The sequence below is a fragment of the Thamnophis elegans genome, chromosome 5 (genome assembly GCF_009769535.1).
Source record: "Thamnophis elegans isolate rThaEle1 chromosome 5, rThaEle1.pri, whole genome shotgun sequence".
Lineage (NCBI taxonomy): Eukaryota > Metazoa > Chordata > Lepidosauria > Squamata > Colubridae > Thamnophis > Thamnophis elegans.
In genome coordinates, this window is record NC_045545.1 from 51,608,146 (window position 1) to 51,752,324 (window position 144,179).

The window sequence follows — 144,179 nt, forward strand, 5'->3', positions numbered from 1 at the left end:
TCTTCTGAATAAGTCTATATATTTAACTTACTCTCAGAACAACTATGTAGAGCACTACATTTGATGGGGCTTATTTAAAAAAATGCTACTCTTTCTGAGGGGAGAGCTATATCCGTTGAAAATATCTGCATAATGTTTAGAATAATCAAACTGGGCATTGTTTTACATTATATAAAAATTGTGATGTCCAAAATTGAATACAGGATTCTAGGTGGAGATGCAGACTGACCACTGCAATGTAGAGTAAAAGTATCACTTCCTGTCATCTCCATGTTAGCTCTCTTTGATGTAACCCAAGACTGCATTGGCTGTTTTGACAGCTGTAGCATACTGTTGGCTAATGCTCAATTTGTGGCCTGTCACGACTCTTTTTTTTAGTTCATTCAAAACCAAGTATTTATTTATTTTAGTTTGTCAAACATGTACAATGGGGACAGTAGGACAGAGATGGTGGGCACTAGGGGTGGGTTCCTGCCAGTTCTAACCTCTTCTATAGAAGAGATTCCACAAATCTACAGTACCATTTAGAACCGGTTCCAGCTCCCTCCCCCCGCCCGTCTGCGCATCATCAAGATGAAGAGCAAGAGGAGGAATCCTGGGAGTTGAAATTCACAAGTCTTAAAGCTGTCAAGTTTGAAAACCCCTGGGGGGTTTTTTCTAAAGGGTTAGGGGTGCAAGGATTTTGTGACTTGACAGCTTTAAGACTTGTGTGCTTCAAATGCCAGAATTTCTGAGCCAACATTTTGGTTGCTAAGCAAGAGCGTTGTTAAGTGAGTTTCACTACATTTTACAAGTTGGCCACACCCACCCAGTCACATGGCTGACAAGCCACTTCCACCCAGTCACATGGCTGACAAGCCACTCCCACCCAGTCACATGGCTGACAAGCCACTCCCACAAAGCGGGCCACACCTACAGAAGAGGTTCTAAAAATTTTTGAAATCCACCACTGGTGGGCACGCTGGTGTGCTTATGCAAGTTCCCTTTATAGACCTCTTAGGAATGGGGTGAGGTCCACGGTAGACAGTTTAAGGTTGAAGCTGTGGGGGTTTGAAAATGTAACAAAGTCAGAGCATTCCAGGCGTTTGACCACTCTTGCTGAAGTTGTATTTTCTGCAATCGAGTTTGGAGCGATTAACTCTTAGATATTTCTCAAAAGTACTATCAACTTAGATATAGAATCTTGTATTTGCCACCACTGAACACTTGTAGCAGGATTCTTTTGAATCTTGACTCTGTCTTCTGAAGTGTTAGCAATACCAATCCCCACTTGTATCATCTGCAAAATTGCAGATATCTCTTTTATGACATTATCTAAGTTATTTATAAAAATGTACATTTGGTCCAAAAACAGAAGCCTGAGGTACTGTATATTTCCCCAGATAGATATACATCCATTAAACGCCATGCGTTGCATATAGTCATTCCTGCAACTATGAAACCCTCTGGCAGTCCATTCTATATAGCTCCACTTTCTGAAGGAAGTGGGTTAACTTAATCCATGGCCTAACCCAAGCCTAAATATGTGTTATCCATAGCACTTACTTGGTTTACTTTCTTCAAAAAAGAGCATTTAAGATTGGGCTTACATAACCTGTTTTTAACAAACAAGCTGGCTTTTACTAATCACCTTGTTTCTTTCTAAGTGCTTTCAAAGCCCTGCTTTATTATTGTTTTAGGATTTTTTTCATGTATTGAGGTCAAGCTGATATGTCTGCATTTTCCCTAGGTCTGCTTGACTTCCTGATTCACTTGTGTTTACTTAATCAGAACATAATGAACTGCTGAAAGTTTAAAAAAACACCCAACAATCGGGGTGTGGAGACAAAGTGATTTCTACAGAGGCTGGAGATAGGAGAAGTTCCTCCTTTCCAGAACTTTGCAGATGGGCAGAAGCATTACAGGAGAGAGGGTCAGGCTGTTTCAATTGCAAAAATTTCCTCAAGCTGATAGGTATGTGAAGAACTATTTAAATGGCTTTCGAGTGTTTAGGCTTTTTTGTTCCTCATTGATTATTATGCTGAATGAAGAGAATGACTTACAATGTCAACTGTATTAAAACTTGCTAACTTGGAAAGGATGAAATGAACAATTTTATTAAGTTTTGGCTTTTTACAACTTTGTAATTGCAATAAGACATTAAAAGTAAAGCATTAAATGAATTAATGTTCATGATTATGGACTTAACTTTTAAGAAAGTGCAGAAGCATGTCTGTAATTATTTGTCTTATTTGTGCAGGTATCCAAATGATGAATCAAAAACTTTGGGCTGGTGAGTAAACATGCATATTTATAGATTTTTTTTCTGTTGCAGCCTTCACCTACTTGTCTCTGTGTAAACTGGCTAGAAAGAAAGTCAATTTAAGGAACCCCTTTCTGGATTTTACAGTCTTCCTTTCTTTTGGCTACAGTCATGGCCAGATGTTCTGTCTGGACCATTATCAACATGATCCCTGATTGATAATTCCTCTGCTTCTTTTTCCTTGAAAGCCAGAAAAATCAAATGGTATTTGCTTTTTCTTCAGTGAGCAAGACTTCTGAAGACAAAACACCAATTTTACAGTTCTTTCTACCATTTGCAGCCAAATTTAGAATAGAGCAGCATAAGAATATCAATCTTTTTTTTTTTTTTTTAAAAGGGGGAAAACATGGCAGAACCCTGTCAAGTTTCAAATAGTTAAAGTTAAAGAGGAAGTGGCTAAATTTTCACAGTTCCACCAGAGACTGTATTTAAAAGAAGAAAACAAAAGCTCCTATCAAAGATTCAGCCTTTCACAACAGGCACCCCAGCTACCCTGGACAAAATGGCCCTTGAAGGCAAAGACCAGAGATCCATGGAAGGGGCCTGGCCCATCCGAGCACATACCAACCAACTGAAGCAAAGGCATCCGTGTAGGATGGAATGAAAGGCAGGAGACAGAGTGTAGACTGTCTTGCTCCTTCCAAAATAGATGAAAAAACAGTACTTTTGATGCAAAGCCAAAAAACTCAAGTAGTGGTCCCTTTCCCAACAGGTTGCAGGAGGGAAGGACTAAGGATGCAGCCAATCATTCCTGTTCCTTCCCAAACTGGTGGAAGTGCCCATCCTTGTCCCTGGGCAAGTGGGAAGTAGGAATCAGCCTTATTACAAACAAGCAAAATAGTGCTAAAGAAATGAATGGAGTTTTTTTTTTTTACAATCCTGAACATTAAAACTATAGTTTTAAACATGATGAGTCATTTATTGTTGAATTTAGTTGATCTCAGATATTTATTTTGTCACATTTTATGGACTCATTTGATCATCTGTCTATGGTTTGGGAAATAAATAATATATGTCTATTATAACCCCTTATCTACTCATGATGTTGAACATTTTTGCTTTGCAGGTTTCATTGTTCTGCTGAATCTGCAGCTTGGTAGGACTCTTTTACTTGTATTTGTTAGCTGAGCAGATCAGTTCAAAAAAATCTTAAGCGACCTGTCTTAGCATGACCAGAAGCAGAATTTAAAGAGATACAGTAAAAGTAGTTAATGTTTTAGAAACAAAGCACACCTAGAGTTACACTTACTTTCTTAAATACTGTTTCTATGTGAGAGCAAGAGAGACTGAATTTAGTTAGAATCCCTATTTAAAACATATGCCAAATTTGCCTCCTTAACTACAGATTTTTCAATTCTCCTCAGACCAAATAATTACATTCTAATGATATGATTCTTTTGTGCTATATTCCAAAGGAACATAGAAATCATGCAAGTCTCTAATAGAACAAACTTACTTCTTTACAGGAGGAAGTACAGACACTAAGCCTTAAGAGGAGTACAGAGGGCAGTCTCCTATTTGGACTAACTTACTATGTTGAAACTCTGTTTCCCCCCAAACTACCATGGTTTTAACAATGACCTCCTGATTCTGACTGATTTCTTTCTTTCACTCTCTTCTATCATCCTGGTGACTTCTGAAATATCTTAATGATGTTCTCTCCCCTCTCTGTAGTTATTACACATATTCAGATTTCCCTCAAAATCAACTTGCTGACACAATTTTAAAATCAGTGGTTAGTTCTTCACCATTAGCCCTAGACAGCTCAAGTTTTAGTTTCTGAGTTTTATCCCATTGGGTGAAACTTTCAGGGTTTTCTTCTCCCATATTTGCTTTAAGGCAAATTCTTCTAGCATAATAATTGTTCCCTCATATAATTAAGACCTGCTTAACTCTACAATGTTTTATCAGTTTGCCTTACACATAATTTAGAACAAAAATCCTTATTGATAAATAGTATATAAATGCTGACTAGTGTCTATATTCTCCTACTAATTTTAGATGGAATAAAAATGCCATTCTGTTATCATATACTCTAAATCTTTGATTATTATTGCCAGAGAAGATAGATGAAGAAGAAGCCTTCCCTGGACCCAGCCATTTTGAACAACTATCGTCCAGTCTCCAACCTCCCTTTCGTAGGGAAGGTTGTTGAGAAGGTGGTGGCCTTTCAACTCCGACGGACCTTGGATGAATCTGATTATCTGGATCCCTTTCAGTCAGGTTTCAGGCCTGGTTACAGCACGGAAACTGCTTTGGTCGCGCTGATTGATGATCTCTGGCGAGCCAGGGATAGAGGTCATTCCTCTATCCTAGTGCTTCTTGACCTCTCAGCGGCCTTCGATACCATCGACCATGGTATCCTTCTGCGACGGTTGCGAGAGGTGGGAGTGGGAGGCACTGTCCTACGGTGGTTCTCCTCCTACCTCTCGGACAGGTCGCAGTCAGTGTTGGTTGGAGGGCAGAGATCGACCCCTAGGCCCCTCAATTATGGTGTGCCACAGGGCTCGGTCCTGTCCCCCCACCTATTTAACATCTACATGAAGCTGCTGGGCGAGATCATACGCTGGCACGGGATTAAATACCACCAATACGCGGACGATACTCAACTGTATCTGTCCGCCCCGTGCCAACTCAGCGAAGCAGTAGAAGTGATGTGCCAGTGCCTGGAGGCTGTCAGGGTCTGGATGGGAGCGAACAAGCTTGCACTCAATCCCGACAAGACTGAGTGGCTATTGATGCTCCCTCCCAAGGATGGTCCAGTTATTCCATCTCTTAGCCTGGGGGGGGGGGTGTGAAACTCTACGCTCCTCAGAGAGGGTTCACAATTTGGGAGTCCTCCTGGATCCGCAGCTGACGTTAGAACATCACTTGTCGGCTGTGACCAGGGGGGCCTTTGCCCAGGTTCGCCTGGTGCACCAGTTGCGACCCTATCTGGACCGGGAGGCCCCTTCGGATGGTCACTCACTACATGGAGCTGCCCTTGAAGAGTGCTCGAAGACTGCAGTTGGTCCAGAATGCAGCCGTGCAAGTGATAATGGATGTACCTAGATACACCCATGTTACACCTATCCTCCACGAGCTGCACTGGCTCCCCATTGGTCTCCGGACATGCTTCAAGGTGCTAGTCGTTACTTTTAAAGCCCTACATGGTTTAGGACCTGGCTACCTGAGAGACCGCCTCCTGCCATTTACCTCCCAAAGACTGATAAGATCACACAGATTGGGCCTCCTCTGGGTACCATCGGCCGGTCAATGTCGGCTGGTGACCCCCTGGGGGAGGGCCTTCTCTGTTGCTGCCCCGGCCCTATGGAATGATCTCCCTGTTGAGATCCGGCTCCTCACTACTCTTCCGGCCTTCCGTAAGGCCACTAAGACCTGGCTGTTCCGGCAGGCCTGGGACTGTTGATTAGCATCCAGCCCCACTTTAAGTAGTATGTATGTTGTGGAATTTTAAATAATTGTATTTCTATTTTAATTTTTATATATTTCCTTGTTTGTCTGTAAGCCGCCCAGAGTCCCTAGGGAGTGGGCGGCATACAAATGCTAATAAACTTCCAAACTTCCAATTTAATTGTATGAATGAATCAGTACTGCACTCAAAGGTCAAGTGTGTATATGTGCATACTTTACATTTTTTTTTTTATAGTTTACCATTTCCCACTATTCTAAATAAAGGGGAAATCTGTTTTTCCATTTGGGAAGAAGACAAATGTTATGGTGAAGATAAACTGCAAGCAAGTTTAGCCATTTGTAATATCATCTCTTTTCAGGTTCTACCTACAAGCTTGTCTGTTATGTCACCAACTGGGCCCAGTACAGGAAAGAACCAGCCACATTCACCCCAGATAACATAGATCCATTTCTGTGCACCCACTTAATTTTTGCTTTTGCGAATATGGAGAACAATCAAATTAAAACTAGAGAATGGAATGATGCAATACTTTACAGAAAACTCAATGCCCTAAAGAACAGGCAAGTAATTTTCCGAAAAAATATATTTGTGTAACAATATCAGTGAAGATGATAGCATCAAACCAGATAAAACAGAAAAAAGCACTTAATTCAGACCTTATGGCTCATCACTTAAGTTATATACTGTGGACACTTATTTATTGTTAATATTGTCAAATGGTCATAATTCCAGTGCCTAGGACAGATATAAAGTAGTTAGGGCAGGCTGTGTCATGTATATGAATTAGATCCCTTTCCCCTTTTCAGTTCTGAGAGTATAGGTATTTTTCTTTATTTTTCAAATTATTTTGAGGATATTATAGAGCTTTCTGTACAGTTTTGGGTTCTTCCTAACTTAGCCAGACTCTTTTGATACACTGTTAGGGATCCCTCTTTGGAGCAAGATGATTCACAACCAACTTTACATAGACCGATTGTATGTTTTCTGGATGAAGGAACATTGGATATTGCTTGGAGTGGATATATTTCCTAGGGATCAAACCAATGTACGCAAATAACTCTTTTTTTTTGCAGATATACCCCTAGTATATATCCCAAAAATGGAATGTATTAAGTTAAAAACCAATGGTTCTTTCTCTCTTTTACCATTAGGAAAATGCAAATGTTAGTTATGAGTGTTTATATATATATATATCTTTAACCCAGGGGAGGGTTCCTGCCAGTTCTAACCTCTTCTATAGAAGAAGTTCCACAAATCTACAGTGCTGTTTAGAACCGGTTCCAGCTCCCTCCCCCCGCCCGTCCGCGCATCATCAAGATGAAGAGCGAGAGGAGGAATTATGGGAGTTGAAGTCCACAAATCTTAAAGCTGTCAAGTTTGAACACCCCTGGAGTATTTTTTCTAAAGGGTTAGGGGTGCCAGGGTCTTGTAACTTCACAGCTTTAAGACTTACGTGCTTCAAATGCCAGAGTTTCTGAGCCAACATTTTGGTTGCTAAGCAAGAGCGTTGTTAAGTGAGTTTCACCACATTTTACAAGTTGGCCACACCCACCCAGTCACATGGCCAGCAAGCCACTCCTACCCTGTCACATGGCCAGCAAGCCACTCCCACAAAGCAGGCCATACCTACAGAAGAGGTTTTTAAAAAGTTTGAAACCCACCACTGTTTTAGCCTGTTACAAACATAATTACCAGCTAGCCAGAGGCTTTCACTTGTTCAGTGTGAGATAGATAGATCCGAAGTTCTTTCATCCAGAAGAAAATAATAATTTAAAGAATCAGAGTAAATTATTATCTAATTAAAATAATACTACCATAAGCCTTAAATATTTAGATTCGTTATATTGGAATTATCAATGAGAAAGAGAAAGGGGAAATAGTGTTCTATATTGGAAGTGCCAGAGAAGCCAAGAATCTAAAAGCCTTTTATATTCTGATCTATCATGTATGGTTTCTTTAATCTCTACTGTGTCAATAAAACCTTGGCACAAAATTTTCTTCAAAGCAGTAGCAGTAGCAATAGCAATAGCACAGACTTATATACCGCTTCACAGTGCTTTACAATCCCTCTAAGCAGTTTACAGAGTCAGCATATTATCTCCCACCATCTGGGTCCTGATTTTAACGACTTTGGAAGAATGGAAGGCTGAGTCAACCATGAGCCAGTGAGAATCGAACTGCCAAACTGCAGGCAGATAGAAATTGAAGGTTTGAAGGTTTTATTCGACTTGTATGCTGCCCTATTCCCGAGGGACTCAGGGCGGCTAACAAAACCAAGAAGAGAGAAATCAGCAGAAGTAGCCTGCTACTGCATTCTAACTACTGATACATATAAAACTACTGGTACACATAAAAAAGAAACAATTGATAGGAATCTCGGGATAATTTTTCAAGACATACTGTACATTATTTTGTTGACTGTCAATACACACAGAATGTTTATATTATTTTTCTTGCTTTCCAGAAATAGCAATTTACGCACATTGCTGGCAGTTGGAGGGGGAACCTTTAATAACCAAAAGTAAGACTTTTCTCCTAATCGTTTCCACTGAAAGAGGCCATATATTTGTAACGATGTGATTTTTAATCTGGTCTAAAAGAGATAGGAAGGGATGGAGATTCCATCTCTGCAGCTGGGAAGGAATTCTAGCAAAAAGATGATGGAAACCACATTTACATACATCAAAAGTTCTGTAGGGAAGTCAAACAAACACTGTTACTGCTCAGTCTAAAGTATCTCAATTTCCCCATTTCTCCTATAAAGTTTGGATTTTGCTCTTCAGTCTGAAGGCTTCACAGCTAATTTTCTACACCACTGCTTTCACTGGTGAAAACAAACAAAACAAGCTGAAAACTCTGACAGAATGACACTTCTCTTCTTTTGCCTTGGCCAGTTTAAGCTAGTTTGGCTTTGGAAATAGCAGTGACATTATTTTCCAATCATCAACTCAGAGATGTGGATCAGCTCATTTGTGTGGCAGCATTGGTGGTACATGGTAAAGAAGGAGAGAAAGACCTATTTGTCTCTCTGTTCTTGCTTGGCGTAGTTCTCCTCATTTCTTTGCTGTTATTTACTATGTTTTTGAACACAATGCTGTTCTAAAATAGCACTGATTCTATGTTGCAAAGGAGTCCAAATTATATCAAGTGTTTGTTAGGCTGTCTGTGGAAGCATCATCAAAATACTTGCTTGAACTTGGCAATCTAGCCATTTATCAAAACTCACCTTTTTAGCAAGTCTATTCTCATTCCATATTAAGGAGAGTGAATGGTAGATACTTTTCACTAACTGATGGTATTTTGCAGAAGGAGAAGGAAATACAATTGGGAAATCCACCAATCTCTGTATTTAATGTGCCTGTACACACAGTAAATATGAGCAGCACTGTTTTTAAGCATTTTCCAGGATAGAGACCACCAGTAGGAGCAGAAAACTTTATGCAGGTATAGTCTGCAGTTGACTGAAGGACTGGTGGATAAAACTTTAATGAAGCCACGAGGAAGGACCTTTAGACTTGGAGAATAAGTCCCAGTTCTTCAAATTCATACATATAATACGTGCATACTCATCATTACTTTTAATGAACTACTAAGGAACAAAGATCTGGACCACACAATCCTTATCTAGCAGAAAACTACACTGTTCTTTCCAAATTTTGTTCATTGTAACTCTGCTACTCTTTCTGTCAGAATTCTGTGAAACACCACTCCCATCACACTTAACAAATAATTCCTCACCCTATGTATAATATTTACTCTTCTGACATTTGTTTTGTAACAGGGAACAGTATCAGCATTCTTCTTATACATGTAAAACAAACTGCACAAAACCACCTGTGTTTTAACATATTCCTAACCTCATCCCTGCATTATCCATGAGATTAGACCATGCATCTTCCTCTTCTCAAAAGGTCCTGCCTTCTCAAATACTCCTATTCCATTCTGAATTACAAAGTGCTATACACCATAGTCATCAATAGGTAGATCTATGAATATTGATCTCCATTGACCATCAAGAGTCTGATCAGCTGAGGCTTTCACATAACACTTTTTAATAAAATGGAATAGTTAACTACTTAAAGTATAAATTGGGACATGTAGATATCCCTGCTAACTATAAAAATATTTGGTTGAACGTGGAAGGAAATTGAGCATTTTCTATTATTATTTATAAAGGTGGGGGTAGGTGCTGGATCTTGCCAATCTCTAACTATGGTTCATGATGTTCTGTGGAAATAAAAGAGAGGTACATGCCAATGAACATTGAAAAGTATGCTGTCCAAAAATAATGTATGTCTTCTAGATTTACTACAATGGTATCATCTTCAGCAAATCGCCAGACATTCATCTCATCAGTTATATCTTTGCTCCGTGAGTATGGATTTGATGGTCTGGATCTGAACTGGGAATACCCAGGTACCAAAGGTAGCCCTCCAGAGGACAAACACCTCTTTACCATTCTGATTCAGGTGAGAGACCGAAAACATAAACTTTTAATTGAAATTTCCATAAAAGAATCTTGTAGGCTGTTTAAACTGTGTGTTTTGATATTCTGCAATGAATGCCCTTCTGAAATCAACAACAGTGAAACTGCAGTAAAATTTATTTTAAAATGAAAATTGAAAATCAATGTCCAATTAAGATCTTCTATTCAGAATTTTGCTCTTATCACAATGTTGCTCTAGAACCCAGTCTTAGAATGCATATTTTATTGATAGAGTATACAAATAAAAGGACAGCATATTTTTGGGCCTGTATGAAGTACTTAGGTATTTATAGATAACCTTCATTTATTTAGAATGGCAAAATACATAGTAAGAGCAAAGGTAGGACTGAAGATCCAACTACATTTTTGTATTATTTACAAATATTCCTACACTCTTTCATGATTAACAGTACAATTCTGTGCATGTCTACTTAGAAATAAATTTGACTGAATTCAGGGATGCTTATTTTCCAAGTTAAATGCAATAAGATTGGAGCTTAAAGCTACAATCTGGAATGCACGCCATTGCTCCTCTCCTGGGAAGCTGCCTTAGAACCTTCTCCATCATTCCTCTCATGTTGCAAAAAAGATTTCAGTATGCCCTTATGACTCCACTATACTACCCAAAGATAGTGAGAAAGGAGTACTGTATGTTGGATTTGGAGGCTTATTTAGATCCTCTTCTATTCCTTGTTTAGCGCACCTCTAAAAGGACAAGGAGCTTGATCAGTTAGTTTTCTTATGAAGGAGGGAAAGGAAACAAAATTTGAATGCAGGTGGTTGGAATTGGGAGTTGCTGAAACATTTTGCTCTGCCTACACTGAGAACATGTTAGATTTCTAACATGAAAAAGCTTCCTTTGAAACATTTCCTGGTCTCTTGTAAGTGAGCAATAGTAACTGCTGCTGCTTCTGTTTCCCTCTGCAGGAACTATCAGCAGGCTTTAGGAGAGAGAGTGAACAAACTGGAAACCCACTGCTCCTGCTTTCAGCGGCTGTATCTGCAAGCAAAACAACCATAGATGTTGCATATGAAGTGCCTGCATTGGGGAAGTAGGTCATGCAATCTAAGAGAAGAGGTCCAATATGAAGTTACAGAGGTACCTTGGTACTCATCCTTAATTGGTTCTGGGAGACGAGATGAGTATCAAAAATGATGAGTACCAAACAATTTTTTCTCATAAGGAATAATCTAGGGAGTCACAGGGCAGCTGACACTGACATGTTCTAGCTTGTGCATTGAGTACCAAATGAACATGAATACCAGGACAACATTGTCATATTGAAATGCATTGAGTACCAAATTTGATGAGTTTCAAAGCAGTTGAATACTAAGGTACCACTCTGCAAGATCAGATAACAAACTGTGGGATGATGAGATGTTCCATCTATCCTATCTCTTAGGGCCAGATTGGAAAAAAAGTGATATATAGGGTATTTCAGTTAAGGTTTCTTATAGCTTTCTAAAGATCATTTACTACATCCTGCTATAGCTTACCATTACATATATTTTTATGTTCCCAAATAGCTATTGTTATTTGATGCTTTATACTGGCTGTTTGTTTATTGTTCCTTAATTTTGACCTTTATTTTAATTTGCATTCAGGAATCTTGATTTTATCAATGTGATGACTTATGATTTCCATGGAAGTTGGGCTCCAGTGACAGGACACAACAGCCCACTGCATCAAGGTTTAATAGACTATGACCCAGTTCCCTTCTACAATTGTGTAAGAAAAATAGCAACATAAAGATCTGTTATCGCTTTTGTAGTTCTAATAGTGGGAATTTGATTAAGCAATGCAAACATATGTAGAAAACTGATGAAACTCAAGATATCTGATGTAAATGTATGTAAAAATCAAAACAGGTTTGAATTGACTACGTCTCAGCAAAAGCAGAATGCTTTTATCCTGTCATGCTAAAATTGCTATCTTACTGACAAAAGACAAAAGATATGCAGAAGAAGAAATGAAATTGTCTTATACTTCCTAAATACAAGGCAGCCTGAGTTGGGTACAGTAATTGAGAAAGGATTAAGCAAGCTCTGGCTGTAACATGATTTGCACCATATAAACAACCTAGTACTGTAACTAATGGGTCACTTAAATCTGGGCCACAAGTTAGTTAATTCATCTATTTGAATTCTCATTTTTTTAAACTTAGGAAGCACTGAACATGATATGCAAAGATCACAATGCATTGAGCATGATGTACACTGTAAGCACTTGAAAGCATTTTTAATCATTTAATCATTAAATCTGAAAAAGAAGTGTTAGCTCAAGGAACGATAGAAAGGAGGCTGAAACCAATATTATTATTATATACTTTATTCATTAAACATGAAACTCAGCCAACTGAACATCAAAAAATGCAATACAAATACCAGAGACTTGGTGCTTATGGTTGATACAGTTTGCTGCCAGTATCTTGAGTATCAACCAAGTACCTTCTTAAAATATAAGATGTTCTGAGTAGCGCAGTTTTAAGCAGTTCTGCTGGTGTTATTGCAGGAAGCTGCAATTTGATGATGTATCTTGTAAAATTCTTGGGCATTGTGCCAAGTGCCCCGATGACAATGGGTATCGCTGTTGCATGCTTCATGCATAGCCGTGTAGTTTCAATGGCCAGGTCGCGATATTTCATTATTTTTTCTAGTTCTTTTTCTTTGACTCTGGAACAGCAATATCAATAAACTGTACACTTCGGCCCTCTACAACCATGATATCTGGCGTGTTGTGCTCCAAATGACGATCGGTTTGTATTAGAAAGTCCCACAAGATCTTCACCTACTCATTTTCGATAACTTTTTCATTATTATTATTATGTGTTTAATCTTTGGTGAGATTCACAGCCTATGGGGCTGGTTGGTAGCTCAACAGCTCGAGTCCTAACCAAGGACCTAGGAATTGTTAAGATAACATTGGAGGATATAAGCTGTTCCAAGTAGGGTGGTTTTTTATAGAATCAGAATGTTCAAGTCTGATAAATTTAAAATTTGCAAATAGCGAGGTAGCCCTTTAAGTATTGCTCCAAGGGCTCCATTTACAATCAGGACAACACATGATTTCTTTTTCCACAGTCGCTCAACTTCAATTTGCAGGTCCCGGTACTTTCTGATTTTTTTTCTTGCTGTTTATCTTCAATTCGTGCATCTCCAGGTATTGCAATGTCAATGAACCATACTTTTTTTCTTTTTAACTATTGTTATGTCAGGTGTGTTGTGGGCCAAGTGTCTGTCAGTCTGAATTCTGAAGTCCCACAAGATCTTGACTTTCTCATTCTCTAAAGCTTTTTGACCTGCTTGTTCTTTAGCTGACCTTGCCTTAGGTTCTTCAAGTTGCTCAAGTCTCCACGAAATTTTTTGATCTTCATATTCCAACCGAATTTTCCATTTAGGCTTCCTCTTCTTGCCTCTTTGGTTCTTTTGTATTTTCAAACCCAATTCTTTGGTGGTTATGAAGGCTGCTGCAAACATCAGCTGATTGTTGTTGTTGTTGTTATTATTATTATTATTATTATACAATTGTATCACAGCGGCCAGTTGTTTCGCTGGATTTGGCATTGGTTACTAATCGGACCCCACCCAGGGTCCTAGGACGTCGTAACGTATTTTCGTAATATGCGTGCAGATCCAAGCAGTGCGGCTTTTTGCATTTGACTGATGGTGATTTTGTCAATTTTTAACTGTTTTAAATGTAATTCCAGTGCTTTTGGAATAGCACCCAGTGTGCCAATTACCACTGGAATTACCACTGCTGGTTTGTGCCATAGTCGTTGAATTTCGATTTTTAAGTCCTGGTATTTTGCGATTTTTTCATGTTCCTTCTCAGCGACCCTGCTATCACCTGGTATTGCGATGCCTATGATTGTGACCTTTTTTCTCAACCAGTGTGATGTCTGGCCAGTATTTTGTCTGTTTGTATACGGAAATCCCACAAGATCTTGACCATCTGATTTTCGGTGACTTTTTCAGGCTGATGTTCCCACCAGTTTGTTGCTGTTTTAATATTATAATTTTTGCACAAATTCCAATGAATCATTTGTGCTACTGAATTGTGCCACAATTTATAATCAGTCTGCGCGATTTTTTTACAGCAGCTGAGTATGTGATCAACAGTTTCACCAGCTTCTTTGCAAAGTCTGCGTTTGGCATCATCCGAGGATTTTTTGATTTTGGCCTTAATGGCATTTGTGCGGATAGCTTGTTCTTGCGCAGCCAGGATTAGTGACTCTGTTTCTTTCTTTAATGTACCTGTTGTTAACCATAACCAAGTTTGTTCACTGTCCACTTTATCTTTTATTTTTTCCAGAAATTGGCCATGCAGTGCTTTGTTCTGCCAACTCTCCATTCTTGATTTTATCACATCTTTTCTGTATTCTTGTTTCGTCTGTTGGGCCTTCAGTAGATTTTTGTTCTTTACTTCGATTAATAGATGTTCTTGACTTTCTTTTAAATAATCAGCCAGTGCATGTTTTTCTTCTTCAACTGTTTGCTTCACTTGTAATAATCCTCTGCCACCTGATTTTCTCATTCTCTAAAACCTTCTAAACCTGATGTTCCCAGTGAAATCCAAACTTCTGGCACAGTTTTCAGTGAATGATCTTAGCAACATGGTCATGGCATTGTTGGTAGTCAGTTTGTGAAATTTTGCTGCACCCACTGATCAAATGATCAACTGTCTCATCTTTCTCATTACAGAGGCGGCATTTGTTGTTGGTATGTTGAATTTTTGTCTTCATGCAATTTGTGGCTAAGGCTTCTTCTTGAGCTGCCAAAATAAAGCCTTCTGTTTCTTTTTTCAGTTCTCCTGATCTTAACCAGTTCCAAGTTAGCTTTTGGTCGGCTTTGCCTTCAATCCTTTTCAAGTATTGGCCATGGATAGCTTTGATTTTCCAATTTTCAGCTCACTTCTCAATTACTTCTTTCTTGTATTCAGCTTTCGACTTGGTTGTCTTCAAAAGGCCTCCTTTATTTACTTCCTTAATCATCGGTTCTTCACTTTTCTGGATGTAGTCATTCAAGCTGTGTCTTTCTTCTTCCACAGTCTGCTTTACTTGTAGGAATCCTCGACCACCCTTTGCTCTTGGTAGATATAATCAGTCAACATCACTTTTAGGGCACAAGGCATGATTCATTGTCATAAGCTTCCTTCTTTTACTGTCCAAATTGTCCAACTCCATCTGGGTCCAGTCAATTATTCATGCAGAGTTTCGAATCAAAGGTATAGCCCAGGTATTTATTGCTCTTAGAGGCCTCTGACCTAATGCATAATAAAATCAAGGAATCAACTTCAGCCAAGTACAGTCAAAGAATTCGCAAGATACTAAAGTCCAAATTCAGTGGAGGAAACATCATAAAAGCAATAAATACCTGGGCTATACCTGTGATGATGATGATGATGATGATGATGATGATGATGATGATGATGATTACTATTATTTATTTGCAAAAGGCATTTGTTCCAACCATAGCTTCTCCTTTTGTTCTCATTTCCATCAAATACTAAAACTGGGAAGTGAAACATGGGCCCATTTATTTATCCATCTGGTGTGGTTTGCTGTATGATTTCCTGCCGAACGGACTAATAAATGATCATACTGTTCTTGATCTTCCTCTACCCTGCTTTGTACTGTGAACAGACTGTATGTATATCATGTTTGTTTGTTTGTTTCTGTATTGTAGGAATATGCAATGAAATATTGGAATGACAGTGGAGCACCATCTGAAAAACTCATGATGGGGTATCCAACATATGCACGTACTTTTAGACTTTCTAGTACAAATACTAATGTTGGTGCTCCAGCCTCTGGTGGAGGCAGTCCTGGAGTCTATACCAAAGATTCTGGTGTCCTGGCATATTATGAGGTAAATGCCCTTCATTTTATTAAAAATAATAATAATTTATCTAACTAGATGGCAACCCCTGGTTTTCCTTGGCTAATCTCCAGAAACTAAGGTTTTGATTGGCTTAGGCTTGGATAGATGATTTTCAGGAAATCCCAGGGGCCTTGGCTAGGTTGGGAAATTACTAATTTACTAATAAACTTGCACAAGAAAATAGTGAGAAGCCAGTTTCATTCTATTATCAAGGTGGACCTAAGGCTGAACTTTCCATAGGTAACTTTATAAAATGGCCATGGATAAATTGTTCTCTCTTGGCTTTACTTGCTTTGAGTTTGTACAAAGAGTAAACAGAAATAATTCTATGAATGTGTCTCTAAAATACTTGAAAGATAGGCCAAAATACCAAAACCTAACAACAATAAAAAAAATCTTAGCAATATAATTCTGTTCATGTTAGGAGCAATGTCACAATTTAATGGAATTTACAGAACCAAATTGTTTGTTTACTGTAATTTAAGTGACTTAAATTGGGATTTCTCTCCCCACTAATTATTAGAACATTTTCTTGGCTATCAATTGAGCCATCTTTTGTCCTATTCTTCCTATTCATCTCCTATTCTTATACTACTGAGATCTATTTTTTTAAGAAACTGCTGTTGGTTAAAATTTGAGCACACAAACTACAATACTCTTTAATAGCAATTAATTCCAATGGGGAAATATTGTAAAAACAGTTTTGCTTTGTTTTGTTCTCTCTCTTGAAACGCTTTGATCATTTTGACAGGTTTGTGCATTCTTACAAGGAGCTAGCAAAGCATGGATTGAGGAACAGAAGGTTCCATATGCTTTCAAAAATGGAGAATGGGTTGCATATGATAATGAGAAAAGTTTTCAGTTTAAAGTAAGTTGTCATTTTGTGTAATAGTTTATCCAATGAAATAAAATAATGACTAACTTCCAATATAGAATATACACGGAAAAGTTCCATCTGCTTATTAAAGTTATCCTATGCTGTTACGTAGTATAAATTCTTATCTGGGCCTGATGCCATTGAATAATACAAAGATTTTTTTGTAAACAAAGTCAGAGCGTTAAGGCAGGATCACCATCTCTGGGTTGCAAAAATCCAGACAACTAATAAAGGGCTATAAAATGACAGCAACTGCTTTTTATGGCCATCTAGTGATAGTCAGAATGTTTGCAGCTCATATACATCAGCTCTACTTAAGATTCACATAGAACCGCTGAACTTTATAACAAAACATAGCATGAAGTATTCCTGGTCAAATGTCCAGCTTCATGTATCACTCCGTGTATTAGATCTAAATCTAAACATCTTTGTATTGTTATACAATTTAAACATGCTTGTTTCTCAGTGAGTCAGTTTTGAACACAGTGACCAGAGCACTCACTTAGTCATCATAGTGGAAGTAGAAGTGATTATAGGGTTTTTTTTCCTTAATGTTATTCATTCAATATAAATTTCAGCTTGGCTAACACTAAAAGCTGCTGTTTATCTTTGTAGACTGAGTTTTTGAAGACGAAAGAGTATGGAGGAGCCATGGTCTGGACTCTTGGTCTGGATGACTTCTCAGGCAATTTCTGTGGTCAAGGAATCAACCCCCTTGTGAATAAACTAAAGAGTGTTTTAATGAACTGAGGTAATGTATTAATACCACTGCTCTTCAGACAGATTAACTCTCACTTTGATTTTGAGGTCATTAAAAAGAAACAGTCCTTGCTCTCAGGTTTAAAATCTAAAAAGATATAACTGAAGAAAAGGCTGGGGAGGTACCGATTCTTAAAGATAAAATGATCATATAATATCCAGTTATAATGCATATAGAAATAAATGTTTTGAACTTTTTTCACCTACATTATCTCATTAACAAGATTAAAAATAACCAACACTAAAATATCAGTAATAACAACAAATGTTAATAAAAATAGATGAAAGTAGGACGTGAATTCCCAGGGGCAGCATTACAAATCATTACAGTATCCACTAAAGTTAGGAGTAGATTAAAGTTTAACTTTCCATTATCTAAACCTCATGGCCAATTTATATTCTGGGGTTAGGATGAAGAAAATTTACAGGGTGAAACATGACTAGTATTAATGTATTTCTAGAGGAAAAAGACTTGAAGCTGGCTAACAAGAAAGTACCATACAATATCAGTTAATACATGGAAAGTCCTCAAATTAAAACATAAAAAATGTAAAAACATAACCCCCAGCGTAACTATATGCAATTATAACGCTAACTACTTTTGAATTTGTATATAATTGTGAGTATGCATGGGACAAAATTAATAAACAATCTTGCATGTGACATAGATGTCAGCTACACATGTAAGGCTAGTAACCCCATGCACACATTTCCTTTCCTAAGTATAACATAAAGTATAACACGAAAACCTCAACTGAGAAAAGCCATGGTGAATGGCAGAGGTTAATATTTAGTTCCATCTGGGAATGGCCATGATATAGGTAGTCCTCAACTTACAACCACAGTTGACCCCAAAAGTTGTGGTGTTGAGAGTTTTGTTAAGTGAGTTTTGTCCCTTTTCTTGCCATAGTTGTTAAGTGAATCACTGCAGTTGATAAATTAGTAATCTAGTTGTTAAGTTCCCTATTGACTTTGTCAGGTCACAAAAAAGTGATCATATGACCTTGGGACACGATCATGGGGATGCTGCAAAGGTCGTAACTGTGAAAAACGGTCATAAGACACATTTTTTCAGTGCTAAATGAACTGTTGTAAGTAAAGGACTACTCTATATGGAAGACTATGACTTAGAATCTAAGGTGTAAATAGTGAAGAACCTGAATGTATGAATTAAAGGAATTGAAAGGAAAATATATTGTGTCTGTGTGACACAAAGAAATGGAAAAGAGTAAATAGATCTGATCTTCTAGACTTGAGTTGATGAACACATGCATGGAAGTGAAGGTATATAAATGAAAGAGCTAAAATGTATGCTTTCTCATGAATTAGTGGAATTTAGGTCGTTGTGGATGTGTATGAAAAGTAGAAAAACGTTTGGTGATAATTTCTTGTTATGGTCCACTGAATGGCAATATTATGTATGTTTGGGGGGGAGGGATGACACTGTGCAACAGAGTGAGTGAGTGAGTGAGTGAGTTAGTGAGTGAGTGAGTGACCTAGGTAAAAACATAATTCCATGAAGTGACATGACTGTGGTGGTAGAGACAACAGAGCACAGAAAAAATGACTGGCGTATTCAGAGACCCAACAATGAATAGGAATGATTGGTTTCAAATATGAGAGTTAAACATATTGTAAGTATCATCATGGCACTGCACAGGAATGATTATACATGTAGCAAAATAAAAACTGAGAGAATTGGTGAAGGATATAAGGTGAAGAGTTATTTTGATCATGGGATGCAGTATTAATTAGGCAAGAGTGACTCTTGACGAGAAAATGGACATGCTTAGAATTGAATGTCCCCTTATTAGCTACATTCAGAATTTGTGGTTTTCCTATTATGAAATAAATCCTATGAAATTTCTATGCCATTGCAAGTGCTACTAATATATGCTGAGACTAACTGAAAATACTTTTGAAATGACTCTGAATTTGGAATGATTATCTTTCATGATGTCTTTCTATTTGAAAGGGAAGGCTTGGAATGGGAAAAAATATCTGGAGCACTCATATGGTATCCGTCATAAACTTTAACAATACATTTGTTTAGTATCATATAATGTTAAAAATAAAGATTGGGACCAACTGTTAAACTCCCAAAGTTTTATTCAGAATAACAGTAACATATATACAGTACATACAATGGGTCAAACTAAATTAAGGCAATGGTAAATCCATTATTGTATTCCCACAGTTGAATAACTGAAAACCTAACTTGTTTTTCCCAAACTCACAGATCTTTAGGAAACTACCACTTTGCCTTTGAGCAAAAATAAGTTGTGGTTAATATAATTGTAATATAAGCCCCAGAAAAAAATAGCAACCAGCAAGACAATTTAGGTATTGTAGGACAAGCAAACAAAACGATTAATTCTTTTATGCTATAGCCCAAACTTTATACCCTCGTCAGAGAAGGTTGCTATTAAACTTTAAAAAAATGTTAAGTCCCACCTCCAGTTTTTTCTGCCTTCATTTATTTTACCTTGAAATTCCAATTACAGATATTTTTTGTCTATTTGTTCTATAGGCCTCTGCAAGAAGACTGGAGAGCCTACCCCATCCTCATCTGTATACAACATTCCTGAACTTTCTTGATCATAAATACTTTGGAGAATATAACATAGAGTGATTTATGTAATGAAATAAGCAGTGTCATATTTTAAAACTCAAAATCCCAAATTACTGATAAAAATGTACTGTTGAGAAAATGGTGGTACCGTTCTATGATTTCTAATATCAAATTTATTTTCTGCCTTTTATGATGATATTAGCAAAAAATAAATATGGTGCATGCTTTGTTACCCAACCTGAAAGAAATAGAATAACATTCAGTGGAAGATTAACAAGTCTTATATTCTTCCTGTTCAGGTGGTATTTTCTTTGAATTTTTTAAAAATAAATCCATGACTCAGAATCAGTTTCTACGTTTCTTTCACTGCAGCAATATGTTTGGAGATGTTTGGTTATTAACAGTAAATTATCAATTACTTTAATAAGTGGATGACTGGATAGAGAGAGGCAGGATTTATGCTGTAAAGATATTCTCCTAGTGTGGTATATTTTACAAAATTTGTACAAGTCTCCTCATACCAGCTTGATGAATTGGCAGAGGTTATGGGAGTTATACAATCAACATCTAAAAGACACTAGAATGAGGAAGGATTGAAAGTGAAGGTTCTGTTTGGCAAACTGTACATTCTTTCCATTTGGTACAAGTGGTTTTGTGTACCTTCTAATCTAAAACTGCTAGTTTACAAGACATACAATGGATTTCATTGGAATCATAAGACTTTCTATGTAACTTCTAAATGAAATATAATTTTTGGAGAAATCAAGAATATATAAAATGAACTTAAAATATCTTTTTATAAAGTGGTGTGCAGAGAAATATTTAAGCATCCTGCTACATCAGCAGAGCCATTGTCTGCTATAAGTTTGGTATATTATCTCACAAAACTGATTAGAAATTATAATACGTTTTTTATTACTCATGTATTTTCTCCCATACTGCAGAATACAGAAGGTTAAAAATTGTACGGTACAAATATAGTTCCTAAATACAATAGCTACAGCTCAGTTCAGGTTGAATGAAAAGCATGGTTTCTCCTACAAGAATATAGTATGGAAATCTTTCCTTGAGTGGGAAATCCTACATGCTTAGACCCACAAAGTGGGTTTCTTGTTCAGTACGAATGAAGTTTGTCTTCTCTGCAGCAGACAGAAAAGAACACTGTGCTAAAATATTTCTAAAAATGTCATTGCATATATATTTCATGAAATTTCCATTCTCAGTTACATGCAGAAAATGCAGTCCAAGAAGTGGTATCATAAGACCGTATCAGATCATATGGCACATACTTCTAATACTTTTGTGTTTCAAAAAATATTGGCCAGTGCAGTGGAGTAGCAGGACAAAATATTTTCAATTTTAATCAATACATGCTTGTTCCCATAATAATTTCTCCAATTTGGCATGACTTTTGTGAGCTTTAGGATGTAAACTGACATATAAATAGAAATTATACTTTAAAAATCTATATTTCTCTTAAGCATTTCTCTAGCTAAACTGTTTGAAACCAGAAATATTTTAACAGATGTGGCTGTTGGCAAAATCCAAACATTTGAAGCAACTTCGAAAGAGTAAAGGTTTTATACTGAAATAGCAGAGAACATTAGGAAAAAAGAAGCCTTTAAAAGGTAACAAAAAAACTCTTTATGAAATAGTATTTATATTGAATCCAAGTAACAAATTAATTAAAAATGCTCTAATTCTGTCTAATGATAAAAAGTAAATTAGTGATCTAAGTATGTAGGACAGGAAATATCTTCAGCCACAAGAATTAATCACTGTAATATATACTCAGATAGGCCACCAAATTCCGATATTTCTTGAATTCTTTATCTGAAATCAGCTGAAATAAAACAAAATTAAAAAATATTAACTGTACATAATTGCTGTCTTATTGTATTATTAGTACTAATCACACAATCATTATACAAATAATTAAAAACTATGAATTATTTTGGAGGGGAGTTTGATTGGCATGGTAGGAGTATGGTTTGTTATTTTTCTTCTGGAATATTTTCCAACTTCCTAGTCTAGGTTGGGAAGGTTTCCCCAACCGAATAGTAATCAAGAGTGTCCCCCCTTAGCTCCTTACCTATCACTACAAAATACTTCAGGTAAAGAAATTCTGCAGGAAGAGATACAAGTTAGCTTTTAAAAGATAATTACAATAAATACATTAGTGAGATAAATTTATACTATTATACCATTATAATTCTTGTAGCAGAGCTAGCATGGTATAATAATAATGTGTTGGATTGGGGGCAAGTTCTTGTTAAGCTGTGTGACGTTGGGCACCCACTAGCAATAGCACTTACACTTATATACCGCTTCAAAATGCTTTACAGCCCTCTCTAAACATCAGCATATTGCCCCCAATAATTTGGGTCCTCATTTTACTGATCTCAGAAGGATGGAAGGCTGAGTCAACCTTGAGCCAGTGAGAATCAAAGTGCCGAACTGCAGTCAGCTGGCACTCAACAGAAGTACTCTGCAGTACTACATTCTAACCACTGCGCCACCACCACCTTTCAGCACTAGACTGAAGTTGAAAAGTATCCCAGAAGAAAGTAATGTCAAACCATTTCTATAATTGCAAGACATTCTGCAAGAAAATACCATGGATGTTTCCAAGAAGTTACAAAAATCAAGACTGTTTCAAAAACATCCCATTAAAAAAGATGGGTTTTAATGATCTTATTCGTTAGAGGAGTATCAGTGAGGAGCAATGACTATACTCCACAGTATATAACTTGACTTTTCCATTCCCTCTTCTTTCTCTCCTTTCTCATTATTGGTGAACAACTGTGTATTCCTTTCCCCAGCATAAATCTACTGGTTGTGGTTCAATATAGCTTAACAAGAATAACCATTTTCTTCTATTTAATATTATCATGTTGAGTTGCTGGACAAGAGTCTCAAAGAGCGGCAAAACCATATAAAGGTCTGTAGGGGCACGTGTGTGGGCACATATGGGAGACGTGTGTGCATGCACAGGGGGGACACACGTGCAGGGGTCATGTGTGCATGCACATGGGGGCGCACTTGGTTATGCACACATGCAGGGGGGGTCCATGTGCATGCACAGGGGCAGGGGGAAAGTGGGCGTACACGCATTGCATTGTGGGTGTGCACGGTGATAAAAAGGTTAGCCATCACTGGCATTGTAGTTGTAGGCTGCCACATGGTTTCTTGTAAGCTGTTGCTCAAGTACAAGAAAATACATTAATTTATTTCAAGAAATGAAACATTTCTGTCATTCCAAACTGATAACACGTTTAACCCCAAATTTCATACCTCAGCTCTGAAAGTTCTTCTTTGTGGCATTGGAACCAAAGACCAGTCTGGGGAACCAAACTTCCCTGGCCAGCTGACATGTCTGTGTGGCAACTTGTTTGGGTTGTAAGTTCCAGGTCTGAAGAGACAGGAGAGGGAACAGACAAGTTGTTCAAAACGTATTATTTTCTGTTGTATACAGATAGTCCTCAACTTACAACAGTTTCTTTAGTGACCGTCTAAAGTTATAACAGCACTGAAAAAAGAGACACGACCATATTTCACATTTATGACTGTTTTAGCATCACCATGGTCATGTGATTTAAATTTGGTTGCTTGGCAACTGACTCATATTTATGACCATTGCAGTGTCCCAGGTTCATGTGACCCTTTTTGCAATCGTCTGATAAGTAAACTCAATGGGGAATGCAGATTCACTTAACAACCATGTTACTAACTTAACAACTACAATGATTCACTAAACAAATGTGGCAAGAAAAGTTGTAAAATGAGGGAAAAATTACTTAACAAATTTCTCACGTAACAACATACATTTTGGGCTCAATTGTGGTCATAAGTTGAGGGCTACTTATACTGCAGTTTTTATGCTATATATACTATATAAAATAAACATATCAATATATATTGTGCTTTTTAATAGTAGCGCTGGATTGGTTAAACTGTTAAAAAAAGTTATAACTTTCCATTCATAATAGCAATATAATAGTGTTCTGTCCCCCCTTCTGGCTCTTAACAAACGCAAGCAGACAAACTTAAAAGGAAGTCTTTCTTTATCAGTTCTCAGTTCAAACTGGCTTCGAGCCCAAAAATAACATAAATACAAGTCTCCGACAAGAATGCAAAACAAAACTCTTACAAGCAATGCACTTCTTCCAAAGTCTCCACGAATCAGGGTTACAGGAAAACACCAAAACACTTATCCAAGTGTATTAAGCAATGTTGTACACACGACGGAACGTTGACTCCTGCGACTAGGGCGTGGCAGCATCCGTCCTTTTATCTTTAAACTTGCCTCTAACCAGCCCCAGCTGCATAATGAATCTTGTATCCCGAAAAGACACACAGCAGACATCTGCTGATTCACAACATAATAGTAATAGCACTTAGACTCATATACCACCCCATAGTGCTTTAGAGCAATCTCTGGGTAGTTTACCATGTCAGTATATTGCCCCCAATAAACTGGGTCCCATTTTACCAACCAACCGACCTTGGAAGGATGGAATGCTGAATGAATCTTGACTGCCTGTCAGAATCAAATTCCAGGCTGGGGGCAGAGTTTGCCTACAATACTGCATTCTAACCATTGCACCATCAGGGCTCCAAAATAATTTTTATAAGTTGCATAAATAAAAAAGAATAGGATTTAATATTTTTTTTGCTGTAGTATATCCTTTGTCTCTTTTTTCTCTTCATTTGATAACAAATAAACAGAGACACACAAACCTCTCCCTCCCCCCCTCTCTATATATATCTGGAATTGGGTAAAGGTTTAAAACTTTATGATGAAAAAGAATGCATTTTATTAAGCTCTTTAGACAGAAAGGCTCCGAGAATGCAATCTTGCATGCAGTCAATTACTAGAAAATTAGTCTCCGTCAATAATTTACAATCAAATGACATTTCAACGTAATGCAAAAAGTATGCCACAGATTAGCAAAACATATTTATATTTGGGTTCTGTTGCCCCCCCCCTTCCTACCTGCATTTTTTTTTCAAATGAAAAAAATCCTATATGGCTCGTACAACTGTAATTTCGCTGCTGTATTAGGATAGTTTTATATACCGTCAACATACCATTAAGATGTATCAGGTTTTCATTTCAACACAGAAAATTTTGGGAGAGTTACTAGCGTTTGTTAAAATAGTTGCTGAAAAGCCCCCCAAACAGCACAAGATGGCAATTATGCCATCCCATAAATCCAACAAAATCTGTAAGTACACGAGTCCCACTGACACTATGGAAGCCCCATAGTGATATTCAGACATATAAATGATAGCTAAAGGTTACTTTGTTCTTCAGATATATTCATGACTACCGTATTTTTCGGAGTATAAGATGCACCTTTTTTTCCCTCCCAAAAAAGGCTGAAAATCTGGGTATGTCTTATACATCGAATATAGCATTTTTTGCCACCTGAAGCCCCACCCCTTCACCAAAATGGCTGTGCAAAGCCTTATGGAGGCTTTCAAAGAGTTCCTGGGGGCTGGGGAGGGCAGAAATGAGCAAAAACAAGAATATTTTAACCCTCCCCCCAGCAGCACTCTATAAGCCTCCATAAGGCTATGCATGCAATTTTTTTTGACAAAAACCAGGCTCGTTTTTGCCTCCCCCCGGAGCGAAAATGGGCCCGTTTTTGGGAGGTTTGCAGAGTGCAAAAACTTTTTTTTTCCTTTTGGAATGCTCTTTAACTGATTGATGAGAATTACATTGGTCAAGTGCTGTGCCAGCAGAAACAAAGTCTTAGGTGCTGCAGATTGTCAGCAATTTCCTTCTCCAGCACATGGATAAATACACCTGGAAACATCTACCTACCTACCTACCTACCTACCTACTGTATTTCTCTCTCTAACTATCTATCCCTCTACCTACCAACCTAACTATTCTCTCTGTTCCTCCCTCCCTATCTACTGTATTTCTCTCTCTCTATTTCTCTCTATCCCTCTACCTATCTACCTACCTACACTCTCTCTCCCCCTATCTACCTACCTACACTCTCTCTTTATTCCTTTATCTACCTATCTACCTAACTACTCTCTCTCTCTCTCTCTCTCTCCTACCTACTGTATTTCTCTCTCTTTCTCTCCCTCTCTATCCCTCTTACCTACTTACTTTTTAAAAAAATTGCCTCTGCAAAATCTTGGTGCGTCTTATACTCCGGTGCATCTTATACTCTGAAAAATACGGTAACTAAACCATACAATTTCCAGCTTATGCATAGTTAAATCCTTTCCAAAATTAAATGAAAAGCAAAAGGAAACTCAAAACATACGTTTTTCCTGCCTATGCTCCTTAGCACTGAACTTACTTTATTTTTCAGGTTCCATTTCTAATAGCCAGTTTTTAATTTAAGAAATGAAAAACAGTACCCAGGAAAGAGTTCTCTATCTTGAACCTGCTCTAAAAACCGTGGTACATTGCTGAGAAATGGGAAATGAGCAGTCTTATGCTTGTGTTCTTTGATCCATATTGATTGATATGTTGTAGGCGCAGGGGTCAAATGCTAAAAAAAAGAGAGCATAAAATGAAATTATAAAGAATGTTGTTTGAAGTCCATAAACACTCCAATTAGCTTACAGTTTAAACTGAGTGAATAATCTTGATCTTTAACTCTGTCAAACTCCATAAAAACCGAATAATCTGTGAATTAATAGAATACATTGTAAATAAATCTGGAATGGTAATAAAATCCAATTTAATATTTTTGTACACTTTTTTGCATTAACAGTGACTCCAACACAACAGGATTGCAACTGTGCAATCCTGAAAAAAGAAATTGTTGCTTTAGTTTCATGAAGGATGTCTGTCTAAATAAATTCAAAATACTGCACAGTCATATTAGATTCCTTTCTAGTTTGATGCCTTATTAGAATAATTTAATGTGTGATGAAGTATTTTGGGTGTATAAAATTATCCACCATATGATATGAATGCTGCAAGATGGGTGTGCCAATGTTACATAAATAAAGCTTGATTCTTCTTCTCTTTCTGGGGCTTTTCTGAAGTGAATTGAGATTTTACATAGTGCCAGTGTAAGGTGCAACATGTATATACAGGTGTAATATTATATACTGTGTATGTATGTAATGTACTTTTCGAAGTATAAGATGCACCTTTTCCCCCTCTAAAAGAGGGTGAAAATTTGGATGTGTCTTATACACTGAATATAGTCCCGCCCACCCACTGGTCCCTACCGTTTGGCCTCTGCCTCCCAGCAATTTGCCTCCTTGTAACAAATGGAAAATGGGGCTTGTGGGGCGATATTAGGCTATGGCAATCCCTGCAGCCTGAAACAGCTGATGATCAGGAGGCTCCCGCTGAAACTGAAACAGGCTGTTTGCTGCACGAAGGCAAATTGTTGGGAGGGAGAAGCAGATTTTTTGTTGATGTGCTAATCAGGCTGTTTGCTGCAAGGAGAAAAGACAATAACTATAAATCCCTATAGAATGTTCAAATTATTAGACTTATTTTTTAAATACTGCTTTATTATTGTTCTAGACAACTTAGCAAAATGAAGCTTTTTAAAATAAATGCTTGATCTGAAGAGGCCCAGTGCTATTGTATCTTCTTGTAAATAGCAGAAAATAACGTATACTTCCAGAAAGCCACATCAATTTTAACAGCATCTGTACAAGTATAGTATGAAATGTAACACCACAAACAGTGTATACGATCCGTACTGTTCGCTGTTAGGAGGAAAATTGTTGGGACACAGAGGCAGATTTTTTTCTCGTTTTCCTCCACAAAAGCTAGATGCGTCTTACACTTCGGAGCATCTTATACTCTGAAAAATACGGGTATGTATGTGGAAATGTGTGCTAGTTTATTACTTATTTGGGTTTAGGGATTTTTTAAAAAAAATATTGATTTATTGAGATGTATTCTATGTTCTTGGGTGGGGTGCATCAAGGGAGGGTCATTCAATTTCATTGTACACATGTTGTGCATAGACAACAAAGGTTCGAACTTGAGATGGTGATAGACATTAACTATTTAAATGATGAGCAAAAGAAACCTTTTATATTTTTCAATTTTATATATGCTTAGTAAAGGTGTCCCAAAACATTGGGTTTCTAAATTATTGTCTATGCTACCAGTACTGCATTCTATCATGATTAATTTATTTTAATTATTTTATGTCTCTACAGCACAATATTACAGAGTTTCTTTTAAACTTATTTATGGATAAACAGGGATATAAGCATTAATTTGCTACGAGCATCTCTGTTCCCTAGCCGATTCCACAATCCAAGTACCAGAGTTTTCGGAGTATAAGATGCACCAGATTTTGAAGGGGCAAATAAAAAAAAAGTTTTTGCACTCTGCAGACCTCCCAAAAACTCTATTAGGAGGCTTACAGAGTGCTCCTGGGGGTGCCCACCCAAATGAGCAAAAAAAACAGCCCATTTTTTGCAAAATCAGGCCCTTTTCTGTCAAAAAAAGGGTTTGCATAGCCTTTAGGAGGCTTTCAGAGTGCTCCTGGGAAGAGGGGGGGAAGTGAGCAAAAAATGGCCCGTTTTTCGCTCATTTCGGCCCTCCCCAGCCCCCAGGAGCACCCTGAAAGCCACCTAATGGTTATGCACGGCCATTTTGGTGAAGGGGTGAGGTTTCACATAAAGAATATGAGTAATATAAACATTTCTACCTTTACTGTTTTCTTCTAGAGAAGCATGAAACATGAATTGTGAAAGGTTAAACTTGTCTCTGAGCCACTCTGGTTTGTAATGATGGCTGTGGTGGAAATATTTTGGCATTCTATTTAAGTTTAAATTTAAATTTTAGAGTACAAAGAAGCCCTTCCCACAGCATAGAAAGTGAATTTCTTCTGTGTATACAAGGCACATTGGCTGCAAGAGTTGTCTGCTGAAGGATTTCTTCCTGCAGAAGAGAACTCGTACTATAGAGAATATATATGGAAAATGTTTTTACCTTGTTTATTATTACAAAACGTGGTGTTGTTCTTGCTCCCATGCTGTAGCCTTTGATACTCTGTGGTCTCTTAGCCAAGTTATATATAAGATTGTTCCTCTACATATTAAAAGAAATGTTAAAGTTATTCTACACTATAATAATTGCGGGGGGGGGGGGGAGAACAATGTTTAGCAGCATAATAGAGTCGGCAAAAGATTTCAACTGAGAAGAAGTTAATAAAAAGTAAATCTTGGGTATTCAGAGCGAAAGCCTGAGTAGTATAAAGAAATATAAAATCATAATGACACTTAATTATATTATACAGACAAATCAAAAGTCAATGTTGGAGCTTGGTGGTGAATAATAAAATAAAATAATTACAATGTAGTACCCTACTTAAATTTAACTTTTTTTTAAACTGAATTTTCTCAAAGCAATTAATCAATTTCCCCCCAGCTTATTGGAATAATTTGAGCCACTTAGAAGAATGGTTGAAGAAATGGTACACTCCATTTGTTTTTCCACTTATTATTTATTAAACCAATTTAGATAGCTGCTCATCTTACAAGGAAAAGATTCTGGGTGGAAAACTACAGAGCTAAAAATGTTAATACATATACTATAGGATTCATTAGTCTAAATAACAGAACTTGTATTCATGGATTTTTTTTTCTGGAAGCAATCATGTGAAGTAGGTAGAAATGAAAGAGAGTATCAAGCCACAGAGTCATCGTGTGAAAATACTATGAGGTTCAACTGTGGTGTCTTAAATCTTTGGAAATATTCTCTAATTATCTATTTTCTAAGACCAGAGACATAGCTTTTATTTGCAATATATTTGAATTTTGGAAGCAAAAGTTATCAATATAATCTGAATAGTAAATATCCTTTCTAAAGAATAAAGAAAAATAAAAAAAAAGAAAAATGAAAAGGAACACTAGTTACCTCTGCATGATTATAAGTTCCTGGTCCACGGTCAGGATCCCCTTTAATTGGTGCGAACTGATTACCTAATCGGTCTGGTGCATGATGAAAGGGGAAAATTTTCTTTTCTTGACAGGACCCAAATGAATTTCCCGTCTGAACATCTGAAAACCCCAATAGGAGTTCATGTCAGTCGAATGTTTGCATCAACATTTTATAATGTGCTACAAACTTAAGTTTATAAAATAGCACAGTGACATCTCTTAACTATTAGACTAACTTTTCAGTGAAACACGGAATACAGCCAGCCAGTCAAGTTCATTCACTTAATTACCATTAATTACATTACTTTTATATAAATACTTGGTTATTTACATAAAAAACTTAATTAGAAAGGAAAAATAGATATATAGTAGCCAGAATTGATGTCATAAGTGCAGCACAGTCATGTGAGATTTCATTTAATGATAAGTGTCATTTAGTGATAGAGTTGCAGGTCTAAACTTTAGTCAATAAGTGAGGACTATCCATAACAGTATTCAGATTTGCATCATATGTTGTCTCAATCTTATTGCAGCAACACGAAATTTAGCTGTTTGACAATTTCATATCTGAGAGAATGTAGTATTGATCTGTTCTACAGAGTACTGATGCAGTGGGGGTATAGCAATAGCAATAGCACGTAGACTTATTGTTCTGTTCCCCCCTTCATGGCTCTTAACAAACGGCAAGACAAATAAACTTAAAAGGAACTTTCTTTATCAGTTCTCAGTTCAAACTGGCTTCGAGCCCAAAAATAACATAAATACAGTCTCTGACCAAATAACAGAATGAAAACAAAACAACTCTTACAAGCAATGCACTTCTCCAAGCGTAGCCTTAAATCAGGGTTACAGGAAACACCAAAGCACTTATCCAAGTGTAACAGGCAATGTTGTACGCACGACGGAACGTTGACTCCTGCGACTAGGGCGTGGCAGCATCCGTCCTTTTATCTCCAAACCTGCCCCTAACAAGCCCCAGCTGCATAATGAATCTTGTATCCCGAAAAGACTCACAGAAGACATCTGCTGAGTCACAACACTATCCCCGACCGCAGGGCCCTTTCCCCAGGTTCCGATGGTCTGGATGCGGTGGGAATGACGTGTCCACAAGATGACCCGCACCCATTTCCCTTGGTGCCTTTTTCATGAATCCCAAACCTCTGGAGGCATAGCCCCCTTGAATCGGAATTCTTTAGGTATCCGGTGGCCACCATGTTTCCTTCCGCCCTTCCCGGCGTCGACACCCCGTCCAGGGTCATCCACCCTCCGCAAGGCCGACCCACCAGCCCCCCTACCATCGGAGGTTGATGGCACCTCTACCAGCTTCGGCCGAGCCTGAACACCCTGTCCAGGGTCCTCTACCCTCTGCAAGGCCGACCCACCAGCCCCCCTGCCGTCGGAGGTTGATGGCACCTCTACCAGATTCGGCCGAGCCTGAACACCCTGTCCAGGGTCCTCTACTCTCTGCAAGGCCGACCCACCAGCCTCCCTACCGTTGGAGGTTGATGGCACCTCTACTGACTTCGGCCGAGCCTTAACACCCTGTCCAGGGTCCTCCACCCTCTGCACGGCCGACCCACCAACCCCCCTTCCGTCAGAGGTTGACGGCAGCTCTACCGACTCCTGCCGAGCCACCACGCAATCCCCTCCCGCAGAGCCCTTCCCCTGGTTTCGATGATCGGGGTGTGGCCCAGAAGGGTTGGTGACGGCCTCCCCGGAGCACAGTCCAAGACCCTGGTACCTCTCTGGGACCCTACAGACAAAGTCCAGTGCTGCGGGGACTGGAGTCGACAATGGCTGGAATCTTGGCGGAGTTCTCCTTGTAGACCTGGCCCAATGACACTGGGCACGTGACTTCACGCACCTCCGTACGTCATTTTTCAGATGGGGCCACCAAAATTGACGGGAAGCCAGGTGCAATGTCCGAACAAACCCCCAATGTCTTGACACAGACACGCAATGAATCTGCGTGAGCACCCATCGACGGATGTGCCCTGCGGGAACATAGAGCCAGCCCCGACACTTCAAAAGATCCCCCTCCAAAGTCCATGGGGACGCTGGCCTCACTTCTGCATTTTGTTGCTCCACCCAGTCGTCACCCCGCTGCGCATCCCGTATCAGAGTCTGCATGCTCACAGGATGACCAACGGCAGCACAGGATGCAACGGGTAGAACAGTCCGAGGTGGAAGCGAGTTTGCAGGGTCGGAGTTCTTTACTTTACTCGGTAGGGCATCCGCCCTGTGACTCCACCCCCCCGAACGCACGCTATCTTGTGCGAATGGGGTAACACGGCCGCACCAACGTGCTGGTTGTCCAACTTGATCGTGCATTGCTGAGGGACGGCTGCAGTCCGTGCAACCCTTCTATTCTTCTGGGGGCAGCTCCCTGCCAAGTGTCCAAGATCTCCACAGTAAAAACACAATCCCTCTGCACGTCGTCTGTCCATCTTTGTCCGTGACACTTGAGATCTGACAGCACCCAACTCCATGGGCTCCTCCCAGTCCACTGCAGTTCCTTGCTGAACCGGCATGCTAGTGGTCTCCTGGAATACACAGTGAGGCTTTCGCCTCTGCAGCTGGGCATCTATCCAGAGGCACAAGTGGACCAATGCGTCGAACGTTGGTGGCCTGTCCACCCTCGCCAGTTCAGCCTGCAAGGCCTCAGACAATCCATCCTGGAACGTGTCCATTAGAGCTTGTTCATTCCATGTGGAATCCTGGCTATGTAGCCTGAATTCAGACACATAGTCCTGCAATGAACCACTCCCCTGCTGCCGTGATTTCAAACTTCTAGCAGCTGTTTCCCCCTTGATCGGATCTTCAAACATCCGTTTGAAATACTGGCAGAAGCCCTGGAAGTCATCCAACAAAGGGCTCTGCTGAACTAACAAGGGGGTGGCCCAACGGGCAGCTGTGCCTGAGAGCAAGCTGATAATGAATCCCACCGTCCGGTCAGTGGGAAAGTCCTCCGCTCTCAGGCTCAGGAACAGCTGGCATTGTCCCAGAAACCCAGCAAACATGGCCAGACTCCCATCATATTTATCTGGCATGGCTACTGGGCACTTCCTCCTTGGCTAGGGGTTTTTTGCAGCTCTCTGCAACTGTTGAATTTGATCTGACAACATCGCGATTTGCTGTGCCATTAATCTATTTTCAGCCATTAATTGTTCCATAATTACTAAAATTAAGGCTTATCAGGCAGGAGTCAATCTGTTCTGTCCCCCCTTCACGGCTCTTAACAAACGGCAAGACAAATAAACTTAAAAGGAACTTTCTTTATCAGTTCTCAGTTCAAACTGGCTTCGAGCCCAAAAATAACATAAATACAGTCTCTGACCAAATAACGGAATGAAAACAAAACAACTCTTACAAGCAATGCACTTCTCCAAGCGTAGCCTTAAATCAGGGTTACAGGAAACACCAAAGCACTTATCCAAGTGTAACAAGCAATGTTGTACGCACGAAGGAACGTTGACTCCTGCGACTAGGGCGTGGCAGCATCCGTCCTTTTATCTCCAAACCTGCCCCTAACAAGCCCTAGCTGCATAATGAATCTTGTATCCCGAAAAGACTCACAGAAGACATCTGCTGAGTCACAACACTTATATACCGCTTTACAGTGCTTATAGCCCTCTCTAAGCAGTTCACAGAGTCAGCGCATTGCCCTCAACAATCCAGGTCCCCATTTTTCCGACCTCAGCAGGATGGAAGGGTGAGTCAACCTTGTTTACAACTATTCCAAATATTACTTTAGAAAATACGGTATACATACCGTTGTGTTTATATTCCTGGAATTGCATATGCTTTGCTAATGGGCTTTTAGAATACTTACCCTAATATTGGAGGGTTGTGCCTCTGCCTGGGAAAGGTAAGAATGTTTAAATATTGTGCTACAATATTAGCCAGGTTGAGCTAATACTCAAAATATGCCAATTTGCAATAATGGAGACAATAAAAGACACTGAATCCTCTACCCCCTCTCCACAGTGAAATTTGGTGATTATTATATTTTCCCAATAATTTTATTAGAAATGGTATTGTACAAATAAAATTTATACTCATACAAAATAAAGAGATACATTAAAGAAAATTTAAAAAGTGCAGAAAAAGAAAAAAGGAAACTCTTTACTCATCTCCAGCAAGTATAATCAACGTTAAGAGCTTATCATTATCTCTTAAAAGCAAATATCTTTTTATTTCAATATCTTCTCTTAGTTTCTGTAAACCCATCTCTAAAATCTTATCTCTCCCTATAAACACCAAAAATCCACTAGGAGTTATGAGAAATGACAACATAAGTGTTACAAATTATATCTATTACACCCATTCTGAATCCATCCTTTTCCTTTAAGCTGATTTGGTTATTATTTTGAGGGGTGGGGAGTGTCTATCTGGTAACCTTTAAAGGTCTGGAAAGACTGATAAAAATAACTTTTAATTAAATATTACGGAAAAACTTTCTAATAGTACAAGTATCAGTCTTATACTTGGGAAAAAAGACACTTATACTTGGGAAATGAAACTTGGTTGAAATTTCCCACAAACTTTACATTATACTGGGTTGAAATGTAAATGTAATTATGTACAACAGCCATTATATTTAACAATCTTGGACCATTCAGATATATTCCCAAAATTATACCATCTTTGGATTCAAATTTGGCTTTCTTTCATCCCATGTGTTCCTATATACAGGTTGTCCTCAATTTAGTTGCTTAGCAACCATTCAAAGTTATAAGGGACACCCCCCACTCCCCAACAAAAAGGTACTTGCAATGCTGTTTAGATGTCCTGACAGCTTTGGAAGTCCTGACAGTTTGGAAGTCCCCCTGCAAACATGTAACCATGTTTTGGGTGCTTGGCAACTGACCTGCATTTACAACCATTTACAGTGTCTTGCATTCATGTGATTAGGATTTTTGCCAAAACCTAGCATTCACATCCAGTTTCTGGCAAAAAAATTGCTCATAGCAAACAATGGTTTCATTTAATGACCATGTTTTTTGCTTAATGACCACCACAAAAAGGTTGTAAAACTGGATTGGTCACATGACTCACTTTACAACTATCACAACTTAAGACCAACTGCCAGGATCAGTTATGATTCTAAGTCAAGGACTTTTTGTACAAATGTGCAAACTGGCTTTTTGTTTACCACTCTCACTTTTTGGTGGCAACTGCCTGTTTGGTGGCAACTGCCTGTCTCAGAAATTCAACAATGAGAAGCAAACTTTCCTTTTTGAAAAATAGCAGAGGCTGGGCAATCATTGCTCAGGAATGCTGCAGTTGGAATTTGGAATGCTACAGTAAATGGGGTTTCGACTAAATAATTTCAGCATACATTCCAAGGCCGACTTACTATAATGTTTCTCTGCAGTGACTTAAAACCTTCTAACTAACAAGATGGTAATATATTGATGAGAGAGAGGGACACTTCATGGAAGTTTAGAGTACTGTACTAATTCATCTACTTGTTCCAGAATTAACTCCTATTAGTTTTGTGATTACATCCTGGAAAACTTAAAGTAGATTTTTTTGCTATTGTCTGTACTGAAATAAACAATGCTATTTCCCAAGAAAGAAAACATATTGTTCAAGGTCCCATAATGTGACATTGGAATTTGAAATTCCACCGCTAATACATATTTGGCAGGCAGGGGTTTCACATCCATATAATTTTGCTGATATGTAAATGATTGAACAGAGGAACCATATTCCTTTACTATTGCGACAGTCCCTTTAGAGAGTGTTATTTTAAAAGAAGTCTACATAGAATTATGCTTATGTAAATTTATTCTGGAACCCGAGGCAAATAATTTCAGAAATGCCTTTCTCTTCCTTTTACATTAGCAATAAAATATAGTAAATTAAGTGAAATTAATCCTAAAATCCCAAATCGCTTGACTGAAGCGTCTGCCTCGATCAGAGCTCTGACTTTAAATTGGCGCTAACTTACAGCCCAGTTCCCAGTCCGAATCCAGGTAATTTTGAAAATCCAACCGTGTTCGCATCCGCAGGGTGCCACTGTCCAAGGTCGGACTCCACAGCTGAGACATGGCGACCCAGAAAAACAAAGTTTGTAGGATCGCAAAAATCCCCGGATTTCCCTTGCTTCCACGTTAGCACGTCTCCTCCGAGGAAGAACGACCCGCGGATCTCCAGCCGATCCACGGCATTCCACAGTGCGGGGGCAAAAACGCTTGTTGCGCACGCCTTCTAGCCAATCCCCTCCCGACTCACCTGAGAGCTCCAACGCAAGACGGCGCTGGCTGGAGATCATCGCCAGGGTTCCCAGCTGTTTGGAATCTTGCCATGGCAACAGAAGAGGGGTGTCCCCCAGACTGGCATTCTGAGGAACCACTAGGGCTTGCGCCGAATCTGCAAAGGCGGGGAGAGAGAAATGTTGGGGAGGCCCGCCGCGCAGCGTCTGAAAATCCAGGGCTGCGACACCTGGGCGACTCCTAGGCGGCAGCAGCACAGTTGTCGTGATTCTTTATTGCCACCTAATAGTCGTCCGGATTGTTGCAGTGCGGTTATGGCTAACCGTACTTTTGTCTGACAGTGGCAATGTGGGCGGCGGGTGGAGTATAGCCTCGCCCCTATCATTTTCGCGGCACATTCAATTTTGCCCCGTGCCTTCGGCGGTAGACAGTGGTTTATTAATCATTAAGCAGACTAAGCACGTGCTTAGGGCACCAAGCCCAAAGGGAGCACCACAAAGTTGAGAAAGAAAAAAAAAACAATGAAGATTTGTACAGTATGTACAAAGGAGGGGGGGGCACCAAGATTTGTCAGTGTTTAGGGCACCAGTGAGCCTTAATCCGTCACTGGGGGTGGGGCTCAGTTCTGTTAGTTCAGCAAAGAAACTGATTATGAAGAAGTGCCGCGCGTTTAGGCTTCCCTCTCCCTATGGCAACTAACTCTTAACTCTACACTTTTGAGGGGGAGGCAGGAATATTCTCCATCTTTCTTGAGCGAGGAAAAAGAATCACTCTAGCCTTTGAAAATAAAGGGCTGGCTGAGCCAACGAAATTATTTTATTATTGCATCCTTATTTTGAAGACCCTACAATAGTCTATTTTTATACAATGGTTAATGAGTGTTGAAAACGGCTGTTCAGCTGGTTCAGAAATCTGTAGCTGAGAGAAGGTGAGGAAATAGAGTTTCTTGTTCCTGAACCAACTTGTTTGGTAGATTGGAATTCCCAATCAGAGATTTGTTTATCCATAAAGCACTATCTTCTGTAGCATGTGCTTATCTAAACTATTTGGTTATACAGTACTTAAATAAAAGGGTAATATGATAATTAATTAATTCAATCAATCAAGTTGTAGTCTGTTTCAATCACAAAGGCACCTCTAGGTAGCTTACATTTTGGATTAAAAACAACAGAATGATAATAAAAATAAACAATATTGGATGGCAGATTCGAAAAACAAAACAATCCAGTCCCAGTCATAAGACATAGGTCCAATATTAATTATAATCCAATCCAACCCACAGCTTGTTGCGAGAAGCAGGAATTTAAAGATTTGAGAAAACAGTGTGGTCAGTGCCATGTGGATTTAAGGGAGAAGATCTTCCATGGCACAGGTACAAACAACAAAGGCCTGATTCCTAGGTCCCACAAGATGTCACTGATTGGACAGAAACAATGGAAGAAAGCAGTTCTTATGTCATTAATTTTTGTACAGGTGACAATTGGCATTTCGAACTGCAGTTAAAAGCTCACTGATAGCCAGGGCACAAAGTTGAGGTTTTGGGTAGCAAAATGAGAAGTGATCATAGCTTCTGAATAGTTTTCAAGGTTAGCCCTGGATGGATTGTTTTAGTGTTCAAATAGATGATTAAGTTATGAGTGCTCGTGAGAAGCTTGTGTAGGGTTTCCTTCCTAAACAGAGGGTTGAACTAGATAGAAGACCTCCAAAGTCCCTTCCAACTGTGTTATTCTGTTTTCTGCTCCACTCCTTTCACGAAAGATCATATTTAGTACACACTATGGATCAGTGCAAAAGTCCTCTTGGCCATGGCTACCATCAGGTCATAGAACTGAGTCCAGGAAGGCTCTCAAATTAAACACGAGACTGGAGGTATGGATCATCCTTGAAATCTAATAATTGTTCTTGAAAATAGAAGGTCTTTGAATCCAAAGCCAGTTGGATTTGTGTAAGCCTATTCCTCCCCAGTTCCCTTATATCTTCTGGCACTGGGACAAGATCACCAGAGCATCACCTGTGCAAACAGGTGTGAAACATAAAGCTGGATACTATCCAATACTGAGGCTATGATCTATGCTGATGGATGACTTCATTCAGTGGCTCATGTAGATGTTAAATAAATGTGGGAGAGTCTTGAGTCTTGTGGGACCCTGCAGAAGAAGGATCTCAAGCTTGATCCTTCCTCCCAAAACTAACCCTAGGCCTAGAGGAAGGGGGAGGATATTGCAATAGTTTCCCCATTCCTAATCTCTGGAATTGATTTACAATGATACTATGGTCAATGATACTGAAAGCTGAAGAGAGATTGAGCAGGTCTAGAAGAGCTGCACCATATTTATTCCACCTCCGCTAAAGGTCACTCATAAGCACAAACAGTGTCAGCATTGTTCATGGGCCTAAAGCCTGATTAAAAAGAAGCTACATAATCAGCTTTCCTCAGACCTGTTTATGTTTTTTATCTTTGTTAGTATATGACTTTGCATGTGTTATATCTAACTATGTAAGCTCCTCAATTAATGTTTATCTGGCAGATGTTGAAATGTTTATTTCCCAAATGTTTCCTTCACTAAAAAAGAAAAGCCTAACTACAGTTGAATTGCATTTTTCTTTCCCAAATTGATTTTTGTCAGTTACTTTGTTGTTCCTTATTTTTTCTGTACAAGTGTTTTACAAATCCATTGTTGTCCAATTACAGGTAGTCCTCAACTTAAAGCAATTTGTTTAGTGATCATTCAAAGTTACAATGACACTGGAAAAAATGACTTATGAGCTTTTTGCACACTCACAAATGTTGCAGTATCCCCCATGATCGTGTAATCAAAATTCAGAACTTGGCAACTGACTCATACTTATGATGGTTGCAGTGTCCCGGGGTCACATGATCCCTTTTTGCGACCTTCTCACAAGCAAAATAAATGGGAAAGCCAGATTCACTTAAGTGTTACTAATTTAAGAACTGCAGCGATTCACTTAACACTTGCGTGATAATCTTTTGGGACCTTCTGAAAGGTCCCCACTGATTGGAGTGGGGAAGCCAGAATTACTTAACAATCGTATTAAGCTAACTTAACAACTGCAGTGTTAAGCTAACTTAACAACTCTGACAAAGGTCATAAAATGGGGCAAAACTCACTTAACCGTCTCACTTAGCAACAGAAAATTTGGGTACAGTTATGGTCATAAGTTGAGGACTACCTGTACTTAAACTTTGTGTTATTTATAGCAGTGGAAAAATAATGTATTGGATCTGATACTGAAGTTTGAGATACTGAGAGAAATGAAACCACTGGGATAAATAAAATAATTTTAAACAAATCTCATTATTCAACATGTCATATATCTTTTATGATAAATATTCAAGGGAATTACCTGAATGTTCAAGGGAAGTAATTCTAGCTAAAATAATAAAATATTTCATAGTAGAAATAATTACGAGCTTACCTGAATTATGTTCTGACATGATATAGATTCTTTTTTTGGTGATCTAGAAACTAAATGATAGAAAATTTAATGGGAATAGATCAAAATATTGTCTCCCTGATCACTTTTTTCCTCAAATCATTAGTGGTTGTAGAACAGCATAATCTTCAAGGTTGGCATCATATAGATTATGTAACTATGTCTGGGTCATTTTGACTGGAAAAATGAGAATGAGATATAAGTAAGGTGGCCAGACATCCCGCTTTTGGCAGGACAGTCCCAATTTTTAACAATTTGTCCTGCGTCCTGCGGCGTTTTAAAAAAGTCCTGATTTTTTAAAATTTTTAATCAAGAACACCCCTCCCCCGGTCAATGGTGTCCCGCTTTACCAATGTTAAAATCTGGTCACCTTAGATATAAGAGGCATTTAATATTTGGCTTCCTTACCATCATAGCAGTTAATCCCTGGAGAGAGAAATGTGCCTGAGAATTTGTAAAACTAGAATAAATGGAGGGTGGCGTTACACACAATCTCATCGTGCCTTCCCTAATAGAATAAGGACACCAACAGTTAAATTTAGTGAGAAAGACCTCCCCCCCTTCTAAATATAAGAAAGCTGTGACAGATAAGCTTGGTTTGAGTTAAAATTAGGGGCTGCATCAAGGGGTGATATTTAAATCTAGGTTAATCAAACAGTTCAGACATGCTCTATTAATGTGCCAGTATTATCAGTACTTGAAATGGCTTGTTTAGATGCCTCTTATATTAACTGACTAGCATGTCAGAGGCACAGAGGCAAAATTTTGCCTCTCTCAGATAATGAAAAAATTAAAACATGACCATGTGAAAGCTTTTATTAGCAGAAACAATTACAAACCTGTACATCCAGTGGTAACAGAATCAGCAACAGACAAACTGGCAGAACCTTGTTCCCTTTTTCCAGTTTAAATCAGTTAAAGCATGCCAGCTGAGGAATTCTGGCAGTTGAAGTCCTCACAGCTTAAAAGTTGTGAAGGTTGAGAAACACTGTTCTATACTGTTTTTTTTTCATAGAGGCCTGGCTCGCTTTCAAAAATGCACTAAACTAACATTTATCAACAGTCTCCTAAGCACTTTTAAAAGTGTTGGTCATTCATTGTGCAGATAGGTGTCACTGCAGAAACCAGCTGTCCAACTTTCCCTGCACTTGAAGCCAAAATAATTTTGGAAGGAACTTCCTAGTTAGTAGGAGTGGGCCTGGAGCAGCAGATGAGAAATAGGTCCCCTACCTTGCCACCATCCTCCTTACTTCCCAAAAGTAAAGTGTGACTCCACTTTTTTTCAGGAAGAATTTGGTAAATTAGCTGATTCAGATGGAAAGTGTTCTATAAGTAACTTTGTGGTGACTACATAGATCTTTATAGATCAAAATCAGCAGAACAATTGTATTCAGAAACCTATTAGTGACTAATGTAGAGTCAAAAACATAGGTACAATGTGGTACAGTACTAGCAGTAATACCTGCCAGTAATTGAGCTGTTGCAATTTATCTCAGTTGCAATTTTTGAATGCTCTTCAAAGGTAGCTCCATATAAAGTGTCTTGCAATAGTCCAGTGGAGAAATGATAAGAGGAAGGGTCATTGTTGAGGCCTTTCCTCTTATCCTATTCCTATCTCTTAGTAAAATGGCACTGCTTTCCAGGAATGTCTTCAAGGTTTGAGACAAGTCATTTCCAAACCTAGTTGTAGTTTCTGGATCTGTGTTTTGTTTCATAGAAGCTATGGCCATAATAAATGCCATATTCTTTTATGTGCAAGATATTTCAGTGGTTTAGCATTCATATGTAGAGATATATGTTCTATATACAGTAAGTAATACAGGAGGGAGCTTTCTGCTACATAAATGCCACTTTGTTCCCCGGCATCTACATTCCCACTGGTCCTGTTGCAGAAAATGACAGGCTTTAGACTTCTCAGGATACAGGAAATGTTTATTTGGCAGCCAGGTTCAGAAAGTTAGCGAAATAGCTAACATTGCAAATTCTGAACAACCTTCACTATCAAAGCACACGTTCTTATACATTCTCAAAAGCATCGCAACACGGAAATACTTAACTCATTTCTTATTGGTTATTTTGGGGGAAAAGCCTTATAAGCAGATGAGGGTCTTACTTCTCCTTTTGTTACAGGTATGGACCATGTGTCATTAATGAACTTTATCTGAATCTTGTGGTTTGGACTTTTGACATAGGGATTTTTGGCTAGAACATCTTGTGGTTAGAGGCTGATGACATTTCCTTTAAGCAAACTTCTAACTGTCCCTTTTATGCCACGTCTTCATTCTTATATTTTTAATCCATATTTTATTCTACTTTAGTCCCACCCCAAACTTCCTTCTTCAATGGAAGATAGAGTTCTTGTCCTGCTGGATGTGCTTAAAAATCTTTCCACACCTGGGAATTTTGCATGGATAATTTTATTCCACTTTCAGTTCCTCCTCAGAAAAATAGTTTGCATCTGTTGCTTTTAAAAAGCTGGTGGGAAAATGGGTTAGCACATTTATTTCTGATCATCCTGATACTTGTGCTTTATGCATGTATTGAATTGAATTATGTTGATTATCAGTCTTTAGGGATCATTTTGTCATCATTTGAAATAGGCTACATTGTATGTGCATTTTCTGGGACTGAGTGCATTTCCCACTGTATTAGGCAAAAAGCTTAGTGTAGTTATCCACTGTGTGTTTAGTCAGGTCACCAAATTTTATGGGCAATTTATAGTTTCATTTCAAACCAACTAATTAGAAAACAATTTGTCCATGTGCTCAAATAGTAGCCAATTCTTCTCTTTCACTGGGATATTATTATCTCAGTAACATCATACATTTTTCTCTCACTGATAATCTCTAATATGCTGAAGCCAAAAATGTGCTCAAAGGAAGATATTTCCTTTCAATGATACTAAAACACTTAAGTACAAGAGTTATTTGTAAAAAAAAAATCTCCAGTTTGATAAAATAGCATTTGTTGCAGCATCCAGCTTATATCCATTCTATAAAAGTGATACATAATGCTTGTCCTTAAATCAAATCGAAGTAATTTGTTGATATTCCACAGAAGGGGCAGCTGAATTGTCGAGGTGATTATTTACAACTGTAAATAAAATTATTTTGGAAAAAGGTGTGTTTTGAAGAAAACACGCTCCATCTCACCATCTTCCATTCAGTAAAAGAACAAACATAGTTTCTGCTATATGGAATACCAAAATAAAGGGAGGCAAATCTTTTATTGAAAATATTATGACTTTTTTTTGAGACAGCACATTTAATGAACCTTATGAGCATTTTAATACAGTATGATCAAGATGAACTATTTATTTATATAATGAAAGCCTAGGCATAATGTCAAAATACCACATACTGCCTGCAGAAATAGGTCAAGATAATGGAAATACACAATACTTAATAGGACATGAATAATATTAAACATGAAATAATACAGAACTAATAACTAGTTATTTATAATGCTACATTAAGCATATATAGTATTTAGAAGTAAGCATTTGTTTTTAGTCCCTCAAAGAAAGTCAAAATTGACTTAACCTATAAGATTCTATTGCTATTTAAAATTGGGGCTTTTTTGGGGGCAAATACATGTTCTTATTTATTTATTTCATTTTTAATAGCAGTAAGTAGTGGATAATTGCCCTTCTTGCAGAAGGTACCTGAAAAATCATCTTGATCAAGTGTCCAAACCATAATGCCTCCCAAATTGTTGTTCTTTGCATACTGAACCTAAAGGGGAGAGAGAAGGGGAGAGAGGGAGGAATGAAATAAAATCCCAAACACAGTATCTACTCGGTAACAAATATGAGCTTACATGAACTTTTTATCTCACAAACCACATACTGAAGTGTGTCAATCTTCACTTTATCTCAAATCTTCAAAAGGGCTTATTGTTTCCAAAATTTGAATTTGTTTGTTTGTCAGCCAGTTGGGCAGCTAACACTATTAGGCTCCTAAGGATATCATTTTCAGATATTTTTAGTAAGAAAAGAATGTTTTGAATATACAAATAGGATTGTGTAGCGCTTTAGCCTGGAAAGTAAAAATGTGTTTAGGATTGCTCAAGGGAATATACATAACACCAGTCTGCAATACCTTAAAACATCTAGACTTTTCTTAAGATTCCTTGACTATTGCAGCAGCAGAGCAATTCTAGAAAAGAACATGTTAAGAAATTGAAGACAAGAGCTAGGTGCATGCCCACATGCACTTGGAAGCATCTTTTCCCCTTCAAAGCTACAGCACTTCAGAGTAATATTAGAGTAATATTCAGAGTCACTAAAAACCAAAATGGCGGTGGCCCAGCGGCGGCAAGGGAACCGCTTCAGGAGCGTGGGTCGCTGCTGGTTCTGTGACCCAGGCCGGCATGCCAAAACCAGTAAGAATCCACCTCTGGATGGAGTGAAATGCACCATCAGTTTAGAGTCCTTGCATTGCCACAAGAGATCTAAGGCCAGCACCACTTGAATTCCATTGTCCTTTATCAAGTGCAGGGCTGTCAAACTCCTGCCCACAGGCCGGATGCATTACGTGCTGGCCATACCCACACCAGGGGTGGGCTGCTGCTGGTTTTACTACTAGTTTGCAACCTGCACATTACGTCCTTGTGAACAATGCGCAGTCACTAAAAACCAAAATGGTGGCGGCCCAGCAACGGCCAGAGAACTACTTCAGGGGCGTAGCAGGCCTGGGTTGCTGCTGGTTCTGCAACCCAGGCCTAAATTTCATTACCAGTTTGGCTGAACCGGGCCAAACCAGAAGCAACCTACTTCTGACCCACACCCAGTTTAGCAAAGGGGAAAAAAGTCCCGATATGTCACATGACACCGCCGTGATGTGAGTGTGACACCCCTGATATAATGTCCTTTTAGTGCTGGCCATTAGTTGACTAGATTCTGGTATATAGATTTGAATAAATCTTTTATGCTGCAACTTTATGAATAATCCTAATTCTTTGCACCTGACAAAGCCAGGTTTTCAGGCCCTTTCAGAAAGTCAAAATGTTGGGAACAGATCTCACTTCAAGGGGCACAATGTTCCAAAAGGTGGAAGCCATAGCACAAAAGACTTTCCTGGACCTTGCCAGTCACAATTACTTGGTTGATAGGTTCCATAACATGCCCCTTCTGCAAGTAGAGCAGGTCAATTTCATTGGAGTGAGATAGTTCCTCAGATAGTCTGAACCCATGTCAAGAAGGGCTTTAAAGGTGATAACCAAAACCTTGAATTGGACCCAGAAGCAAACTTGCAATCAGTGCAATTCATGCATAGTGGTTTTATATAGGCCACTCTAGGGATCCCTAGAATGGTCCATTCTTTTGCATGCTATGCGAGTTGTAGCTTCCAAATATTCTTTGAGGGTAGCTCCATGTAGATAGAGCACATTGCATTAGATGACTACGGCATGAGTGAATGAGTACAGGGTGTAGTCCAGGAAAGGGTGCTTAAAATTGCCCTATTGCACAGCAGTGAGATTTTTCTACAACATTTTTTGCTTTCTTTTTGAGCAAATGAAATAATTCTTTTCAACCTTGTTGCATACCATTTGTATCACCACCATTGTATTTAATTAATAAGTAATAAGCAATCATTCTATAATACTTGCCTTAATTTGAACGCTTGTTTCATCTTCATAGCCCACCCATTGGTTCCCTTTGTAGGAATAAGGGACACTTTGCTCTTCAATCTTTTCTATTGTGGCACCATGATTAAAACTACAAATCTGTCAAATAAATTAGAAAGGATAAATATTATGGTATCAATAGATTATCTGGCTGTCTTTTGAACTTAGGTATGACTGTTATCAGGTTAGCTACATTTGGAGCATTCCCCCCCCCCACCTGTCTTTGTTATTTTAGCAAATGCTTTGGCTTGCTAATGGAGATAAAATGGGTTGATCATCTCTAGATCTGAAAAATTGGTATATTATATGTTTAGAATGGGAGATAGGCTCCCTTGTATTCAGTTTGTACTATAATGGGTGAGTATTATCATTGATGCTGTTGTCATATGTTCAAGTGATCTCAAATAATTAAACATTGTTTACCAGTTTCAGATGATATGTCATCATCACCTGTAGCTTTTTTTTTGTTAAGAAAGAATGGTCAGCATGGCCATTCACAGATTATTCCAACTGTATTGCTGTAATTTTTTTTTTAAAACATCTGAAGTAGTATTTGAAAGTGGTATGGAAGTTTCAATAAGTACAAATGTTTATACTAATTCTGATTGATCTATGTAGTTCAAGGTTCAAGGTTCAAGGTTCAAGGTTTATTACACTTGTATGCCGCCCTATTCCCGGAGGGACTCAAGGCGGGTAACAAACCAAAAGGGAAGGGAATAATACAGAAAAAAGCAAAAGGCAAGCAAACAAAATACGGAAACAATTTAAAAACAGTCAACAGCCACACAGTTCGAGTGGGGATGGGAACTCATCAGCCCCAGGCCTGTCGGAACAGCCAGGTCTTGACGGCTTTGCGGAAAGCCTGAAGGGTCCGGATCTCCATGGGGAGATCATTCCAGAGGGCCGGAGCAGCCACAGAGAAGGCCCTCCTCCGGGTGGTCGACAATCAGCATTGGCCGGCGGATGGAATTCGGAGGAGGCCTAATCTGTGGGATCTAATAGGTCTTTGGGAGGTAATTGGCAGAAGGCGGTCTCTCAAGTACCCAGGTCCAATACCATGTAGGGCTTTATAAGTGACGACTAACACCTTGAAGCGTATCCGGAGACCGATAGGCAGCCAGTGCAGCACGCAGAGGATAGGTGTAATGTGGGTGTACTGAGGTGCACCCACAATCGCTCGCACGGCTGCATTCTGGACAAGCTGAAGTCTCCGAATGCTCTTCAAGGGCTGCCCCATGTAGAGCGCATTGCAGTAGTCCGGTCTTGAGGTCACAAGGGCGTGAGTGACTGTTGCGAGAGCCTCCAGGTTCAGGTAGGGACACAACTGGTACACCAGGCGAACCTGGGCAAATGCCCCCCTGGTCACAGCCGACAAATGATGTTCTAAAGTCAGCTGTGGGTCCAGGAGGACTCCCAAATTGCGAACCCTGTCTGAGGGGCATATAATTTCACCCCCCAGCCTGAGAGATGGAATACATGGCCAATTATTGGGAGGGAAAAACACAAACCACTCGGTCTTGTCAGGATTGAGTACAAGCCTGTTTACCCCCATCCAGACCCTAACAGCCTCCAGGCACTGACACATCACGTCAACCGCTTCACTGAGTTGGCACGGGGCAGACAGATACAGCTGTGTATCATCCGCCTACTGGTGATATTTTATCCTGTGCCGCTGAATGATCTCACCCAGCGGCTTCATGTAGATGTTAAACAGGAGGGGGGACAGGACCGAACCCTGCAGCACCCCATAATTAAGGGGCCTAGGGGTCGACCTCTGCCCTCCGACCAACACCGACTGTGACCTGTCCGAGAGGTAGGAGGAGAACCACCAAAGAATGGTGCCTCCCACCCCCACCTCTCGCAACCGTCGCAGAAGGATACCATAGTTGATGGTATCGAAGGCCGCTGAGAGGTCAAGGAGCACTAGGACGGAGGCCCTGGCTCTCCAGAGATCATCGGTCAGTGTGACCAAAGCAGCTTCCATGCTGTAGCCAGGCCTGAATCCAGACTGAAAGGAGTCTAGATAATCGGTTTCATCCAAGGACCGCCGGAGCTGAGAGGCCACCACTTTCTCAACAACCTTCCCGACAAAGGGGAGGTTGGAGACTGGACGATAGTTATTTAGAATGGCTGGATCCAAAGACGGCTTCTTCAGGAGGGGTCTCACCACTGCCGCTGTTAGGGGGGGGGAAGAACCCCTCCCGAAGGGAGGCGGTAACTATCGCCTGGATCCAGCCCCATGTCACCTCCCTGCTGTTCACGACCGCCAGGAGGGGCAAGGGTCCAGCACACATGTGGAGGCACTCACTGCTCCCATGGCCTTGTCCACTTCCTCAGGAGTAACAAGTTGAAAATCAATCCATAGATGCCGCTCAAGACCCTCCCCCGGTACCTCGGCTGGCTCTGCGCAATTGGAGTCCAGGTCTGCCCGAAGCCGAGCAACTTTATCCGCGAGAAATTGGACAAATTCCTCAGCTCTACCTCGTAAAGGGTTGCCCGTATCCCTCCCTTTCAGGAGGGAGCGGGTTATCCTGAACAAGGCGGCTGGGCGCGACTCAGGGGATGCAATCAGAGCGGCAATATATGTGTTTTTAGAAGTCCGAATTGCCAGAAGGTAAGCTCTGATGCAGGTCTTTAACAGTGCTCGGTCCGACTCGGACTTACTGGACCTCCAGTGGTGCTCTAGGCGTCTCTTTTGGCGTTTCATCTCCCGGAGATCCTCAGTAAACCAAGGAGCCCTCCTGGATCCACTGCCTCGGATAGGCCGTAAAGGCGCAATCCAGTTGAGAGCCTCTGATGCTGCTGAGTTCCAAGCAGTGACCAAGGCCTCCACCAGACTGTGGACGAGAGCATCAGGTACAACGCCAAGTGCCATCTGAAAGCCCTGAGGGTCCATAAGGCACTTGGGGTGGAACCACCTAATCGGTTCCTCCTCCCTACAGTGGGGGATTGGCCTCCGAAAGTCAAGCCTCAGTAGGAAGTGGTCTGACCACGACAGGGGCAAGATCTCACTACCCCTCAAACCAAGATCACAACTCCGCTGCTCCGAGATGAATACGAGGTCGAGCGTGTGACCCGCTGAGTGAGTCGGACCCCGAATTACTTGGGTCAAGCCCATGGCTGTCATGGAAGCCATGAACTGCTGTGCTCCATCAGAGTGCTCGCCGAGCGAAGGCAAATTGAAGTCCCCCAGCACCATAAGCCTGGGGAACTCAACTGCCAGCTCGGCTACTGACTCGAGGAGCAAGGGGAGGGCTGTTGTCACGTTGTTGGGAGGCAGGTACGTTAACAACAAGCCCACTTGACCCTCAAGGTCCAACTTCACCAGCAAGGACTCACACCCGACAAGCTCCGGAGCAGGGATCCTATGAGGAACTAAAGATTCCCGGATAACAATGGCCACTCCCCTACCCCTTCACTGATGTTGCGGCTGATGAAGCACCTGAAAACCCTCTGGACACATTTCAGTGAGGGGAACTCCTCCCTCCGGGCCCAGCCAGGTTTCAGTAATACATGCCAGGTCTGCCCTCTCGTCTAAAATTAGGTCCCGGACGAGGGGAGCCTTGTGAACCACAGACCTGGCATTTAGCGACAACAGCCTGGGACCAGGGTCCTGACTACTCCCGCTATCTGGCCTTGGAGTGGGACTAATAGGGCTGGAAGGAGGGATCTCTGTGATGTAGCGAACCCTCCTTCCCCGGTAATGGCTCACCCTAAAGTCCCCGCCATATCTGCCCCTCCCTGTTATGACCTTAATGTTCCGGCCCACTCCCATGTCCATGGTCCCTCCCCCCTCCCCCCTGGCCACCACGTTCCCCGGCAGGCCCTTCGAACCAGACATTCTAAGGCTGGGATTAGGCATAGGCCCTCCTGACACTTCTGCAAAGCACTCAGTGCAGGAGGTGCCCTGCAATGGTCCCAGCCTACTCAGACATACACAACCATACTATCACACAATCCCCACAGACAATTTAAAAGCAGAATAACAACAATATAATTAAAAAGTGGGTACATTCAGTCAACCACACTCATACCAAACACTCACCATACAAAAAATTTAAAAGCCGCGCGGTAATACCAAAGCAAAAATTAGCTCAGAATTGTCCAAGCGTGTAAGTTGATATCCCGATCTTCTCCCACAAGGGGTAGGGTCCAAAAGTCTGCAAAACAGTATAATGACCGCAACTGGAGGGAGAAGTAAACTCCTCAGCCACGTCCTCTTTGTCCATTGCCCACTCTCTCTGATGGAGTAGAGATGAAAGATGACTGGGAAGGGCATAAACAGGAAACCCACAAAGGCCAGCGACAGAGTCATAAGTTCCAGTTCACTCCCCGATGATAGAGTGAGGAATAGTTGGAAGGCTAGCAGGCTGTAGGCAGCAGATATCACAGAGCCAGCCATGGGCCACAACTAGCTGGGATCAAAGCACAGCCTCCTACAGGAACAGGGGACGCCAGAGGACTGCTCCCACAATGCTAAGAACTAGAACTAGTGGCGGAGGGGGGGGGAGGAAACCCCCACTCTTCGCTGAGCTGCCATGCTCTCAGACAGTGGCAGCAAACCGGCAGGTCATCAGGCTAGCAACCCCACCCCTCCACCTCCCCCTAAGGCTAACCCTAACCCTAAACCTAATCGGCCCTAATCTAAAGCCTAAGATTAACCCTAACCCTGACCCTAACGCTAAACCTAACCCTAGTCAAATCTAACTCTAGCCCTACACCTAACCCTTGCACTGACCCTAACTAACCCTAACACTAACTAAACCTAGCCTAACCCTAACCCTAACCCTGTCCCTAGCCTGGCCCTGCAGCAGCACACCAGCGGTTGAAGGGTCGGGCAATCGAAGGGGTTGCCCCCCCCCAAGACAGGCCTCCAGTAGCTGCCCCCATAGCGACCAATGGCGGTCTCAGTAGGTCGAATCTCCTCAGCCAACTTCTCCAGGCCCCAGCATTCGAGCAGCAGTCAAGTGAACCAATTCCGGCAATCTCCGGAATGTTACATACTTTTGAAACAGTTAATTTGGCTGCCAATCTCTGTTTCATTACTTACACTTTCTTCTAATTCTTCTAATTTTAGGCCCCAAATAGCTGAAAAAGTCTGATTCAATATCAATCAACTTCCATATTAAAATAACCAGTGGAAGATCATTTTTGCATTCCATCCATAGGAGATATATATTATGCATGTACAGAACAAAAGGTCTTCCTTCCTCTTCTCTGAGGAAGCACCCTTGTTTTAATTATTCAAATTTTATGGATGCTATTTTGGGAATGTCTAATCCTTTTCTAATTGATTGTCAATGAATCAATTAATGTTAGCAACTCCAGGCAATGGGACATGGTTGCCAGAACTAGCACATCCTAAAACAGCCCGCAGTTGGAAGGAAATGAGTGTCCTAGAACACAAACACCATGTGCAAAAGAACTCTTAGAATGTACATACTGATCCAGCCTTTCCTGTTTTTTTTAAGAGCTGTCTTTTTAGTAGCCAATTGACTCAAAGGTGGTTTTTTTAAAAATTCCAATTGGCTGTTTCTCGTTGCATCATAAAACACAATATTCTTGCTTCCTAAACATCGTGTAGCCTGAGACCTGATTTTTCCTTCTTTTGATTTAACTATAGATGAGGATTTTGTCTTCATGTACTGTCTTAATGCAAAAGATTAAAAGAGTTATCAAGTCATCCATTTTTAATAGCTGTCCCTTTTAATGTTCCCTTCTTTGCTTCCTTTAATTTGGAAGCAGTTCTCAAATTGTTTATCCAAAACAGTTTCCTTTCTCACTGGAAGTCAGTGTTGTAATCAAAATGGAAAATTACACAAATATAAAATGCACCTTGCTGCATAAGTTTATCCTCAGCATGGAGGGACTATAAAAAACAGAACAAGATAGTAACAGGGTTAAATAAAGTACTGTGCACTATAACCTTGCTGGATTCCTATTGATCCTTCACATGAATATTTGGAGTTACTGTATATATGTACTGTATGTGCTGTGCGTTTGTGTGCATATATAGGATATTGACTGAAAGATAAAACTATACAGTAGCAGAGTTGGAAGGGACCTTGGAGGTCTTCTAGTCCAACCCCCTGCCTATAAAATAATGAAATCTGCTCTCTCCATTGGCAATCTTCCCTCTGTTTTCAAGTCACTTGGTTTCCCTCCGAGGTTACAGATGACAAAGCCTAACATATTTTACACAACTTGAAGCAATTCTTAAATGGCTTTAAAATAAGGACAGTTATAAAAATTAAAATACTGGGTTATGCTAAGAGCAACCTAAACCTGCCTCATTCATAGATTGGGAAGGAGATCAAGGGGATACAGCAGAAAAAGTATGTTGCCATGATACCATGCTTAGGTACAAGTAGGGAAACCACTAAAATGATTTTTACCTCATAATATGCCAGGGTTCCTGCTGTTTTTGTGAATGTGCCAGCTAGCCCAGGGCCAGAGGCGGGAGCTGCAACCCCAGTCTGTGCAGAAGAAAGAGTGAAAGTGTTTCCATAGGTTGGAATTCCCATGATGATTTTCGAATTAGGGGCACCTTTGGTTTTCAAATATCTCACAGCATAGTCCTGAAAATGAACATATAGAGTCAGACATACATAGTAGACTACATCCATAAATCAACTTCAGAGGAAAACTAGGACTATACAGGTAATCCTCATTCAGTGATCTTAATTGGACCTGACAACTCAGTTGTTAAACAAAGTGGTCACTAAGTGCAAGCAATATTTGCAAGCAATATTTGCAAGCAATATATATTCAAAATACTTTTTTCATGGTCACATTGGATAGGGAACCTGGAATGGAACAAGAACCCATTTTTATCAGTCCTTACTATACACCATCAGGATAACAAAGGAAAGATGAATGATTCCCCAGCCAAGCAAAAGCTTCTAGATAATGTAGGAAACATGCTTGGAATTCCTGCCCATAATTATTGTCAATCTGTTTACTGGGATTGCGGTTGCAAGTGTGGGGCTGAATATGTTGCGTTGGCATCATTCATTAGCACTGGATTTCAAGATAACTAGATCAGTACAATGCTTATACTTGCTACTATATCATTAGAGTCAATTAGGGTCAAAGTCAAATATAGTATTTCAAACCTACTTGAAAAAATTCACAACTAGATAACTTACAACATTATAAGAGGCTGCAGCTCCTTTGTCAGCTCTGCTCTTCCGAAGTGGGCTTCCATGGCCAGTATAGGGGTGACTATGATCCGGCCAATAACCATGAAAATCAAAAGTCATGACATTAAGGAAATCTGCAAATCTACAGGAAAAATAAATAATAATTCAATAAAATTTAGGCAATGGCTATGTTTTTACTAAGTATCTGTAAAGGTTCTGAAAAAAGCCATTACCTCACATTGAATTTCAATAGGAATTCTGAATTTAACGTACTTAACTTTTATGAATACAATTAGAGATGAGATCCATACATTTGTGGACTATGAATTTTAATTAAAACCTTAACACCGTTCTGCTTAAAGAACTTTAAAGGAGAAGATTATGCAAGTAATACAAATAAACAGTTTATTCTCCTTGCACATGTCTTGAAATGATTTTGATCCACTTACAGGTAGTCCTTGTAAATCAGTTCATTTAGTGACCATTCAAAATTACAACAGCACTGAAAAAAGTGACTTATGACCATTTTTCACACAACCATTGCAGGATCCCCATAGTTATGTCATCAAAGTTCAGATGCTTGGCAACCGACTCATATTTATGACAGATGCAGTGTCCTGTGGTGATGTAATTACCTTTTGCAACCTTCTTACAAGCAAAGTTAATGAGCAAGTCAGATTCACTTAACCACTGTGTTATTAATTTAATAACTGCAGTGATTCACTCAACAACTGTCAAAAAAGATTGTAAAATGGGGCAAAATTCACTTAACAAATATTTCATTAGCAACAGAAATTTTGGGCTCAATTGTAATCGTAAGTTGAGGACTACTTGCATTAATTTTGTTGTTGCTGTTGTTTTTATTTAAAAATGCCCTGTTTCAGTGATAAAACAATTTCATTCAAAGTTTTTAATATAGGCAAATATAAAAAATGATAAATTGGAAATGTTCAGTTGGGATAGCTCATTAATGTATGTTCATATCTCTATGTATTTTATGAGTCATGATAGATAATAAGAGTACTTGCTTAGCAATATTCGGGATATCAAAGCCACTATCAATAGCTTCTTTTCCAGCTGCTACTGCCACACTCAATATGAGTTTTTGCCTGTTTGCATTCTTCCGGCCCTCATAGCGGAATGCTGCATTCAGGTCCTAAATGACATTAATTGAATCATTATTGTGATTTAATAAATGGTAAAAAGATTTAACTTGCAAGTTCTTGAGTTATATACAGTAGAAAAGCAGCAAGAATCTGTAGTATTGCAAATATTTTCACCCTTTTTTGTTTACTAAAACAGGCTGTGTTGTCCAATGTTATGAACGTCTCTGCATAACCTGCTCATTCTGTTTTTTAACCTTGTAAATGCAGGGTAAATGCAAAGGAATTAGGTTTGGGAATGTCAACAGGATTTCACAATTGTTTTGATATTCACAGCACTATGTTCCATCCATGTGAGATTAGTTTGACAACTAATTTGGCCAAAGGCTGTCCTCACAGCTGTCTGCAGACCCTTTTCCCAAAGCATCAAAGCATGAATTAATCCTGGAGCTGCTGAACTCCACAGGAGAAGAAGAAGCAGTTTAAAAATTGTTTGCTCCCTCTCCCCTTTTCCTTCATAATTTTTCTAGAAGTCTACATAACACAAATTATTTGGAAGCCAGAGAATAAACACTTGTGCTCTAAAGTATTATAGGTGAGGATATGGGGAAGTATAACTGAAGTAAAATTTGAGGGAGTGGCTTTCTTAGACATAACATCATGTAAATACTGTTTACTAGAAAAGGAGTAGCTAATGTGAATGATTCAGGAAATGGTGAGCTTCTGAAGAAAACCTTTATCATTTGACTGAGGAAAAAAGATACCAGAAAGTTGAGAGACAAACAATGGAGGAAAGTGCCCTCATAAAGATAATCGGTGTATTTGAATAACTGAGGCAGTGTTCTGGTGGAATGAAATGATTGTACAAATCTCTAATATGCATAGAAAAAGGAAAGTCATATCCTTATACTATTTACAAAGAGATGATTTAATATACATGTACCTGAACCAGCTTAACTAAACCCCTTTTATCATCCTGGCTTGGCCTGGACCAAGAGACATCAAGACCATCAAAATTATTGGTCCGAAGAAAGCGAATCACGGATGCTACAAATTCGGAGCGTGTGGCAGGAGAGGTATTTATATTCTGGAAGCTGTTATAAATGGGAGAGCGAGAGAGACAATCAGATTTTAAAAAGAACACTTTTAAAGGAATATAATTGAATCATTTTAATCAGCTGTGCAGTATGCACATCTAATATTGCAAGCTGCCCAGAGTCATTTGCTGAGATGGGCAGCTATAGAAATCAAATAAATAAGTAAATAAATAAAGAATGGCAAGTTCAGCAGTAACAGAAACAAATACATACAAAACAAATTGTATTCACAAGCTGGCTTTTTACTGTCTAATAAAATCACTATCCTTTCAAAAGTAAAATTTAAGTTGTCAGCTCCCTTCTATTATTACATTCCCAAACCATTCAAAGTTTCCATAGTACCATTGGTATTAGTGGAAAGAGAATTTAAAAGCTGCACTTCATCAGCATCATCATTAAAAAGTGTCAAAGGACTTGAATTCTAAAGATTCAGAATTCAATTTAATAAACTAGCACTTTATAATCTTTCCTCTCCCTTTTCACTTTCTGTTTAGCTTTATAAAGCTGTAGAATAGTGGTGACCTGCTACACAGCACAAAATGGCTTCAGTTCAGAATTACCCTTTGCCAATCTCTCTCAAAGATGCTTTTTGAAAGGGCAATTGGACTTTCTTCAGGGTTTTTTTTTTTTTTGGAAGACATTTCACTTCTCATTTAAGAAGCTTCATCAGTTCTGAGAGGATAGGGAAGGGGAGACATCTTATTCTTTAAGGAAAAACTAAGAAAGTCCAGATGCCTTTTGAAAAGTGCTTTTGAGACAATCCTGACCTGGATGACTGAGAATCTTCATAGACACCCTTTGCAAATGATTCAGTATAAGTAAAACTCAATTTATGTCAGACAGGCACTGTGTGTGTGTGTGTGTGCGCGCATGTGCGTGCGTGTACATGTGTGCGTATGTATATTCACAGTTGCAGTTCCAGCACATTTTGACACCACTTTGGGGAAGTATTCTCTATATGTGAATAAGGGGAGACTAGGAGAGACGAGGAAGACAGACATGGGTTATGATTTTTCAAATTCAGCATTTAGCAGGAAAAGAATAGTTAATTTTAAGGGATCAGCTCACTTTGAGGAGAAACTAAATAACGAGCAAAGTATACCCTGAAATACAAATATAGTTTGCCATTGCATATGCACATTTTTTCCAATGGCAATTTTATTTATTTATTTAATCCATTAAATATCTAGGCCACCTGTCTCCCCTACAAGATGACTCTGTCATAAGACCCCTGATCAGAGTTGGAATCGGTACCTCTTTCCCTTTGTGCTGCAGTTATCATTACAATCTTATCTGAAACAACTCAGTTAACAATTTAGTTACATCTGGTTTGGAGATCAAACAAACAAACAAACAAACAAACAAACAGACAGTTCTATACTTACGGTCTAGAGCCTAAATTAGCTCCACCAACAGACAGAAGAATTTTCAGTCTGGGATTCCTGAAAAAGTAAATGTAAATACTCAGTTATACTCAATATAATTGCCCATAGTTTCATTTCAGATCCTCTTCCTCTTTCTAACTATTAAGTTCAAAGTAAAAAAAAAAAAAAAATGGTATGCCTATAGTGCCAATGATCTTTTGGACAGCTGTTTGCTAGATAGCCTTGTCATTGCATCTGCACTGATTCTTCCATCATCTTTTCTTATAGATGCTCCTACATTCAACAAAGACCCCTTTAGGAGAAAAGAAAGCAGTAATTGTAATGTATTGCTTTACTTGGCGCTGCACATTTGTGTTAGAAAAAAGAAAAAGAAACAGGCAATTATTTCATTAGCTACTATAATTTTTTTTTTAGCTTCTACTGGTATAAGATAAAATTTGTGCCTCAAGCTCTTCTCACTTGCAAAAGTTTATTCATTGAAAACTTCCTTCCTTTCTACTAATCAATGTTACTGATTCTATTATCCTGTGAAAACGCAAGATGACTTTTGATGCAGAAGTTGTCAAGTGATTTGAAAAGTAAGAGGAGATGTGTAAAATGGAGCATTGCATTACAAATATTGAACATTTATTGCAATATTACAATAATATTTGTAGTTCGTGCTGCACCTACCTAGTTTTAAGTCCCCTGAGGTTATTATAGGTATTATCATCATTCCATTCGTATTTGGTGATTTGATTGCCCGATATATTAGCAAAAGCATAAATGAGGTGGGTGCAAACATTTGGATCAATGTCATCAGTGACAAAGCGTGCTGGGGCTTCCCTGTACTGAGACCAGCTGGTGAAGTAGCAGACCAAGTTAAAGGCAGAAACTGTTATAAAGAGAAAGAAAACAAAATAAGTTGTGTTAAACAAAAGGCATGAGTTATTCAGTCTAAAGAATGCAGACATTGTCAGGTCTACTATCCTGCTTCTTCCAAGTTTGCACTCTTGCCCTTAGTTGTATATGCCAAAGCTATCATTTGGATGCACTCACTTAAGATAATTCCAAGCACATCACAAATGTATGGTGAAATATTTTTTTCTGTTAATCTTGTGCTTGTTATGAATTGTAAACAGGAATGAACAGTCATACAAGTAAGGTAAAGGTTATTTTCCAGTTGTTTTCCATTTCTTAGCCAAGGGAACCAGCCAAATGATGCTTCCGTGGTCATGTGGCTAATATAAACCCAGGTGCATGGAATTTCCACTAAAGTGGTAACTATTTATCTACTCTCATTTGCATGATTTCGAATTGTTAGGTGGGCAGGTCATACAGGTTGTACTCACTTAACAATAGTAATTGGGTTTGGAATTTCCATTGTTAAGCAAGGCAGTCTAAAGCACAACATCACACAACTGTACCATTTTGCAACAGAAATGTCATCATTTCTGGTTGCTATTTTTAAGCAAGAATGTCATGTGATTACCATTCACCCCTCTGAAGACAAGGTTCTTTCATCTTTAGTTCTGGATAGGTTGGCACTACCCCAGATAGACCCAATGCACAATCTAGGGGGCTCCTAGACTTTCAGTACTGTTCCAAGAGCAGATGGCAGCCAGAGCTAAGAGAGCCTTTGCACACTTTTGGCTGGTGCATCAGTTGCATTCCTGGAGCAGGAAGTCCTGCTCACTGTCACGCATATAAACTCTCATTTAATTATTGCAGTGTGCTTTCCATGATCATTCAGAAATTTCAATTGGTGCCCAATGTGGCTGCGTGGGTAGTACATTTGTGCCATATGTACAGCATATTTAACACCACTACTACATGGCTGCTTTGGGTAGCAGTATATTTCTGGGTGCAGTTCAAGGTGCTGCTTTTAAAACTCTACATGGCTTGGGTCTGGGTTACTTGAAGGACAGTCTTTTTACAAGACTCTTTACCTGCCCAGTTTGATCTAGCAGAGAGGGCATGTTGCAGATCCTGGCTGATGGGGATTAGAAGATAGCCTTTTTGGATATAGCCCTTGCTTTGTGGAATATTCTCTTTTCTGAGATTAGAATGCCACTAACCATGCTGGCCTTTTGTAAGGCTTTAAAAACATGGCTGTGGATCCAAGCTTGAGGTTCTGATTGTGGTAAGGATCACGTTTCTTGGCTTTATTATTAATTAATTAATTAATTAATTAATTAACTTGGTTGTTATACCTATGTATTTTAATTGTTTTAGAATTCTAAGCCCAAAGCCATTAGTTGAAATGGGCAATGACAGAAACTGAATAAACAAATCAATCAAACCAACAAATAAGCAAATAAATAAATAAATATGCAATCTCCTGCCAGTTTCCCTATCATTTTTACTTGTCGGAAGTGGCAGAGGATGCAAATGGAAATTACACAATGCTGCAATGTCATAATTGTCAGCTGAACATAAGTGTGATGACTAGTCGTAAGTACCACTCATTCAGTATTTGTAAAGCAACCACTTTAGTGTTAAAAAAAACCCTATAAGGACCACCTATATTCCTGGATAGTGATTTAACAGCTCTATGCCAGGCATTACGATATGTCTCAATGAGACACAATGTGCAGCAAAAGTAATGCTATTCAATTTTGGAGTGGAGACGGCAGAAATGACATAATTTGATTTTCACATTGTTCCAGTTGCCTCCTTTGGCAGACCCAGAAGAGGCAACATTGGCTCTTCAGCAGTCATCTGCTAAGCTTATGCTTGCTGTCATCTGCAAGTGAATGGATATGAAATGAAATAAAGTGTTGCTTCATCTTTCTCTTTAGAATCAGTATCTTATTTCACCAGCTTTTCAACATGAAACATTGTTCAGGCAAAAGCCCTCTTAAAGTGGTTCTCAAATTATTTGTTTGACTGTGCTGTTTAGCAGCCAAAGTTCCATTAAGATATCCCAGTTTTTCTTTTTCTTTCTTCATTATGTTGAATGGGAAAAGTAATAGCTTCTCATTCAAATAAAGCTTGACAAAAGACATTTTAAATTTAGAACGACTTGTAATCCCTCCCCCTTCCCCCATCCACGCAAGAAATAGTGACATACCATTTTGAAGAAATATCAGTGTAGCAATGCCTAATACAAAACAAACAAAACCAAGAGAAGAAAATTACATTCTAGCAAAGCTAAAACAATGATCATAATACTTAGTTCACACCCTTCTGTGGTCAAAGGGAGGTTCTTCAATTAATACAAGTATTTGAAATTAACTAGATAGTAAGATGTATCAGGCTTCCTAAGCTGGACAGCTTCATGGGATTTTCCCACCCAGACAACAATTTTTCTTTCAGCAACTTTAAAGTATATCATCATCAATGTTCAAAAGATTATTTCATTTAATCCATCTTGTTCACATCACGAGTACAAAACTGTAGTGTCATCTGAACTGCTAGTACAAATCACGGAAATTCTGCATATGAGATCATAATTTAACTTTAAAGGACAAGACCTGAGACTTACCAATCCATATTGACAGTTGAGCCATCCTGGTTCCTAGTGTGCCACTGTACCACAGTAGAAATGTTGCTCCTTCACCAGTTGATACCTATATTGTGGAGCTCCTCTTCTTTATATAGTCTCTTAACAGGCTTGTAGTGTCCTTTAGGAGGAATTGTTTCTCTGTTCCTGGAATGATTGTTGTGCAACTGCTGTTATGATGCAAGCACTGCGATGGAATCAGGATTCCTTTATTTTTCTTTATGTCTGTCTAAATGTAAAAACACAGCAGAACAAGTTTTAAGGCTTCGCATCTCTCCCAGCTCTAAATGGAGGAAAATCTCATCCCTGATCCCTTTTTATTTAATGATTTTTAAAACAATATTTTTCATCCCGTAAGTAAAACTCATAAAAATAGCACATACAATTTAGCTCGAGTGAAAAGGCTTGGCTGAAAAGCCTGACTCCATCCTGTGGAGTGCATTTCCGTCCTGTGGAGAGCATTCCACAGAATGCAGATAAGCTCTTTTTCTGTGTGAACAACAAGTCACTCTTAAAAAGTGAAGGCACATTTATGGTAATAAGACTTCTCCTGATGACTTTCACTTTCAGACAAGTTCAGATGAACAGTCTCTCACATCGGGTAGTCCTTGACTTGCAACCATTCATTTAGTGACTGTTTGAAGTTACCATGGCACTGAAAATGTGACATGACCATTTTTCATGCTTATGATGTTTGCACAGCCCTTATGATCACATGACCAAAATCCAGACACTTGGCAACTAGCATGCATTTATTATAATGGTTGCAGTCTCCTGGCTTGTGTGGTTATCTTTTGTGACCTTCTCGCAAGCAACGCCATTGAGGAAGCTATTCACTTAGCAACCATGTACTAACAACTGCAGTGATTCACTTAACAACTGTGGCAAGAAAGGTTGTAATATGGGGCAAAACTCACTTAACAACTGCCTTGCTTAGCAAAAGAAATTTTGGGCTCAATTGTGCTGATAAGTCAAGGATCACTTATCAGGTTTAAATATTAAAAACCAACTCCTTAAATTATGCTCAGACAACACTGTAAGGGATAACCAGTTTATTCTTTAAGACTCATAATTAGTCAGTCTTGGAGTGGGGAAATATTAACCAAGTTCCATATATCCAGTGCTATTCCCAAAATGTGTAGAGCTGCATGAATGAAAACATGACTGAAATCCCTGACTCTCTGGAATCAGAACTGTGTGATTATGTGGAAGCTTTTATACATATACGGTAACTGTACATAGAAAGGCAAGTCTGCCGGGAAGAATTGTTGAATGCTCAGCAACAAGTCCTGGCAAAGGACTAGAACTATGGACAGCTAGAAGCCAAGGGTTTTGTAACAGCCTTACGCAAAAAATCAGGAGAGGAAAAAGCTTTGCTTTGTGCTCTGATGGCTGTCCTCTCAATGTTTCTTTATGGCTTTGAAAAACATTAGGTTTCAACTTTAACTCTGAGTTTTAATAAGTCTTAACATCTGATCACGTCTTTGAAGCTCATATTCACCTCTCTAAGTTGATCAGTTTGGTGTCAAAACCTTGCTCGCTTTACATCACACCCCATCAGACTGCAGCTCTCAGTCCCTTCTGCCACAAATGAGTATGTGTGCTACAAAGATAAGAATGGGTGCCTGCTTCTGACATAGAGGAAAGTATAGTCTTCCCATCATCTTGCAAATTGGCCATGCTTAAGGTGACCAGACGTCCTGCTTTTGGCCGGACAGTGACGATTTTGCACAATTTGTCCCGCATCCTGCAGCATTCTTAAAAAGTCCCAATTTTTAATTTTTTTTAATCTTTACCAATGTAAAGAGGCTGCAAGGCTGTAGCAGATACGGGCCGCCAGCGGGTCTTACTGATTTTCTAGGATACATACAAGTTGCCCACTACGTCCTCCATATTCGGGGAGAGACACTTGCTCCCGCGCAGCACGATCACGGCGCAGGTTTTCAAAGCCACACTCTTGATTGGCTCGCAAATGTCACGAGAGACGGCTTCCGAAGGAGGACAAAAACCGCTGTATCTGCGCCTAAAGAATAGCCGCTTCTGTAGGAACGAGGATGTCACTCATCCCGGGAACTTGCATGGCCTGTCTCCTAGGAACTACTAGGTGTGGTACGGACAGTATTTTGCGCCGGCCGCGCTCGGTCCCCAAGACGTCCCGTGCCACGTTCTCCTGAAGCCAGACAGCAGCAGCAATAGCAGCAGGAGAAAGCCTGAGCTTGTCGAGCCACCGCGGCGAAGAGTCCCCGGAGGAGTCGAGAGCCTTGTGAGAGGGTGGTTGCAAGCAACTTCCACCTGAGGGAAGGTGAGAAGGCATGGGGAGGGAGCTTGGGCGGCTGCCACAAGTTTGCTGCAGGGAGGAACTATCCCCCACCTCCTCTTTTTCCCTCTCTTTCTCTTTTTGGGGGGAAGGAGAAGAAAGGACAAAAAGGAGAAAGAGGGAAAAAGAGGAGGTGGGGGATAGTGGGGTATTAAAAATTGCCCAAAAGCAACTGACAATTTCCATACTACTGCTAAGAAAATTACGACACATCAATAAAATTATAGGAGCTGAGTTTAACTCAAGAGAAACTTTTCTAAAGGTAGACAGTTATATAACAATTCCACAATTCTGAAAGAAGAAGCTTGTTCTATATGAAATTTAATGCTACAGCAGAATGAAGTAACACTGAAGATAAGTGCAGGTAGTACTCAATGCACGACCACAATTGAGTCCAAAATTTATGTTGTTAAGTGAGAAATTTATTGAGTTTTGCCCCATTTTACAATTTTTCTTGCCACATTTGTTAAGTGAATCAGTTAAATTAGTAACATGGTTGTTGAGTGAATCTGCTTTCCCCATTCTTTGCTTGTCAGAGGGCCACGAATGGGAATCACATGACTCCGGAAAACTGCAACTGTCATAAATCTGTGTCAGTTGCCAAGCATCCAAATGTAAATCTTGTGAACATGGGGGATGCTGCAATGGTCATAAGTGTGAAAAACAGTAGAAGTCCTTTTTCTGTGCCGTTGTAACTTTGAACTGTCACTAAATGAACGGTTGTATATTGAGGACTACCTATATTACATTTAATTTTTTTAAAATAGCCAATAACAATAATTTATATCCTTGAATAAGACTGCATTTAATTCATATAATTATATTTTATGACTATTTACATAGAGATAAATCTTACTAATTATTATGCTTATAAACCAAGGCAGAGGAACTTGTACTATACTCCCTTTCACAATAGCATTCCCTTGGAAGTCGATTAACTTGAGATCTAATGACTGGGTAAAGGCATCTGGAGTGAGTTGGTAGTTAAATGACTACATTTTATTTCTTCATAGCTTCACCATCATGGTAAACAGGTCCATTGGTAAACTGTAAATATTTTGCTAATTGGTGCCATTTTTAAGAAAATATACACAGGATTGAAATACTAGAGAAAATTTTTATTAGAACTCCAATAAGAACAATAATACTGTGTTTATAATAATATGTTTTTATTTTTGTTTATTTAAAGTGAGAAGTGAGGAGAAATTAATCTCATCAGACAATGCATATTTAATTTCCATGGTATGGTAAACATTAATACTAGATTTGTTACTTGTATCTCATTAGAATATAAAATGCATATTTGGGTAGAGGGACTTGTATAGAAATTTTAAATATTTACAAATGAAAGACACAAGACTATTTTGAAGTATTTAAAAGCAAGTCATCCTTCAAAATTAATGACATAGCCCTCCTAACAGGACCCTTTTAAAAAGCAAATATATAAGTATTATTGTTGTACACAGAAAAATGTACAAAATGTTTGAAAATCATAAAATGACATCATAAAGCAGTTTGTCATTGTCAGTAAGAATACTTTATCATTGCGCACACAACTGTACTGCTGATATTGAAGAATACTGTGTCTCACATATTCCTGTGAAATACTAAGATTGACAGCATCTCCCTTTGAGTGATTTAATTGCCCTGAATCAATTCATCAGCTTGATGATGTTATTGCAACATTCACTTCATTCATCTTCCCACCTCACATCCCAAACTGCTGTTCAGTTATATATAGAATTGTCAGTCACCTGCTTCCGTTTGAAGGAGACATCTTCATCCTCCTCCTCCTCTTCCTCCTCAGTCAGCACCTCTTGTCTAAGGTGACCAGACGTCCCTCTTGGTGGGACAGTCCCGATTTTGAACAATTTGTCCCTCGTCCCGCAGTGTTTTTAAAAAAGTCCCAATTTTTTTAAAAAAAAATTAATCACCCCCCCCTTCCCAGGTCAATGGTGTCCCTCTTTACCAATGTTAAAATCTGGTCACCTTACTCTACTTAGATGTTGCAGGATCAATTGTACACCAAACTGTATGTCAGAAAGCAGAGCCTGATGACTCCGGAGAAGATAAAAGAAGTTGGGAGGAGAATCATTCTGACCCTCCTCAAGTAATCTACTGTGTTTATGAAGAGTGGCATGGAGGATATTATTATTGGAGAAAGATTAAATGGCTGGTCCTTTAATGTCTGTATGTGGAACAAATCTTGTCATCCTGTCTTTTGCCTGTCTTTTGCTTGTAGAGAAACTGAAAAAAAAAAAAACCTCAAGTGAAGTCATGTGGAAAAGTAAGTCAGAGTCCCAATGGGAGTGGGCGGCATACAAATTTTATTAAACTCGAAACTCGAAATGGATCAGTCACCTACAGAAGCATGAAAGTACTTGGATTCATTAGCTGCTTTTAATCAACAACTGACTACAGATGCAAGACAACTTCTGAAACCTTTAATGAGGATTTCAAAGTGAGGGAGCACTTTTCCTGGTTTAGCATAATGGTAGTTTGATATTTTTTCAGGCAAAGAATTAACTGGAGAGGATCCAGGTCTGTGAATAAGTGGACAGAGCTAAACCAGTCCAGTCCAGCCCTGTATTTGTTTTACAGCCCAACCTGTAATTATTTGTTTTAAAAAATTGTATGCTAGTTTAATTAAAAATGCTAAGCAACCTACAACTAATGCAATGAAACAACTCTCACAGATCAATAGCCAGTGATGATGAAACTAGCCAATCAGTCATCAGCATAATGCAATGAGATCATCATATGTGTGAAGACTAGCCTAGACATATTTAGTTAAAAGACATTGATGCAAAAAAGGATCAAATTACCGGTATATTTATTGTTAGCTTATAATTTTGAAATTATGGTTAATTGCTTAGTATTTTTCTAACAAAGGAAACTGCATTGAATGAGCATTTTTTATAAGAACACGTACCTATCACACAGTGGTGGGTTTCAAATTTTTTTAAAACCTTTTCTGTAGGTGTGGCCTGCTTTGTGGGAGTGGCTTGCTGGCCATGTGATGGTGTGGGAGTGGCTTGCTGGCCATGTGACTGGGTGGAAGTGGCTTGCCAGCCATGGGACTTGGTGGGCGTGGCCAACTTGTAAAATGTGGTGAAACTCACTTAACAACACTCTTGCTTAGCAACCAAAATGTTGGCTCAGAAATTCTGGCATTTGAAGCATGCAAGTCTTAAAGCTGTCAAGTTACAAGATCCTTGCACCCCAAACCCTTTAGAAAAAAACCCTCAGAGGCGTTCAAACTTGACAGCTTTAAGACTTGTGGACTTCAACTCCCAGAATTCTTCCTCTCGCTCTTCATCTTGATGATGTGCGGACGGGCGGGGGGAGGGAGCTGGAACCAGTTCTAAACGGTACTGTAGATTTGTGGAACCTCTTCTATAGAAGATGTTAGAACTGGCAGGACTACTATCACATAATTATTAAAGAAAAATATATTGTTTTTTTTTCTTTTTCCTTTTTAAAACTTACATGATTGGAAAAATTGATCTAAAAATGAAATGTCATTAATTATCAATGAGTTTCTTTTATTACCAGTATCTATGATGAAGTCTTATACAATCAAAACAATATGTCACTAATGTTTTGAGGCAGCTTTCATTAATTTTGTGTTCCCCAGATATGTTGGATGACAACAAACTCACATCATTTGCCAGTTCTTACAGGTTTTGTATGGCTTTTTCAATTGCATTCTTATGCAGTGAAATCAAATACACAGCATATAGAATTAGATGCTTTTGCTGTGATAGAGAATATGAACAGTTTACCATTAGCAGTGAATGAAGCTGAGTATGACTTATACCTAGGCTACTCTTGCTTTTTCTTACTAAAGCTTTAGTTGATCAAAGCCATAATGGCCAACAGTACAGACCTATGTGCTGAGGACTTTGGGTTATGAGAAATTGAGAGTTGGGAAATTAAAGGAATCAATTGTAAACAAAACAGATTCAGGAAATAAAAAAACAATAGATATAATATGTTGGTTGTCTCTAAAATTTAAGAGAAAGAAGAAAGTTATATCTAGATCTGAATGGAGATAGTTGAAAGGCAGGCAAGGAGGGAGGGAGGAAGAAATGGAGGAAAGAAAGAAGGTAAAAGAAGGAAAAAAGGATGTATCTGAAGTCTCATTCTGGGAGTTGATGTCCACACATCTTAAAAGTTGCTGACATTGAGAAACACTGACCTACACCTTTAAAAACTTTGAATGAATTAGGAGAATGAAGTTGTGGTTTTTTGGTTTAGATCAAGAGAATGTTTCCTTATGACTGTTTCTCCGTTTGCCCACAATTTCCTTCTGGTTTTTCTTTTGACTTTTTCAGTTTCCCCACCATTTCTTAACTTCCTTATGATATAGTCCATGTCCTTCTGGAGCTGTTGCCTTGCTTCATTCCCTGAATTTCTCTCACCAGTTCTTTCTGCACATAAAGGGAGGCAGGAATAATTCCTTTTCTGAATGTAGCACAAGAAGTGCCAGTTTGGAAGTATCTTGGGAAACAGGGAGAACTGCAATAGGTTTAAATACAGTCAAATTCTGAAGACTAACTCAAATTTTGAAGAAAAGGCAGAAAAGCACCAATATATAAGAACAGGATCAAGAAAATGGTTTTGACCAGTACATCTGGAGTAGCCCCTGAGGATTTGTCAGCAAATAAGAAATTCAGATATTAGTGTCTGTCTTTGTCAAGATTTTCTACCTCCTATATGTTTGTGTGTGCACACACACACATGCATGTATACATGGGAGGGGATGCATTGAAGAGAATGGATTTGCTCACATGAATTTAGAAATATCTGTTCATTATGTATGTGCTGAAAATAACTGTTAAATAATACATTAATTTCAAAAATAAGAGCATATGATTAATTTAGCCAATTTTCATTTCCTTACTTCCTTTTAAATCTTTTTTATGAGATACCTCCATCTTTTGCAGGGTAGCTTCTACTGTAACTTTTTTAAAATATTTTTTTTAATGCTGTGAACTTTTACAAATCTAGTTTGCTTTTCTTTTAGAAAATTATAGGCAGATCAGTCTCAGAAATTGCTTCATTGCATACTGTAATATTTTTGATTCTGTAAATTCCAGGATGAGAGCAACAAATAACCAAATGCTACTCATGGATTGTTTATTGACAGGGCATAAAAGCTGTAGTCATTTTTCAAAAAAATGTTCACTCATAATTAAGGCAAGTTTCAAATCCTCATGGGTGACAATTATGCAAGTTTGGTCACTATTTTCAGGATGAATTCAGCTTAAATAAGATTCAGTTACTATAGAATAGGCAAGGAATTTCTAAATATAGTATCCTTTTTAAGGAAGCACACTTGACCAATGACACTAACACAACTGATGTGATCCTAATTTCAACATCAGGTAAGATAAAAGCAGCCCACAGCTCATTTTAGAATCTAATTATTCAAGTCATGCTATAAATGTAAAACTAAGTAATTGATTATTCTGTCTCTTATAATCATGAATTAATCAAATAAAATAATGAATTTCTTGACCAGATATATTGCCAAGTGAAAAACAGATTTGTGCATAGTCTATACATATTGTGTCTTCATGTTTTAAATTGGATTTGGGCTGCTTTGTACATGCACTCCTTATATATTCCACAGTGTTTTCAGATAATGTGATTGGAATTGATTATTTCATTAGCAATATTTTGTTTAGTCATGGAAGCTCCATGCATGTTTGTTCCTAGCACAGCATTCAGTCGCCATAAATGACAGAGCTACAATGCTTGGTTTCTTGCTGTACCATACTGTTGTAAAACAATAGTTAATTTTTTATCAGATTTATCTACCACACAAACTGAATCTCTATCCTATTTTAAACACATTATGCAATGACTAGCTCTCTAGAGAAGTCTATAATGCTGGAAGAGGTGGAAAGAAAGAGAAGAGGATGACCAGCAACAAAGTGGATATACTCAAATAGAGAGAGGCCATTATTGTTTAATATATTTTGCTAATTCTGTTAAGGTTAAAAAGAAAAATATAATTGCCATGACTGAAATTAGTTTATTTCTAGTCCACCTTAGACTATTACTATGAAATAGTAATTAGTATTACTATGAAGTAATAATATCTTGGTTGTGTACACATTGGAATAAAGAATCAAAGGATAGTATGCATTTATTAAAGGTTAAAGAAATGTGTTGATGAATACATTGGAAAGAATGGATAGTTTAATTTAGAGACAATACATTGCTAGTTATAGAATATTATTATCTTCGGGACTGATGAGGACCGGTGCTTCAATTAAAATAGTTGCATCATCTGTATGGATTGTCAAGCATTAGCCTTACTGGATCCAGCATCTGGAAATGGTACTTGTTGGATCAGAAATACTATACTAGATTACTTATACTCTAATATATAATTCATTTTATAGTTTAATATGCTGTAGATCCCTTTAGCCATATCAAAGTGAAAAATTGCTGCTGGTGAAGCGGTTTGTGTTGAATCTAGATCTGACATTTCATATTCAGGAATGCTGCTGAAAGTGAAAGAGAAACCTGCCAAAAAAAATAACATTACTTTAGCAATTTTTCAAGTTATACAGTCTCTCTCAACTTTATTTCCTGCCCCCCTCTAAAGTTCTAGTTAGCTTACAGCCCAGAGATGGTATTTTATTTTCTTCGCTATCGGTTCAGTAGCAGGAGCATGCGCATCTGGGAATGCACAGAAGGTCCTTGATGATGTCAGAGTGGGCCTCACACCGCCACCACTACCAGTTCGCCTGAACAAGTGTGAACTGGCAACATACTACCACTTACAGCCTATAAAATACTTTCTTTGTTACTATCTCCTGCCTCTGCAACAGTGCCCACCCCCAGAGATAAATATGGTATTCTGGAAGTCCTTTAAGACCTGGCTCCAAGTATATGGAGTCTCTTTTATTTTTTTAATTGCTATGGCTCCTTTTTAGTTTGGGTGGTTTTATTGTCATGGTTTCAAAAATTTTAATTATATATTCTGCTGTTGTAAGCTGCCCATGGTCTGCTGGAGGGGTGATCATAACATCATAATATCATCGTCGTCGTCGTCGTCATCATCATCATCATCATCATCATCATCATCATCAACAACAACAACAAAGTATATTTATCAACAACTGAATGAAATATTATTCTAAAATTCAATTAAATTCAATTCAAAGATGCATCTTGGCTACCCTTCTGAAAACAAGCAAAGTGGAGTCCATGGTGGACGGCTAATGATTTGGGGTTGCCATGGAGCAGGAAATCTTGGTTTATATCTGTCTTGTTGAAAGGACAAGAAGCATCTGCAAACACTTGTTCAGACATTGCATTTAGAAATGTGTGAAGGCCTGTCAGTACACCATCACAAATAAGTTTTGCGGAGGAATCATAATAAATACAAGGATTTTACTTTTTTTAAAAAAACTTATTTCATCAGTGTATCATATGGAGAAAAAGGAAATTCACTCCCTCTTCCCCCTCTCTCTAGCACTGAGTTGCCTCCACTTAACAAGCACTGTAAGATGTGTTTTCTATCTCTCAGTGTAGAATATTTTTCTGCAAGAAAATTTGCTTTATCTAACCCTTAACTTCTCTGTTTTATAAATGATACAGTTGCAATTATTGTTCAAGTAATTTATTGTGCCATAGGTAGGCAAATGACATTTAACAATTATTCTAAACATAATTTTTAATTTTTGATTATTAAACTCCAGCTTCCCATCCCTTAGCCTGGGGGGTGAAATCATACACCCCTCAGAGTGGGTTCGCAATTTGGGAGTCCTTCTGGATCCACAGCTGACGTTAGAACATCACTTGTCGGCTGTGACCAGGGGGACCTTTGCCCAGGTTCGCCTGGTGCACCAATTGCGACCCTACCTGGACCGGGAGGCCCTTCGGATAGTTACTCACGCCCTCGTCACCTCAAGACTGGATTACTGTAATGCGCTCTACATGGGGCTGCCCTTGAAGAGTGTTCGAAGACTTCAGTTAGTCCAGAATGCAGCCGCGCGAGCGATTGTGGGTGCACCTAGGTACACCCACGTTACACCTATCCTCCACGAGCTGCACTGGATGCCCATTGGTCTCTGGACATGCTTCAAGGTGCTAGTCGTTACTTTTAAAGCCCTGCATGGCATCGGACCTGGTTACCTGAGAGACCGCCTCCTGCCAATTACCTCCCAAAGACCAATTCGATCGCACAGACTTGGCCTTCTCTGGATTCCATCCGCCAGCTGGCGACCCCCTGGGGGGAGGGCCTTTTCTGTTGCAGCTCCGGCCCTCTGGAACGACCTCCCCGTTGAGATCCAGACCCTTACTACCCTCTCGGCCTTCCATAAAGCTACTAAGTCCTGGCTGTTCCGGCAGGCCTGGGGCTTTTGAAGTATCCAGCCCCACTTTAATTGTGAATGTTGTTTGTATTTTAAATTGTTTGCCTTATTTATCCCCCTTCACTTTTTATTGTAATCCGCCCCGAGTCCTTCGGGAGTGGGCGGCATACAAAACCAATAAACTCAAACTCAAACTCAACAGATGGATTAAGGGCATAATGTACCCGACTGGATTTTTTTCAGCACTTTGGATATTTTAGGGGGAGAGAAATCATTGTAAAGGTAAAAGAAAATATCTGCCTATTCAAGAAACGCTTCTATGAAACTGGTTCAGTATATTGGTTCTCAGTGACAATTCCATGTGGCTAAATCTGATTTGCTACCAAGGCAGCAATAAAATAAGGGGAGGGGGGAGAATAAAATCTTTACAAAATATTAGTATTGTTAAAGTGGCATTTTAGAAATATTTATGTTCCCTCAAAGTATACTATATTTATCAAAAAGAAAAATCAAATCTGAGGACATCGTAAAACCCTAATATGTCATATTATTCCTCCTAGCTATCGGTATTCCTTTGAAATGAAATAGGATTCTCTAATGTCAAATTTTGCTGTAGAATCTTTTCTATACAGTATAGGTTGTACAGCTGGCAACCTTTAATTGCCTGTTCATGCTGACTGACAAATATTGCATGGAAGGCCTCTAAGGCCTCTTTCAACTCTGTTATTCTGTTGCTCTGTTGTTCTTAAAATGAATAATCCCTCGACAGATCTTGCAGTTGGTATATTGTTGTTGCCTTTTGTGCTGATTATTCCCAGTGGGGACAAAGATCCTGAGTGGAAAGAAAAAAGGTTTTCTATGTTTCCCCTCTCCCAGCACCCCACTTCTTCTCAGTGACACAAGGAGATTATACATCTTTGCTTTCCACAATAACAGAAGCCCCCTCCCATTCCCACCCCCTTGTGAAATAAAGCAGATTGTTTCCTTGTAGATTCCTGGTCAAGGAGGAGTTACTCGCTCCCATGGAACAGAGTGCCTCACTAAGGTTTATCATGACCTACACAATCTGCACAACTCTAGTGATTAAAGCAGTAGTTTCACTTTTGAATAAACATTGTTTGACCTCTAAATATCTTCAGTAGGAGAGAGCAAAATCTTACGAACTCAACACATGCCTGTGATGTTGACAAAGTAAACAGAAATATTTTCCCCCTTATCATTCTAATACTAGACTTTAGAGTCATTCAATAAAGTTGAATGGAATAAGAGGCAAGAGTCAAAAGAAGGACACATATTTGATCTATTGGTGGGCAAGATAATAAATACTTACCGTATTTGTAATATTTACTATTTCAAATGGCTATAGGTGTTTGTATTGAGGAAAAGTGATAACAAAGTCTTGAGCATTATGGTAAAGAAAATATTTTCCCTTTTACAGAAGTATTGAAAATTGTCATACTTTGTCATTGCTATATAATAGGAAATGCCAGTAGAATGAGGATGTTGGGTAAATGCTTAGTTCCTTTTTAGCCTTGGGATTAAAATATGATTCCAAGAAAAGAAAGTACAATATTACCCAATTAATTTGTGGAACTCATCTGCTTTTTCAGAGTTTGAATAAGTGGGTATCTTCCTTCTTTGCAAAAGGAGCCACTGAAGTCATCTAGGTCTAAGGCCCACACCATACCACCACCGAGGTTTTGTTTTTTCAAATACTGGACCTGAATGAAACAGAAAATAGGAATTTAAAGGCTTGAACTCAAATAGAAGTTATGTTGCTAAACAGTTTCAGCTGCCATGATTTGTCATGGTTTGGGGGTGGTGCTAGGCCTGGCAACTAGGAACTTGTCTAGGGCACCAAATTTTAGGGGGTGCAAAAATTGAAAAAAAAAACTGCTGAAATATTCGTATAAAATCTGGTAATCCTTTCTTGGTGCTTTAGAACTTTTTCTTTCTACTCTTTTTGAAAACACCTCCAAAGTTGGTCAAGCAGTTATGAATAGCAAACTAGCCAGACATTGCAGGTCATGAAAAAGAAATTATTATTACCTCTATAGATCTCAGGAAGTTGATAATATTCATGATGCAAGATCAAAGTTTGTTAGAAAGACCTAGTTGCATGATACCAGCTAATCAAAGTTATACTCATATACTAGTGCACTGTTTTGAGGGTTAAATATAATTGTACAGAATGGTTGCTCTATTATTACAATGGTGGTGATGTATTTAAAATCATTTACTGTGATTCATGGTAAATATATAGACAATGCCTCTCCTTCCCTCCCAAAATGAGCGGGGGGGGGGGGATTCCAGGCTGCAAATTGTAAGGGTGAAAGTCAAAACTTTCACACTTACAATGTGAAAAAAGAAGCAAGAAACAGGAGGGTCCCTCTTTACACAGGGGGTGCCAGAATATGACTTTCCCTAGAGCACCAAAATGTTTCAAGCCAGCCCTGCATGGTTACAGGGTTATATATCTGAGGAAAATATGATTAAACATAGGTTTCCCCTTAGTAAAACCAGGACTATTGTAATTTCTACAAAAACACCTTTCAGATATAAAGGACCCTAAAGCAGTCTATGTTGCTACTATTTTGTGATTTATGAACATAAATGTTGCTGAGATATACTAGAAGAATACACAAACATTTAAATTAAAATATATAATCCTTACCTTTTTGGTAATGCTCCTGACATCATCGTATCCTACCCATTGGTTTCCTTTGAAGGAATATGGAACTTTCTGACTTTCAATCACTTTTGTGGTAGCACCATTTTTAAAGTCACAGATCTGAAACGAAATATGTACTTGACTTGAGACAGATGAAAAGAAGTATAAACAACTCAGGATATTCCAAGAATATGTCTTTAATATTTGACCAAAGTTTTCATTAGAAACTTTTCAGATAATTGTAGGAGACAAGGAACAACAAATGTCTCCCTGTTTTCATCTCTTTTATTTATTAAGATTAGGTTTGCAAAGAAAGAAAAAAAGAATAGTAAGTAAGAAAGAAGGCAGCCTCCTTGCAACCCCACAATAAGGAAGTTGTCATCTAGGATTTTGTTGGTCTGCCATAAGGAACTAATGGGGCTGACTGTAAATTTTTTCGAGGGAGGTAGAGAAAGGGAGAGAAATAGTCTAATCTAAATCAATCATTTGAACTTTATTCACCCAAGATGCTTCATTCTAGAGATATGTTTTGGAAGCAGTGAATATATTGATATTTTAATTCCTTTCACCTATGCAAATCTGTATATTTGTAAATGTACCATATATTTCTGCACATTTAAATATTTCAATACATCTCTGCAGTCTCTACCAAAGGGGATCAAACATGAGCACGTGTTGGACTTCTTGAAATTTATCCTTGTTTGGAGAAGTGAAGGGGGCATAACTATTTATCTTTTCCTTACCTCATAATAAGACAAAAATCCTCTTTCTTTTGTGTAAACACCAGGTGTGCCAGGCCCTGAAGTTGGTGCCTTCACTCCATTCTGTGAAGTAGAAAGGGTGAAGGTTCGTCCATAGGCAGGAATTCCCAGAATGATCTTTTTAGGTGGCGCTCCCTTGGTCTTCCAGTACTGCACAGCATTGTCCTTTGGAGCAATAAACAAATAAGCAAGACTTCAGTCCATTTTGTCTGGTTTTGAGGCTAATCCCTTTTATTATTCAGTTATGCTACAGTCCTAACATAAATATATTGGGTGAAGATACTGTCACATATACCAAGGAAAATGGTTCCATTGTAAGACATTCCTACTGGTAATTTTTCTTCCCAACAGTAGCCTTTCACTTCATACTGAGGAACGATTTATTCCCTTCAAATGGGTGAGGAACCACTTGCCTTCAGCTGCAATTAAAGTTGTCTTATCAGTATTGGCAACTGTGAAGAAACTGTGGTTCAGAAATACCTGTATCTGAAAGGCTACCGATAACATGTTGTATTGATTCCTACTTTAGAGGATCTTATAAATTTATGCAGCAGCTTTGTAAAGAATGCAAGAAAGATAATATAAAGTAAACTAATGAGTAAAACTCTATTGTCACTCAAGCTCTTTGGATGAATAGGCGGGAAACAAATTGTACGGCTTTAGGAAAAAGGTTAACACATTGATATTCAAAATTGTATTTTATCCATATTTTCATTGGATGATGTGAGACAAAGTGCAAATAGTTTAACAGATTGATATATATTCTAAGATGGCATAATATTAAAAAACTTTATATTATGAAATATATTTTTTCCTATCTGAGATTACATATTCATAATGTTTTTTTTACAAAAATAATCTATAAATAATAGTATGTGTTTCTTAATTGCCTACATAATAATCTAGATATTTTAATACTAACAGGTATGATTAATGAACAGCATTCAATATTCTATACTCATGCATACAAATGATGTAGTATAATTTAGCTCATTTTAAAAATAAATAAGGAGTTATTTGACATGACTAAATTAGACTCTTTAATGCAGAGACCTTCCCCTCATCCAGAAGCTTGAAAAAAGGGAAGAAGCATACTGAGTGAATAGTAGAGAGGTGCTGAGTACTTTTTCATAATTGTTTTTGAAGTGTGCACAATCCTAGGATCTTCAATGCACTCATTTTAAATATCCACCAGATTAGATTTATACTGTGATCTTTCTAATACAGTTTTTCTGCTGCTATGCCTCAATTAGCAGTCATTGATGATATGTTATTATTATTTATTTTATTATTAAACTTATTTGCCACCCCTCTGGTATCCAATGATTCTGGGCAGCTTGCAATATAAAAACACTAAAACCATCAATTATAAAATAGAACAGCAGATAAAATCACTAACACAGGTGGCAAAGGAGGGAGCCGGACACATGGGGTGGGGGAAGGTGGAGGTGGGATTATTGAGATGTTTGAGATGTTTGAAATGTTTATTAACATTTGTAGGCCGCCCTTTTCCCTGAGGGGACTCAGGGCGGCTCACATAAAATCAGGGAGGGGGAATACAAACAATGACGTAGACACATATAATAAAAGTAATAAGCAACATACATTCATCATTCGGGAGGGGCGGCTATCCTTATCCCCAGGCCTGACGGGCTAGCCAGTTCTTAAGGGCTGTGCGGAAGGCCTGGACGGTGGTGAGGGTACGAATCTCCACGGGGAGTTCATTCCAAAGGATCGGGGCTACTACTGAGAAGGCCCTCCTCCTTGTGGTTGCCAGCCGGCACTGGCTGGCCGATGGAATACGGAGGAGGCCCAATCTGTGAGATCTAATTGGTCGCAGGGAGGTAATTGGCAGAAGGCGGTCTCTCAAGTATCCAGATCCACTACCATGCAGGGCTTTATGGGTGACTAATAGCACCTTGAAGCGCATCCGGAGATCGACAGGTAGCCAGCGCAGCTCGCGGACGATAGGTGTTATGTGGGTGAACCGAGGTGCACCCACAATCACTCGCGCGGCCGCGTTCTGTACTAGCTGAAGTCGCCGGATGCTCTTCAAGGGCAGCCCCATGTAGACCACATTGCAGTATTCCAGCCTAGAGGTCACAAGGGCCCGAGTGACTGTTGTGAGCGCCTCCCGATTCAGGTAGGGTCGCAACTGGCGCACCAGGCGAACCTGGGCGAATGCCCCCCTGGTCACAGCCATCAGGTGGTGGTCAAACGATAGCTGTGGATCCAGGAGGACTCCCAAGTTGCGGACCCTCTCTGAGGGGTATAAAATTTGACCCCCCAGCCTGAGTGATGGAATATTGGTCGAATCTTTGGGAGGGAAACACAACAGCCACTCGGTCTTTGCTGGGTTGAGCACAAGCTTGTTAACCCTCATCCAGTCCATAACAGCCTCAAGGCCTCGGTTCATCACGTCTGCCGCTTCATTGAGTTGGCACGGGGCGGACAGATACAACTGGGTATCGTCCGCATATTGATGGTATCTGATCCCGTGCCTACGGATGATCTCTCCCAGTGGTTTCATGTAGATGTTGAATAGTAGGGGGGATAAGACCGAGCCCTGCGGCACCCCATATGTTAGGGGCCTAGGGGACGATCTCTGCCCCCCCACTAACACCGACTGCGACCTGTCCGAGAGGTAGGAGGAGAACCACCGCAACACGGTGCCTCCCACTCCCACCTCCCGCAGTCGTCGCAGAAGGATACCATGGTCGATGGTATCGAAAGCCGCTGAGAGGTCAAGGAGGACCAGGATGGAGGAATGTCCTCCATCTCTGGCTCTCCAGAGATCATCGGTCAATGCGACCAAAGCGGTTTCTGTGCTGTAACCGGGTCTGAAGCCTGACTGGAAGGGGTCAAGATAGTTTGTTTCCTCCAAGGACCGTTGGAGCTGGAAGGCCACCACCTTCTCAACAACCTTCCCAAGGAAGGGAAGGTTGGAGACTGGGCGATAGTTATTAAGAACAGCTGGATCCAGAGATGGCTTCTTTAGGAGGGGTCTCACCACCGCCGCTTTCAGTGCGGCGGGGAAGTTCCCCTCCCGAAGAGAGGCGGTCACAACCGCCTGGATCCAGCCTCGTGTCACCTCACTGCTGTTAGTAACCAGCCATGAGGGACACGGGTCCAGTACGCAGGTGGAGGCACTTACAGCCCTCATGGCCTTGTCCACATCCCCGGGGGTAACATCCTGAAACTCAACCCAGAGATGTTCTACTTGATCCTCTTGTGCCTCGGCTGGAACTGCGGGGATGGAGTCCAAGTCCGACCGAAACCGAGCAATTTTGTCCGCTAAGAATTGGGCATAATCCTCAGCTCTGCCCTGCAAGGGTTCCCCCGCTTCCCTTTTATTTAATAGGGAGCGGGTTATCTTAAACAGGGCGGCTGGGCGGGACTCAGCGGACGCAACCAAGGTGGCTATGTGAGATCTTTTCGCTGCCCTAAGTGCCCTGGTGTATTCCTTGGTGCAGGTGGTTACCATTGCTCGGTTCGATTCGGACTTATCGGACCTCCATCGGTGCTCTAGGCATCTCCTCCGGCGCTTCATCTCCCGGAGTTCCTCGGTGAACCAAGGAGGTCTCCGGGATCCGCCGCCTCGGAGGGGCCGTAGTGGTGCAATCCGGTCGAGGGCCTCCGATGCTGCCGAGTGCCAAGCAGCAACCAGAGTCTCTACCGGACTGTGGGCGAAAGTATCAGGAATGACCCCAAGCTCCGTCTGGAACCTTAACGGATCCATAAGTCGCCTGGGGCGGAACCACCTGGTCGGTTCCTCCTCCCTACAGTGGGGGTTTGGTCTCCGGAAGTCGAGCCTCAGTAGGCAGTGGTCTGACCACGACAGGGGTATGATGTCGTTACCCCTCAGACCAAGGTCACAAATCCACTGCTCCGAGAGGAATACGAGGTCGAGCATGTGACCTGCCGAATGGGTTGGGCCCCGAATTACTTGGGTCAAGCCCATGGCTGTTATGGAAGCCATGAACTCCTGCGCCCCATCAGAGTTTTCACCGAGCGACGGCAAATTAAAGTCCCCCAGGACCATCAACCTAGGGAACTCAATTGCCAGCTCGGCTACCGACTCGAGGAGCGAGGGGAGGGCTGCTGCAACGCTGTTGGGAGGCAGGTACGTTAACAGCAAACCCACTTGACCCTTGAGGTCCAACTTTATCAGCAGAGACTCACACCCGACAAGCTCCGGAGCAGGGACCCTACGAGGAACTAACGACTCCCGGATAACAACGGCCACACCCCCACCCCTTCCCTGGGCTCTCGGCTGGTGCAGCACCTGAAATCCTTCTGGGCACAGTTCTACAAGGGGGACTCCTCCCTCTGGGCCCAGCCAGGTTTCAGTAATACATGCCAGGTCTGCCCTCTCGTCTAAAATTAAGTCCCGGACGAGAGGAGCTTTATGTACCACAGACCTGGCATTTAGCGACAGCAGCATTGTAGGTTTTAATTAGCCAACCACCTCCAGTATGAAGCTTTCCCATTGGGTCCCAAGCCATCTGGCAGAGCCAGGTCTTAAGGCTCTTACGAAAAGTCAGGAGGGTGGGAACCAATCTCAGCTCAGGGGGTGGGATGTTCCAGAGGGCAGGAGCTACAGCAGAGAAGGCTCTTCTCTGGGATCATGCCAGCTGAAATTCCTTGGCTAAAGTATGCCTCCTCTGCTGGTGCAGCTGGAGTGGGCCAGTTCCCATGACTGCTTTACCAGCATTCATGCCCACTTAGAAATTTACAAACAACCTGGAAAAATCAGTTTGCTTAATAGAATGATAGTTATTAAGAAAAGCACTTCTCACAGATCTTTTTACTAGTAGTTTTAAAGAGCTAGTAATTGTTGAGAGTCACTGTTTAGAGAACCAAGTTGTAATTTTTAGGTGCACAACATAAATATATTAAAAGGGAAAGTGTTGAATAAAATATTTTAAACCAGCATGCTGATTCTCAATCCGTTTGTTAAGTTGTTTTCTATATGTAACATGTGTTAAATATGTAAATTACTTTTCATGTTTTTTCTAAATCTAAATGTAGAGTCTATATGGGATCAAGTGTTTAACACTTACAGTGTCAGGGAAAAGGGGGCTGACGTGCCCTGTGACTCCAGCTCCTTGAAAATCATATGACATGAGATTGATAAAGTCCAAATATCTGTGAGTAAAGTAATAAAATATACATTATGTGAATTCCATCTTTAATATCATACAAGTAGTCCTCAACGTACAACCACAACTGAACCCAAAAGTTCTGTTGTTAAGTGAGACATTTGTTTTGCCTCATTTTGCAAATTTTCTTGCTCTAGTTGTTAAGTGAATCACCACAGTTAATAAGTTAGTAAACTGGTTGTTAAGTGAATCTGGCTTCCCCATTGACTTTGCTTGCCAGAAGGTAGAAAAAGGAGATCATATGACACTAGGACACAGCAAAGGTCATAAGTATGAATCAGTTGCCAAGCATTTTCAGTGCTGTTGTAACTCTGAACAGTCACTAAATGAACTGTAGAACTACCGGTACCTGTAATTTGAATGGTTCCATGAAGCATGATGTTTTATAACTAAGAAATAAGAACTTGTTAGCTTACAATGTTGGAGCTAACGGATGAAATTAATTTAAAGGTCAGCATGCTCTCCATTTTAGTTAATAATTTTTTCAGGATATACTCACGCTGAAATCTTGTCCACTTCATAACCATTGTCAATAGTCTGCTTCCCAGCAGCAACGGCAGCACTAAGCAAGAGTCTTTTCTTTCCTGTCCTCTGGGCTTCTGCTGTAAATTCTTTCATCATTTCCTAAGATAAGCAGATGGCAACATTAGTTTTATTCCTGTCATCTTTTAAAATAAAATATAAATTAAAAATGTAGGTTACTTAAAAAGATGCAGATGATTTAATGAGTGGATAGTGATACTAATTCAGCCACTTTTGTCTCCAATGTAACTGCAAATCTAGGATATTTCTTATTTGAGTTATATTTTTATTACAGGGATTTTAGGTATCTATTACATATTTTTGAGAGCCATGGTGCAATGGTCAAGGCATAGGTTAGAAACCAGGAAACTTTGAGTTTTAGTCCTGTTTTAGGCACAAAGCCAGCTGGGTTATCTTGGGCTAATCATTCTCTCTCTCAGCCCTAGGAAGGAGGCAATGGCAAACCACTTCGAAAACCTTTGCAAAGAAAACTGCAAAGAGTAGTTCAAGGAGAATCACACACGATTGAACTGAAAGAAAAAAAAATACATATTGCTTACTTGCTAAATGTATTAATGGGTTTAAACTGAACATCTGATGTGTACTATGCTGTTGAAGGGTCTTAGCTATAGATAAAGAAAGATATCCCTATATTACATTTTGGAATTGAATAACCGATTGCATATGCAAATCTGTTATGACTTAGTTCCAGTAACAAAGTAATTATTAAGCAGCATTCATTCTGTACAACTTTTGCTATATTCTCTGATGTTCTGTTTTACTGTTTCCGTGTTCCTAGGTACACTGTTGTACATAGAATTTGCTAGTATAAAATAACATTGCAGCAAGAAACTTTTTATTTGCTGTTTGCATTTTATCATCAACTCAAAGTTTTGCAGTACCTGAACTAAGAGGGTGAAACGTTGTTTATCCACTGCAGGGCTGCCTCTGGCACCAGGATATTCCCAATCTAGGTCTAAGCCATCAAAGTCATGTTTTCGGAGCAATGAAACCACAGAAGAAATAAATACCTGGCGGTTTTGAGCAGTAGCTACCATTGCAGAGAATCTACCAAAGAAGTTGCATATGAGCACATCAAGCAAACAAACAAGATACCAATTTGCTTTGTCACGTACATATATCATACAGTATGTGTACCCATCCAATATCTGTACCCAAACTACAGAACTCGGAGGGTTCTACCTTAGTCTTTTGACTTGAAAAGTCACTTAATCCCAAATAACGTATTTCCTATTAAATCTTCGTTCAGCTTGATTCTATTTTTTTTTAATTCTAGTTCCAAATATTTGATGTTTTGAAGGTTTTGAAACATGAATATTATATGATTAACTATGTATAGTAGCCAGTTTTATGTACATTTGCCATCTTTCCTTATTACAATTATGTATTTTTTTAATCTTGTGCAGTCATTGTTACTGTCAGCAATATTGTAGGAAATACCAGTGTACAACCATGAAAATAATTGCAAAGTAGGGCCCTCAAAGAGCATCCCAAGAATTAGTCCAGTGTTTTGGCAGTTGCCACCACCTAGGCTTGTTCATCACAGCATGATGAATAAAGTCCCCTCCATAGATATCTCAGAGGTTCTTACTTTGCACTACCAAAATTCCATCCACCAATAGCTAAAAGTGTATTCAATCCTGGATTCCTAAATGAGAAAAAAAATTGGTTAGTAGAATTCAATTGCTTTTCTTAACTAGTTTATCTCTCATTCTATATGTGGTTTTTATGCTTAGAAAAGTCCATTGGGCCTGATTCAGGTTGATGCTTTACGATGTAGGCAAAATTCTCCCAGCTGCATCAGTGTATACAAAAGGAATTTAAAACATTTTTTTTTCTAATGCAGTCCTCAGGGTTGGAATCATTTCTACTTCCATAAACTTCCATAAAGTTCCCTGTGTAAAAAATTTATATACTTTCTTCTACAATCATATAATCCAAAATCCCAGTTCCAAGGATTTCTAGAAAGACCCCTTATCCCACCTCACCCCAACTGGCTCCATACGTTTTTTTGTGGTTATTGAAATCCTTGTAGAGCTGTTCGTCATTCCACTCTATCGTTGTGATCTTATTGTCTTTCATTCCCGCAAATGTGTAAATGAGATGAGTGCACAGTTTGGGATCGATGTCTTTAGGCAAAAATTTTCCTCTATCTTGCCTGTACTGAGACCAGTTGGTGAAATAGCAAACAAGCTTCAAAGCAGAACCTGTCCAAATGAGATTGTATATCAAAGACATTTTGGTTTATTCAGTTAATCACTCCTCCCAGGAAAATAAGATATTTCTGTTGCTTTATCTGTTTAATGACTTATTCCCAAGCTAGCAAAATCCAGATATACTGAATTTTAAGGCACACCAGAATTCCTACCGTCCCTGCCCTAATAATTTCCTTATATTTGTATTATTCATGTATTCATAATAATGTTTATATATATATATATATATATATATATATATATATATATATATATATATATATATATATATATATATAATCTGTTATCTAATTCATGCTTGATTAAATAAATAAAATAAAAATAAAATAAATTGCAGTTCCCTAAAATCCCAACCAGAATAGTCAATTGTAAGAAAGATATTCTATTAGGAAGAAACCACATATAAGAAATGTTGGTTTTATTATCATGATCAGTGACCAAAATTAACTACTTATTTAAAATAGGATAGAAATAAATATAATAGAACATTAAAGTTACCCCAACCTTCCTAAAATAAACAGAGCTAATTTGCTAGCTTACTAAAACTAATTAGGAAATCACTAAAATACTTAAATTTTAATGCAGTAGTGACTAGTACATTATTTTAGGTTACTTAAAGAATAATTGGCAAAATAGGTATAAATGAATTTATCTGTTTCCCACTATCTGTTATTTAAACTGTAAAAATATAAAATTACAATTTACTCAAAAACTGTATAAGGTTCTAAACATAGTGAATTGTAATAGGAATGAAATAGAATATGGCCACTCTCCTGGAGTTCCTTTCTAAAGTGTCCATTAGAAGGGGAAGAATAAAATTATCTGTGTCATTGTGACTACTTCTTAAAAGAGGCATAGTTAAGTTTAATTTGAATTGAAAAAGAAAACACAAGAGACACTGGGGGAACCATTCACTGGCATTGGTACAGCATCATCAGGGTCCTATTTACTTTTTCTGTTATTTATTTTTTAACATTACTTCTTGTATAAAAAACATTTTGGTGCATTGATTGAGTAACAATATCATTAAATAGCGGTACCGTGTTTCCCTGAAAATAAGACAGGGTCTTATTTTCTTTTGACCCACAAAATATGGCTTGGGCCTTATTATCAGGGGAGGGCTTATTGTTTTGGGGTTGTCGGGTGGCTGCTCTCTTGTTAGCAGGCTCCCAAAGAGCCAGGTACAGCCTCATGGCGAATGGCTGTGTTGCACTGTCACAGCAGTGCAACACAGCTGCCATGAAGTGACCACGCTCACCAGCAGTCACCTGGCAAACCCCTTTCCAGCTGGGCACAGCACCATTCACTGACCTAAGGGGATCGCCAAGCCATGGGAGCACATGTTCGCCACCACCCGGCTCCTGCGGCTTGGCGCCTTCGAAATGTCAATGAATGGCACTCTGCACAGCTGGAGAGGGGGGTTGCGCGAGTGGCTGTTCTACTCTGGCTTGCGCACCTCCCAGCCTTATGATGCCCTGGCCCAGCTCTCCCTGCAGAGTCAGAACACCTCCGTTTCCTCTGCCACTGCCATCCCATCATGGCTTTTTTGGCGGCTTCCAAACTGAGTCTTCCGGCAGTGGCCACTCTGGGCATATGCTCTATGGTTGTACGCTCTTCGAGTATGCTCTACCAGCAGCCATAGAGTATATGCCCAGAATGGCCACTGCCGGAAGTCTTGGTTTGGAAGCCGCCAAAAAAGCCATGCTGGGATGGCGGCGGTGGCATCGGAGGTGCCCTGGCTCTGCAGTTAGATCTGGAACCCACCACTGGAGAGTTCTATCTATCAGAATATGTTCTTCTCTATTGCTTATTATTATTTTTCTGATTCCAGAAACAGCTTCTATTGGGTCCTCCACTTATCTAACGTTCTTCTTTCTACATCTACTTCTAAATTTGAAGGAATAATGTGTCACATTTATTTAACATTTTTACTTATCGAATTTATGTCTCACAAAAATGACTCTATCTGGCACAAACCATTATTTATCACTTGTTGTCCTGTTTATGGTGGTGAATGTCTAAATCTAACTTCTCATGCTGCTTGGGATCATGAAAGGTATCACCAACCTTCATGCTCTTTCCATTGCTGATTCCTTTATGGAATATTTTATTAGAGCCCCATAAATTGAGCTTTAATCTTTCCTGTTTTCTCATGATTCATTAGGAAATAAGATGATACTATATGATTACTTACTGCAGTGAAGAAACAGCAAGAGAGCTAAACCTAGAATAAAAGGAAAATAGAAAACAAATTAGCTAAGTAATATAGGCTCTTTGGATCTAAGATTATTATAATATGATTAATATTTACTATCAATGCTTTTTTATATTTTACTTTGAATGCATCAGAAAACTGCTTATATCTCCTTTGGTGGGGTACATTGGTTCTGCAAAGTAGTCTATAGACTAAAGAATAGTTCTTTAAGAATAGTGTGGGTATATTTGATGAAAAATGTGGCATCTTGGTCAAGACGTGTAAAAACTGAACTATGCTTGCATTACATTAGTAGTGAATGGTATAGGTGTGACAGGTATGACATGCTGATAATTTCTCTCTCTCTCTTTCTCTCCTCTCCCCCTCCCTCCCCCTCCCTCCCCCCTCTCTCTCACACACATAATGAAGTTAGAGAGCATGAATAGTGAAGTTAGAGTACACTTTTTATACAATGAAAAGTAATAAGAACAAAAACTAAACTCATAAAAAGTATTGCTTTGTTAAACATGTGTAGGAAGGTAGAATTCTAACCAAAAGAGTACATCAAGACCAGTAACTAAAAACTTGTGAAGTGCAGTGTGCTTTTATGTCAAGTAGGGGGTGTACCTGCTAGATTTTTCCTCTTCAGCCGGTTGCTGAGAAATTTATGAAAGCAAACAGGAAACTTTATCATGCATTATTAATACAGTGAATGCATATAGGTATGAATTAAAGAACATTTTCCATAAAAATGAAGTTGAAGGCTGTTTGGTTGCTGAATGCAACAAATGTAGAATATATAGAAGTAAAGCATGTAAGAAAATAAATGGAATGCTTAGTGAATGCTTCAACAATGAAAAAAGTAGTAAGACAAGGATATATGATGTCTTTTGAGTTCTTTAATATATTTATGTCTGAGGAATCATTGGAGGAACATTAGAACTGCATTAGCCTGGGATGGAAATACAGTATATGTCTTCCTTTATATGCAGACATTTCTTTCATTGCAAACCTGCAATGAGTTGTGGCAGATGTCAGATTTAAGGCAAAGAGGCATAAGAATTTCCAATGAAATGTACTGATGACTCAAGCTCACGGGGACAATAAATTAATTTTTGCAATCTATTTTAGAGCAAGTAAATGAATTGGTGTGTCATGGTGAAATCTTATGTGCAACTGCTAGTTCAGTTATTGTGGTGTAGTAGGCAATATGTAATCTCTTATATGGAATGTTTGTGGAAAATACAGTTGCCTCTTGAAAAAGCACATTTGGGATTGGACACATGGAAGGATATTTTTTAAACAAGGATCCAGAAGTTAATTTTAAGAGTGTCAGCCTCTATAGATAAACTGGCTTTGAAATGTTATAAAAGAAGAGAAAGTTTTACATGACAAAATTCATACTGATCTGAAAGTGTATTTTAAAATGACAGGCTACAGTATGATATAGGGAAAAATGCTACACTGGACATAAAAAAGAAACCAGCTGATGTCTTAATAATTAAAAGGTATATATAAATAACAAATTAAGAGAGTGGCCTGGATAATTTTCCTATACTGAATTTACAAAAAAGACTGGTTAAAGAAGTTTGTACAAAGCGACAAAGAAAAATAAAAAGAAATCAAGTTCTAAGATATTGTTTCAAGAGACTAAAGATTAAGATTGTTAAAAGTAAAAGGAAGAAATATAAAGTTGGTTTGTTTGATCAAGGTTAAAACAGATACACTATTACATCTAGTAAATCTTAATTGACTTGGTGATCAGTACTTAACAACAAGGCTTTAAGGATTTGTTTATAGATAAGAGATGAGATATGTAAATAAGAGATCATTTGTTGCATTTTAAGAGAAGGTTATAAATTACTAAAATTGTTTATATATTTATTTATACTTTATAATTGTTTACACATCCCATCATGTTGGGATGAAGAGAGAAGAAATTTCTTTATATGCTTCTTTTTTCTTTACTATATTTTTATTTTTCTATTCTTTTTTAGTTTGCATTAGTATTTATCTTTTTAATTGAAACTAAATACAGATACACACAATAATGGCAATAATCAATCCCCATCACAGCTACTAAAAACCTAAACTCCTTGATGTTATCCATGCAAAACTGAATGAAAACCTGATTATCAATCCAGATAGAGCAAAAAATATCAAAGAAGCAAGAACTACATAGATTTTACTTGACTTCTAGTCTGGGATAAATACAAAATTCTGAAAATTGTTACAGGAATTTCTCAGCCTTTTTCTCAGTGAGCTAATTAAGACATAATGTCTTTGAATGTTTTTCCCCAGATTCCTGACCACTTGAGCTAAATTGCTATTGGCAAAATAAACTGTCAAGTGATTCACCGGCTATCTCTTTATTCTCTTCTTTTCCTTTCCCAGTTTCCCTACAATCTCTCATATTGTTGTATAGACCTCCCAAAGTACTCTGATTGTACCAAAGAATTGTATGGCTCCCGCACCAGGAAGAAGTAGCACAAATAGCTTTTTGCTCATATTATTATAATCTATGGAACCTTGATGCTTCATCATTAGAACTTTGCAAGGCAGAGCTGTGCAGATTGGCCTGCCTAGAAGAAATCAAACAAACTGTGCTACTATCATTGCTAAAGGTGAACTTCAGCCTAGAAATACATTGGGAGAATTTTTCTCCTTGAAAATTGTACTGAAATAACCTACAAGTTACAACACAAATAAGATAAAGATTTTGGAAAGGCCATTTGTAGAGTTCAATTTCAGTTCCCTATTAAAGATACTTAGATACAGAAGGCATATGTTTCCTGTGCATCTTGTCACTATACTTTTTTCAATTATTCCATTGAAAGAAACAGACTTGAAAGCACAAACCTGTTAACATGTGGCCTTTATGATAGAAATACCTATTTAGAGTAAATTAATGTATCTTTTTATGAATTTTATATAGAAAAAATATACTGCATAGTTGCACAGAAGCATAAGTAAGTTATATAAATAAGTTAACACAGCATCAACATCCAACATATAAACATGTTATTGAATCTAAGATTACCAGTCCAAATAATAACTCGACCCATTCTGAATGCAGATGATGTCCAGTGCTCTATTTGCAAAGAAGTAGGTCTTTGTGTTTACCTATGTGGTGTATATATACCAGCTTAACACCAACAGAGTACGATGTGGCAACAGCATTTCCTGGATGTTGAACAAATGACAATCACAAGGAGAAAGCAATTTCATAACAGGGATTAGTATTGATGTGGATACATAACAGTTTTGGTACTAAAAAAGCAAAGATCAAGGCACTTAAGAATGAACTTGCCTGATTCTCAGTAAATGCAGGAAAATTGAGCAAAAATAGAAATCTGGGACAAATGCAAAAGCTGTAATCAATTTCTGTTTTATTAGAAATGTATATCTTAAAAAGCTCTAAACACCTTTTAAAGGTCAGTTTACTGGCCTTGCTGTTGACTGTTTCCTGATGTGTGAGGTAGTCTTCCTGGTTACCATCCTGTCAGCCAGGGGAATTTCAGAACTGGTAGGCCTCTCAGTGAGGGAAGAGTTATGTATCTTCCACCCTAACAGGGTGGTACTCAGACTGGACCCCTCCTTCATCCCTAAGGTTCCTGGGCCCAGGAATTGATACTGCCAAATTTCTGTCCAGGCCCATCCCATGCTCTGGAGGGGAAGTAGCACACCTTAGATGTGAGGAGGTTTCTCAAGATCTACCTTAAGCGGACTTCCTCTCACCAGAGAATGGAGGCGTTGTTCGTCTACTTTCAGCCTTCAACTTTGGGCACCAAAGCTTTTCCATCAACTGTGGGACTGTGGATTTGGGTGTGCATTGCCAAGGCCTATGAACTGCAGGCCCTTCCAGTGCTAAGGTGTATCACGGCCCATTCCACCAGAGAAGCAGGGATTTAAAGAAGAAGGGAAAGAAGAATGGGGGAAAGATAATGAAGGGGTAGAAACAGTGGGAAATAAAAAGCAGACAAAAACTCCATTGGGCTTGGCAATGGTATAGGGAAAATGGTAAATGTGGGGGGATGTGTCCCAACAAAAGGGAATAGAAACAGACAAAAGATGTTTTGGAGGTTGACAGTGGCATAAAGAAAATTGAAGTAGGAGGTTATACCCCAACAAAGAGAAATATAAAAGATTTCTTTGATGGTGGAGTGAGGAAAATTGAAGAGGGTGGACATGTCAAAACAAAGAAAAGGAAAAGGCAGAAACAGAGAAATGGGATAAAAGACTTACTAGGGAAAAATCAGACAACTAGAAATAGTTATATGGGAAAATATAAAGCTAAGATAAGGGGTTTATTCCTAAATATGACAAAAAATGGAGTTGCTAATTGATTGAATATGATAATGGAAAGATAATTAAATAAAGGTCAAAATACATGGAATATGAACAAATATGAAACTGATATGGGGAGATTGTAAAGCAGAGGTTTGTGATTCACTTTTTTACATGAACTTTTAATAATTGATTGAATATGACAATAGAAGAACAATTAAGCATGGATTAAAATATATGAAACATGTATGTATGTATATATGTATGTATGTGTATGTATGTATGTATTTATGTATGTATATAATATCTCCTTTAAGATGATGAATAAAGTGAGATGTGTGCTGTTTGTTATTCTATATAGTAGATTAAGGGAATTGTAATGAACATTGAACAGTAAGGATTGAAATATATAGACAATTAAGGGTAATCTAATCCAAGATATGGCAAAATGGAGAGGGAACATGAAATATACTTACAATGGGAAACTATTGAGATTTAAAGACAGAATCACAAATTGGGGGCATGTAAGGATGTATAGTTATATAAATATAATGATGAGAATAGCTGGGAATTGTAACCAGGTCTACATCTCGGCAAAAATTAGCCTGGGGTGGTGGGTTAAAAGCACAATGACTATATATATATACTTTTCTGTTCTCTTTTTTTAAAGAAGGAAGATATATGTCAAAATTAAATATGTATATTGAAAAGGAATTATAAATACCATCAACATAAAATTGAGCTCACTCAGAAGCTGAAATAAACCCAGTAAATGAGATAAAGTGTGTGAAGTAGAGGAGAGAGGTAAGGGAAGAAGAGAGGGATAGGAGAGAGGGCAGGGGGGGTGGATAGGAGAAGAGAAAGGAGGAGTGGAAAGGGGAGAGAGGAGAAGGAGAAAGGAAGGGGAATTAGAGAAGAGAAGGATGACAGGGAACAAAGGAGGTAGAGAGGGGGGGAGAGAGGGAGCAGAAAATGATGGATGAGGTACAAATATGGTGTATGGAGAGCAGAAGAGCCACTAATTATTTTTGGGAGTTGATGGTAAGGTGAATTGATGTAAACATTTAATAATACAATATGATGTTGGCTATGTAATTGTATACATGTGGTTATATGTTATGAAAATGGAAAAATTAAAAAAAAACTTTAAAGAGGGGGGGAAAAAGACTGTCTGGTCTTGCCAGAAGGGGAGGCTTATATTTTTCACAAGTCACAGGCCGCCACCCAAACTGGGGAACAGTCCAGTACTAGGGGCGTCACCAAAAAAGATGATAGGCTCAGTCTCCAGGCAGAAGACGAGAGCAGCACCCAATCCTGGCTGCTCCTCCCTACCTATGAGAATGGGCGTCTCAGGTAGGACCAACGCCCCTTCTCTGAATCGGCCATAACGTTAGCTACGGGTTCTTCCGAACCCGGAAGAACCCATAGCAGCCCACCCCTGGGTGGTACTCATCTCCATTTTCTATTCAAGGGAGCCAGTACACATGATCAGCATGTGTATTCCCAGAGGGGCATGGAATGCTGTTACCTTCCCAGCGATATCTATTTATCTACTTGCATTTGCATACTTTCAAACTGCTAAGCTGACTTTAATACCATTCAAATAGTTGGAAGAGCACTCCACACTATACCTATGACAAAAGTACAGTGCTGTGTTGCTTACAAACAATAGACAACACAACTTTGTTAAAGAACAGCTCAGCTAACAGCTTAAAAGAACAGCTAAGAATATTTTAAGCTAATCTTATTATGGGTTGGGGATGATATAAGGGCAATTTATGAAGATATTTTTTTGGGGAAAAAGAATTGCCGGCATGTGTTTCTGTAATAATTAAACATAAGTGAAGAAAGGCCTACTTATAAATATAAGGAAAGAGATGAATTAAGAGACAATGCTAACATTGTTTAAAGATTATCTGGTCTACACAGTGTTGCATATAACACTGTATGCAACACTGTTTTACATATAGATACCAAAGATCACACGCAATGAAATAAGCATGGTTAAAAGAGAGCAATTTTATTCCAGGAAGTGTGAATGTACAATGTGGTAATTGTTTGCACCCACAGAGAAAAATAAGCTTCCTTGTTAGTGTGCCATCATCTCACTATCTTAAATCTAAACTTTATATTTTGAAGTGCTCTATAAATAATTTCAAACTGCTCAAGCAGAATCATTCATTGTACCAAGAGAAAAATCAGACAACTTGTACTTGAAGTGACTATTTAGTACCTCAACCTTAGCCAGCATAGTTGAAAATGGAATTATAGGCTACTCCATGGCATTTGATAGTCATGTTCCAACATCTTTTTATGCTGATGTTTGAACTCTGGAAAATGAAAAAAAAATACTAAGCATATTATATATGAACACAATCTCATTTTTTTGTGCATTTTCCTTTTCAATGTAGCCACTGGCTTCTCCTTAGTGATACACGTACAGGTTGGAATAACCTTGACTGCAGAAAAAGGATGGGTTTGACAGAAACTGGAGCTGTTTGGATTTGTGGAAATTTAAATTAACCCTTACAACTACAGGTAGTCCTCAATTTATGACCACAATTGAGCCCAAAATGTATTTTGCTAAGTGAGAAATTTGTTAAGTGAGTTTAGCTCCATTTTATGACTTTTCTTGCCACGTTACATTAAGTGAATCACTGCAGTTATTAAATTAGTAACAGGGCTGTTAAGTGAATCTGGCTTCCCCATTGACTTTGCTAGTCAGAAGGTCGCAAAAGGGAGTCATATGACGCTGGGACATTGCAACCCTCATAAATGTGAGTCAGTTGTCAAGAATCTGAATGTAAATCACAGGACCATAGGGATGCTGCAATGGTAATAAATGTGAAAAGGGTCACAAATTACTTTTTTCAATGCCAATATAACTTTGAATAGTCACTAAGCGAACAATTGTAACTCGAGGACTACCTGTATATTGCTAGATGCTCTGTGCAGGCCCTTTCAGGTTTATAGGGGCCCAAATGACTTCCAGCTTTTGGGTCTCCTAACTATCTTATAATAAAAATGAAATATAATAATGCATGAAATCAAGACAAGGCCAAATAATAAAAAAGACACCCCCCTCATATTATTTGAACATTTTAAAATACAGTGTTGTAAAATAGAGCTTTCTTTTGAGCATGATACTCAGGCTAAATTGCTATATGGACTTGAACCTCTGACTGGGTCTGGTATTATGTTTCCATATGTACAAGCAAACAGACATGTACAGATATAAACTCCACAGACATCAGAATAAAAATTTTGGATGGAAATTTTTCACAGAAACTGCAGACCTTAGTCTTAATTCCTGGTCTTAATTTGCCAGAAAGGCAGCCATGCTTTACAAACCATGTTTTTTCCCCTAGGGATTTAGACCAGTAATGAGTATGCATTTCTCCATACCTATTTAGAGCCGAGGTGGCGCAGTGGAGAGCCGAGGTGGCGCAGTGGTTAGGGTGCAGTATTGCAGGCCACTTCAGCTGACTGTGATCTGCAGTTCAGCAGTTCAAATTTCACTGGCTCAAGGTCGACTCAGCCTTCCATCCTTCCGAGGTGGGTGAAATGAGGACCCAGACTGTGGGGGCAAGTTGCTGACTCAATTTGCTAAAAAATTTGTAAACCGCTTAGAGAGGGCTGAATGCCCTATTAAGCGGTATAGAAGTCTAATAAATAAATAAATAAATATTTACTGGCAGGATGCAGAGTTACAATCACAGACAGATCCTGGAACCTCCCTGGGGATTTCCCTTTAATTAAATTAGTGGAGAAAGCACAGCAGGTCCCTTAATTTAAAGTATTAAAGTACCAAGGAAGTATCAACAGTGGCACATCTTTTGTACTAGGGATTTCACAAGTCTTTTAGCTTGGCTACATTTTCTAGAACAAAACTGGAAAGGCCAAACCAAGGCATTTGAAAAATGGCCAAAGAAAAATGAACAGCATGGATTTCAAATAGCAAGAGAGCAACAATAGCAATAGCAATAGCAATAGCATTTCCTTTGAAGGAAATCTCAGTAAGGGAGTTCTGTAATGGAGTTAGCTATCAATTACTTTGTCTTTTATCGAAGTTGAAAAATGACTTGGCTATTCCCTTCTGACCACATGAGAAGGGTGACTTGAACACATCCAAGAAGAAAGTGTTGCAAAATAAAGATCATTGCAACATACAATGAATTATCTGCATACATGGCTATTAAGTAAGAAACACAATGGAAAAATCTACTAATGCATTGTTGAACAATGAAGGGAATAATTCCATGCTGGGTGATGGGAAGAGAAGGAGAGGTGCAAAAGGATGAAGTTGCTTCTCATAACAGGGAACAACCCATAGATATGATTCATCTGTTTTTGTAAAATGATTTGGAGAGGCAGTTTCACTATGTATTTAATCATCATCTGGAATATGGAGACAATGAAGAAGGTGGACGAGACTGGCCCTGAGCAGCATCTTCCTGAACCATTATCTAAATCAGGGCTGTCTAACCTTGGAAACTTTAAGACTTGTGGACTTCAATTCCCAAAATTTCCCAGCCAGACAAATTCTCTCCCCAGCCAGGGGAATTCTTTCTTCTTTGTCTTTATTCCATTTACTTTTTGGATTGCAACAGGGTGGGTTGCTGACGGTTTTACTACCGGTTTGCAACCATGCACCATACGTGCACGCCGTGCATGCATGCACTGTTCAATGTAAATTGTCATTCACACATACACAGAACAATTTACAGTGAACTGAGCACATACAGTCACTAAAAAACAAAATGGCGGCAGCCCATAGCAGCAAGGGAACCGGTTCGTGGGCGTGGCAGATCTGGGTCGCTGCCGGTTCTGGGACCCAGGCCTGAATTTCACTACCAGTTTGGGCAGAACTGGGACAACCCGCCTCTGGGTTGCAACCCTAGTATGTCACTTGAAGATCCAAATAAACTGGCCTAAAAAAAGTTGTGTACACTTTCTTCAATGTTAGCAAGTACAAAGTTATCCTAGATTATAAAATAAGACTACGAAATATGAAAATGAACAGAGTAGAGATAAAGTTGTCAACAAGAGAAAATTATTGTAGAAAAACAGAAAAAAAAAACCCAGCTTATAACACAATGATGCCATCTACTGATGCTTTATCTGTTCTACAACAGTTGGAGCAGGTTTTTTTTTTTAACCTAAGGGCAAGTGATACATAGGAGGGGGGAAATAGATCTACTTGTAGATCTACTGATGTTTTGCAGCAAATCAACAGCTACAACATAATTTAACTCTCCAAAACAGCAGCATAATTACTGGAAACTATTTTTCCTCAGTAATTTACCATGTATTATAGAAATGAAAATAATATTAGAGTCATTACGAGAGAATATTTGAACTGTGAGTTCTTTACATGTGTCAGTAACTTATAATAAATTAATTATCACAAACTATTTATGTATGTGTTGTTTGCATCAAGCTCCAGCTGGGGATTGTAAAGTTTTAGGAAAAAAAATTAAAGTACCGATAGTTCCTGCAACCAAGAAACCTGCTCATCTGCTTTTTGTGATTTTTGTTTTCTTATAATGTCCTAGCAGTGGGTGTGAATGAACTGAGGCAAAAGAGACAAAGGATACACATCAAGTTTTTTTCTCCTATAGCTGTCCAATTCTCTATTGGAAGTTGAGTCACTTAAAAAACTTCCTGGTCATATAAGAATTAGTCCTTCAGGTAGGTCCAGATTTTTTTAGAATATGGAAAGAAATATTTAGTCCATAGACTAATTTTTCCCCACCAAAACTACGTATTTTTCCCTACAGCTCAAGAAAATGGATATCACATTTTAAAAACCCTATCTGTTGATACAATTTAACAATCCCCTCTTAGAATAGTTGGAGTCTGGTCAAATTCCTAAAGAGAACTGAACTTTTATTTTCTTTGACTACTACTGCACAGTCATCATTTCTACTCCCTAATTCTCAAAAGAGTTTAGTTTGAAGCTGAACACAATTGATTTCATAATCTTTACTTTTGTCAACACAAAATAATCTGAGAACAACATTATGGTCACTGAATCTCTAAAGAGGTGATGGGAGTCAAAGATCCAGTGATTTCCCATGGGAGGATAGAATACTCATGATTTCTGCAGAATGTCAATGCTTTATGTGACAGCTCTAGCTTTGCTGTGATTTCAGAAACACTGCGGCAAAACTAGCAGTATATCAACATACCTTATATCTGTGATAGTGAACCTATGGCACGCATGCCAGAGGTGGCACGCATCACCCTCTCTGGCGGCACGGGAGCACAAAACTGTAGTGTCATCTGAACTGCTAGTACAAATCATGGAAATTCTGCATATGAGATCATAATTTAACATTAAAGGACAAGACCTGAGACTTTCTAATCCATATTGACAGTTAAACCATCCCGGTTCCTAGTGTGCCACTGTACCACAGTAGAAATGTTGTTCCTTCACCAGTTGATACCTATATTGTGGAGCTCCTCTTATTTATATAGTCTCTTAACAGGCTTGTAGTGTCCTTTAGGAGGAATTGTTTCTCTGTTCCTGGAATGATTGTTGTGCAACTGCTGTTATGATGCAAGCACTGCGATGGAATCAGGATTCCTTTATTTTTCTTTACGTCTGTCTAAATGGAAAAACACAGCAGAACAAGTTTTAAGGCTTAACATCTCTCCCAGCTCTAAATGGAGGATAATTTCATCCGTGATCCCTTTTTATTTAATGATTTAAAAAGTATATTTTTCATCCCGTAAGTAAAACTCATAAAAATAGCACATACAATTGAGCTCGAGTGAAAAGGCTTGGCTGAAAAGCCTGACTCCATCCTGTGGAGTGCATTTCCGTCCTGTGGAGAGCATTCCACAGAATGCAGATAAGCTCTTTTTCTGTGTGAACAAGTCACTCTTAAAAAGTGAAGGCACATTTATGGTAATAAGACTTCTCCTGATGACTTTCACTTTCAGACAAGTTCAGATGAACAGTCTCTCACATTGGGTAGTCCTTGACTTGCAACCATTCATTTAGTGACTGTTTGAAGTTACCATGGCACTGAAAATGTGACATGACCATTTTTCATGCTTATGATGTTTGCACAGCCCTTATGATCACATGACCAAAATCCAGACACTTGGCAACTAGCATGTATTTATTATAATGGTTGCAGTCTCCTGGCTTGTGTGGTTATCTTTTTATCTTTTGTGACCTTCTCGCAAGCAACGCCATTGAGGAAGCTATTCACTTAGCAACCATGTACTAACAACTGCAGTGATTCACTTAACAACTGTGGCAAGAAAGGTTGTAATATGGGGCAAAACTCACTTAACAACTGCCTTGCTTAGCAAAAGAAATTTGGGGTTCAATTGTGCTGATAAGTCAAGGATCACTTATCAGGTTTAAATATTAAAAACCAACTCCTTAAATTATGCTCAGACAACACTGTAAGGGATAACCAGTTTATTCTTTAAGACTCATAATTAGTCAGTCTTGGAGTCGGGAAATATTAACCAAGTTCCATATATCCAGTGCTATTCCCAAAATGTGTAGAGCTGCATGAATGAAAACATGACTGAAATCCCTGACTCTCTGGAATCAGAACTGTGTGATTATGTGGAAGCTTTTATACATATACGGTAATTGTAGATAGAAAGGCAAGTCTGCCGGGAAGAATTGGTGAACGCTCAGCAACAAGTCCTGGCAAAGGACTAGAACTATGGACAGCTAGAAGCCAAGGCTTTTGTAACAGCCTTACGCAAAAAATCAGGAGAGGAAAAAGCTTCGCTTTGTGCTCTGATGGCTGTTCTCTCAATGTTTCTTTATGGCTTTGAAAAACATTAGGTTTCAACTTTAACTCTGAGTTTTAATAAGTCTTAACATCTGATCACGTCTTTGAAGCTCATATTCACCCTCTCTAAGTTGATCAGTTTGGTGTCAAAACCTTGCTCGCTTTACATCACACCCCATCAGACTGCAGCTCTCAGTCCCTTCTGCCACAAATGAGTATGTGTGCTACAAAGATAAGAATGGGTGCCTGCTTCCGACATAGAGGAAAGTATAGTCTTCCCATCATCTTGCAAATTGGCCATGCTTAAGGTGACCAGACGTTCTGCTTTTGGCCGGACAGTGATGATTTCGCACAATTTGTCCCGCGTCCCGCAGCATTCTTAAAAAGTCCCATTTTTTTTAAAAAAAATATCTTTACCAATGTAAAGTGGCTGCAAGGCTGTGGCAGATACGGGCCGCCAGCGGGTCTTACTGATTTTCTAGGATACATACAAGTTGCCCACTACGTCCTCCATATTCGGGGAGAGACACTCGCTCCCGCGCAGCACGATCACGGCACAAGTTTTCAAAGCCACACTCTTGATTGGCTCGCAAACGTCACGAGAGACGGCTTCCGAAGGAGGACAAAAAGCACTGTATCTGTGCCTAAAGAATAGCCGCTTCTGTAGGAACGAGGATGTCACTCATCCCGGGAACTTGCATGGCCTGTCTCCTAGGACCTACTAGGTGCGGTACGGACAGTATTTTGCGCCGGCCGCGCTCGGTCCCCAAGACGTCCCGTGCCACGTTCTGCTGAAGCCAGACAGCAGCAGCAATAGCAGCAGGAGAAAGCCTGAGCTTGTCGAGCCACCGCGGCGAAGAGTCCCCGGAGGAGTCGAGAGCCTTGTGAGAGGGTGATTGTGAGCAATTTCCACCTGAGGGAAGGCGAGAAGGCATGGGGAGGGAGCTTGGGCGGCTGCCACAAGTTTGCTGCAGGGAGGAACTATCCCCCACCTCCTCTTTTTCCCTCTCTTTCTCTTTTTGGGGGGAAGGAGGAGAAAGGACAAAAAGGAGAAATAGGGAGAAAGAGGAGGTGGGGGAGATAGTGGGATCCTTGCTGCACCAAGCTCAGAAAGCAGTAAGGATCCCACTATCCCCCCCATCTCCTCTTTCTCCCTCTCTTTCTCTTTTTGGGGGGAAGGAGGAGAAAGGACAAAAAGGAGAAAGAGGGAAAAAGAGGAGGTGGGGGAAAGTGGGGTATTAAAAATTGCCCAAAAGCAACTGACAATTTCCATACTACTGCAAAGAAAATTATGACACATCAATAAAATTATAGGAGCTGAGTTTAACTCAAGAGAAACTTTTCTAAAGGTAGACAGTTATATAACAATTCCACAATTCTGAAAGAACAAGCTTGTTCTATATGAAATTTAATGCCACAGCAGAATGAAGTAACGCTGAAGATAAGTGCAGGTAGTCCTCAATGCACGACCACAATTGAGCCCAAAATTTATGTTGTTAAGTGAGAAATTTATTGAGTTTTGCCCCATTTTACAATTTTTCTTGCCACATTTGTTAAGTGAATCAGTTAAATTAGTAACATGGTTGTTGAGTGAATCTGCTTTCCCCATTCTTTGCTTGTCAGAGGGCCACGAATGGGAATCACATGACTCCGGAAAACTGCAACTGTCATAAATCTGTGTCAGTTGCCAAGCATCCAAATGTAAATCTCGTGACCATGGGGGATGCTGCAATGGTCATGTGTGAAAAGCAGACTTCCGGGGGAGGAGGCTGTTGTCGTCGGGAGCTCAACGGAGCTCTCCTCAGAGTTCTGGTCTGTATATCTAAAAGATCTATAGATATCTCCCCTTTCAGACAAGGAAGGGGCAGGGAGGAACTCAGTCGTTAGAATTCTCTTGTTGTTCACAGCCCTTTGTTTTTGCTCTGAATGGAAAGGAGGTTCAACATTAAAGCTGAATTTTTTTTTTACTCCAGCCAGATCTTCTCAGCTGTTTTTTTTTTCCAGCTCAAGGCAGGTTGCCCCCCCTCAGGACAAAACTAAGCTATTTAAATTCTATACGAGCAGTGACCATTCCTGAGAACCCTTTGGTTTATTATTATTCAAAATACCAGCTTCAATTTTACAAAAGGCTCCTTTGTTTGACTGCTTTTCAAAATGGCGATTTCATAGCCTTCGCAGTTGATATATGATATGCCTGACTAGCCCCGTTTCCCTGAAGACTTCTCTTTGCTAACTGCCAAAAGTTTACTGAAAGTACTTTATTTTAAATCAAGGTGAGCAGAGACTTTGATTGTTTGTTTTACTCTTTTATTATGGCTCCTAAGTCAAAGCAACCGAAACGCTTCTTCAATAATACATCGCAAGCAATTGCCATAAAGCCGCAGCCTTTGCCTTCTACGCCCTCTACTGGAGATTTGTTAACGAAAGAATTTCTTTTTAAAACTCTTAATGAATTTAGATCAGAAATGAAGCAATTTGTTTCGGAATTATGTGATAAACTTGATGCTAAGATTGCTCAAACAAAGGAGAATATGATCGAGGTTATAACTGTAATGACAGATTATATTGCAGGAATGGAAGATAAACTGGAACTCTTGGAAGAAACTAATTTTAATCTGACATTTAAAATTGCAACAGGAAATTGAAAAGGCAGAAAGACAACTTGTTATGACAAATTATAAAAAGACTGCGTTTGCAATAAGAGTTAGGGGATTGCGTGAAAAGGAACAGGAGAATTTGAAACAGACCTTTTCGGAGGCTTTCAGTCGTTCGGTGGGAAGTCCGGGATTCAACTTTGGCAGATTCAAAAAATTTACCGCCATAATTCGTGGACAGCAAAACAGAGACAGCTTCCGAGAGACATAATTATATATTTTGCTACAAAAGAATCCAGAAACGCGATACTACAAAAGTTTTACAATAACAGGCTGCGAATCGATGGACAGGATTTGATCGTCTTTAAAGAAATACCATCTCAAATGCTAAGATCCAGAAGAGACTATGCTTTCCTAACCAAAGAACTCAGAAATAATCAAATAGAGTACAGATGGGAGGTGCCATTTGGTATTATGGTTACATTCGATAACCAGAAACATCGCCTTAACTCTGTTTGGGAAGCCCGAGATTTCTACTACAAGATCCTGAAGACGGGACTTCCTGAATCACCCGGACATGGAGAAAGACAAGGAGAAGCAGAAGAGAAACAATTAAACACACAATTACAAGGCGGGAGGTATCGTTTTCCCCCTCCGGAAGGGCAGAAGAGCAGAGAACAAGGATTTAGTTTTGCTTCCAAAATATTTGCTTAATGCTGATACCCTCGGAAAATATACTGTATGGGACTTAAAAATGACTTGATGGATAACTTTGAACTTTTATATAAATTGTTTATGATTTATTCTCTAGGGTGAGGAGGGCGGAGATTGTGATGTTTCTGGACTGCGGCTTAGGTTGAATGGAGTTGGGAAGGGTGGTGCAGACGGGAGGGTAGTGAAGGTTCAATTAGAGCTTATTCGAAGCCAGAAAGTAAGGTGACTTGTATAGAAATTGTTATTGCTATTTGAATAAAATGCTTGGAAGGATATATTCAGGGAGTTTGAAGGAAGGCGGAGCAAATATGAGAGGAGTACGGATGATATAAAATATATATATGGACACGGGTAGAGGCAGGATGAGAGGAGTTAGAATGGTAACCGTGAGAAATATTTGAGGTGTCTAAATTGCTTTATAGAGAAGGAGGTAAAAGGGACAAATTAAAGGTTTGGAAATGGACACATACCTAGATAAAGAGATAAGGTCCTGGCTACAGTAGAATTTTATTTGATTAACTCACTTGGTTTCAACATAGTTTGAAATCCTGCAAGTAATAAATTAATTGAGTTTAGGAATGATGCACATTGCTTAAGTTTTAATAGTGATGGGAAGCTGAGCTTAATGTAGAGAGTTTATTGATTTTTCTTTCTTTTTTTGGTTCTTTTTTTATTTTTTATTTCTTTCTTTTTTCCCTTATTTTTAATCCTTTAATTCTTAATCTATTTGGTTTTAATATACTCCAGACTGTGCTTGATAAAGAGTCATGCCGGGAATGGGATCTGGGAAGTCGGAAGGGGGCTAGGGAGGGGGGTTCACGGGGGGGGGGGGAGGGTGGAGAGATAGTTTCAATTGTTAAAATAATAAGAATGCACTTGTATACTGTTGCTCTTTTTTCCTTTTTTTTTCTTTTCCTTTTCTTTTCTCTTATTTTTTCTCTTTTCTTTTAATTTTAGTGTAAAATACAAATTGAATAGATTAATGAATAGTAGAAATACACCAAAGTGAGGAGTAGAGGGAAAGAAGAGGGAGGAGTTAAGTGGGAGTGAGAGGGGAATGTAAGGAGGGTGAGATGGAGGGAAGGGGAGAAAGGAATGTTTGAAGGGGAGGGGAAGTAGAAGAGGGGAATGTTGGAGGGGAGAAAGGAAAGTTGGAGGGGGAGAAGAAAGGGTGTATGGAGGATCGAAGTGTTATACTGGTTTTTCATGATGGAATAGAAGACAAGTTGTGTTTATTGCTTTTTTAATTGCACAGTATATAAGTGATTGTATAAAAAGGAAAATGAAAATGAAATAAAATATGTGGAAAGTGAAAAGCAGTAGAAGTCCTTTTTCTGTGCCGTTATAACTTTGAACTGTCACTAAGTGAACTGTTGTATATTGAGGACTACCTATATTACATTTATTTTTTTTTAAAATAGCCAATAACAATAATTTATATCCTTGAATAAGATTGCATTTAATTCATATAATTATATTTTATGACTATTTACATAGAGATAAATCTTACCAATTATTATGCTTATAAACCAAGGCAGAGGAACTCCCTTTCACAGTAGCATTCCCTTGGAAGTAGATTAACTTGAGATCTAATGACTGGCATCTGGAGTGAGTTGGTAGTTAAATGACTACATTTTATTTCTTCATAGCTTCACTATCATGGGAAACAGGTCCATTGGTAAACTGTAAATATTTTGCTAATTGGTGCCATTTTTAAGAAAATATACACAGGATTGAAATACTAGAGAAAATTTTTATTAGAATTCCAATAAGAACAATAATACTGTGTTTATAATAATGTTTTTATTTTTGTTTATTTAAAGTGAGAAGTGAGGAGAAATTAATCTTATCAGACAATACATATTTAATTTCCATGGTATGGTAAACATTAATACTAGATTTGTTACTTGTATCTCATTAGAATATAAAATACATATTTGGGTAGAGGGACTTGTATAGAAATTTTAAATATTTACAAATGAAAGACACAAGACTATTTTGAAGTATTTAAAAGCAAGTCATCCTCCAAAATTAATGACATAGCCCTCCTAACAGGACCCTTTTAAAAAGCAAATATATAAGTATTATTGTTGTACACAGAAAAATGTACAAAATGTTTGAAAATCATAAAATGACATCATAAAGCAGTTTGTCATTGTCAGTAAGAATACTTTATCACTGCGCACACAACTGTACTGCTGATATTGAAGAATACTGTCTCACATATTCCTGTGAAATACCAAGATTGACAGCATCTCCCTTTGAGTGATTTAATTGCCCTGAATCAATTCATCAGCTTGATGATGTTATTGCAACATTCCCTTCATTTTTGATCATACAAATCAGCTCTTTCTGGTTCACCATATTTATATTTTTGGCCCAGCAATAATTATACTTACGGCAACATGATCATCACCATAAAGAAGCTGCTTTCAGCAATGAATTTCAGTTGAAGTGACTTCAGCACTCAAAAATTCAGTCGTGGCACATTGCTTAAAGCATGCTTGAGAACCTGTCACAGCCTTCCATTTAACAAACAATAGCAACCCAATATTTTTTCAAAACTACTTCTCAACAATCAAAACAAAACAAAGTTTCAGCATTTCTAACATGTCAGTACTACCTTTTATGGCAATTGACAACCTCGGAGCCATTATTTTTCACTCAATCCTTACATTATGTAAGTGGAATACAACAGGCAGGAGGGTGGGAAAGTGATAATTTTGAGGGAAAAAATGCCTGGGTCAACATTAATTTGAGAAGCAGCTATGATCCTGCCATGAGATGCTAGTACAGCATTTCTTTGGTGTTTTACACAATCCATGTTCAGCTGACACATGTATCAAATTTGCCGGTTTTGCCCACTTTGAGCCACACACTGGTAAACTCCACACAACACTGATCCAAGATTGCATAGTGTGAGAACAGAGCGCACTTCTATTTATTCAAAGCAGGTACACTGCTTTAGTGCACATATAACACCCATATGGATGTTTATATGCCTGCAAGCAGTGTTTAATACAGCATTACTCTATTTCAAGTGTTTGAAAAGCAATTTTTTAAATTTTCAGCCCCACTCCAAGAACCTTCCCACCTCACATCCCAAGCTGCTGTTCAGTTATATATAGAATTGTCAGGAGACATCTTCATCCTCCTCCTCCTCTTCCTCCTCAGTCAGCACCTCTTGTCTAAGGTGACCAGACGTCCCTCTTGGTGGGACAGTCCCGATTTTGAACAATTTGTCCCTCGTCCCGCAGTGTTTTTAAAAAAGTCCCAATTTTTTAAAAAAATTTTAATCACCCCACCCTTCCCAGGTCAATGGTGTCCCTCTTTACCAATGTTAAAATCTGGTCACCTTACTCTACTTAGATGTTGCAGGATCAATTGTACACCAAACTGTATGTCAGAAAGCAGAGCCTGATGACTCCGGAGAAGATAAAAGAAGTTGGGAGGAGAATCATTCTGACCCTCCTCAAGTAATCTACTGTGTTTATGAAGAGTGGCATGGAGGATATTATTATTGGAGAAAGATTAAATGGCTGGTCCTTTAATGTCTGTATGTGGAACAAATCTTGTCATCCTGTCTTTTGCCTGTCTTTTGCTTGTAGAGAAACTGAAAAAAAACAAAAACCTCAAGTGAAGTCATGTGGAAAAGTAAGTCAGAGTCCCAATGGGAGTGGGCGGCATACAAATTTTATTAAACTCGAAACTCGAAATGGATCAGTCACCTACAGAAACATGAAAGTACTTGGATTCATTAGCTGCTTTTAATCAACAACTGACTACAGATGCAAGACAACTTCTGAAACCTTTAATGAGGATTTCAAAGTGAGGGAGCACTTTTCCTGGTTTAGCATAATGGTAGTTTGATATTTTTTCAGGCAAAGAATTATCTGGAGAGGATCCAGGTCTGTGAATAAGTGGACAGAGCTAAACCAGTCCAGTCCAGCCCTGTATTTGTTTTACAGCCCAACCTGTAATTATTTGTTTTAAAAAATTGTATGCCAGTTTAATTAAAAATGCTAAGCAACCTACAACTAATGCAATAAAACAACTCTCACAGATCAATAGCCAGTGATGATGAAACTAGCCAATCAGTCATCAGCATAATGCAATGAGATCATCATATGTGTGAAGACTAGCCTAGACATATTTAGTTAAAAGACATTGATGCAAAAAAGGATCAAATTACCGGTATATTTATTGTTAGCTTATAATTTTGAAATTATGGTTAATTGCTTAGTATTTTTCTAACAAAGGAAACTGCATTGAATGAGCATTTTTTATAAGAACACGAACCTATCACACAGTGGTGGGTTTCAAATTTTTTAAAAACCTTTTCTGTAGGTGTGGCCTGCTTTGTGGGAGTGGCTTGCTGGCCATGTGATGGTATGGGAGTGGCTTGCTGGCCATGTGACCGGGTGGAAGTGGCTTGCCAGCCATGGGACTTGGTGGGCGTGGCCAACTTGTAAAATGTGGTGAAACTCACTTAACAACACTCTTGCTTAGCAACCAAAATGTTAGCTCAGAAATTCTGGCATTTGAAGCATGCAAGTCTTAAAGCTGTCAAGTTACAAGATCCTTGCACCCCAAACCCTTTAGAAAAAAAACCCTCAGAGGCGTTCAAACTTGACAGCTTTAAGACTTGTGGACTTCAACTCCCAGAATTCTTCCTCTCGCTCTTCATCTTGATGATGTGCGGACGGGCAGGGGGAGGGAGCTGGAACCAGTTCTAAACGATACTGTAGATTTGTGGAACCTCTTCTATAGAAGATGTTAGAACTGGCAGGACTACTATCACATAATTATTAAAGAAAAATATATTGTTTTTTTCTTTTCCTTTTTAAAACTTACATGATTGGAAAAATTGATCTAAAAATGAAATGTCATTAATTATCAATGAGTTTCTTTTATTATCAGTATCTATGATGAAGTCTTATACAATCAAAACAATATGTCACTAATGTTTTGAGGCAGCTTTCATTAATTTTGTGTTCCCCAGATATGTTGTCTTAAGAGAATCTCTCAAAGATTCTTTTATTACATTTTCATTTTCCTTTATACAATCACTTAAATACTGTGCAGTTAAAAAAAAAAGAAGCAATAAACAACTCATAACACTTCTATCCTACATACACCCTTCCTTCTACCCCTCCAACTTTCATTTCTCCCTTCCAACAATCCCCTCTTCTACTTCCCCTCCCCCTCAGCCATTCCTTTCTCCCCTTCCCACCATCTCACCCTCCTTACATTCCCTTCTCACTCCCTCTCAATTCCCCCCTCTTCTTTCCCTCTACACCTCGCTTCGGTGTATTTCTAGGATTCATTGGTCTATTTGTTTTGTACTAAAACAAAAGAAAAATAAAAGGAAAAGAAAGAAGAAAAGAAAAAAAGAAAAAAAAAGCAACAGTATCCAAGTGCATTCATTGTTCTGAAAATTGAGTCTATACTTCCACCCTCCCCCCCACCCACCCCCTGAACCCCCCTCCCTGACCCCCTTCCGACTTCCCAGGTCCCATTCCCGGCATCGTTCTTTATCAAGCAAAGTCTGGAGTATATTGAAACCAAATAGATTAGAAGTTACAAAATAATAAAAAATAATAAAAAATAAAGAACAAAAAAGAAAAGAATAATAAAAAGAGAAAAAAAAGGGGGGGAACCCCCCCCCCAAGAAAGAGAAGTCAATATACTCTCTAACATTAAACTCAGCTTCTCATTATTTTTAAAATCTTAAACAATGTCTTTACCTGCTTCCGCATATAAATTCTATACCTCCCATCCTGCCTTTACCCGTGTCCGCATATATATTTTATCCTCATCCATTGCTCCTCTCATATTTACTCTACCCTCGTGTAGACTCTCCAGATAATCTTTCTTAACCTTGTATTCAAATAACAATTTATACAAAAATCAGCTTACATTCTGGATCAAGATAATCTAATTGAACTTTCACTACCCTTCCATCTACCCCACGCACCCGACTCCATTCATCCCAAACCACAATCCAAGAAAACTATGATCTCCGCTCTCCTCGCCCCAAAGAATAGATCATGCGCAGTTTAAATTAAGATTCAAACAAGTCTTATATAAGTCCCATACATATATGTCCAAATTCAGCACCGCTTCTTTCAGTCTCAATATCTCTTCATCGGTATACAGCTTTGTCATTTTATACCAGACAGGAGTCCTGAAATTTTATTCAAATTAAAAATTTAAGAAGTATTTTAAAGGCATAGCTGGATCTTTATTCTTTACTCTTCTGCCCTTCCGGAAAGGGAAAGCAACACCCTCCGCCTTGTAGCCACGTGTCCCGCTGCTTATCTTCTCCTTCTCCTTGTCTTTCTCCAAGTCCGGGTGAATCAGGAAGTCCCGCCTTCAGAGTTTTGTAGTAAAAATCTCGGGCTTCGCAAACAGAATTGAGACGATATTTTTGGTTGTCAAATGTGACTGTGATACCAGATGGCACTTCCCATTTATATTGTATCTGAGAATCTCTGAGTTTTTCAGTTAAGAAAGTGTAGTCTCTCCTTGCTCTTAATATTTGAGATGGTATTTCTTTAAAAACAATCAAGTCCTGTCCATCGATTCGCAGCCTGTTATTGTAGAACTTCTGTATTATCGCATTTCTGGATTCTCTTGTGGTGAAATATATAATTATGTCCCTCGGAAGCTGTCGTTGTTTTGCTACACACGAGTTCTGGCGATAAATTTTTTGAATCTGCCAATCAAAGTTAAATCCCGGACTTCCCACCGAACGTCTGAAAGCTTCAGAAAAGGTCTGTTTCAAATTCTCCTGTTCCTTTTCACGCAATCCTCTGACTCTTATTGCAAACGCAGTCTTATTGTAATTTATCATAACGAGTTGTTTTTGAGCATTTTCAACTTCCTGTTGTAACGTTTGAATTTTAGATGTCAAATTAGAATTAGTTTTTTCCAAAAGTTCCAATTTGTCCTCCATTTCAGAAACATAGCCTGTCATAACAGTCATAACTCTGATCGTATCTTCCCTTGTTTGAGCAATCTTGGCGTCCAGTTTATCATATAAGTCCGATAAAAGTTGTTTAATTTCCTGTCTGAACTCTTTAAGGGTTTCAAAAAGAAATTCTTGCGTTAAGAGATCTCCAGTAGAGGGCGTGGGAGGCAAGGGCAGCGATTTTGTAACAATTACTTGAGATGTATTATTAAGGAAACGCTTAGACTGCTTCGATTTGGGAGCCATTATAAAAAAACGCACAAACAAACAAAGTCTCTGCTCCCCTCGGTTTTAAATGGGATACTATTTATAGACTTTTAACAGTTAGTAAGGAGAAGTCTTCAGGAGAATAGAACTGATTGAGTGTGTCATATATCAAACGCAGAAGCTATAAAATCGCCATCTTGTAACGCAGCTGGATAAGAAAGCCTTTTACAAAATTGAAGCTGGTATTTTGAATAGTAATAAAAAAATTTTTTACAACTTCAAGTTAATATTTGGTTTTGAAGCCATTTCAAAATTTATCTGCCTGCAGTTAATAAAACTCTATTGCCTGAGTATGCAGCTTTAAGTAAAGAGGCTGGGTTCCCCTTTTATTTTGAAGTTAAGGCTTGGCAAAACTTTCAGTGAGTAAACATTGTAACAAGACCGTTCAGCAGATTCTTCACCATTTAACTTCCAGATAAGCAAAGTTAATGAAGGAGTAACATTCTTGTAGAAATAAAGCTAATTAAAAAGCTTCTGCTGGCCTATTGTGAAACCAAAACATATGATAAGCAATCTCTTTTGTTTTGAATTCTTGTGAATTCTTGTGAGGATTAACAAAAAGTGTTCATTATTACTGGAGAAACCAGCCTGCTCGGCGCCATTTTAAAAGCCTCTAAGTAAATAATTTTTCGGAGGAGAAAAAGAAAAGAAGCTAAAATGTTGATAAACAATTATTGTGCACGGAAATGGATTCAGCTCGTGATAAGATTAAATCAAACAAAACTTTGAACTGAGTGGGGGAGACCTACTTTGTCCTGCACAAGGCAGTTTGAAATTCCCAGCACGGACAGCCGTTCTGCCTTGGGCTAGCCCCCCTTTCCCTGCAAGCACAAAAGCTGCAAAAATCGAAGCGCATTTGCCAGCAAAACAGTTTCTTCTTTCCTTCTTGCCTGAAGGATAAGAAAACCTGATAAGACGTCAGATGGAAGATCCTCTAAACAGGTACGTAGCCAGGAATTCGGAGGCAGCTGATTTTTTTGCTGCCACCACCAGCAGGCTCCTCCCAGGAAGCGGATATGTTGGATGACAACAAACTCACATCATTTGCCAGTTCTTACAGGTTTTGTATGGCTTTTTCAATTGCATTCTTATGCAGTGAAATCAAATACACAGCATATAGAATTAGATGCTTTTGCTGTGATAGAGAATATGAACAGTTTACCATTAGCAGTGAATGAAGCTGAGTATGACTTATACCTAGGCTGCTCTTGCTTTTTCTTACTAAAGCTTTAGTTGATCAAAGCCATAATGGCCAACAGTACAGACGTATGTGCTGAGGACTTTGGGTTATGAGAAATTGAGAGTTGGGAAATTAAAGGAATCAATTGTAAACAAAACAGATTCAGGAAATAAAAAAACAATAGATATAATATGTTGGTTGTCTCTAAAATTTAAGAGAAAGAAGAAAGTTATATCTAGATCTGAATGGAGATAGTTGAAAGGCAGGCAAGGAGGGAGGGAGGAAGAAATGGAGGAAAGAAAGAAGGTAAAAGAAGGAAAAAAGGATGTATCTGAAGTCTCATTCTGGGAGTTGATGTCCACACATCTTAAAAGTTGCTGACATTGAGAAACACTGACCTACACCTTTAAAAACTTCGAATGAATTAGGAGAATGAAGTTGTGGTTTTTTGGTTTAGATCAAGAGAATGTTTCCTTATGACTGTTTCTCCGTTTGCCCACAATTTCCTTATTATTGGCTTCTGGTTTTTCTTTTGACTTTTTCAGTTTCCCCACCATTTCTTAACTTCCTTATGATATAGTCCGTGTCCTTCTGGAGCTGTTGCCTTGCTTCATTCCCTGAATTTATCTCACCAGTTCTTTCTGCACATAAAGGGAGGCAGGAATAATTCCTTTTCTGAATGTAGCACAAGAAGTGCCAGTTTGGAAGTATCCTGGGAAACAGGGAGAACTGCAATAGGTTTAAATACAGTCAAATTCTGAAGACCAACTCAAATTTTGAAGAAAAGGCAGAAAAGCACCAATATATAAGAACAGGATCAAGAAAATGGTTTTGACCAGTACCTCTGGAGTAGCCTCTGAGGATTTGTCAGCAAATAAGAAATTCAGATATTAGTGTCTGTCTTTGTCAAGATTTTCTACCTCCTGTATGTTTGTGTGTGCACAGACACACATGCATGTATACATGGGAGGGGAGGCATTGAAGAGAATGGATTTTGCTCATATGAATTTAGAAATATCTGTTCATTATGTATATGTGCTAAAATAACTGTTAAATAATACATTAATTTCAAAAATAAGAGCATATGATTAATTTAGCCAATTTTCATTTCCTTACTTCCATTTAAATCCTTTTTATGAGGTACCTCCATCTTTTGCAGGGCAGCTTCTATAGTCTAAGACAATTTAAAAAAAGATTCTATCCAAAATACAAAATACCATTAAACTTACAACATCTACAGCATTCAAAGAAAACATATACATGATGGTTTATATTTGGCACTTCCCCCCAACGAGGTTAGCCAAGATGTTCCCTGGATTATCTCCATTGTGTTGGAAATGTGGAAGAAAGGATGGCACATTCTACCATATTTGATGGTCCTGTACTGAGGCCACGAAATATTGGAAAAGGATTAAAAAATGGTTAAAAGAGGTTACCGGGGCAAACATGGAATGGAGACCCGAGAACCTTCTACTAAGCATTAAACCAGAAAACATAAGCAGTTCAATATGGCATTTGAGCCTACATATAATTGTGGCTGCAAGAATAACTTATGCACAATTTTGGAAATCCACTACCATACCGTCGGAAGATGCTATAATTAAAAAGATCTATGAATGTGCAGAAATGGACAGAATGACGGGTTGGCTGAGGGACAAAGGAGAAACGGAACATTATCTTAGCTGGAACCTATGGTATATGTGGGCGACAAGGAGAACAGCAGGGACTTAAAATGGGGAAAGTTAACATGGGTATTGTAATAGATCCCTGAACTTTGCAATGAGAAGATGTGGCTTAGAGACCTAACAATGAGGAAGGAAAGAAAAAGTTGGGCTGTGAATGACTGTCACCGCAGGGGGGGGAAGGGGAGGGGGGGTTGTATGTTTAAAACGGTATTTGTATCTGTATGTTTTACGCTTAAAAAAAATGTATAACTAATGAATGCCGATACAAAAGGTTGTATATTTACTTTATATTGTTATGTATGATTTGTCTTTCTTATGTTGTTGTATTTTTCTTTCTGTTTTTTAAAGGTAATGTTTAATAAAAATTATATTTAAAAAAAAAATACAAAATACCAGCTGCAGTTATTCACTTAAGAACTGTGGCAAGAAAGGTGGTATAATGGGCTTAGTGACCAAAGTTACAATGGCATTGAAAAAAGTGACTGATGACCATTTGTCACACTTAGTGACCATTTTCACACTTAGCGATCATTGCAGCATCCTCATGGTCACACGATCAAAATTTTGATGTTTGGCAACAGTTACAGTTTATATTTGTAAATTGTAGTTATGTTGAAATTTAAAAAAATATTACAATACTATTTTTGCGTTGTATGAAAATTTTTGTTGCTCCGTGTAAAATTTTTAATCAAGCCCCCACCGCCAGTCAAAGGTGTCCCTCTTTACTGAAAATCTGGTCACCTTGCTTTTTTGGATGCTGTCTAGATTTGCCATAGCTTTCCTCCCCAGGAGCAAGCGTCTTTTAATTCCTTGGAATTGGGTATGTCTAGTTTAATAAAAAGAAGGACCGAGGTATTGTATTGTGGTTGCTGCAATTAATATACTTAATAACTCCATTTTTATTCTTTATTTTTAATAATAATTTTCATAACAGTTGCTCCTGTTTTTGTAATTACTGTTTTATATTATTATTTTAGTGGATTGTTGTCACCCCTGAGAGTCATTTCTATTGAGATGTACACATTTGAACAATAAATGTATTTATTTTTATATTTAAGGAAAGGCATCATCTATAAACTAAGCAAAGGTGTAGCTTCCAAGATGTGCCCTTGGGATCTTGAAGTTGGTGGGAATCTACTCAGAGATTAATTGAGGAAAGCTTAATAACAGGGAGTTCTTAACTTAAATCCACACAGAATAAAACTATTTTAATAAATCCTATGCACAATAAATAAAATATTATTTTAAAAGAAAAGAAAAAAAACCCACTTACCAGCAGGCTTGCACTCCAAGTAAACCCAGAATAATGTAGATGTTAATACAAAGAACTGAGCAAATTGAAATGGTGAAATTAGTCAGGGAAAAATGCCACCATATTTCAGAGCATTCCTCCAACCTACGTGCCCCTCCCCTCCGGAAAATCCAGGAAGTAACCTCTCTAGACATTTCCTGCAGCTCTATGGTACTAGATCATTTTTTTTTATAAAAGTGAGTAAAAACGGCACGGGGGGAGGGGGACGTCCGTTTTGTTGCTTTAACGTTTTAATATCTTTAATGAGACAGAGAGAGAGAGGTTAGACAGGGTGTCTTTTGTCTTGCCCCGGTTAGGATTTCTTAAGCAAATCCACTGGGCTTTCAACATGAAGCCAGAAAATCGGGACTTTTTTAAAAGGTGGAGGGATGCGGGAAAAATTGTTATAGTGTCCTTATCATGCTGAAATCGGTACGTCTGGTCACCCTAGCCGTGATACACCTTAGCACTGGAAGGGCCTGCAGTTCATAGGCCTTGGCAATGCACACCCAAATCCACAGTCCCACAGTTGATGGAAAAGCTTTGGTGCCCAAAGTTGAAGGCTGAAAGTAGACGAACAACGCCTCCATTCTCTGGTGAGAGGAAGTCCGCTTAAGGTAGATCTTGAGAAACCTCCTCACATCTAAGGTGTGCTACTTCCCCTCCAGAGCATGAGATGGGCCTGGACAGAAATTTGGCAGTATCAATTCCTGGGCCCAGGAACCTTAGGGATGAAGGAGGGGTCCAGTCTGAGTACCACCCTGTCAGGGTGGAAGATACATAACTCTTCCCTCACTGAGAGGCCTTCCACTTCTGAAATTCTCCTGGCTGACAGGATGGTAACCAGGAAGACCACCTCACACGTCAGGAAACAGTCAACAGCAAGGCCAGTAAACTGACCTTTAAAAGGTCTTTAGAGCTTTCTAAGATATACATTTCTAGTAAAACAGAAATTGATTACAGCTTTTGCATTTTTCCCAGATTTCTATTTTTGCTCAAATTTCCTGCATTTACTGAGAATCAGGCAAGTTCATTCTTAAGTGCCTTGATCTTTGCTTTTTTAGTACCAAAACTGTTATGTATCCACATCAGTGACGTGTGGTCAGCTTTAGGCCTGGTGAGGAACTTTTTAGACTTGTGGACTTCAACTCCCAGAATTCCACAGCCAGGCATGCTCAGTTCCGATTTAAAGCAACAGCATTTTCCCCCTTGCAAAATAAGTTTTCCCATTCTTTTTCTTCTCCCTCCCCTCCTTCCTCCCTCTCTCCCTCCCTCAAACAAACACACGCACACAGAGAACTTCGATCCCTCTCTCATTCACTCACTCTCAAACACAAACACAGAAGTTAGATTGGATATATTTTCCAAAGGCTTGAAAGCAGCTCCTCTGCCATAACCCCCTTCCCCTGCTGCCTTCCGATCAAATTTTTTGAATTCCTCCCCCCCTCCCCACACATGCACCTTTTCCAGCTGTTTCAGAGACGATTTCAACTCTGCTTCTCCCTGCCCTGTCTTCCCCTCATTAAAGGCCAGAGATCTGTCAGACTGAGCTAGTTGCTCCCAGAGAACTCTAAAAAGCCTCTAAAAATTCCCTCTACAGGAGAGAATACATGCCTCATTTGCATAAGGAATTTTTTACTTGTTAACCCTTGCTTAACTCTTAAAAGGCGAAAAATTCCTTATGCAAAAGAGGCCCCTAGTTCTCTGGCCTCCTCCTATGATTAACACAAAGCACTGTTCCAAGGCACTGTGAATCTGGCAGCAACTACCTTGGCTTTAATTATTTTTTAAAAATTCTTTAAAATCCTTTCCTTTTCCTCATGACTGGTGAGGCCACGCCCCCTGCCTCTAGTGACTGCACGTCCCTGATCCACATCAATACTAATCCCTGTTATGAAATTGCTTTCTCCTTGTGATTGTCATTTGTTCAACATCCAGGAAATGCTGTTGCCACATCGTACTCTGTTGGTGTTAAGCTGGTATATATACACCACATAGGTAAACACAAAGACCTACTTCTTTGCAAATAGAGCACTGGACATCATCTGCATTCAGAATGGGTCGAGTTATTATTTGGACTGGTAATCTTAGATTCAATAACATGTTAATATGTTGGATGTTGATGCTGTGTTAACTTATTTATATAATTTACTTATGCTTCTGTGCAACTATGCAGTATATTTTTTCTATATAAAATTCATAAAAAGATACATTAATTTACTCTAAATAGGTATTTCTATCATAAAGGCCACATGTTAACAGGTTTGTGCTTTCAAGTCTGTTTCTTTCAATGGAATAATTGAAAAAAGTATAGTGACAAGATGCACAGGAAACATATGCCTTCTGTATCTAAGTATCTTTAATAGGGAACTGAAATTGAACTCTACAAATGGCCTTTCCAAAATCTTTATCTTATTTGTGTTGTAACTTGTAGGTTATTTCAGTACAATTTTCAAGGAGAAAAATTCTCCCAATATATTTCTAGGCTGAAGTTCACCTTTAGCAATGATAGTAGCACAGTTTGTTTGATTTCTTCTAGGCAGGCCAATCTGCACAGCTCTGTCTTGCAAAGTTCTAATGATGAAGCATCAAGGTTCCATAGATTATAATAATATGAGCAAAAAGCTATTTGTGCTACTTCTTCCTGGTGCGGGAGCCATACAATTCTTTGGTACAATCAGAGTACTTTGGGAGGTCTATACAACAATATGAGAGATTGTAGGGAAACTGGGAAAGAATAGAAGAGAATAAAGAGATAGCAGGTGAATCACTTGACAGTTTATTTTGCCAATAGCAACTTAGCTCAAGTGGACAGGAATATGGGGAAAAACATTCAAAGACATTATGTCTTAATTAGCTCACTGAGAAAAAGGCTGAGAAATTCCTGTAACAATTTTCAGAATTTTGTATTTATCCCAGACTAGAAGTCAAGTAAAATCTATGTAGTTCTTGCTTCTTTGATATTTTTTGCTCTATCTGGATTGATAATCAGGTTCTCATTCAGATTTGCATGGATAACATCAAGGAGTTTAGGTTTTTAGTAGCTGTGATGGGGATTGATTATTGCCATTATTGTGTGTGGGCGATATCTGTATTTAAAGTTTCAATTAAAAAGATAAATACGAATGCAAACTAAAATAAGAACATAAAAATAAAAATATAGTAAAGAAAAAAAGAAGCATATAAAGAAACTTCTTCTCTCTTCATCCCAACATGATGGGATGTGTAAACAATTATAAAGTATAAATAAATATATAAACAATTTTAGTAATTTATAACCTTCTCCTAAAATGCAACAAATGATCTCTTATTTACATATCTCTTATCTATAAACAAATCCTTAAAGCCTTGTTGTTAAGTACTGATCACCAAGTCAATTAATATTTACTAGATGTAATAGTGTATCTGTTTTAACCTTGATCAAACAAACCCACTTTATATTTCTTCCTTTTACTTTTAACAATCTTAGTCTTTAGTCTTTTGAAACAATATCTTAGAACTTGATTTCTTTTTATTTTTCTTTGTCGCTTTGTACAAACTTCTTTAACCAGTCTTTTTTGTAAATTCAGTATAGGAAAATTATTCAGGCTACTCTCTTAATTTGTTATTTATATATACCTTTTAATTATTAAGACATCAGCTGGTTTCTTTTTTATGTCCAGTGTAGCATTTTTCCATATATCATACTGTAGCCTGTCATTTTAAAATACACTTTCAGATCAGTATGAATTTTGTCATGTAAAACTTTCTCTTCTTTTATAACATTTCAAAGCCAGTTTATCTATAGAGGCTGACACTCTTAAAATTAACTTCTGGATCCTTGTTTAAAAAATATCCTTCAATGTGTCCAATCCCAAATGTGCTTTTTCAAGAGGCAACTGTATTTTCCACAAACATTCCATATAAGAGATTACATATTGCCTACTACACCACAATAACTGAACTAGCAGTTGCACATAAGATTTCACCATGACACACCAATTCATTTACTTGCTCTAAAATAGATTGCAAAAATTAATTTATTGTCCCCGTGAGCTTGAGTCATCAGTACATTTCATTGGAAATTCTTATGCCTCTTTGCCTTAAATCTGACATCTGCCACAACTCATTGCAGGTTTGCAATGAAAGAAATGTCTGCATATAAAGGAAGACATATACTGTATTTCCATCCCAGGCTAATGCAGTTCTAATGTTCCTCCAATGATTCCTCAGACATAAATATATTAAAGAACTCAAAAGACATCATATATCCTTGTCTTACTACTTTTTTCATTGTTGAAGCATTCACTAAGCATTCCATTTATTTTCTTACATGCTTTACTTCTATATATTCTACATTTGTTGCATTCAGCAACCAAACAGCCTTCAACTTCATTTTTATGGAAAATGTTCTTTAATTCATACCTATATGCATTCACTGTATTAATAATGCATGATAAAGTTTCCTGTTTGCTTTCATAAATTTCTCAGCAACCGGCTGAAGAGGAAAAATCTAGCAGGTACACCCCCTACTTGACATAAAAGCACACTGCACTTCACAAGTTTTTAGTTACTGGTCTTGATGTACTCTTTTGGTTAGAATTCTACCTTCCTACACATGTTTAACAAAGCAATACTTTTTATGAGTTTAGTTTTTGTTCTTATTACTTTTCATTGTATAAAAGTGTACTCTAACTTCACTATTCATGCTCTCTAACTTCATTATGTGTGTGAGAGAGAGGGGGGAGGGAGGGGGAGGGAGGGGGAGAGGAGAGAAAGAGAGAGAGAGAAATTATCAGCATGTCATACCTGTCACACCTATACCATTCACTACTAATGTAATGCAAGCATAGTTCAGTTTTTACACGTCTTGACCAAGATGCCACATTTTTCATCAAATATACCCACACTATTCTTAAAGAACTATTCTTTAGTCTATAGACTACTTTGCAGAACCAATGTACCCCACCAAAGGAGATATAAGCAGTTTTCTGGTGCATTCAAACTAAAATATAAAAAAGCATTGATAGTAAATATTAATCATATTATAATAATCTTAGATCCAAAGAGCCTATATTACTTAGCTAATTTGTTTTCTATTTTCCTTTTATTCTAGGTTTAGCTCTCTTGCTGTTTCTTCACTGCAGTAAGTAATCATATAGTATTATCTTATTTCTAATGAATCATGAGAAAACAGGAAAGATTAAAGCTCAATTTATGGGGCTCTAATAAAATATTCCATAAAGGAATCAGCCATGGAAAGAGCATGAAGATTGGTAATACCTTTCATGAGCCCAAGCAGCATGAGAAGTTAGATTTAGACATTCACCACCATAAGCAGGACAACAAGTGATAAATAATGGTTTGTGCCAGATAGAGTCATTTTTGTGAGACATAAATTCGATAAGGAAAAATGTTGAATAAATGTGAAACATTATTCCTTCAAATTTAGAAGTAGATGTAGAAAGAAGAAAATTAGATAAGTGGAGGACCCAATAGAAGCTGTTTCTGGAATCAGAAAAATAATAATAAGCAATAGAGAAGAACATATTCTGATAGATAGAACTCTCCAGTGGTGGGTTCCAGATCCCGTTCCAACTGGTACGGTTGGAACGGGCCCGGCGGTGTCCACATGGACATGTGCAGCATGCACGCACACCTGCACAGTGCACGCATGTGTCTCCCTGTCCAGCGATGCCTCTGTGAGCCTCCGCAATGCTCCAGCTGCTCAGCTTTACCCACCGTGCGCAGAAGCGCAGAAGACTTTAAAGGATAGATAAGGAACTTGGGCGGGCAGGTGGGCCCTCCGGAGCACTGTACCGGAATGGTACCCAGTGCTCCGGACAGGCTCTAGTACACCTGCACTGGGGCATACCACCTGCAACCCATCACAGGAACTCTCTCTTCAGAAACATTCTGAACAAAGAACTTTGCATAGTTCAACTTCATTAGAAAGTTATTTACAGTATTGGAAGTTCTGCTCTTTGTGCCATTTGTGTTCCTCCATAGTAGCACCCTCATGGTAAATATGCCCTGGCCCAGCTCTAACTGCAGAACCAGAGCACCTCCGATGCCACCGCCGCCATCCCAGCATGGCTTTTTTGGCGGCTTCCAAACCAAGACTTCCGGCACTGGCCACTCTGGGCATACGCTCTATGGCTGCCGGCAGAGCGTATTGCCAGAGCATACAACCATAGAGCATATGCCCAGAGCGGCCACTGCCGGAAGACTCAGTTTGGAAGCCGCGCCAAGCTGCGGGAGCCAGGTGGCAGCGAACATGCGCTCCCATGGCTTGGCTGCTTATGAGCGTGGTCGCTTCATGGCAGCTGTGTTGCACTGCTGTGACAGCGCAACACAGCCATTCCCCATGAGGCTGTGCCTGGCTCTCTGGGAGCCTGCTCACAAGAGAGCAGCCACCCGACAACCCCAAAACAATAAGCCCTCCCCTGATAATAAGGCCCAAGCCATATTTTGTGGGTCAAAAGAAAATAAGACCCTGTCTTATTTTCAGGGAAACACGGTACCGCTATTTAATGATATTGTTACTCTTCATTGTTCAACAAAGCATCGCTGCCTATATATACCAGTTTTCATTTGTTCCCCTATTAGAATTGCTTTATCAGCAGCGACATATCATTATAATAAGTTCTTAACCTTATACATTATATCCCCAGACCTTATGTTAATACTTCATTGTGTCGTTATTAAATTATTTCACAGCATAATTATATCATCATTTACTTTTTTCAATTAAGGCATAAGTATATCATTTTTCATTTCCAAAGTTTTTTTTTCCCCTAGCCACCGATAAAACAAATCCCATATCTTATAAAATTGTTCATCCTCTTGCTCTCTAATTTCAAATGTCAATTTACTCCTTTCAGCACAGTCCATTATTTTTCGGATAACCTTCCTGTTTTGGTATTGTTTCGTTTTTCCAGTTTTTTGCAAATACAATTCTGGCTGCTGTTAACACATTTACAATCAGATATTTTAAGTCTTTGTTGTAAGTTTCTGGTATGATCCCCAATAAAAAGACCTCTGGTTAAAGTCTATTTGTTTGTGTGTCATTTTCTCCAACCACATGTGGATTTTAGTCCAGTATCTTTAGCTTCAGTGCAAGTCCACCACATGTGGTAGTATGAGCCAGGTATCTGGTGACATTTCCAACATTTTTCTGATTTATTCTTGAACATTCTTGCGATTCTGGTCGGGGGTAGGTGCCACCTATAAAACATCTTATACAAGTTTTCTCTATATGCAGTAGACATTGTCATTTTATAATTTTGAGACCACAATTTCTGCCAATTCTCTAAATCAATCCCATACCTAAAGTTTTTTCCCCAAGCTATCATAGTTTCTTTAACTTGTTCTTCATGCAATTTAAACTCCAATAAATATCCATATAGTTTTTTAATTACTTTTTCATCAGTACCTGTTAGAATTTTGTCTAACTCAGTCATTTTATTATAAAGACCTTTAGTTTTTCTATCTTCATTATATCTAGATTGTATCTGTACATATGAATACCAGTTCATTTCCATCCCTTCTTGTTTCAACTCTTGACTAGATTTGAGCTCACCCTCTGTATTCAATAATTCTGTATATCTAACTGTTTGTTCCTTTTTATATATTATTGGATATGAAAATGCTTCAATTGTTGATATCCAGACTGGAATTTTTAAATAATGTAGTCTTTTAATCTTTTCCCAATTTAACAACAACGCCTCCCTTACATAATGTCTTCTAAAGTAACCATGTGATTTAGTACCCTTATACCATAAGAAAGCATGCCATCCCAACAGCAAGTCGTGACCTTCTACATTCAATAATCTAGAGATTTTTAATAATATCCATTCCTTAATCCACATCAAGTTTGTTGCCTGATAGTATAGCTCCCAATCAGGTAACCCAAAACCTCCTCTCGATCTAACATCTTGTAGTAATTTAAGTTTTATTCTAGCTTTTTTCCCTTGCCAAATAAATTTCAAAATTATTTTATTTAAATCTTGAAAAAAATCCTTACCCAATCTGATTGGGATTGTCTGAAACAGATATAAAATTCTAGGTAGTATGTTCATTTTAATTGTAGAGATTCTTTCCATCATTGATAAATGCAAATTTTCCCATTTCTCCAAGTCAGTTGCTATTTGTCGTTTTAATCTGGTATAGTTATCCTCTTTAAGAGTGCTACATCTAGGTGATAAATATATCCCCAAATATTTAACCTTACTTGTGTTTTGAATCTGCAACATTTCTGACAACTCTTCCTTTTGTGTTGCTGGGATATTCTTTGTCATGATCTTTGTTTTATCTTTGTTTATTTTCAAGCCTGCTACTTCTCCATATTCCTCTATTCTTTCCAGCAATTTGGATGCTGTTTCTAATGGATCTTCAAGAATAAAAACTAAGTCGTCTGCAAACGCTTGCAATTTATACTCTTCTCTTTTAATTTTCATTCCTCTTATTTCTTCTTCTTCTCTGATCTTTCTATTTAAGACCTCTAGTGTTAGGACAAAGAGTAGCGGTGATAGTGGGCAGCCTTGTCTTGTACCTCTCTTTATTTCAATCTGATCTGTTAGTTCTCCATTTACCATTATCTTTGCTGCTTGTTTCTGGTATATCATTCGTATAGTTTGAGTGAATTTCTTGCCAAAATTCATCTGCTCCAGTTGCAAAAACATAAATTGCCAATTCACATTGTCAAAGGCCTTCTGCGCATCGAGGAACATCAGTGCCAATTGTTTTTCAGGATGGGCCTCATAGTATTCCAAGGTATTCAAAATCATTCTCATATTGTCTTTAATTTGTCTTTTAGGTAAAAAGCCATTTTGATCTGAGTGGATGAAGCCATTTAAATATAAGTCTCTCAGCTAGTATAGATGCAAATAGCTTGTAGTCTGAAGTTAATAAGGAAATTGGTCTATAATTCTTGATTTGTGTTAAACCAGTCTCTTCCTTGGGTAATAGTGTGATATACGCTTCTGACCATGACTTCGGTATTTGGCTCTCAGACATCACTTCATTCATGACTTGTAGGAGTGGGAAGGTCAATATTTCTTCAAATGTTCTGTAGAATTCCACAGGTAGTCCATCTGGTCCTGGAGCTTTCCCATTGTTTTGTTTTTTAAGTGCCTCTGTTAGCTCCATCATTGTTATTTTACTTTCTAACATTGTTCTAGTTTCGTCTGGTACCTGGGGGAGATTGGCATCTTGTAGGTACTTTTTAACTCGTCCCTCCTCCACCTTCTCTTGTTCATAGAGTTTAGCATAATAGTCTTGTATAATATTTTTTTTCAGTGTTTCCATACTGAATTTCTCCTTGTTTATCTCTTAGTTGAAGTATTTTCTTTGTTTCTCTCTCTTTTTTCATCTTATATGCCAACCACCGGCCTGGCTTGTTCGCATTTTCAAAATAATTCTGTTTGGCATCTCTAATTTTTTGTGCCAGTTCTTCCTTTTCTAATAGGTCCATTTTGTGTTTAATTATGTCCATTTTTATTTTAACATCTTTTTTTTGTGGTGCTCTCTGTAGTTCTCTTTCAAGTATTTTATAGTCATTGTCTAGAGCTTTATGCATTTGTCTTTTCTTTGAGTTTCTCTTCCTTGTGTAATCTATTGTCAAACCTCTGATAATTATTATTATTTAAGTAACCAATTATATATTAAGCCAATTATTCTTTAAGTAACCTAAAATAATGTACTACTCACTACTGCATTAAATAGTTTTAGTAAGCTAGCAAATTAGCTCTGTTTATTTTAGGAAGGTTGGGGTAACTTTAATGTTCTATTATATTTATTTCTATCCTGTTTTAAATACGTAGTTAATTTTGGTCACTGATCATGATAATAAAACCAATGTTTCTTAATTTGGTTTCTTCCTAATAGAATATCTTTCTTACAATTGACTATTCTGGTTGGGATTTTAGGGAACTGCAATTTATTTTATTTTTATTTTATTTATTTAATCAAGCATGAATTAGATTATATACATACATACATACATACATACATACATACATACATACATACATACATGTAGGTCTCTAGTTATTCGGGTTTTCTCCCGCGTAGAATTGGAGATGTCTTGGCGACGTTTCGACGAAGTCTCATTCGTCATCTTCAGGCTACTTCAGGCTTGGTGTTTCCAGGAGTAATGTGAGATCTCGGCTGTTTCTTCCTTTTAACTGCCAGTGGGGGTTTGAACTGGTTGGGTGGGGACTTGGCTGTGTCCTGATTGGATGGAGGTGTGTTCTGATTGGGTGGAGGTGTGTTCTGTTCTGATTGTTTGGGGGGTTGTCTTTCATGTAAGGGTAGGAGGGGTTTTAAAGAGGCTAATTGTGCATTTGCAGTCTGGCTTCTGGTTCTCGGCCGTGCCTCCTCATCAGTTTGTATTTTTGTCTGTTTTCTTTGTGGATGTTTGGTGGTGATATTCTGTGTGGCTCTTGTGAGTGTGGGCCTGGTGTCATTCATCATGTTTGGGACTCGTTTATCAATAAGGGCAGGCTTCCAAAAGGCTGGCAGGCGGGAGGTATCATCCCACCTGTTCATGCTGTGTGGGCGTTTTTCTATTTCAATTGCTTCTCTGATTATTCGGTTGTTGAAATGTTCAGCCTTGGCGATAGTTCTAGTCTTATTAAAATCAATTTTATGTCCTGTGGCTTTAAGGTGTTGGACCAGGGAAGAAGTTGGTTCCTCTTTTCTGATTGCGTTTTTGTGTTCTTCAATGTGTGCATTTATTCTTCTGTTGGTTTGTCCGATGTATGTGGTGGGGCAGGTGGGGCATGGGATTTCATATACTCCTTGATTTTCTAACTCAATTTTGTCTTTGGGGTTTCTTAGGATGGTGGATATTTTTCGGTCTGTGTAGAATGCTGTCTTGATGTTGTGTTTGCGGAGGATTTTGCTGATTCTGTCTGTGGTGCCTTTTATGTATGGGAGGAGGGCTTTTCCGTTTTCTTGTTCTCTGTCCTGGACTTTAGTGCGGGTTTCTTTTTGTATTAGGTTGGTGATCTTATTTCTTTGGAATCCATTGGATGTCAGTATGTTAGTGAGAGTGTGTAGTTCGGTTTTTAGGTGTTCATCTGCTAGGCGTTTTGTTCTAGAGATGAGTTTCTTGGCTATGGAGTTGATCTGGGCTGGGTGGTGGTGTGAGAGTGCGTGCAGATAGCGGTTAGTGTGTGTTTTCTTCTGGTAGATGGTGTGTCCTAGGGAGCCATTAGATTTCTTGTAGACTAAGACGTCCAGGAAGGGAAGTTGGTTGTTTACTTCTGTTTCCATGGTGAACTGTATTTTGGGGTGTAGGCTGTTGAGGTGTGTAAGGAAGTTGTCCAGTTGTTCTTTCCCATGTGGCCAGATTATGAAAGTGTCATCTACATATCTGAGCCAGAGTTTGGGTTTGTGATCAGATTTTTCTAGGACTTGGGTTTCAAAGTTTTCCATGTAGAGGTTGGCAATGACAGGTGAGAGGGGTGATCCCATGGGTGCTCCTTCTATCTGTTTGTATTTTTGTCCATTATAAATAAAGTATGTGTTAGATAGGCAGTGGTTGGTCAGATCAAGGATGTGTTTGGGGGGGTTGTATTTGTTTTGGATAGCTGTCAAGGCTTCTTTGATTGGCACTTGGGTGAAGAGTGATACGACATCAAAGCTCACGAGTAGGTTACTGGGCTGTAAGTTTTGTTTCTTTATGATCTCTATGAAGTGGAAAGAGTTTTTTACATGTGAGGTGATGGAATCTGCATAGGGCTGTAGTTGTTTGGCGAGAAATTTGGCTAGATTTTGTAAAGGTGAGCCTATGGAGCTGACTATTGGTCTAAGTGGAGTTCCTTCTTTGTGTATCTTGGGGAGACCATAGAGCTTGGGGCATCTGGATGATTTCTCTCTGGGAATGATTCTTTGCTGGATCTCTTCACTGATGGGGGAGGCTTTTATTTTGGATCTAGTGGTTTTTTCCAGGTAGGTGGTGGGGTCCGTGTTTAGGGGTTTGTATGTGGAGTCTTGGAGTAGGTTGGTTAATTTGGTTTGGTAATCAGAAGTGTTCATAACCACCGTGGCATTGCCCTTGTCTGCTGGTAGGATTATTATGCTGGTGTATTCTTTCAGGTTATGTAGTGCTGTCTGTTCTTCTTTGGGTAAATTGCTTTTGGGTGGCTTGCTGGTACAGAGGATGTTGGTGATTTCGGATCTGATTCTGTTAGCGTCGTCAGGGTTGATTTTGGTCAGGCTGGTTTCAACTCCGCATATAATGGTTTCAGTGGGGATGTATTTGGGGGCAACTGCAAAGTTGAATCCTTTTGAAAGGACATTGGTTTTGGCTTTGGTGAGGATCCTATCTGAGATGTTATGCACTGTTTGTTTCATGTGCAGCTGTGTGTGGGGGGTTGGTTTCTGGCATTCTTTTAGTCTTCGGAGTTTGTTGGTGTGTGTTTCTGTCTTGAGGGTGGTCTTTGTTTCAGGTCTCCAGGCGGCGAGTTGTTTCGATTTGTGCCAAAGTGTGGGGTGGATCTTGTTGCTGAGTTCGAGGTGAAGAGTGAGGAGATCTTTGTTGATTCGGTCTAGGAGGAATCTTTTCATGTGAAGTTCATTTCTGATTAGGGCCAATTCTGTTCTTTTCAGGATGCGTTTGGTGGCTGCAGAGTTGGAGTGGGATTTCAATTGGAATCGTGTGGGGATTAGGTTTTCATCTCGGCAGTTGCGTAGGAATGCGAGGTCACATAAAATGGAAGCTCTTTGGACTTCACATTTTTCATAGGTCCTAGTCAGATGGTGGGTTTCCTCCCCGTAGAGGTTCGATATTTGTTTTCTGAGGTTTTCACGGGTGTTAGTATGTAGGTCTCTAGTTACGTGGGAGAAAACCCGAATAATTAGATAATGTGTGTATATATATATACATGTATGTATGTATGTATATATATATACATACATACATACATACATACATACATACACATGATTATGAATACATGAAATTAATACAAATTATTAGGGCAGGGACGATAGGCACTCTGGTGTGCTTATGCATGCCCCTTAAAATTCAGTATATCTGGATTTTGCTAGTTTAGAAATAAGTCATTAAACAGATAAAGCAACAGAAATATCTTATTTTCCTGGGAGGAGTGATTAATTGAATAGACCAAAATGTCTTTGATATACAATCTCATTTGGACAGGTTCTGCTTTCAGGCTTGTTTGCTATTTTACCAACTGGTCTCAGTACAGGCAAGATAGAGGAAAATTTTTGCCTAAAGACATCGATCCCAAACTGTGCACTCATCTCATTTACGCATTTGCGGGAATGAAAGACAATAAGATCACAACGATAGAGTGGAATGACGAACAGCTCTACAAGGATTTCAATAACCACAAAAAAACGTATGGAGCCAGTTGGTGTGAGGTGGGATAAGGGGTCTTTCTAGAAATTCTTGGAACTGGGATTTTGGATTATATGATTGTAGAAGAAAGTATATAAATTTTTTACACAGGGAACTTTATGGAAGTTTATGGAAGTAGAAATGATTCCAACCCTGAGGACTGCATTAGAAAAAAATATATTTTAAATTCCTTTTGTATACACTGATGCAGCTGGGAGAATTTTGCATACATCGTAAAGCACCAACCTGAATCAGGCCCAATGGACTTTTCTAAGCATAAAAACCACATATAGAATGAGAGATAAACTAGTTAAGAAAAGCAATTGAATTCTACTAACCAATTTTTTTTCTCATTTAGGAATCCAGGATTGAATACACTTTTAGCTATTGGTGGATGGAATTTTGGTAGTACAAAGTAAGAACCTCTGAGATATCTATGGAGGGGACTTTATTCATCATGCTGTGATGAAAAAGCCTAGGTGGCAACTGCCAAAACACTGGACTAATTCTTGGGATGCTCTTTGAGGGCCCTACTTTGCAATTATTTTCATTGTTGTACACTGGTATTTCCTATAATATTGCTGACAGTAACAATGACTGCACAAGATTAAAAAAATACATAATTGTAATAAGGAAAGATGGCAAATGTGCATAAAATTGGCTATTATACATAGTTAATCATATAATATTCATGTTTCAAAACCTTCAAAACATCAAATATTTGGAACTAAAATAAAAAAAATAGAATCAAGCTGAACGAAGATTTAATAGGAAATACATTATTTGGGATTAAGTGACTTTTCAAGTCAAAAGACTAAGGTAGAACCCTCTGAGAGGGTAGAATATCTGTAGTTTGGGTACAGATATTGGATGGGTACACATACTGTATGATATATGTACGTGACAAAGCAAATTGGTATCTTGTTTGTTTGCTTGATATGCTCATATGCAACTTCTTTGGTAGATTCTCTGCAATGGTAGCTACTGCTTCCAACCGCCAGGTATTTATTTCTTCTGTGGTTTCATTGCTCCGAAAACATGACTTTGATGGCTTAGACCTAGATTGGAAATATCCTGGTGCCAGAGGCAGCCCTGCAGTGGATAAACAACGTTTCACCCTCTTAGTTCAGGTACTGCAAAACTTTGAGTTGATGATAAAATGCAAACAGCAAATAAAAAGTTTCTTGCTGCAATGTTATTTTATACTAGCAAATTCTATGTACAACAGTGTACCTAGGAACACGGAAACAGTAAAACAGAACATCAGAGAATATCGCAAAAGTTGTACAGAATGAATGCTGCTTAATAATTACTTTGTTACTGGAACTAAGTCATAACAGATTTGCATATGCAATCAGTTATTCAATTCCAAAATGTAATATAGGGATACCTTTCTTTATCTACAGCTAAGACCCTTCAACAGCATAGTACACATCAGATGTTCAGTTTAAACCCATTAATACATTTAGCAAGTAAGCAATATGTATTTTTTTTCTTTCAGTTCAATCGTGTGTGATTCTCCTTGAACTACTCTTTGCAGTTTTCTTTGCAAAGGTTTTCGAAGTGGTTTGCCATTGCCTTCTTGCTAGGGCTAAGAGGGAGAATGATTAGCCTAAGATAACCCAGCTGGCTTTGTGCCTAAAACAGGACTAAAACTCAAAGTTTCTGGGTTTCTAGCCTATGCCTTGACCATTGCACCATGGCTCTCAAAAATATGTAATAGATACCTAAAATCCCTTTAATAAAAATATAACTCAAATAAGAAGTATCCTAGATTTGCAGTTACTTTGGAGACAAAATTAACTGAATTAGTATCACTATCCACTCATTAAATCACCTGCATCTTTTTAAGTAACCTACATTTTAAATTTATATTTTATTTTATTTTAAAATATGACAGTAATAAAACTAATGTTGCCATCTGCTTATCTTAGGAAATGATGAAAGAATTTACAGCAGAAGCCCAGAGGACAGGAAAGAAAAGACTCTTGCTTAGTGCTGCTGTTGCTCCTTTGAAGCAGACTATTGACAATGCTTATGAAGTGGACAAGATTTCAGCGTGAGTATATCCTGGAAAAATTATTAACTAAAATGGAGAGCATGCTGACCTTTAAATTAATTTCATCCGTTAGCTCCAACATTGCAAGCTAACAAGTTCTTATTTCTTTGTTGTAAAACATCATGCTTCATGGAACCATTCAAATTACAGGTAGTTCTACAGTTCATTTAGTGACTGTTCAGAGTTCAGCACTGAAAATGCTTGGCAACTGATTCATACTTATGACCTTTGCTGTGTCCTAGGATCATATGATCTCCTTTTTCTACCTTCTGGCAAGCAAAGTCAATGGGGAAGCCAGATTCACTTAACAACCAGTTTACTAACTTATTAACTGCGGTGATTCACTTAACAACCAGGGCAAGAAAATTTGCAAAATGAGGCAAAACAAATGTCTCACTTAACAACAGAAATTTTGGGTTCAGTTGTGGTTATACGTTGAAGACTACTTGTATGATATTAAAGATTGAATTCACATAATGTATATTTTATTACTTTACTCATAGATCTTTGGACTTTATCAACCTCATGTCATATGATTTTCAGGAAGCCTCAGTCACAGGGCACGTCAGCCCCCTTTTCACTGACACTGTAAGTGTTAAACACTTGATCCCATAGAGACTCTACATTTAGATTTAGAGAAAGGATGAAAAGTAATTTACCTATTTAACACTTGTTACATACAGAAAACAATTTAACAAATGGATTGAGAATCAGCATGCTGGTTTAAAATATTTTATTCAACACTTTCCCTTTTAATATATTCATGTTGTGCACCTAAAAATTACAACTTGGTTCTCTAAACAGTGACTCTCAACAATTACTAGCTCTTTAAAACTACTAGTGAAAAGATCTGTGAGAAGTGATTTTCTTAATAACTATCATTCTATTAAGCGAACTGATTTTGCCAGGTTGTTTGTAAATTTCTAAGTGGGCATGAATGCTGGTAAAGCAGTCATAGGAAGTGGCCCACCCCACCTGCACCAGCAGAGGAGGATACTTTAGCCAAGGAATTTCAGCTGGCATGATCCCAGAGAAGAGCCTTCTCTGCTGTAGCTCCTGCCCTCTGGAACATCCCACCCCCTGAGCTGAGATTGGTTCCCACCCTCCTGACTTTTCATAAGAGCCTTAAGACCTGGCTCTGCCAGATGGCTTGGGACCCAATGGGAAAGCTTCATACTGGAGGTGGTTGGCTAATTAAAACCTACAATAATCCCACCTCCACCTTCCCCCACCCCATGTGTCCGGCTCCCTCCTTTGCCACCTGTGTTAGTGATTTTATCTGCTGTTCTATTTTATAATTGATGGTTTTAGTGTTTTTATATTGCAAGCCGCCCAGAATCATTGGATACCAGAGGGGTGGCAAATAAGTTTAATAATAAAATAAATAATAATAACATATCATCAATGACTGCTAATTGAGGCATAGCAGCAGAAAAACTGTATTAGAAAGATCACAGTATAAATCTAATCTGGTGGATATTTAAAATAAGTGCATTGAAGATCCTAGGATCGTGCACACTTCAAAAACGATTGTGAAAAAGTACTCAGCACCACTCTACTATTCACTCAGTATGCTTCTTCCCTTTTTTCAAGCTTCTGGATGAGGGGAAGGTCTCTGCATTAAAGAGTCTAATTTAATCATGCCAAATAACTCCTTATTTATTTTTAAAATGTGCTAAGTTATACTAGATCATTTGTATGCATCAGTATAGAATATTGAATGTTATTCATTAATCATACCTGTTAGTATTAAAAATATCTAGATTATTCTGTAGGCAATTAAGAAACACATACTATTATTTATAGATTATTTTGTAAAAAAACATTATGAATATGTAATCTCAGGTACAAAAAAATATATTTCAGAATATAAAGTTTTTCAATATTATGCCATTTTAGAATATATATCAATCTGTTAAACTATTTGCATTTTGTTTCACATCATCCAATGAAAATATGAATAAAATACAATTTTGAATATCAATGTGTTAACCTTTTTCCTAAAGCCGTACAATTTGTTTCCCGCCTATTCATCCAAAGAGCTTGAGTGACAAGAGTTTTACTCATTAGTTTACTTTATATTATCTTTCTTGCATTCTTTACAAAGCTGCTGCATAAATTTATAAGATCCTCTAAAGTAGGAATCAATACAACATGTTATCGGTAGCCTTCCAGATACAGGTATTTCTGAACCACAGTTTCTTCACAGTTGCCAATACTGATAAGACAACTTTAATTGCAGCTGAAGGCAAGTGGTTCCTCACCCATTTGAAAGGAATAAATCGTTCCTCAGTATGAAGTGAAAGGCTACAGTTGGGAAGAATAATTACCAGTCTGAATGTCTTAAAATGGAACCATTTTCCTTGATATATATGACAGTATCTTCACCAATATATTTATGTTAGGACTGTAGCATAACTGAATAATAAAAAGGATTAGCCTCAAAACCAGACAAAATGGACTGAAGTCTTGCTTATTTGTTTATTGCTCCAAAGGACAATGCTGTGCAGTACTGGAAGACCAAGGGAGCGCCACCTAAAAAGATCATTCTGGGAATTCCTGCCTATGGACGAACCTTCACCCTTTCTACTTCACAGAATGGAGTGAAGGCACCAACTTCAGGGCCTGGCACACCTGGTGTTTACACAAAAGAAAGAGGATTTTTGTCTTATTATGAGGTAAGGAAAAGATAAATAGTTATGCCCCCTTCACTTCTCTAAACAAGGATAAATTTCAAGAAGTCCAACACGTGCTCATGTTTGATCCCCTTTGGTAGAGACTGCAGAGATGTATTGAAATATTTAAATGTGCAGAAATATATGGTACATTTAGAAATATACAGATTTGTATAGGTGAAAGGATTTAAAATATCAATATATTCACTGCTTCCAAAACATATTTCTAGAATGAAGCATCTTGGGTGAATAAAGTTCAAATAATTGATTTAGATTAGACTATTTCTCTCCCTTTCTCTACTTCCCTCGAAAAAATTTACAGTCAGCCCCATTAGTTCCTTATGGCAGACCAACAAAATCCTAGATGACAACTTCCTTATTATGGGGTTGCAAGGAGGCTGCCTTCTTTCTTACTTACTATTCTTTTTTTCTTTCTTTGCAAACCTAATCTTAATAAATAAAAGAGATGAAAACAGGGAGACATTTGTTGTTCCTTGTCTCCTACAATTATCTGAAAAGTTTCTAATGAAAACTTTGGTCAAATATTAAAGACATATTCTTGGAATATCCTGAGTTGTTTATACTTCTTTTCACCTGTCTCAAGTCAAGTACATATTTCGTTTCAGATCTGTGACTTTAAAAATGGTGCTACCACAAAAGTGATTGAAAGTCAGAAAGTTCCATATTCCTTCAAAGGAAACCAATGGGTAGGATACGATGATGTCAGGAGCATTACCAAAAAGGTAAGGATTATATATTTTAATTTAAATGTTTGTGTATTCTTCTAGTATATCTCAGCAACATTTATGTTCATAAATCACAAAATAGTAGCAACATAGACTGCTTTAGGGTCCTTTATATCTGAAAGGTGTTTTTGTAGAAATTACAATAGTCCTGGTTTTACTAAGGGGAAACCTATGTTTAATCATATTTTCCTCAGATATATAACCCTGTAACCATGCAGGGCTGGCTTGAAACATTTTGGTGCTCTAGGGAAAGTCATATTCTGGCACCCCCTGTGTAAAGAGGGACCCTCCTGTTTCTTGCTTCTTTTTTCACATTGTAAGTGTGAAAGTTTTGACTTTCACCCTTACAATTTACAGCCTGGAATCCCCCCCCCCCCGCTCATTTTGGGAGGGAAGGAGAGGCATTGTCTATATATTTACCATGAATCACAGTAAATGATTTTAAATACATCACCACCATTGTAATAATAGAGCAACCATTCTGTACAATTATATTTAACCCTCAAAACAGTGCACTAGTATATGAGTATAACTTTGATTAGCTGGTATCATGCAACTTGGTCTTTCTAACAAACTTTGATCTTGCATCATGAATATTATCAACTTCCTGAGATCTATAGAGGTAATAATAATTTCTTTTTCATGACCTGCAATGTCTGGCTAGTTTGCTATTCATAACTGCTTGACCAACTTTGGAGGTGTTTTCAAAAAGAGTAGAAAGAAAAAGTTCTAAAGCACCAAGAAAGGATTACCAGATTTTATACGAATATTTCAGCAGTTTTTTTTTTCAATTTTTGCACCCCCTAAAATTTGGTGCCCTAGACAAGTTCCTAGTTGCCAGGCCTAGCACCACCCCCAAACCATGACAAATCATGGCAGCTGAAACTGTTTAGCAACATAACTTCTATTTGAGTTCAAGCCTTTAAATTCCTATTTTCTGTTTCATTCAGGTCCAGTATTTGAAAAAACAAAACCTCGGTGGTGGTATGGTGTGGGCCTTAGACCTAGATGACTTCAGTGGCTCCTTTTGCAAAGAAGGAAGATACCCACTTATTCAAACTCTGAAAAAGCAGATGAGTTCCACAAATTAATTGGGTAATATTGTACTTTCTTTTCTTGGAATCATATTTTAATCCCAAGGCTAAAAAGGAACTAAGCATTTACTCATTCTACTGGTATTTCCTATTATATAGCAATGACAAAGTATGACAATTTTCAGTACTTTTGTAAAAGGGAAAATATTTTCTTTACCATAATGCTCAAGACTTTATTATCACTTTTCCTTGATACAAACATCTATAGTCATCTGAAATAGTAAACATTCCAAGTACCATAAGTATTTATTATCTTGCCCGCCAATAGATCAAATATGTGTGCTTCTTTTGACTCTTGCCTCTTATTCCACTCAACTTTATTGAATGACTCTAAAGTCTAGTATTAGAATGATAAGGGGGGAAATATTTGTTTACTTTGTCAACATCACAAGCATGTATTGAGTTTGAAACCTTTTTTCTTTCCACTCAGGATCTTTGTCCCCACTGGGAATAATCAGCACAAAAGGCAACAACAATATATTGATTGCAAGATCTGTCGAGGGATTATTCATTTTAAGAACAACAGAGCAACAAAATAACAGAGTTGAAAGAGACCTTAGAGGCCTTCCAATATTTGTCAGTCAGCATGAACAAGCAATTAAAGGTTGCCAGCTGTACAACCTATACTGTATAGAAAAGATTCTACAGCAAAATTTGACATTAGAGAATCCTATTTCATTTCAAAGGAATACCGATAGCTAGGAGGAATAATATGACATATTAGGGTTTTACGATGTCCTCAGATTTTATTTTTATTTTTGATAAATATAGTATACTTTGAGGGAACATAAATATTTCTAAAATGCCACTTAAACAATACTAATATTTTGTAAAATATTTTATCCCCCCCCCTTTTATTTTATTGCTGCCTTGGTAGCAAATCAGATTTAACCACATGGAATTGTCACTGAGAACCAATATACTGAACCAGTTTCATAGAAGCGTTTCTTGAATAGGCAGATATTTTCTTTTACATTTACAATGATTTCTCTCCCCCCAAAATATCCAAAGTGCTGAAAAAAAATTCCCCTTGTCTTACTTTACATCCAATCAGGTACATTATGCCCCTAATCCATCTGTTGAGTTTAATCATTAAAAATATGTTTAGAACAACTGTTAAATGTCATTTGCCCATTTATGGCACAATAAATTACTTGAACAACAATTGCAACTGTATCATTTATAAAACAGAGAAGTTAAGGGTTAGATAAAGCAAATTTTCTTGCAGAAAAATATTCTACACTGAGAGATAGAAAACACATCTTACAGTGCTTGTTAAGTGGAGGCAACTCAGTGCTAGAGAGATGGGGAAGAGGGAGTGATTTTTCTTTTTCTCCATATTATACACTGATGAAATAAGTTTTTTTTTTAAAGTAAAATCCTTACATTTATTATGATTCCTCCGCAAAACTATTTGTGATGGTGTATTGACAGGCCTTCACACATTTCTAAATGCCATGTCTGAACAAGTGTTTGCAGATGCTTCTTGTCCTTTCAACAAGACAGATATAAACCAAGATTTCCTGCTCCAGGGCAATCCCAAATCTGTGGAACATTAGCCATCCATCAAGTCCAGAATGGACCCCACTTTGCTTGTTTTTAGAAGGGTAACCAAGATGCATCTTTGAATTGAATTGAATTTTAGAATAATATTTCATTCAGTTGTTGATAAATATACTTTGTTGTTAATTATAACAACAACAACAACAACAACAACAACAACTCCACCGTTGCCGGTCCCAGGCCCGGATGAGAAAGTAGGAGGGTTGGGGTCAGGTTGGCAACCTGGCCCCATTAAAAAAAACAAAACCTGCCAACCCATACAATATGGTGAAAGAAACAAATAAAAATTTTATACCGCATCGGTCATCGCACGGATTAACAAGGGCCATGGCGGATGTTGGGGTCCCTGGACATCCGTCGACAAGTGGGCTACAAGTGGACCAGACCAAAAAAACGACAAAAATATAGTGCAGATGAAAACCGTGCCATAATGGCCTGTTACTACAACTCAGAGCCAGAAAAAAGAGGTTATTTAAAGCGAATATATGAATTATGGAAACAACAATATCCAGATTCAAATGTTAGTGAACAACGACTAGCAGATCAAAGGCGATTTATTATACGGAATAAAGTGTTTAGTGAAGTTGAATTTCAGGAAATTCAGGCAAATTGCAAAACCAAAAAAACAATATCACAAGCGGAAATAACTGATATTCAAGACACAACTAAAGACATTATAGTAGAACTCCCAGAAGAAGCTCTCGGGGAAGAAATAACACCACCACCATTAGAACCAGTTATCACTGAACCAACTGATGAACTAACTCAAAAACAAAGAGAATTGAAGGATAAGAACATGGAGCATTTTCTGCTTAATGAGGAAAGGCAATGTTTACCATCACTAAAAACTGTGCCTAAGAAAATTTTGGCCGCCATTATGAAAACGGTTAATGCAGTGTTTTCAACAATTGAATCGAGATCCATCTTGGAAACGAACCAATTAATGTACAGTGCAGCTGTAATAGTCACTAATGAACTAGGCATTAAAATCAAAGTACCTAGTCACACAACAGAAAAAGCATCAAAGCCAAAGTGGAAAATCCGATTAGAACAAAAAGTCAAAAAATTAAGGGCAGATGCTAATAACTTAAAGAACATGCATGAGCAACGGCTTAAAAACAACAAAATCATAGATCGGCTAATCAGAAGATATAGATTGGATACAAGAAACATAAATGAAGCTGTAGAGATTGTAAAATAACAGCAGATAACAGCAACAGCTAGAAAAATTGAAAGATATGAGGCACGAATCATCCAATATAAACAAAATCAGCAATTTCGATCAGACCAACGGCGTTTTTATCAAAGTCTTAATGTGAATGGTGACACCAAAAGTGAAAAACCAGAAAAGCAGGCCACAGTTGATTTCTGGAAAGAATTGTGGGAAAATGCAAAGGACTACAATAAGGAAGCAAAGTGATACATGACTTTGAGAAAAGCATTGGCAACAAACAAATGCAAGTATTAGAAATAACAACTGAGATGGTCAAAAATAGAGTAAAAAAGGTGAAGAATTGGACATAACCTGGAAAGGACCAATTACATGGTTTCTGGCTCAAATATATGACCAGTTTACATGTAATATTGGCCAGGCAACTGAATGAAATTTTACAAAAGGGCCAAATTGATGAATGGTTGACAACTGGAAAAACATACTTGATTCAGAAAGATGCAACTAAAGGAACAACGCCTGAAAACTACAGACCAATAACATGCTTGCCAACAACCTTCAAATTACTCACAGGCATTATTGCAGATAACATGGATTATTTGGAAACAAACAAAATCTTGCCAGTAGAGCAAAAAGGCAACAAAAGAAGGAGCAGGGGGACAACATATCAGCTCCTAATTGATAAAATGATATTAGAAAATTGTAAGAACAGAAAAACGAACTTGAATATGGTCTGGATTGATTACAAAAAGGCATTTGACTCACTGCCACATAGTTGGATCATAAAATACTTAGAAACAACTGGCATTAGCAAAAATATTACATCCTTTACTGAAAAGGCGATGAAACAATGGAGAACTGAGATGGCAGTAGGAAATTAGATCTACGGAATGGTTAATATCAAGTGAGGAATTTTCCAGGGTGATTCACTTTCACCTCTTCTCTTCATCATCGCAATGATCCCACTATCAGTAATCTTAACAAAAATGAAATTAGGCTACCAAACAGCCAAAGAAGCTGAAAAATTTTTGCATTTACTATATATGGATGATTTGAAACTCTATGGAAAGTCAGAAATAGAAATCCAATCACTGACAAACACAGTCCGAGTATTCAGCACCGATATTTCAATGCAGTTTGGCATGGGAAAATGCGCCACTGTATCCATAAAAAGGGGCAAAATCATTGCATGTGAGGGAATTGAAATGCCCAATGGCCAACTAATTAAATGCAATGAAAATGAAGCCTACAAATACTTAGGCATTCTGCAGTTGGATAACATCAAGCATGGTGAAGTAAAAACTATTGTCAGGCGAGAGTACACCAACAGAGTTAGGAAAATTTTGAAATCTAAATTGAATGGTGGAAATACAATCAAGGCCATAAATACCTGGACAATACCAGTTATAAGATACACAACTGGTATAGTTAACTGGACACAAGCTGATTTGGACATTTTGGACTGAAAAACCAGGAAACTAATGACAATGCACTACAGTTTACATCCATGTAGTGATACTGATAGACTATATCTGCCCCGAAAATCAGGTGGCAGAGGATTATTACAAGTGAAGCAAACAGTTGAAGAAGAAAAACATGCACTGGCTGATTATTTAAAAGAAAGTCAAGAACATCTATTAATCGAATTAAAAAACAAAAATCTACTGAAGGCCCAACAGACGAAACAAGAATACAGAAAAGATGTGATAAAATCAAGAATGGAGAGCTGGCAGAACAAAACACTGCATGGCCAATTTCTGGAAAAAATAAAAGATAAAGTGGACAGTGAACAAACTTGGTTATGGTTAAAAACAGGTACATTAAAGAAAGAAACAGAGTCACTAATCCTGGCTGCGCAAGAACAAGCTATCCACACAAATGCCATTAAGGCCAAAATTGAAAAATCCTCTGATGATGTCAAATGCAGACTTTGCAAAGAAGCTGATGAAACTGTTGATCACATACTTAGCTGCTGTAAAAAATTCGCTCAGACTGATTATAAATTGCAGCACAATTCAGTAGCACAAATGATCCATTGGAATTTGTGCAAAAATTATAATATTAAAACAGCAACAAACTGGTGGGAACATCAGCCTGAAAAAGTCACCGAAAATCAGATGGTCAAGATCTTGTAGGATTTCCGTATACAAACGGACAAAATATTGGCACCAGACATCACACTGGTTGAGAAAAATAAGTCACAATCATAGACATCGCAATACCAGATGATAGCAGGGTCGCCGAGAAGGGACATGAAAAAATAGCAAAATACCAGGACTTAAAAATTGAAATTCAACGACTATGGCACAAACCAGCAGTGGTAATTCCAGTGGTAATTGGCACACTGGGTGCTATTCCAAAAGCACTGGAATTACATTTAAAACAGTTAAAAAAATCACCATCAGTCAAATGCAAAAAGCCGCACTGCTTGGATCTGCACGCATATTACGAAAATACGTTACAACGTCCTAGGCCCCTGGGTGGGGCCCAACTAGTAACCAATGCCAAATCCGGCGAAAAAACTGGCTGCTGTGATACAATTTTATAATAACAACAACAACAATAATTATGATCACCCCTTCAGCAGACCATGGGCAGCTTACAACAGCAGAATACATAATTAAAATTTTTGAAACCATGACAATAAAACCACCCAAACTAAAAAGGAGCCATAGCAATTTAAAAAAATGAGACTCCATATACATGGAGCCAGGTCTTAAATAGGGTGACAAGGGTTAACAAGTAAAAAATGCCTTATGCAAATGAGGCATGTATTCTCTCCTGTAGAGGGAATTTTTAGAGGCTTTTTAGAGTTCTCTGGGAGCAACTAGCTCAGTCTGACAGATCTCTGGCCTTTCATGAGGGAAGGGCAGGGCAGGGAGAAGCAGAGTTGAAATCGTCTCTGAAACAGCTGGAAAAGGTGCATGTGTGGGGAGGGGGGGAGGAATTCAAAAAGTTTGATCGGAAGGCAGCAGGGGAAGGTGGGGTATGGCAGAGGAGCTGCTTTCAAGCCTTTGGAAAATATATCCAATCTAACTTCTGTGTTTGTGTTTGAGAGTGAGTGAATGAGAGAGGGATTGAAGTTCTATGTGTGCGTGTGTTTGTTTGAGGGAGGGAGAGAGGGAGGAAGGAGGGGGAGGGAGAAGAAAAAGAATGGGAAAACTTATTTTGCAAGGGGGGAAAAATGCTGTTGCTTTAAATCGGAACTGAGCATGCCTGGCTGTGGAATTCTGGGAGTTGAAGTCCACAAGTCTAAAAAGTTCCTCACCAGGCCTAAAGCTGACCACACGTCACTGATGTGGATACATAACAGTTTTGGTACTAAAAAAGCAAAGATCAAGGCACTTAAGAATGAACTTGCCTGATTCTCAGTAAATGCAGGAAATTTGAGCAAAAATAGAAATCTGGGAAAAATGCAAAAGCTGTAATCAATTTCTGTTTTACTAGAAATGTATATCTTAAAAAGACCTTTTTATTATAACTGAAAAAAACCAGGCAGGTCCTTTAAAACACTGTAACCTTTTATTCAGTAGCTGAAGTAGTGTAACAAAACTCGCAACAATGTATTAAATGAAGCCGGCTGGGCGGCTGCAGGAACAGCTGAAACAATAGAGCAATCAGCAAGGTTGTTGCTTTAACAAGACAGTTAACTGTTTAAACGGCTTGCCTTTTATACTGCAATCACCTGGCTCGTGTTACAGCTCGCGCTGATGACAGCTCGGCAACTGACAGGCACGTCTGATTGGCTAAGACGCACCTGGCTGCTTCCGAGCTGTCATTCGTAACAGCGAGGACTTTCTTCAATACACAACACTTCTTCCCCCCCAGCTGTGCGCAAGCACGCGTAGTCTTTTAAATAAGCAGGGGAACGACGGATTCGCTCAGACCGCCTTAATTCTATTGCAGGCGGATTCTGGCAACGATGTCCTTGTGGTAATTGTGGAGGAATTGCATAACTAAAAGGTGAAGTGTGTGGATGAGACATGGTGGCAGATGATGCTGGAGGGGCATAAACTAACGTGACTTTAGGCTTGCCCAAAAGCCGGCGTCTGAGGAAAATGTCTTTTAATCCACAGACAAATTGTTCTGCAAGATTAGCCTCTAAGTCAGGGAAATTGCACTGTGCTGCAGCAACTCTTAAAGCTTGCAAAAACTGATTGATATTCTCTGCAGGCTTTTGGACGCGCCTGCGGTAAGCAAAACGTCTTGCTATTTGGGAGGGGGTAGGGGCATAGTAAGCCTGAAGCCCATCTGTGAGCTCTTGCCACGAGAGGTCATAAACCGCTCTTGGGGCGGCAAAAGACCTTGCAGTTGCAAACATTTCCGGACCGCAAGCTGTAAGAAAAAATCCGCACTTTCGCGCTTGAGAATAACCCTGGCGGTTATTTGCGATCAGGAAGCACTCAAACCTTTCCAGGAATGCTTCCCAAGTCTCACCTCCGACTCCAAAAGGTGCAAAAGTAGGCATACCAGCCATGACGGTGAGGAGAACTCTAAACAACTGAGAGAAGAAAATTGCAGTTGATTTTCTTCAGGTTACAGGTCCCCAGTCTTCGTCGCCAGTATTATAACTGAAAAAAACCAGGCAGGTCCTTTAAAACACTGTAACCTTTTATTCAGTAGCTGAAGTAGTGTAACAAAACTCGCAACAATGTATTAAATGAAGCCGGCTGGGCGGCTGCAGGAACAGCTGAAACAATAGAGCAATCAGCAAGGTTGTTGCTTTAACAAGACAGTTAACTGTTTAAACGGCTTGCCTTTTATACTGCAATCACCTGGCTCGTGTTACAGCTCGCGCTGATGACAGCTCGGCAACTGACAGGCACGTCTGATTGGCTAAGACGCACCTGGCTGCTTCCGAGCTGTCATTCGTAACAGCGAGGACTTTCTTCAATACACAACACTTTTAAAGGTCAGTTTACTGGCCTTGCTGTTGACTGTTTCCTGACGTGTGAGGTGGTCTTCCTGGTTACCATCCTGTCAGCCAGGAGAATTTCAGAACTGGAAGGCCTCTCAGTGAGGGAAGAGTTATGTATCTTCCACCCTGACAGGGTGGTACTCAGACTGGACCCCTCCTTCATCCCTAAGGTTCCTGGGCCCAGGAATTGATACTGCCAAATTTCTGTCCAGGCCCATCTCATGCTCTGGAGGGGAAGTAGCACACCTTAGATGTGAGGAGGTTTCTCAAGATCTACCTTAAGCGGACTTCCTCTCACCAGAGAATGGAGGCGTTGTTCGTCTACTTTCAGCCTTCAACTTTGGGCACCAAAGCTTTTCCATCAACTGTGGGACTGTGGATTTGGGTGTGCATTGCCAAGGCCTATGAACTGCAGGCCCTTCCAGTGCTAAGGTGTATCACGGCTAGGGTGACCAGACGTACCGATTTCAGCATGATAAGGACACTATAACAATTTTTCCCGCATCCCTCCGCCTTTTAAAAAAGTCCCGATTTTCTGGCTTCATGTTGAAAGCCCAGTGGATTTGCTTAAGAAATCCTAACCGGGGCAAGACAAAAGACACCCTGTCTAACCTCTCTCTCTCTGTCTCAGTACTTTCATTAAAGATATTAAAACGTTAAAGCAACAAAACGGACGCCCCCCTCCCCCCGTGCCGTTTTTACTCACTTTTATAAAAAAAAAATGATCTAGTACCATAGAGCTGCAGGAAATGTCTAGAGAGGTTACTTCCTGGATTTTCCGGAGGGGAGGGGCACGTAGGTTGGAGGAATGCTCCGAAATATGGTGGCATTTTTCCCTGACTAATTTCACCATTTCAATTTGCTCAGTTCTTTGTATTAACATCTACATTATTCTGGGTTTACTTGGAGTGCAAGCCTGCTGGTAAGTGGGTTTTTTTCTTTTCTTTTAAAATAATATTTTATTTATTGTGCATAGGATTTATTAAAATAGTTTTATTCTGTGTGGATTTAAGTTAAGAACTCCCTGTTATTAAGCTTTCCTCAATTAATCTCTGAGTAGATTCCCACCAACTTCAAGATCCCAAGGGCACATCTTGGAAGCTACACCTTTGCTTAGTTTATAGATGATGCCTTTCCTTAAATATAAAAATAAATACATTTATTGTTCAAATGTGTACATCTCAATAGAAATGACTCTCAGGGGTGACAACAATCCACTAAAATAATAATATAAAACAGTAATTACAAAAACAGGAGCAACTGTTATGAAAATTATTATTAAAAAATAAAGAATAAAAATGGAGTTATTAAGTATATTAATTGCAGCAACCACAATACAATACCTCGGTCCTTCTTTTTATTAAACTAGACATACCCAATTCCAAGGAATTAAAAGACGCTTGCTCCTGGGGAGGAAAGCTATGGCAAATCTAGACAGCATCCAAAAAAGCAAGGTGACCAGATTTTCAGTAAAGAGGGACACCTTTGACTGGCGGTGGGGGCTTGATTAAAAATTTTACACGGAGCAACAAAAATTTTCATACAACGCAAAAATAGTATTGTAATATTTTTTTAAATTTCAACATAACTACAATTTACAAATATAAATTGTAACTGTTGCCAAACATCAAAATTTTGATCGTGTGACCATGAGGATGCTGCAACGATCGCTAAGTGTGAAAATGGTCACTAAGTGTGACAAATGGTCATCAGTCACTTTTTTCAATGCCATTGTAACTTTGGTCACTAAGCCCATTATACCACCTTTCTTGCCACAGTTCTTAAGTGAATAACTGCAGCTGATAAGTTAGTAACATAAGTGAACCTGGTTTCCCCATTTGACTTTGTCAAAAGGTGATTATATGACCCCAGGACACTGAAACCATCATAAATACGAATCTGTTGCCAAACATCAAAATTTTGATCGTGTGACCATGAGGATGCTGCAACAGTTGCTAAGTGTGAAAATGGTCGCTAAGTGTGAAAAATGGTAATCAGTCACTTTTTTCAATGCCACTGTAACTTTGGTCACTAAGCCCATTATACCACCTTTCTTGCCACAGTTCTTAAGTGAATAACTGCAGCTGGTATTTTGTATTTTGGATAGAATCTTTTTTTAAATTGTCTTAGACTATTTTAAAAAAGATTCAATACAAAATACCAGCTGCAGTTATTCACTTAAGAACTGTGGCAAGAAAGGTGGTATAGTGACCAAAGTTACAATGGCATTGAAAAAAGTGACTGATGACCATTTTTCACACTTAGTGACCATTTTCACACTTAGCGACCGTTGCAGCATCCTCATGGTCACACGATCAAAATTTTGATGTTTGGCAACAGTTACAATTTATATTTGTAAATTGTAGTTATGTTGAAATAAAAAAAATATTACAATACTATTTTTGCGTTGTATGAACATTTTTGTTGCTCCGTATAAAATTTTTAATCAACCCCCCCACCCCCCGTCAAAGGGGTCCCTCTTTACCAATCTGAAAATCTGGTCACCTTAATCACGGCCCATTCCACCAGAGAAGCAGGGATTTAAAGAAGAAGGGAAAGAAGAATGGGGGAAAGATCATGAAGGGGTAGAAACAGTGGGAAATAAAAAGCAGACAAAAACTCCATTGGGCTTGGCAGTGGTATAGGGAAAATTGGTAAAGGGGGGATGTGTCCCAACAAAAGGGAATAAAAACAGACAAAAGATGTTTTGGAGGTTCACAGTGGCATAAGGAAAATTGAAATAGGAGGTTATACCCCAACAAAGAGAAATATAAAAGATTTCTTTGACGGTGGAGTGAGGAAAATTGAAGAGGGTGGACATGTTTGTTTGTTTGTTTGTTTGTTTGTTTATTATTTATAGGCCGCCCCTTTCCCTGAGGGGACTCAGGGCGGCTTACAATTTATAGGGAGGGGGATACAAGACAATGAAACAGTAAACATGAAAACAGTGCAAGTAAAAATAAAACACAACATTCATCATTCGGGTGGGGACAGATTACGATCTTTATCCCCAGGCCTGATGGGATAGCCAGGTCTTGAGGGCTGTGCGGAAGGTCTGGAGGGTGGTGAGGGTACGAATCTCCACGGGGAGATCATTCCAAAGGGTCGGAGCTACTACTGAAAAGGCTCTCCTCCGCGTAGTTGCCAGTCGACACTGACTGGCAGATGGAACTCGGAGGAGGCCTAATCTGTGCAATCTAATAGGTCGCAAGGAGGTAATTGGCAGGAGGCGGTCTCTCAAGTACGCAGATCCACTGCCATGAAGGGCTTTATGGGTGGTAAGTAGGACCTTGAAGCGCACCCGGAGATCAACAGGTAGCCAGCGCAGCTCGCGGAGGATGGGTGTTATGTGGGCGAACCGAGGTGCGCCCACAATCACTGGCGCGGCCGCATTCTGGACTAGCTGAAGTCGCCGGATGCTCTTCAAGGGCAGCCCCATGTAGAGTACATTGCAGTATTCCAGCCTAGAGGTCACAAGGGCCCGAGTGACTGTTGTGAGAGCCTCCCGGTTCAGGTAGGGTCGCAACTGGCGCACCAGGCGAACCTGGGCAAATGCCCCCCTGGTCACAGCCGTCAGATGGTGGTCGAAGGTCAGCTGTGGGTCCAGGAGGACTCCCAAGTTGCGAACCCTGTCTGAGGGGTATAAAATTTGATCCCCCAGCCTGAGTGATGGAACACTAACCAAATTATTGGGAGGGAAACACAACAACCACTCGGTCTTCTCCGGGTTGAGTACAAGCTTGTTAGCCCTCATCCAAACATGTCAAAACAAAGAAAAGGAAAAGGCAGGAACAGAGAAGTGGGACAAAAAACTTGGACATGTATGTATGTATATATGTATGTATGTGTATGTATGAATGTAAGGATATATATATCCTTTAAGATGATGAATAAAGTGAGACGTGTGTTGTTTGTTATTCTATATAGTAGATTAAGGGAATTGTAATGAACATTGAACAGTAAGGATTGAAATTTATAGACAATTAAGGGTAATCTAATCCAAGATATGGTAAAATGGAGAGGGAACATGAAATATACTTACAATGGGAAACTATTGAGATTTAAAGAAAGAATCACAAATTGGGGGCATGTAAGGATGTATAGTTATATAAATATAATGATGAGAATAGCTGGAAATTGTAACCAGTCTGCATCTCGGCAAAAATTAGGCTGGGGTGGTGGGTTAAAAGCACAATTACTATATATGTATACTTTTCTGTTCTTTTTTTTTTTAAAGAAGGAAGATATATGTCAAAATTAAATATGTATATTGGAAAGGAATTATAAATACCATCAACATAAAATTGAGCTTGCTCAGAAGCTGAAATAAGCCCAGTAAATGAGCTAAAGTGTGTGAAGTAGAGGAGAGAGGTAAGGGAAGAAGAGAGGGATAGGAGAGAGGGCAGGGGGTGATACGAGAAGAAAAGGAGGAGTGGAAAGGGGAGAGAGGAGAAGGAGAAAGGAAGGGGAATTAGAGAAGAAAAGGATGACAGGGAAGAAAGGAGGTAGAGAGGGGGGGAGAGAGGGAGCAGAAAATGATGGATAAGGTACAAATATGGTGTATGGAGAGCAGAAGAGCCACTAATTGTTTTTGGGAGTTGATGGTAAGGTGAATTGATGTAAACATTTAATAATACAATATGATGTTGGCTATGTAACAGTATACATGTGGTTATATGTTATGAAAATGGAAAAATTAAAAAAAAACTTTAAAGAGGGGGAAAAAAAGACTGTCTGGTCTTGCCAGAAGGGGAGGCTTATATTTTTCACAGGTCACAGGCCGCCACCCAAACTGGGGAACGGTCCAGTACTAGGGGCGTCACCAAAAAAGATGATAGGCTCAGTCTCCAGGCAGAAGGTGAGAGCAGCACCCAATCCTGGCTGCTCCTCCCTACCTATGAGAATGGGCGTCTCAGGTAGGACCAACGCCCCTTCTCTGAATCAGCCATAACGTTAGCTACGGGTTCTTCCGAACCCGGGAGAACCCATAGCAGCCCACCCCTGGGTGGTACTCATCTCCATTTTCTATTCAAGGGAGCCAGTGAATCACTGCAGTTACTAAATTAATAAAAGGATTGTTAAGTGAATCTGGCTTCCCCATTGACTTTGCTAGTCAGAAAGTCGCAAAAGGGAATGGTTGCAATGTCACATATGACCCTGGAACATTGCAACCATCATAAATGTGAGTCAGTTGTCAAGAATCTGAATGTAAATCACATGACCATAGGGATGCTGCAATGGTAATAAATGTGAAAAATGGTCACAAATTACTTTTTTCAGTGCCAATATAACTTTGAATGGTCACTAAGCAACAGTTGTAACTTGAGGACTACCTGTATATTGCTAGATGCTCTGTGCAGGCCCTTTCAGGTTTATAGGGACCCAAATGACTTCCAGCTTTTGGGTCTCCTAACTATCTTATAATAAAAATGAAATATAATAATGCATGAAATCAAGACAAGGCCAAATAATAAAAAAGACACCCCCTCATATTATTTGAACATTTTAAAATACAGTGTTGTAAAATAGAGCTTTCTTTTGAGCATGATACTCAGGCTAAATTGCTATATGGACTTGAACCTCTGACTGGGTCTGGTATTATGTTTCCATATGTACACGCAAACAGACATGTACAGATATAAACTCCACAGACATCAGAATAAAAATTTTGGATGGAAATTTTTCACAGAAACTGCAGACCTTAGTCTTAATTCCTGGTCTTAATTTGCCAGAAAGGCAGCCATGCTTTACAAACCGACTATGTTTTTTCCCTAGGGATTTAGACCAGTAATCAGTATGCATTTCTCCATACCTATATACTGGCAGGATGCAGAGTTACAATCATAGACAGATCCCGGAACCTCCCTGGGGATTTCCCTTTAATTAAATTAGTGGAGAAAGCACAGCAGGTCCCTTAATTTAAAGTATTAAAGTACCAAGGAAG

At 38.8% G+C, this 144,179-nt stretch overlaps 5 protein-coding genes across 10 annotated transcripts; 2 read left to right on the forward strand and 3 right to left on the reverse strand.

Moving 5' to 3' along the window:
- Nucleotides 1-1,766: 1,766 nt before the first annotated feature.
- Nucleotides 1,767-21,729, forward strand: LOC116509399 (acidic mammalian chitinase-like). The gene is made up of 12 exons (XM_032218552.1): nucleotides 1,767-1,953; nucleotides 2,240-2,272; nucleotides 3,369-3,398; nucleotides 6,076-6,277; nucleotides 8,182-8,238; nucleotides 10,021-10,186; nucleotides 11,131-11,255; nucleotides 11,809-11,932; nucleotides 15,889-16,071; nucleotides 16,835-16,951; nucleotides 17,576-17,711; nucleotides 20,250-21,729. Exons 2-11 carry the CDS (start codon nucleotides 2,248-2,250, stop codon nucleotides 17,708-17,710), a joined length of 1,164 nt encoding a protein of 387 aa, XP_032074443.1. The 5' UTR covers nucleotides 1,767-1,953; nucleotides 2,240-2,247; the 3' UTR covers nucleotide 17,711; nucleotides 20,250-21,729.
- Nucleotides 19,811-36,796, reverse strand: PIFO (primary cilia formation). Of its 2 annotated transcripts, none has more exons than XM_032218554.1 (6): nucleotides 36,426-36,796; nucleotides 30,163-30,305; nucleotides 29,236-29,334; nucleotides 26,676-26,809; nucleotides 23,586-23,703; nucleotides 19,811-22,134 (listed from the first exon to the last, which is right to left on the reverse strand). In XM_032218554.1, the coding sequence occupies exons 1-6, from the start codon at nucleotides 36,463-36,465 to the stop codon at nucleotides 22,063-22,065; spliced, it is 606 nt and encodes a 201-aa protein (XP_032074445.1). In that variant the 5' UTR covers nucleotides 36,466-36,796; the 3' UTR covers nucleotides 19,811-22,062. The 2 variants fall into 2 exon arrangements, with proteins under 2 accessions (XP_032074445.1, XP_032074444.1); XM_032218553.1 differs by lacking the exon at nucleotides 36,426-36,796 and adding an exon at nucleotides 36,142-36,330 and having other exon boundaries at nucleotides 20,479-22,134.
- Nucleotides 36,797-42,151: 5,355 nt separating this feature from the next.
- Nucleotides 42,152-60,158, reverse strand: LOC116509601 (chitinase-3-like protein 2). Of its 2 annotated transcripts, XM_032218824.1 has the most exons (11): nucleotides 60,085-60,158; nucleotides 59,684-59,930; nucleotides 59,270-59,299; nucleotides 56,890-57,091; nucleotides 56,218-56,274; nucleotides 54,679-54,829; nucleotides 53,661-53,788; nucleotides 52,639-52,774; nucleotides 51,886-52,068; nucleotides 45,473-45,589; nucleotides 42,152-43,596 (listed from the first exon to the last, which is right to left on the reverse strand). In XM_032218824.1, exons 2-11 carry the CDS (start codon nucleotides 59,706-59,708, stop codon nucleotides 43,462-43,464), a joined length of 1,164 nt encoding a protein of 387 aa, XP_032074715.1. In that variant the 5' UTR covers nucleotides 59,709-59,930; nucleotides 60,085-60,158; the 3' UTR covers nucleotides 42,152-43,461. The 2 variants fall into 2 exon arrangements, with proteins under 2 accessions (XP_032074715.1, XP_032074716.1); XM_032218825.1 differs by lacking the exon at nucleotides 60,085-60,158 and having other exon boundaries at nucleotides 59,684-60,043.
- An 8,020-nt stretch (nucleotides 60,159-68,178) lies between these two features.
- CHIT1 (chitinase 1) lies at nucleotides 68,179-87,001 on the reverse strand. Of its 3 annotated transcripts, none has more exons than XM_032217260.1 (11): nucleotides 86,942-87,001; nucleotides 83,902-83,931; nucleotides 81,497-81,698; nucleotides 81,083-81,139; nucleotides 80,373-80,538; nucleotides 79,448-79,572; nucleotides 78,850-78,934; nucleotides 73,769-73,951; nucleotides 73,029-73,145; nucleotides 71,931-72,075; nucleotides 68,179-68,558 (listed from the first exon to the last, which is right to left on the reverse strand). In XM_032217260.1, exons 1-10 carry the CDS (start codon nucleotides 86,964-86,966, stop codon nucleotides 71,935-71,937), a joined length of 1,131 nt encoding a protein of 376 aa, XP_032073151.1. In that variant the 5' UTR covers nucleotides 86,967-87,001; the 3' UTR covers nucleotides 68,179-68,558; nucleotides 71,931-71,934. The 3 variants fall into 3 exon arrangements, with proteins under 3 accessions (XP_032073151.1, XP_032073154.1, XP_032073152.1); XM_032217261.1 differs by lacking the exon at nucleotides 68,179-68,558 and adding an exon at nucleotides 71,143-71,186; XM_032217263.1 differs by lacking the exon at nucleotides 81,497-81,698 and having other exon boundaries at nucleotides 86,942-86,998.
- A 28,763-nt stretch (nucleotides 87,002-115,764) lies between these two features.
- LOC116509222 (chitotriosidase-1-like) lies at nucleotides 115,765-131,717 on the forward strand. Of its 2 annotated transcripts, none has more exons than XM_032218275.1 (9): nucleotides 115,765-115,783; nucleotides 124,368-124,424; nucleotides 124,974-125,139; nucleotides 125,944-126,068; nucleotides 126,572-126,656; nucleotides 128,564-128,746; nucleotides 129,370-129,486; nucleotides 130,440-130,584; nucleotides 131,014-131,717. In XM_032218275.1, the coding sequence occupies exons 3-8, from the start codon at nucleotides 124,984-124,986 to the stop codon at nucleotides 130,578-130,580; spliced, it is 807 nt and encodes a 268-aa protein (XP_032074166.1). In that variant the 5' UTR covers nucleotides 115,765-115,783; nucleotides 124,368-124,424; nucleotides 124,974-124,983; the 3' UTR covers nucleotides 130,581-130,584; nucleotides 131,014-131,717. The 2 variants fall into 2 exon arrangements, with proteins under 2 accessions (XP_032074166.1, XP_032074165.1); XM_032218274.1 differs by lacking the exon at nucleotides 115,765-115,783 and adding an exon at nucleotides 123,778-124,010.
- The last annotated feature ends 12,462 nt before the right edge of the window (nucleotides 131,718-144,179 follow it).

Excerpts from the sequence above, each read along its gene's own strand:
- LOC116509399 (XM_032218552.1), top strand. The coding sequence starts at position 2,248 with ATGATGAATCAAAAACTTTGGGCTG. Across the intron at positions 2,273-3,368 it reads GAATCAAAAACTTTGGGCTG|GTTTCATTGTTCTGCTGAAT; the intron begins GTGAGTAAACAT and ends TTTGCTTTGCAG. Across the intron at positions 6,278-8,181 it reads CTCAATGCCCTAAAGAACAG|AAATAGCAATTTACGCACAT; the intron begins GCAAGTAATTTT and ends CTTGCTTTCCAG.
- PIFO (XM_032218553.1), bottom strand. The coding sequence starts at position 36,241 with ATGTCTCAGCTGTGGAGTCCGACCTTGGACAGTGGCACCCTGCGGATG. Across the intron at positions 30,306-36,141 it reads TTCGGACTGGGAACTGGGCT|ATGTTCAGACGGGAAATTCA; the intron begins GTAAGTTAGCGC and ends TGGGGTTTTCAG. Across the intron at positions 22,135-23,585 it reads GAAGAACTTTCAGAGCTGAG|CTGATTTCAGATAAAGAATT; the intron begins GTATGAAATTTG and ends GTTTTATTTCAG.
- LOC116509601 (XM_032218824.1), bottom strand. The coding sequence starts at position 59,708 with ATGGCTCAACTGTCAATATGGATTG. Across the intron at positions 57,092-59,269 it reads ACTGATATTTCTTCAAAATG|TTTCTGCCTTTAACTTGGTC; the intron begins GTATGTCACTAT and ends TCTTTATAACAG. Across the intron at positions 52,069-52,638 it reads CTGCAGCCTCTTATAATGTT|GACTATGCTGTGAGATATTT; the intron begins GTAAGTTATCTA and ends GTTCATTTTCAG.
- CHIT1 (XM_032217260.1), bottom strand. The coding sequence starts at position 86,966 with ATGGGTCGAGTTATTATTTGGACTG. Across the intron at positions 81,140-81,496 it reads TTCAATAACCACAAAAAAAC|GAATCCAGGATTGAATACAC; the intron begins GTATGGAGCCAG and ends TTTCTCATTTAG. Across the intron at positions 73,146-73,768 it reads GATTTTTGTCTTATTATGAG|ATCTGTGACTTTAAAAATGG; the intron begins GTAAGGAAAAGA and ends ATTTCGTTTCAG.
- LOC116509222 (XM_032218274.1), top strand. The coding sequence starts at position 123,778 with ATGTCTTTGATATACAATCTCATTTGGACAGGTTCTGCTTTCAGGCTT. Across the intron at positions 124,011-124,367 it reads TTCAATAACCACAAAAAAAC|GAATCCAGGATTGAATACAC; the intron begins GTATGGAGCCAG and ends TTTCTCATTTAG. Across the intron at positions 124,425-124,973 it reads TGGAATTTTGGTAGTACAAA|ATTCTCTGCAATGGTAGCTA; the intron begins GTAAGAACCTCT and ends CTTCTTTGGTAG.